At 50.4% G+C, this 142,063-nt stretch overlaps 3 protein-coding genes and 2 long non-coding RNA genes across 8 annotated transcripts in view; 3 read left to right on the plus strand and 2 right to left on the minus strand.

Annotated features, from left to right (window-relative positions):
* Positions 1–5,562, plus strand: part of LOC117718458 (DNA dC->dU-editing enzyme APOBEC-3-like) — a 16,339-nt gene extending 10,777 nt beyond the window's left edge. For 2 of the 3 annotated variants that reach the window (XM_076911640.1, XM_076911641.1), the window contains 4 exons: positions 3,126–3,297; positions 4,030–4,291; positions 4,530–4,642; positions 4,931–5,562. In XM_076911640.1, coding sequence (XP_076767755.1) covers positions 3,126–3,297; positions 4,030–4,291; positions 4,530–4,642; positions 4,931–4,996 — 613 coding nt within the window. In that variant the 3' untranslated portion in view covers positions 4,997–5,562. The remainder of the gene's footprint in view (positions 1–3,125; positions 3,298–4,029; positions 4,292–4,529; positions 4,643–4,930) is intronic. The other variant, XM_034516023.2, reaches the window with a different exon arrangement.
* Positions 5,563–12,380: 6,818 nt separating this feature from the next.
* On the minus strand, positions 12,381–30,376 carry Cbx7 (chromobox 7). 2 transcript variants are annotated; one of them, XM_034517250.2, is made up of 7 exons: positions 30,068–30,376; positions 28,244–28,287; positions 21,207–21,272; positions 17,965–18,031; positions 15,297–15,369; positions 14,899–15,097; positions 12,381–14,671 (listed from the first exon to the last, which is right to left on the minus strand). In XM_034517250.2, exons 1-6 carry the CDS (start codon positions 30,134–30,136, stop codon positions 14,940–14,942), a joined length of 477 nt encoding a protein of 158 aa, XP_034373141.1. In that variant the 5' UTR covers positions 30,137–30,376; the 3' UTR covers positions 12,381–14,671; positions 14,899–14,939. The 2 variants fall into 2 exon arrangements, with proteins under 2 accessions (XP_034373141.1, XP_076767757.1); XM_076911642.1 differs by having other exon boundaries at positions 12,381–15,097; positions 30,068–30,375.
* A 36,901-nt stretch (positions 30,377–67,277) lies between these two features.
* Positions 67,278–91,848, plus strand: LOC143434122 (uncharacterized). The gene is made up of 2 exons (XR_013103378.1): positions 67,278–67,460; positions 79,774–91,848. It is a non-coding gene; the product is annotated as an uncharacterized LOC143434122 (long non-coding RNA).
* Pdgfb (platelet derived growth factor subunit B) lies at positions 85,495–104,439 on the minus strand. Its single transcript, XM_034516005.2, has 7 exons — positions 103,385–104,439; positions 94,935–95,031; positions 92,808–92,897; positions 91,216–91,421; positions 89,915–90,059; positions 87,121–87,269; positions 85,495–86,826 (listed from the first exon to the last, which is right to left on the minus strand). Exons 1-6 carry the CDS (start codon positions 103,445–103,447, stop codon positions 87,145–87,147), a joined length of 726 nt encoding a protein of 241 aa, XP_034371896.1. The 5' UTR covers positions 103,448–104,439; the 3' UTR covers positions 85,495–86,826; positions 87,121–87,144.
* LOC143434121 (uncharacterized) lies at positions 101,373–110,324 on the plus strand. Its single transcript, XR_013103377.1, has 2 exons — positions 101,373–101,849; positions 108,131–110,324. It is a non-coding gene; the product is annotated as an uncharacterized LOC143434121 (long non-coding RNA).
* The last annotated feature ends 31,739 nt before the right edge of the window (positions 110,325–142,063 follow it).

The raw sequence follows: 142,063 nt of genomic DNA on the forward strand, positions 1-142,063 counted from the left end.
ATAGTTGCGGAGGGGCTTGGTCTCACATCAGTTTTTGGATTACAGAATGTTACTGTCCAGCAAGCTCTGGCAAAGATAAGAAAAGTTTGGAGACTGCAGAGAAGGTTCAGTAGTTAAAAAAGAAAAGAAAAAAAAATGCCGACTGCTCTTGAAGAGAGACCTGGGACTCATACCAGGTAGCTCATAAACGCCTGTAGCTCCAGTCTCAGGGGCTTTGACAGCCTCTTCTGGCCTCTCCTGGCACCCACACACATGTACACAAACCCGCCTCCCCCCCCACCCAGCCCCCACATCATTACAAATGAAAGCTAAAATCTTTTTTGCAAAGAAAGAAGAGCCATTTCATTGATCTAGGACAATGAAATTAACCTTAGGCAGGAAGGGGGCAATGTGGAGGCTCAAAACCCTTAGACATTAGCCTGTACTTGTCCTTTCGCATATAGAAGGCATGTGGTCCCCCCTGAAAACATGGGCTACCTTCTGGAGAACCAGGCAGGGCAGGGGTGCAGGCTGGAACGGAGACTGGCTTTTTGGTCTGATGATGGTAGGCTGGGCCCACCTGGTTTGGCCTCTTCACACTGTGAGCTAGGGAAGGACACATCCCCTCAACAAACCTCCCTGCAAAACAAACAAACAAAGGGTTCTTTGTCCCACCCCCATCCCCATACACGCACACTCTCGCGCCCGCGCACACACACACATACACCGGTCTGTCTGTAATCTTGGGAATCAGCCCTTACCCGCCTGGTATTTAAGTTGGAATGGTGCCCCTAGGTTTGACATTTATCCAATAGCTTCCCCTTCAGCGGGCCCATTTTTCCTTTTGAGAGATAAGTCAGAAGAGTTAGGACAAAAAAAGTGGCTACCCAAAATACCCCGCCTTTCTTAGGACCTTAAGAATCTCACCAAACTTTACATGTGGTGAGTTGGTTGTTTTTTTGTTTTTTTTTAATTAAAAAAAATGTTTTATATGTATACATGTCTTGTCTGTACTTACATAAGTTCACCTGCATACATTACCCATACAGGACAGAAGAAAAAGCTATCAGATCCCTTAGAACTGGGGTTACAGATGGCTGTGGGCCACCATGTGGCTGCTGGCAACCAAACCTGGGTCCTTTGCAGGAGCAGCCAGTGCTCTGAACCACTGGAACCCTTCAGGTGGCCCTCTAGTCCCAACAGGTGGTGACTTTTTGTAGATTTGAATCTTGACAGAGAAGCATGACAGCCAGAAAACAGAGGGTTCCCGCACACTTAGAGAGGGCGGGGATGAGGAAGCTGGCTCAGGGGTACGAGCATTTGCTTTGCAAGCGCCAAGAATTCCACTAGCCATATAAGAGAGCTGGGCAAATCTGCATGTGTTCATAGCCCAGCACAGGGTGTTGAAGATGGTAACACCCAGGAGCCCACTGGTCAGCCAGAGCAGACTAAATGAGGAGCTTCCAGTTCAGGGTATAAGATACCCATTGTCCCGCTCTGGCCTCTACATGGGCACACATGCATGTACCAAACAAGCCACATGTACACACAGAAAAGGGGAAGATGGAAGATGCAGAGTGGAACCATGGGAGCCAGGTCTCCTGGTCTGGAAGCACACACGGTGGCCTGGTGACAGTCATTAAAATAAAGCATCCTAGTGGCCAGTCCCATGATGGGACTATGGAATGTCACAAAGTGTCCCCTTAGAAGGTACAGGCACTGCTCTATAGCAATGTCTTACTTGATAGAAGGCTACAGGCCCAGGGCAGCCTGCATGCCTGTGAGGAAAGCTTACCAATCAGTGGAAAGTGGAGTTTTCCAGCAGAGATCACAGGATTAGGGGCTCACTGCAGAGAAGCTTCACGAAGGAGAGGCAAGAAAGAGGGAGAGCCAGAGTTAGGAGGACTGACTCCTGGAAACAGGCACAGATTCACTCTAGACGAGCTGCCCTGCCATTGCTGCCACACTCTGAGTTCAGGCGTTGGGGGACAAGAAACAGGAGAGTGTTTTGCAGTGTGTCACAGTCAGAGATGGGAGCAAGATCCATAGGACATGCAGATCCACCCACGATGAGCTGGGCCTCCTGCATCAACCAGGAAGAGAAATGAGAGACAGAAAACACTCCCCTTTCTCTTCTGAGGCCACCTTGTCCCAGGCCTTTTGGTACTACCAAAGAGTCACTTTGGCCAAGAGCCATTAGTTGCCAGGGGGAAGAAAGAGGACCTTTGACTGGAAAATCTGTTGAGGCTGGGTTACTCGTGTCCCTGAGAGCTGAGCTGTCTGCAAGAACATGTCTGCTCCTCACAAGAGCAGCCCTGGCCAGGCTCCATCAGATGGCCCTGAGTCCCAAGATTAAGAGAAAGACCCAGGAGAATCTACACTCTCACTCCCAAGGCAATGACTAGAACACAGACACCCTTAGGTTCCACTGGGGAGCGGCCCCAGCTAGAGACATCACGTGTTTCTTAGTATATATGCCACTCGACAAGGGCTTAGGATGAAGAGGCCATGTGGGGATGTGGTGACAGGCTAATGATTGACAGGTTGATGATGAAGGTGTCAGAAGTGGAGGAGGATAATTCATTAGGTTAGCTGCAGCAGGTTAGGCAGCGGGAACTGTGTACAGGCACTCTCTCAGGGGCTGCTTCTGTGGGGAGGTTCTGTGTGGGCAGTCAGGCTGTGATGTTGTGTAGCTACGTCAATTCCTGGGCCAGCAAGATGTCTGAGTAAGTAAACCTTTACTTGCTGCCAACCTGATGAGGCCCCTGGAAGAACCTGGTAGGGGACCAACCATTTCCTGCAAGCTGACCTCTGACCTCCCCATGCACAATGTGAGATTTATGCATGCATAAATGCACACTGCTCACAGACAAAATTAACAAATAGATACACAAATGTAAAGCATTTTCTAGAGTGGTTCAACATGACCATCCATCCTAAACGGCTGCCGTAGGGAGTATGGAGGCAGCATGCAGGGTGCTAGGGAGAAGTCCCTGATGCACCTGCACCCCCCCACACACACACACTTTTACTCCCCCCACCTTCCTACCCCCTCACCCTACATTAGCCCAGAGTTGACTTAAGAACAGGCTGAGCCCAGAGGTCACATTTTCTCACCTTTGTTTATCTTTTTGTTTCTTGTACAGTAGTCTGCTAAGAGACGAGGTGTTTTCCCTGCAGTTTAACAACAGCCACTGGGTCCAGCCAATCCAGCATCAGCCAGGCCAGCTTCATTACTACCGCAGGAAGTCCTACCTATGCTACCAGCTGGAGTGGTCCAATGGCCAAGAGTCACTCAAAGGCTACCTGCTAAGCAAGGTACCAGATGGGTTCTCAGAGCCAGATCAAGAGGCAGCCAGGGACTTCCCCCTGCCCCTCCAGTAACATCACGAACAACACGAAGGTCCCAACCTTCAGTTCCTCTCTCTTAACACACTGGGGCTCAGTCTTTCTTGCTTGTCCTGAATCTTTCAAGGTTGTTCCCTTGCATATAGCACATGCTTCCTGCCACGCGTGGTGGTGCACTCCATGTTTGATCATCCTCCTGGGTCTCCTTTTTTACTGCCTTGAGGAAACAATGAACTAGACACAGTGGGCTTTTCACTGCTCTCCCAGGCTGCCCGTCCTTCCTTCTCACTACAACCCGCTCTTCAGTTAAAACATCTTTGAAAACCTCTTGTTGAACTCAGTGACGGTCACCCTTCACTCCCAGCACTCGGGAGGCGTTTGAAGCCAGCTTGGTTAACATAATGAGTTCCAGGGTCACCATCCTGAAGTGAGGTCACAGCACTGGGGACCATGACTTGAAAGTACCATCTGTTTGCTGAACCCTTTTCTCTGGGCACCTCTGGGATTCTTGTCCGATTTAGAAAAGTCTGTGGTGCTTTGGGAATGAGGAGTTAGTGGTTGAATACAGAATGAGGGTTTCTCCCTGTGCTGGGCAAGACATTAAGAAATTCACAAGCCCCCGATCTCCAAGCTCACCCACAGTCTCATACTGTCTCATCCGGCTTCTGCCTTCCAACCTCTCTCTGCCTGGCCTCCCCTCAGAAAGGTAAACCGCATGCGGAAATCCTCTTCCTTGATAAGATACGGTTCATGAAGCTGAGCCAAGTGAGAATCACCTGCTACTTCACCTGGAGCCCCTGCCCGAACTGTGCCCGGCAACTGGCTGCATTCAAAAAGAATCATCCAGATATAATTCTGCGGATCTACACCTCCCGCCTGTATTTCTACTGGAGGAAGAAGTTCCAGAAGGGGTTGTGTTCTCTGTGGCGATCAGGGATCCAGGTGGACGTCATGGATCTCCCACGTAAGGAAGGATCACGGCCACCAGTGGGCAGTGGGAAGCTTGTCCAGCTTCGATAGGACAAGCCATGGCCAGGAGAATGGAAGGGAAGCTGGCCAGGAAGGGAGGATGCTAGCCCTGCTGAGGCCAAAGATTTGCCTCCACCCGACTGGGCAGTCTATGAAGCGAGTAACACCCTGAGAAGGGAAGGTAGTAGGGGAAGGCTGGGGACTCACCAGGTACCCTATTTTTTTCATTTCAGAGTTTACTGACTGCTGGACAAACTTCGTGAGCCCGCAAAGGCCATTTATTCCATGGAATAAACTGGAGAAAAACAGCTGGCGCATAAAAAGGCGGCTCCGGAAGATCAAGGAGGTGAGACACACCTTGCTGCAGGCCCCACCTCCTAGTGCAGACTCCGCCCCTTCAATCCCAGCCCCATTACAGTCCCTACCTGTTTCCTCAGAACTCTCAATCCTGGGTCCAGGCTTCTTGTTGCATGCCCCGACTGCCTCTTTCCATGTTCCTTGGGTGCCCCTTCCCTCACCCTCCCCTGAGGCCAGCCCCTCCTCTCCACACCTCTCTGTCCCCTTCTTAACTAGAACGTCCCTGTTGCCTCTCTTCCTCACACCCATTGGCGCAACCATGTTTCTTTCCCAACAGTCCTGGGGCCTGCAAGATTTGGTGAATGACTTTAAAAATTTACATCTTGGACCGCCGTTGCCTTGAACAGCAAGAAGAGATTCAAGAAGGTCTTTCGGTGATCACCGCCCAGCCCCAAGCCTAGGAAACCCGTTGCTCTCCTATTTCTTTGTTTTCCCTTTTCGTTTGTTTTTTGTTGTGTTTGCTTTGTTCTGAAGACAGGGTCTCACAGATAGCTTGCTACTCTGGAACACAATACTAGACCAAGCTGGCCTTAAACTCCATAATCCACCTGCCAGTGCCTTCTGAGAGCTGGGTTTAAGGTATGAGCCACCCATTCCCAGCCCTGAGCCACTGTTCTGGGACCCTGGGCCATCATTCCAGGCCTTTCCTTCCTCTTTCATTATCTTTTTACATTTTTTTTCCATCAATAGGTGCTTAATTTTGTACTTGAAAATTTTAAGTTGGGCCAGGCATGGTGGAGCAGTATGCCTCTAACCATAGGCAGAGGCAGGAGGATCTCCATGAGTTCCAGGCCAGCCTGATCTACATAGTGGGCTCCAGGACAGCCAGAACTACACAGAGAGACCCTGTCTCAAAAATAAAAATAAATAAATAAATAAATGGAAGAAGTAAAAGAAAGACAAGATTAAGTCATGCATGATGGGTCGTGTGTGTTTGAGGCAGGAGAATTGCCACAGGTTTGAGGTCATCCTGGGCTAAACAGTGAGATCCTGTCTCAAACAAACAAAACAAAACACCAAAAGAACAGTTTAAAATCTAATAACCTAAGCTCTTTTCTAATAAAGTGGACAACCAGGCCCCCTCACCCATCAGAGTGCATGACAAGGAAGAGAGCTGGCTGCACCTGAAGATCAGAGTTCAGATCCCAGCACCCACCTCCCACAGCTCACACTTGCTAAGTCTAGCTCCAGGGTACCTGGTGCCCTCTCCTGGACTCTGTGGCACCCCGTGTGTGTGTGTGTGTGTGTGTGTGTGTGTGTGTGTGTGTGTGTGTGTGTATGTACATAAAGTATGTCTATATACATATATGTACACACACACATATATTGTTCCAGCCCAGTTCCCTCTATATAGGATGTCTGTCTCAAAAAAAAAAAAAAAAAAAAAGAAAAAAAAAAGAAAGAAAGAAAGAAAAAAGAAAAGAAAAGAAAATGGAGTTTGATAGAGGAAGACACTTGGCCTCTGGCCTCCACATGAGTATGTATGTGTAACACACACCACACACACACCACAAAAAATTACATACGCCTCTCTGGAAACACTGTTAGACATATCCAAACATGTGTCCAAATCCAGTCGGGCTAACAGTGTTGACTGTCTTTTAAAAGTCTCCCTCTTGTTCTTCAATAGAATATTCCATCTTGATCCTCAAAGGTTTATGGCTGTTTCACAACACAGAATGCATTTAGTTCATTTGGAAATCCTTTTTTGTTCATTGTTGTTTTTATGTGTTTGGATGTTTTACCTGCGTGCGTGCCTGTGCACCATGTGTGCCTGATGCACAAAGAGGCCAGAGAAGGATGTGGAGCCCCTGGGATTGGATTTACATCTCAGCAGAGATGTAAACCTAGAGGTTTCTGGACTCTTGGTGCAATACCCCTCCCCCTGTGGGACTGTCAAAATTGGCATTTTGCATGCCAGCAAAACCAGTACCATGTGGATGATAGATCTGAGTTCTGCTCCTCAGTTTAATGCTCACACTGCCCAGTAGTGTCTCCTAGGTGACTCCTAATCTAGCCACATAGGTTAACCTCACATACCACATACATAGTACATGTTGAAAAGAAAAAAAAAATCTCAGAATAGTATTGTTCAGGGTTCTTAGCTAAAGCAGTGTGTAGCAATTCCAGCTAATTAAATACAAATAAAAAGATGTTGAAGGTTGGTTTGATTAAGCATTTGAAGCTGTTGAGCGTCTCACTGAACCCTGAGGAAAGATAGTGGACTGGGTGGGCTGGGGAACTCGAAAGCCAGGAGGGACCCCAAGACTTGTGTTCAGTCGGGGTTGACAGCAGGGCTATCGTGTAGGATGTTCTGCCCACACCACCCACATCTGGACACGGGATGCTGACACGAACATCTGCCGTGGCCACCTGCATTCCCAGAATGAAGGAAGGTAAGGAGGAAATAAGTCACAGTAAATAATGCACACCGCACAAGAGGAAAGGCAGCCTAAACGTAAAGAACATTTAGACTTTAGACTCGGGCAGATTGGGGCCTATTTGGTTAGACGAGATCTAAACCGTTTGTGTGGCTATGACATACATTACACTGTCTGAGTCCAAGAATCCAAAGCAACCCAAGCAGGCAGAGGATCCAGCAAAGCAAGATCTTCATTTGAATTAAGCAGCAAAAACTGTCCAGTCAAGCTCTGGTTGTCCTGGAACTCACTCTGTAGACGGGGCTGGCCTGAAACTTAGAGATCTATCTGCCTCTGCCTCCCCAGTGCTGGGATTACCAAGCACCAAAAAGTGTGCACCACCATGCCTGGCCTGAGGGACAGTTTTAAGAAGTTGTTTTCCGGGCTGGAGAAATGGCTCAGCCCTTAAGAGCACTGACTGTTCTTCCAGAGGTCCTGAGTTCAATTCCCAGCAACCACATGTGGCTCATAACCATTTGTAATGGGATCTGATGCCCTCTTCTGGTGCGTCTGGAAACAGCTATAGTGCATTCATATACATAAAATAATCCTAAAAAAAAAAAAAAAAAAAAAGAATTTGTTTTCCTCTCAAGTCAAGGTCTCACGCATCTTAGACTAGCTTCAAACTCACTGTGTACTAAAGATGACGTTGTACTCCAAATCTTCCTGCCTCTGTGTCTGTGGTGCCTAGGATATCAGGTGGGTACCACCACACTATTTTCTGTGGTGCTAAGGGCTAAACCCAGCGCTCAGGCATGCCAGGCGAGTACTCTACCAACTGAGCTACACACCCTTAAGACGTTTCTTTTCAATCTTCAAAATTCCAGGCAGAACCAGAACCAAGCCTACCATCAGCAGTCAGGTGTTTGCCTGACCGGCAGGAAAGCTCAGATTCCAAGCACAAACAACCCAGGGGACTCAGTCAGATTCACATGCAGTCAACAAAGCTTGGTCTGTGAGAACCGGAGCCTTTTCCTATTCAACTGGCTGCTTTGGAAAACACAATGTTCACCCGTTGCTTTCTTTAGTGGTTTTCTAAGGTATGATTCAGCCCTAGGGAGGTAGATGGGTGGGCAAGCTTGAGGAGCTTGGGCAAGGTAGGAAGCTTGAGCTCACTGACAATTTTCTGCAGGCCAAGAGCTTTGACAGTGTAGATTCCTAGGGGTCTGAGAGCATGGGGAGACAGAGGAGGAAGGGCAAGTCTTGGTTTTCTATCACTGTGATAAACACCATGACCAAAAGCAACTTGGGAGTTAAGGGTTTGTTTCGTTTACACATCCCAATCACTGTCCATCAAAGAAGGGAAGCCAAGACAGGAACTGAAAGCAGAGGCCATGGAAGAACGCTGCTTACCGGTTTGTCCCATAGCTTGCTCAGTTTGCTTTCCTATTCATCCCGGAAACACCTGCCCAGTGGAGGCACTGCACACGGTGGGTTACACCAATCATTGCATCAATCATGAATCAAGAAAATGCTTCATAGTCCATAGGTATGCCCGCAGGCCATTCTGTAGGGGGCGGGGCATGTCCTCAGTTGAGGTCCCCTCCTTCTAGATGACCACAGCTTGTGTCAAGTTGACAGAAACCAATCAGCACAGTGTACCAGTCTTTACCAGTCTTCTGACTGCTCCCAGAAGGCGCAGCTGCATCATGCTTGGTGACTAGGAGAATGTCTCCCAGGGATACACGCCCCACAAGCTGACAATTCCGCTGGCTATCAGCTCAGACTATACTTGGAATAGACTCCCTCCCAAAGATGAAGTACCCAGAATGTACCAAAAGGACACAGGAACATGCCCAGCCCAGCAAGCACCTATGGGACAGAGGCCTGCTGCCCACAGGATGTCACAGGCAGGCCAGGACATCCGGCACCGTCCCACCACGGTGATGTGGAGGCTCTTGACGCTTCTGTGTGAAGACAGCCTCCACCTCCACCTCCACCTCCACCTCCACCTCCACCTCCACCTCCACCTCTACCCGGTGCCTATGAGAGCTGATGGGAATGTGTGGGTATACCTCCTCTTTAGTAATATGGGCAACTGAGCTGTGGCCACCCAGCTGGAAAACACTTTTGGACCTGCTGTCTCTGCAGAGGGCTAACAGCCTGGGCCTCTGAGGTGGTGGAAAGCTTTGAGTGGATTTAGTGTGAACAGTACCCTGACCCTCTTAATTTGGTCCTCTTTTTCAAATTTCTCTCTCTCTCTCTTTTTCATTTAATAAAAAGTCTCATATAACTCAGGCAGTTCTCAAAGTCCCTACATAGCTTGGGCCAGGAGGTGGTGGCGCACGCCTTTGATCCCAGCATTCGGGAGGCAGAGGCAGGCAGATCTCTGACTTGGAGGCCAGTCTGGTCTACAGAGCCCATCCTAGGGTTCCAGGACATGAGCCAAAAGTGACCTTGAGTTTCTTGATCTTCCTGCGTCCAAATTTGCAGTTATAGTGAGCATGGGTGGCCACCGCACCTGGCTTTTTGTTTGGCTGGCTTTTGAGACAGGGTCTCCCCTATGTATTCCTTACTGGCTGGTTTTTGAGACAGGGTCTCCCCTATGTATTCCTTACTGGCTGGTTTTTGAGACAGGGTCTCCCCTATGGATTCCTTACTGGCTGGTTTTTGAGACAGGGTCTCCCCTATGGATTCCTTACTGGCTGGTTTTTGAGACAGGGTCTCCCCTATGGATTCCTTACTGGCTGCTACTCCCTATGTACATCAGGTTAGCTTCAAACTTACAGACATCTGCTTGCCTCTACTTCCAGATTGCTGGAAAACACCCTTAAAGGCATATAATACCATGCTTGACTCAAGCCCAGATTTCTATTTACTTATTCTTAAAACAGCGTCTCATTATACAGACCAGGTTGGCCTCAAATTTCTGATCCTCTGGCTTCAGCCTCCCCAACACTGAGCAGGTTTGCATAAAGTTCTCTTAAGGTTGTGCTTTTTTTTTTTTTAAAGATTATTTATTTATTTTATGTATGTGTGTACACTGTCACTATCTTCAGACACACCAGAAGAGGGCATTGGATCCCATTACAGATGGCTGTGAACCACCATGTGTTTGCTGGGAATTGAACTCAGGACCTCTGGAAGAGCAGTGTTCTTAACTACTGAGCCATCTCTCCAGCCCCTTAAGGTTGTGCTCTTAAGGAGCAAGTACCAACAGAGGACTCCCAGGAAACATGAGGGAGGGGGGCTCATTGTGCCTCCATCTGTTGACAGTGGGTGATGCCAGCCTCAGTCCTTACCAAAGCATTTGCCCAATGGCATAACCGCTGGGGCAGGGCAGGGAGACTGGCAGTAGAGGCAATGTGAGGGTCCAGCATAGACATCTTCTCCCATAGCTGCCTCAGTGCTACTTAGGGTGATGGCTTGTCTATCTGTCAGAGGCAGGAACTGGTAGTGGGTCCCAATGGTGCTGAGCCTCAGGAAGGTTACTTGCTACTGTAGTAATTGGTTAATCACCTTGGGATGCCTGGGCCTTTAGAGCATGGTTCTCAAACTGTGGGTCGCGACCCCTGGCAAATCATAAATCAGATATTTACATTACAATTCATAACACTAGCAAAATTACAGTTATGAGGTAGTGACAAAATAATTCTATGCTTAGGGCTAACACAACATGAGGATTTAAAGGGTATTTAAAGTGTTGCAGCATTAGGAAGGTTGAGAATGGGCCGGGTGGTGGTGGCACACACCTTTAATCCCAGCACTTGGGAGGCAGAGGCAGGCGGATTTCTGAGCTCGAGGCCAGCCTGGTCTACAGAGTGAGTTCCAGGACAACCAGGGCTACACAGAGAAACCCTGTCTCAAAAAAAACAAAAAAGAAAAAAAAGAAAAAGAAAAAGGAAAAAAAAAAAAAAAAAAGAAAGGAAGGTTGAGAACAACTGCTTTCCAGTGATTCATATGTTTGTTCCAACACGGACTCAGACTTGGGTGCACATCACCTAGGACCTTGCTATGGGTGACGAAACACTGATTTACCCCATAAGCATTTCCCTTGTTGCTGCTTCCAGTCAGCAACAATCTCTTAGTGAAGGGGATACAGCACTGTGCTGTGTGAGCATGGTCCTCAGACCCAGTGCCCTGCCCCATTCAATACTATCCAAGGCAGCTGGCCTGTGGGGACAATGTGCTACAAAGCCTGGAGGGGCTGTGTTTGTGCAGGTGGCATCTCTGTAAGATCTAGTATAGGTGCCGCGCAATGAATGCTGCCAGAGCCAGGAGAGGGCAAGGGCTGGAGGCTAGACAGGGCCCTCATGCAGACTTCCACACTGCTCCTCCTATGGAACAGAGACAACCTCGTTGCCAGGAGAGCAATACAGGGAACTCCTCAGAACCTGCCGCTGACACTGGGTGCTTGTCTCCCAGAGCCAGTGGGTCAATGGAAGAAACAAGATTAACATAGCATCTGCTCTCCCCAAGGCTGTCACTGACCTAGGTTTACTGCCTCCTTTCCAGAAGAGAGAGGAGCTTGCTGGGAGCTGGAGCTGTACCTGGGTAGCCTTACTGCTCTGCTTTCCAGTGGAGGCTAAGGCCACCTCAGAGGCATGGCCTGGTAAGATGAAGGTAAGAAAATAGGGCCCTGGATGCCTCAGATGAATACTGACCTGTGGAAATGCCAGCTGAGGGGACTGAAGGAGAAAGATGACTACTGTCCATTGCAACCTTGGGGCCAGTACCAGCTCCAAGGACCAATGGCTATCCTACCAAGAAGTTCTTGTCTCTTGTTGGACTGTCCCCGGCTACCTCTTTGGAGAGTCCTGGCGAATGTGGGGTTGAGCTTGGTAGAGCAGTGGATACCACACCTCCAGGGCTCTCTTGACATCACCTCTCAACCTTAGTTGTGGATTGACATATGGAAGGTTCCTTTACTGGTGTCAAGTCTTTGCTGTCCAGTGCCACCCCAGGCCACTGAAGGAACTGGTGTGCTCACAGCCATGCATGCTCTCTGCACTGCCTGCCTGTGTCGGGGTTGTCAGCTGTGCAGTCTGTGCAAGCCTGAGTTAACCTCATGATTAGCCTGGGTTCTCCAGCCTGAGACTGGAGAGACTCACGCTGCTGACACCAGACTTGTAGAACAAGACACTCGAACGAACGCCAAGGCCCACAGTAGCAGTCCCAGCCTTTTATGACACCACAGGAGCCCAGCCCTGACACACTAGGCTCATTTCTGTTCTCGGCTAATTTTAACTGGGTTCAGAAGATTGGATGACTTGTTGGGAGGCATGGGGTCCTGGGATGCAGTTTGGGGGAGGGAGGAGTGTGTATTACATAGTTGTGACACCATCAAAACAACCAACCAGACACATAGACATTTCTAAAGTCATTTAATGTATTTTTTTTTAATAATTTTTGCCTCATCTACCAGATAAATCATCTAAATAAATAGATGCTATACAGTCTCTTACCAATATCAGTACAAAAATAAAACTGCAGTCTACACCTGCTGACTTCCCAGCACACACTCCCCAGGGGAGGGCCTATGCCCAACTCCTCCCAATACATTCAGGTAGTCTGAAAAAAGCTCATAGCTCATTCTGTGCAAAGGAAGCGGTCTTGTGCTGAGACCTGGCGGCTGGGTCCAGTCCGCCATTTATAAAGCAAAATGGACCCCACCTCACTGCACTGAGCTCCTTCCTCAGTGGCAGGAGGTGGAAGGAACTTGGCAATAAGATCACCATCTTACCAGATGAGAACCACAAGGCCCAAATGGGTTCAACTGTGGCACTGCAAGTGTCCACATCATAGGCTGTGGCACATCTTCACCTCAACCCAGCGAGGGAAAGTACAGCCCAATTTCTACATTCAGGTGGGTGGGGCCAGGGGAGAGAGAGGCAGGCGGCCACCACTCCTTGCTCGAGTACTGGCCTTGTATGGGGTTAGTGTATGCGGGTGGAGGGGGTTGACTGTCCACTTGGGTAGCTTCAGGCTGGGAGAAGCCTGTGTCGCCATGCTCCCTAGGTGGCCAGTCCCCTGCAGTCCAGAGCTACACAGCTGCCCTGAGGGATACGCAGCTTAGGCCACGTCTCCAGGAAATGGTGGGTTTCATAAAGGGCCCCGAGAGACAAGGACACCACCTACTGCTAAGGACAGAAGACAGCTGCTGGGCAGGCCCACCGGGGCCTCACAGTCCAACTGCACAGGCATTTAGTCTCATGCCCCTAGGAATGGGAGCATGACGTCAACGGAACACTGTCCCCCAATATTGTAGGCCATCAAACCCAGCAGCAAAGACCCACCCTCACCTTCTCTCTGGAGCTGGGAGCTCAAGTACAGCAAGTTTCTCCCCACTCCCAGGTTCCTGCAGTCAATGGGACTATCCCTGGCTCACCCAGACATCTCTAGATTCAGGTCCCAGGAGGGAGGCAAAGCAGGTCACCCACAGAAGACTGCCCCCAATGGAAGCACTGAGTTAACCCTGGACAAGTGAGAATTAAGGAGGGAGACCAGGGACAAGAGAAGGTAGAAGACAGACAGACACAGGCTGCAGGGTCTTTGGTTTGGGAATGGGAGTGTCGAGAAGTCATCCTGCCCTTGCTCATACAGACTCTGCTGGCCTCTTAAAGACACAGCAGAATTGGTAGCTGCTAGGACCCAGCCACATAGCTTCCTATAGTAGCAGGGGTGAGAGCAATGCGCCTTCGACAAGGGAGGAGCCCGTCCTCAGGTAGGAAGGTGTCAGCCTAGAGGGCGCCTGTGCAAACTAGTAAACCGCCCCCCTTACCAGGACCACACGCTTGTGTGCAACCTGTCCCACTATCATAGTTCAATCCCCACAAGGTGTGATGGGTCATCCTTAGCCGTGCCATTCAGGTGTGTGTGGGGGGACACAGAAGACAAGGACTGCCCTGAGAAAGTGGTGGGACACTCCCTCCCTGACGGCCCGCACACTGGCACCCCGGCACCCACGGGTGCCCAGATCGGCTGAGCTGCAGGAGAGGGCAGAAAAAGGGGGTGGGGCTGGAAGTCACCTGAGAACGTGAACTCCTGCGGGAGGAGGGGTGGGCCAGGTGCTTGTGAGCCTGTGTGGAAGCATCTGCCCCTTGCACACCAAAGCCTGGTCCTATCTGTGGCTCAGAGATTACATGCCACCAAATCCCAGCCGTTTGCCAAGACAGCTGCAAACCAACAGAGACCGATCCTGTCACACGACATATGTGCAAGGTGGAGCAAGGGTGCCGAGGCAAGTTCGCTTGTGCTGTGAATGACGCACACCATGGTCGCCTGGTCAGTTTCTAAAGGTGTGCAAGGTCCACATGGACAGGACTATAGACACGGGGCACATGTGAACACACTCTGTGTGTACACATCGGGGTGGCTGGATGTTTTCACGGGTATCTCTACACAGGCCAATGACAGGGAGACAGCACACTCAGGAGGCTTGGTGGGCAGTCTCTTCCCTGGTCCAGCCCATGCCTGCTGTCCCGATCCTGTCCCTGGTGGCCAAGGCTAGCCTCCAAGTCCCACCACAAAGCTGGAGCAGAAAGTTCATAGTAAACACCCACGTGACGGAACAGGGAGGGACACCACCAGAAAGTTGGGTGACTGCTTGAGTCAAGGTCTGGACCTCCGGGGCTCCTCCGACTTCCACGGATTGGCCTCTGAAAGATAATGACAGAGGCATACTGGGCAGGGTAGCCTGTCCCCATCTGCCCTGGAGATGAGACCCAAACAACACTGGCCTTCCCACCCCGTCCCAGAGTCCTCTTTGTAAACAACCCTCGTGGAGCAAGGACAGGGTGGTGGGGTCTTCCCCATGCTTCTGCTTTTTTTTAAAAATAAAATATTTACCCTGCTCCCAGCCCCTCCTGTCTCTGGAATTCCTCACCCAAGCCCCAAGAAACACAGTTTAAGAGGGGAAGCCGCTATTCACAGCTTCCCACTGCGGTCTCGGAAGAAGCCCTCGGCGGCTTGAGCCTCGCGGAAGGTGACGGTGACGGAGTTGGTGGTGATGTCAGTCACGGTAACTTCACTTGAGGGGAGCGTGGGTGTCCAGTGAGGCTGCCCATTGGCCAGGTCTGCTTCTGCTGCAGCCATGGAACAAAGACACAGATGAGGCACAGGCTGGTACCAAGGGGGCAGTCAGAAGTAGCGAGTGGAAGCATGCAGCCCATCCCCCATATGCTTGAAGCTGGATGTTTAGAAGAGTGCACATGCACCTGCCCAGCAGGATGGCCAGGGGTCAGGCCCCTTTCAGGTTTTGAGGTCTCAGGATGACTGCCTTACCCTCCTCCTCAGGGGGCTGCTCCACAGGCTCCCAGTCTCCGGAGGCTTGCAGGACATCTGGGGCTGCTGACTCCTGCAGGGAGAGCTCCCATTGATGGCTGTGACTCTCCAGGTGGGGCCCGCATGGCGGGAACTTCTCGTGTGAGAGCCGCAGGTACTTGTGGGCTTTGTGTGGCTTGCGGAGCGGGAAGGGCAGGGTGGGCACCAAGGGTCCCTTCTCCACCAGCTCAGCTGCCCCGCCTTGACAACCCCCTCCCCCTCAGGGCTCCCGTTGCCGAGTGGGCGCGCCAGAGAGAAGCAGAGCTTCTCCATGCCCTTGGCTTTGTGGGAGCTCCGCAGGTCCATGCTGTACAGCCGCTGCAGGGGCAAGCCAGGGCGTGGCGGGCCAGCCCGACACCCACTGCAGCACCTTCACTCTCGCTGTAATTCCCCCAGTATACTCAGCCTCGTCTGCATCTGTCCTACCTGCCCCTCCCCTGTCCCTGGGCCGGGGACCACACTAGCCACAGCCTACCCTCAAACCCGCTGAGTTCAGTCATCCCCCTTAGCCTCAAACGTGGGCCTTGTCTCCCCGGGGCTGAGGGTCAAGGCTGCAGGGGCTTACTCCTTTGATCCATAGAAGAACAGCACCGAGCATATATTGAAACCAATACAACAGGGATAGGGGCACAGCTTGGTGGCATCGTGTTTGCCTAACAATTGCACGGTCCCAGGTTCAATATCAAGTGCTATGCAAAACTAGATTTCTGAAGTAGATACATTATGGAGATTGTCTGCCTTTTAAGACAGAGAACTTTGCCTCCCAAGGAGCCTTGAACGCTGAAACAGTAGCTCTTCAGGGAGACTGTAGGGGTGAAGGGAGAAGCCACTGCTAGAGTCAGGGGACAACCTAGCCTGCACAAACAGCACCCGAGCTGCTGCTGGCACACAGACATTCCTGGGCTCTGAGGCAGCCCTCGGCCCACTCTATGGGCCAGGTCTCTTCTGCCAGCTCAGCCTTGGAGAAGGAAGGCAGGAGGGAACACTCACACACCTGAGGGCTGGAACCCTAGAATGGGGAGGGGGGTGTCTGTCTTTCCAACTCTGGGTATAATTTGCACATATCAAAAAAACAACAACAAAAAAATAAAAACAAAAACCAAACAAACGAAAACAACCCTAGTGTGAGGAAGACCTCCCATTACTCTGCAGTTTCTGCCACATGCCACCAGAGGCTAAGAGTTCCATCAAGAGACTATCAAATGGGGACACGAGATCACAAACTGTCTCAGTGGCCCGAGACAGTCCCACACCCCACCCTGCCATTGGTCACCTGGCAGGCAGAGGAGGTTGGGTGGGGGGGCGGGGCCCTCAAGGCTTTCCCTGGGCCCAGCCCTCACCCTGACAGCTCCAGATCACAGCTGGGATCTACTTGCTGTGTGACCCCAGGGAAACCCCAAGCCTCGATAAGACCTAAGTACCTCATCAAAGGCTTGTGTCCAGCAACACTGTCTTCTGGACTTTTCTGCAGAGTGTGACTTCAGGCAAAGCCAAAGAGACCATGTGGCTCCTCCCTTGCTCTTTGATCACCCACTTGACTCAGAAAGTCATGGACACACTGTGGGTCCCCCACACAGCAGGACCTGTCAGCCTCCAGCACTGCTTCACTGACCAAGAGGAGAAGCCAGGCAGGCAAACAGGCTTCCTGCCCCAAAACATCGTGACTAGACCTGAGACTTAAGATCACTCCACAGCCAGCTGCTGAGGTAGCCCCACGTTATGGACCCACAGAGACCATGGGACACAACAGCAGTTTGTCACACAGCAGTACATGAGCTGACACACCTGCCCTGCTGTGATATACAGATGGAATGTGTCTGTCTGTGATGTGTGCTGGGTTTGTGTCTAGCAAAGGTCACTTTCCTTCCTAGGGTCTGTTTATGACAAAACATCCCACCTACAGACAAACCATCCTGCCCAGTAAGGAGAACCCGAGATAACCCAGCACCAAGATAAACACAAATGAACCAAAGATGGTCAAATGCCCAGGTGGGCCTTACAGACTCAAAACACACACGCAGTTCCATCTACCTTGTCACCAGTGAGAAAACACTCAGACCTGAGCAGAATCACTGAACTGTGTGGTGGCTTCAAATTCTTTTGGCTTCTTTGCCAAGACTTACGGCATCATGAGAATGGACAGAAACGTTTGCAAGGTAAGGTAATACAGGCTTCGCCACATGCATCTTCCCATCCAAAGAGAACATGGTTCTAGAAGTCTGCCGTTTCAAGATCATGTTCAGGAGGCTAAGGTCTCCAGTTCTTGGATTTTGCAATCCTACCCTGGCATTTTCCTTAATGCTAAGATCCTCAGATAGTTTGTGTTTATAGAGTTTTGGAGGACCAAAAAAGGCTTCTTCACAACATTTTAAACTCTCAAAGATTGGCTGCATGTCTACTCTCAGGCACCGGAGTCCCCTATCCAGGCGGATTTCCCTGGCTCCAGCTCCTCACATGGCCTTTATGAAGTCCCGTCTATTGAAATGCACCCACTCAGTGCCTCACTCCACAGTACCCTGGGGTGCTGGGTAGGGTGAGAGAGCAGGCCCAAGGGCCGGTGCACATGCAGGTGGTGGGGGCAAGGCAGGGTCAGGCAGGGTGAGGGAGAAGGCTCAGAGGCAGTGGTTACCTGCAGCAGAAGCCGCTTGGGTTTCGGACCTCTCTTCCTATACCCTGATGCTCGGTCTCTCTCCTCCCTAGGAGTGTGAGGAAGGTGGTAAAAGAAAAAGAGACACTGGTGACATCTAAGAGGAGAGAGGTGTCTGCTTCACCCCCTCCTCCATCATGTGTTTGGTCGAGGACATCATAGGCCATCCCACACTCCTTCCCATTGCTCTGGGGGCACAGTGGGATTGGCATTCAACTTCTAGGGCCTAGGCTTCACTCTGAAAACACACAGGTCTTTGCTACACTGGGGCCAGCCACACAGGGCTCTGTTGTTCATGCTATTTAGGGACTCCAGAAGAATGGAGCACTGCTGTCTCCTCTCAACTAGATGGAGGAAAGCCTAGCAGCCCAGTCTGCCCTGAGCGTCTTGGGGCACCCATGGGTATAGCAGCACGTTCCTTGGTGAGGAGAGCTCCGCCCAGCCACCCTTCCTGGGACTTCCTAGAATCTGCAGAGAAAGGAAGGAACCTGTCTCGCCTAAGTACACAGGGAAGAAGAGTGCTTCCCTCATGAAGCAACTTCAGCCTGTATGACACAACTCAAGATGGCAAGTGACAGTGCCAAAGTCACGGGACACTTGGTACTCTTCTCTGCCTGACTCAGTGCCCCCACTCATGCTTCCTTCCTGTAGCCCACGAAACCTCAGGACACCAGAAGGAAGGTAGGGCTTGGAGCTGGCTCGTTTTCTAAAAGGATTTGGGTGACCTTAGGCCCTCCCTATCTGGGCCCTCTATAAAGGAGTCCTCCCCAAAAGTCTTACTGTGCTCTTCTTGGCGGGACCTACCACACTCCTGCCTGGCAAAAATCTCCTGATACAAGGTATGGGCACCTGGCCTTGACATTTCCCATGCTTTCTCTGTCACAGCTGAGGACAGTCCACACACCTGGGCATGGTGGCATATGTCTATAAGGCCAGCACATGGGAGGTAGAGGAAGATGGTTGCCACAAGTGTGAGGACTTAGTGAGACCTTGTCTCAGAAAACCAAGACCTTCCTTCCACAGAACTCAGCAGTGACACAGCACTAGTGGCTCTCAGCTTCCTACCACTGCAGCCCTTTCATACAGTTCCTCTTGTTGTGGTGACCCCAACCATAAACTTATTTCCATTGATACTTCATAACTGTCATTTTGCTACTGTTTATGAATTATAATATAAATATCTGTTTTCTGATGGTCATAGGTGACCCCGATTGACCCCCAGTTTGAGAACCATTGCTCCTAAGAACTTAGAGAGCAGAAAGAAACCACAGGACAGAATCGCCACCATCACAAGTTAAAAGAAATGATGAAGGACTGGAGAGATGACTCAGGATTTAGGAGCACTGGCTGCTCTTGTGGAAGACTCAGGTTCAGTTCCCAGCACCCACATGGCAGCTAACCCACATGAAGACTATGACTCCAGTTCCAGGGGAAATCTCACGCCCTCTTCTGGTCTCTAGTGGTACTGCATGTAATGGTATATACACATGCACTCAGGCATTCATACATAAACATAAAATAAACGTTAAAAAGAACAACGGTCCCCAGGTGGTGGCCGTACACACCTTTAATCCCAGCACTTGGAAGGCAGAAGCAGAATCTCTGTGAGTTCAAGGCTAGCCTAGTTTACAGAGTGAGTTCCAGAACAGCCAGGTCTACACAGAGAGACCCGGTCTTCTTTTTTTGTTTTGGTTTTTTGAGACAGAGTTTCTCTGTATAGCTCTGGCTGTCCTGGAACTCACTCTGTAAACCAGGCTGGCCTCGAACTCAGAAATCCGCCTGCCTCTGCCTCCCAAGTGCTGGGATTAAAGGCGTGCGCCACCACTGCCCAGCCAACTGTGTTTTGAAAAACCAACAAAATGACAACAAAAAAGGAAGAGTGACAACACATGCTTTGATGTGGTTCCAGAAACCTCTGGGGAGAAGCAGGAGTGTAGCAATGAGGTCAGCTGTCACAGGTGCTGTGTGCAAAGCTCCTGGACAAGCTCCCCCAACCCCCCACTTCCCAGATTGGCTTCAGTCTCCTCATCTGTCCAATGACAATGTGATGCTTGTATGTGCTCAGCCCAGGGAGTGGCACTATTAGGAGTTGTGGCCCTGCTGGAGTAGGCGTGTCACTGTGAGTGTGGGCTTTAAGACCCTCACCCTAGCTGCCTGGAAGTCAGTTTTCTCCTAGCAGCCTTCAGATGAAGATGTTGAACTCTCAGCTCTGCCTGCATCATGCCTGCCTGGATGCTGCCATGCTCCCACTTTGATGATGTTGGACTGAACCTCTGAACCTGTAAGCCAGCCCAATTAAATGTTGTCCTTTATAAGACTTGTCTTAGTCATGGTATCTGTTCACAGCAGTAAAACCCTAACTAAGACAGACCCTTACTCCTGTGTCTGGAGATTACCAAAAGGAGCCAAATTAAAAAAAAAAAAACAACAAAACCCCCAAAAAACAAAAAACAAAAAACACCCCAAAAAACAGAAACCAGTTTTGAGAACTGCACTGAGTAGCACACACCCTCCGTCCAGCTCGTGGAAGAACAGGAATGTGCACCAGGCACAACCCCATGTGCACCAGGCTACAGGACAAAGGCTACACGACTATAGGAAGACTGCTGAAAAACTTGGCATGAGGAGTGGGGGTAGGGTTGGGGACACTGTTGAGGTCTCTCAGCTAGCAAAGGGGCTTACTGGGAAGTCTGACAACCTGAGTTCTACCCCTGGGTTCTATCTCGACAGAAGGAAATGCAACGTGCCCTTTACCCTCACACATGCACTGTGGTATGCCAACACACGCACACACGCACATAAATAGACATAATTTAAAAAATGACATATTGTGGCACACTTCGTGGTCCACATGAGGGCAGTGAAGCCTGTGGGACAGTGGGGTCACAACTCTCAACAGGGCGCTGAGGAGGCCAGAAGCCAAACCTTCCTCACATCCCCGGTCCTGCTTGACTTTATTAGACTTTATTAGAAGTCGGATGCTGCCATTCCCACATGGGGCTTGTCTGTCAGTGTTTCTAATAAATCCTCAGCCTGGGACTAGAAGGCTACAGGAGGGCAGGTGCTGGCAGATAGGAGACACCAGCAGGCCATAGGGATGGGTCCTAGGTGTCACTACCTCTCCCTGCCCTATAGATCCTTGCCCAAGGCCAGGACTCCAGCGGGCTTTCTAAGATGTCTTGGGGCTGGCCTCTGGCCAGGCCCAGAACAGGAAGGGCCCTTACTTTTCCTCGTAGGCCATGACAAGGCGGGGGTCCAGGATGTGCTCCTCTGGCTCCCAAGTGCTGTACCTGTGGAGAAGAGCAAAAGGTCAGAGCTGTGCTGCCTGCACCAGTGCTGCGCTGTACCTGCCTGTCAAGTAGCCTCAGCCTCCGGGAGCTGCATGACACCACAACCCCCTCATTCGTGCCACGAGGCAATCAGGACTCCCACTGCAGACTCTGGCTAGATCCAGATCCAACTGAGGCCTAAGGGTGCCTCTCTTCCCCATCCCACAGCATGGCGGAGGCTCTGGGGCTAGCCTATCTGGGTTCAAGTCTCAGCTGAGCCTCGCTGACTATGCAGTCTTGAGTTATGTGCTTAGCAGCCCTGTGTATCTGTGTCCCTCTCTGTGAGGTACTGACCTCTGTGAGGTCTCGGGGCTGTTCAGTCGTGCCTGGCAGGGAGAAAGGGTTTTGCTATGTGTGTTTTTATGTTGCTCTGCCTCAGCCCTGCCATAGCCCAACCAGTATCTCTACCATCAAACAAGGCCTAAGCCCCTTCTCGCTGAGCCTGGCCCACAACAGGTGCAGCTAGTGATAAGAGGCATCTTATTTATTTATTTGGTTTTTCAAGATAGGGTTTCTCTGCATAGGTCTGGCTGCCCTGGACCTCTCACTCTGTAGACCAGGCTGGCCTTGAATTCATAAGAGATCTGACTGCCTCTGCCTCCCTAATGCTAAGATTAGTGTATGCTGCCACTGCCCAGCTGACAGGTATCTTAAAAGAACAAAAATGAATAAAAATTTAAAGCAACAGGAGGGAAAACTGTATTAATTGTAGCTACAAGTATAAAATTGTAACTAAAAATATCGGGCTGGATGCCTGGGTGTGCTGGTCAACAAGGTGAGCTCCAGGCACGCCAGAACTGCGTAGTGAGTCCCCATCTCAACAACAAAAAATCATGGCCTCAACTGTCCACTCCTGGGCATGTACTGAAGACAACTGCAGAGACACTTGCTCAGCCGCCTCAGCCGCCGCTCTGCTCATCGTGGCTGGGCACTGGAGCCAGTTCATGGTAATGAAGAGACAGTGAGCTGTGGCACATACCCAGTGGAACATCAATCAGAGGCAAGGAAGAACAAGTGACAAAAGTCGCAGGAAAATGAATGGAAGTGACAAATGTTATAAACTAAATGAAGTAATCCAGGCCCACAAAGACAGACAGCACCTGCTTTCTCAGAGATGCAGCCTAGCTTCAGCGGTTTGCACCTGTGTCAATCTGCGGCATCTGTAGAGGTCAGGAAGCTAGAAAGGTCTCATAAGATGGAGGGGGAAAGACTTTGAAAGGGGAGAGGACAAGCAGGACGGACACACGTGGCATTAGAGGAGATCGGACCGTATGCCAGGGGCAACAGACTAAGTGGGAACGGGGGGGAGGGGTCAGTCACGACTATGAAGGTATGAAAAGTCTTATGAAAAAATCCACTAATCACGCCGGGCGGTGGTGGTGCACGCCTTTAATCCCAGCACTTGGGAGGCAGAGGCAGGCGGATTTCTGAGTTCGAGGCCAGCCTGGTCTACAGAGTTCCAGGACAGCCAGGGCTACACAGAGAAACCCTGTCTCGAAAAACCAAAAAAAAAAAAAAAAAAAGAAAAAGAAAAAATCCACTAATCGGTAAGCTAATTTTTAAAATGTAGGGGCTGGAAAGACAGCTCAGCAGTTGTTCCTGTACAGGGCAGGAGTTCAGTTCCAGGACCAGATTAGGCAGCTCACAGGTATCACTTAGCTCCAGAGGATCCAGTGCCCTCTTCTGGTCTCCTGGGCACTGGTGCTCACATGTACATAAACACATACATACAAATAAATAGTAGTAGTAATAATAAATCATGTATTTTTTAACAAGATTTTTTATTTTATGTGCATTTGTGTTTTGCCTACATGTATGTCTGTGACCAGATCCTCTGGAACTGGACTTAGCTGCCACGTGGGTGCTGGGAATTGAACCCTGGTCCTCTGGAGGAGCAGCCAGTGCTCTTAGCCGTTCCTCCAGCCCCAAATCATATTTTCTAAAAGGAGCTGAGGGTTGGGTATGTGGCTCAGGAGGCAGAGGCAATTGCTGCCCAGCTTGACAACCTGACTTTGAGACAGAGAATCAAGTTATCCTTTCCATCCCACAGTGAGACACACATGCACCTGCATGCATACATGTACACATACAAACATCTTGGATTCCAGGACTCAGGAGGTAGAGACAGGTGGATCTCTGTGAGTTTGAGGCCAGCCTGGTTTATAGAGTGAGTTCCAGGACAGACAGGGCTACACAGAGAAACCCTGTCATGAAAATACAACAAACAACAAAACAAAATGGGGAAATATGGCCACATTTAGGGGCTGGAGAGATGGCTCAACAGGTAAGAGCATTTACTGATTTTGCAGAGGACCCGAGTCCATTCCCAAAAACCACATGGTGGGTAGTTCACAACCATCCATAACTCCACTTTTAGGGGATCTGATGCCTTCCTCTGGCCTCTGAGGTACTGAGGTGGTGTATACACATACATGCAAGCAAAGTAATTCATATGAATAACAGGTTGTAAAAATTCATCTTTTAAAAATATATTATGCATGGGGCTAGAGATGGCTCAGGGGTTAAGAGCACTGACTGCTCTTCCAGAGGTCCTGAGTTCAATTCCCAGCAACTACATGGTGGCTTACAACCATCTGTAATGGGATCTGATGCCCTCTTCTGGTGTGTCTGAAGACATCGACAGTGCACTCATAAAAAAAGGAACTATTGTCAGAAAGAAATGCATTATACATACATGAAATTATCAAAGAATAAAACATGAATATATATAAAGGATAACATAAGGTATAAAATATGAATTCATACATGACATATAAAAATGATACATAAAGTATATCACACACATACACACAAATGCATTATACATACATGAAATTATCAAAAAATAAAACATGAATATATATAAAGGATAACATAAGGTATAAAATATGAATTTATACATGACATATAAAAATGATACATAAAGTATATCACACACATACACACACACACACACACACACACACACACACAATATTTGTTTGTTTCGAGACAGGGTTTCTCTGTGTAGTCCTGGCTGTCCTGGAACTCACTCTGTAGACCAGGCTGGCCTCAAACTCAGAAATCCACCTGTCCAGTGCTACATGATTTTTTTTTTGAACCCAAACAAACCTAGCCAGCCATGTTCTGTGAATCAGGCCAAGGTCCTCCTGGAGAAAGCAAACAACTGTGTGGAAGGGCTCTTGGCAAGGAGAAAGGAGGCAGAGAGACACCATAAGAGCTCTGGGACACTGGACCAGGGAGAAGGGTAAGGCGCCAGGCACAGCACTCTTCCTCCCTCTCTGTCAGTACTCGGTTGACACGTGGGACCCTGGACTTCCTCTAGGTGTTCAGCAATAAGCCCAGCATACAAACTGTCCTGGTCCAGCAGCCATCCCCTAGCTATCCCTAAAAGCCAGGTTTTTGTGGTTTCCCTTCCCAACTGGCTCTTGCTGAACAGGACCAATGCAATTAAGACTGCAACTGGTACAGTCCAGGGGCCGCTGCCTCTCGGAGCTCCAGGTTCTAGGAAAGCGACCGAGCTGACCACCACCAGGACAGGTGGAACTCATGCTTTCGGCTCAATCCCTCCTCACTACCCGCTCACCCTCTAGGCCAGCCCTGCCCACCTCCAGGCCCATTTCATACTGCTGCAGCTACTTTGTGTTTCCTGGCAAGTCCCTACCCTTCTCCACACCTCCATTCCTCTAAAAACAACTACCTCCACCGCCACACCAAAGATACCAGGCTACCCGGAGGAACTGGCAACCCCACCCCCATAGTATTTCACAAAGGCAGGTTCCTAAATAATCACTCCAGTTTAGAGATGAAAAAAGAGGCACAGAAGTTAATCAACTTGCTCAAGGTCACCTCAAGGGCTAGCATCACTGCCTAGATTTAGGGCCTTTAAGCCCTGCAAGTTGTGAAAACATAGAAAATGGGGGCCAGGGTCCTAGAAGCAAGTCCCCTGGCAGAGAAAGGAAGCAGCAGGACGGAAGGAGGTGGGAGGACCAGTAGCCTGAGGCAAAGTGAAACAGCAAGGTCTTGAAGAGAGAAGAGAGGCCCAAAACTTAATGCGAAACGTAGCAGCAAATATCTGACGTACAGGGAGCACTGCGCTTGCGCACTCAGGAGGCAGGCGTGCGGGTGGGAGCCCAGATTGCTAGAAACCTATCTGGGCGGAGCTCGCCTGCCTGCTGGAGATAAACATGGACACGTGACCGGTGCCCCGCCCCCCGTACTGCCCCAGCCCGGTAAACAAGCTCTACTACCACAGCGACTACGCAGTACCCGCGAGCCGGAGTCAGGCGACTGGGTGGGGTGGGTCGCAACACCCTAGCAAGACAGGTCGCCGTTGCAGGGTGGGGGAGGGGACTGCGGTGATGTATACAGAAACTGGATGAGCTGGGGCCGCGCGGAGCAAGGCCAGCGGCAGCTCCAGGACTCCAGTTTCAACCGCCCCAACTGCTGAGCCTCATTCTAGAGCGGGTCTCCCTGCGATCCCTTCGCTTTGAGTTGTGGAGAAGATTCGATGTATTATACTGAGACTCCTATACTTGACTATGGCACATTATAAAATCCAAGAAGCATGGCATGGCTACCAGGGCTAAACCAGGCTTCTGGGCCTTGAGAGGAGGCACTCTGCTTCCTACCTGGCTGCCTATACCTGGGTACATTAGTGACTCCTAGCGGGCTTCATTTAAATATGAGGACATGGAGGCAGAGCGGAAAGTTAAAGAGTTTTGCCTTGGGTCACAGCCTGTCAGTCATAACCAAAGTTCATAAGGAGGCATGATAGCCTGGTGTCAGAGAGGTTAACATCAAGACACACTAGGGCCCTTTTGGTGGCGCTGACCGTGTATCTTAGGGGTAGGTCAGAATCTCACTTGAGTTTCTATACCCCATCTGAAAAGTGGTGACACCTGGCTCATGCCAGGGCTCTCCCACTGGCAGCTTGGTAACTGATGTCATTTCTCCAGCTCCAATGGAAAAGATGGAGCAGCAGGGTGCTGGGCAGAAGAGGCAAAAATGGAGTATTCAAGGGTCTCTGAAGAAAACAGAGCACCTGTAGTTAACACCCTCTGCCTGCTGTCCCCAGAAGATCCAAGAGTTCTCTGCTACCACAGTCACTTGGGAAAGGGAGGCTGTTGTTGACTTTGGCTGAGGAGAAAATGGGCAGGAACAAAATGGCTCTGCAATGGCCAGGCAAGGACTCCTTCCTGTCACTATTACTAATGAGTACTTCCTTATCTAGCCATGAGGAGCATAGCTACACAATGGGAGGATCTCACCCTGGTCCAATGGTTCAAGACTAGGCTAGACAACACCCACTCTCCACACTCTCTCAGCCTCTGCTCCAAGTCAGAGGCCCTGGCCTAATCCTCAGCTCAACTGCTCTCCAAGTGAGGTGGGGCGGCCTAGCAGTTGGACCAGCCTCATACAGGTGGCTTGGGTATTGTGCCGTTGGGTTTGGCTGTTATGTTCCTGTAATGACCTCCTCTCCCTGAGCCTCAGTTTCTCCCTCTGAAAAAGACAGTATTTTTCTAAGGAAACTTTAAGCTCCTATTTTGGGATGGAATCTTTACTTCCAAAAGGAAAACACTGCTTATGGGGCCTCCCTGTACTATCAATCCAACCCTCAGAACAATTGATTGGTTCTAGAAGAGGCTTTGGGGGTTCAGTATTTGAAGACCAAATAGAGGTGAAGGGCTTGCCCAAGGGCTCACAGGTTGCCACGGGGCAGCCAGGCCTTAAGTTCTGCAGCAAAGGGGAGAAGGTATTCTCAGATGATCTAGTCAAATGGCTGAGCAGAAACAGGAGGGCTATCAAGGCACTAGCTCCACCTCTTCTCAGGGAAGCTGTCGATACGGTCAGCTGCAAATGAATGAAGATAACACAGCTGAGCCCCACTGAGGACACTGACCACTAGTGACCAATGGAGGGGCATTTGGGAATGGAAGATGGGACAGAGGGAACAGTAGCCCAATGTGTGATGTGTATGTCAGTCATCAGGTACAGCATCTGGATGCCTACAGTCCACCCTGAACCAATACCCAGGCCTTTCAACTTGCCAGGCTAAGCAGCCTGGGAGAAAAGTGAAGGCCTGGGCACCCTTTATAGAGGGGAAAGTTGAGGCACTTGAAGGCTGTCTTCCCGTCATCCCTTCATGATATCTCAGGACCCAATCACAGGTCAGCCCTCCACCTCCACCCCTCCCACACACAGACAGAAGAAGAAAGTCCGGTCCAGAGGTTGTTAGAGCCATCAGGAAAGCAGAGGAATTTTCCAGAAGGCAGGGCAGATCAGTCACAAGCCAATAGAGGTCCTATATCTAGCTTGTCACCAGTAACAACTCCGCTGGGAGGTGACTGGTTAGTGAGAAGGCTCCTGACTAGGCTTCATCACCAGAGACCCACCGGCTGTGCTGGGTATCAAACCTAGCTCTCTCCTCCACAACATCAGGAAAGAATATTGGGAATTCAGAGAAGCCTGGAAATAGCCAGGCTCAGCTCTGCCTCCCCTCGCTTTGTGACCCAAGGAAAGTTGCTTATTGTCTCTGACTCTGTTTCTTTACCAGAAAAGCTCAGAATCACAGCTACTTAAAAACAATTCCTGGTAACTTATTCTGTAGGCAAGGGAGCACCAAGTCCAAGATGACCCAGGCTCTGCCTCTCGCTACCCTGAATGCAGTGAGGACTGGGGAGCACTGTACCTTCCCCACACAGGGACCTCTTCACCTGGCAGCAGCCATTTCAGAAACCAAAATGCTGGGACCTTTGCTTCATGGCCAGCAGGGGGGCAGGATGGGAGGACAAGCAGGACACCCCTTACAAGGGGGAAATTAAGGCCTAGAAAAATTTGCTGGTGATTTAGGAATGCTTGCCATAAAAACAACAGGCGCTAAAGCCAGCGTGGTGAGAGGATAACAGACAGGGGACATATAAGAGTCTTACTTGGGGGGCCATCCTTTCCACTTCACCAGATATTCAACTTTGCCCTGTGAAAAGAAGAAAGACAGTGAGACCCACACACTCTACAACCACCTACAGGACGATAACGGTGAAAGGACCTTCTGCAACAATACAGTATCACCAACCTGTGAACCTCAAGACTGTCAACCTGGAGTCAACACCCCCCCACCCCCAACTCTGGCTACTACTTGACATCCCTACAGACCTCCTTAATGTCCCATGGAAGTGTATCTGGTCCCAGACATCCCTGGAATCCAACATAAGGGGCTCATGTCACAGAGAGAAACTGAGACCACATGGGAGCATGCATGCAGAATGCAGAGCCCCGCACAGGGGCTAAAGTCCCATGCCAAGACCATGATTCCTCACTTTCAAAAAAGAAGCCCCACGTAGAGGCTGCCTAGCAGGCCCCCATCAAAAGACGGCAGGCCCTCCACTTGTTAGGAACTGGAGTCTCAAGGAAAAGGGGTCTTTAATTGTCCTGTCCAGCACCATGCACGGGATGAAGCATCAACATAGGAAAGTTTTGGGTACCTCCTCTCCGATCACCTTGCCAAAGATTCCCTCCCTAGCACCACGCAGTGGACAGCTCTTTATGAAAAGCACCTAGTCCGACAAAGGCATCCGTCTTTACTTCCTCGTTCATCCTGCATCCTTGTCGGATGCCAGAAAATCAGCTCTGAGAGAGAGAACAGAGCCTTGGGCTTCAGAGTGATATCTAGAATACACTGCAGCCTCGGGAGATCTGGGAGTGCTGAGCTGAACGAAAAAGTTCCCTGTCTGACCTACCCCTGTGCCCTGTTAGAGATGTCTCTACCAGCTTCAGTCTAGTACCCTGAAAAGGCAAGGAAAGAAAGCAGCCCTAACCAATAGAGAGCCAAGTTCCAAACCACCTACCTTGGGCCCACCCAAATCCCTGCTGAGGATGCTACAGCTGGTACTCCCTGCCTTTTCAAGTGGAAAAAGGTGGCTGCCAGGAGCCTCCCAAAGAGATGCCGGGAGAAAAGGAAAGGGGACCCTTCCGTAGATCCAGGACAGGAGCTCTTCTCATTGCATAAGCCCAGATCCAAGTTCACTCTGGGATGAGCCCATCGGCAAGCACGTGCACGTCGCAGACTTGAGGTCAGGACCGGAAACTGCAGGTGTGTGGTCCTGAGCGCGCAAAAGCGCCTCCTTAAATCTCAGGGTGTGTGCGTGTGGAAGGCCTTGGCAGAGGTGGGAGGAGCTTCGAGGGTGCCCCAACAACAGTGACCCAGGCTATGGAGCGGCACCCAGCTGGAAGGTTGGGGGAGGGGAGGAATGGGAGAGGAGAAGAAAGGTGTGCCCTGGGGGGTTGGGATCGGGAAGGTCAAAGTCCAACAGGAAAACTTCAGAGGCCATAGGAGACTTTCCCAAAGCTCTGCTGCCAACTTCAAAGGACTTGGTACTAAATATCCCGAGCCGAGTTCGAGACTCATTTTGACTCTAACGCACTGGCAAGTTTCTTCCTCAACTTGGGCTTTAGTCTCCTCGAAAGTGAGCGCAAAGGGGACGAGGCAGAATGGAACTCAGGATCTCTAGTCCCATCCTCATCTCCATCCCAGGTGGTCTCAGATGCACTAGCATCTGAGGGCAACAACTTTAACTCGACTGGCCCTACATAGTGGCGGTGAAAGTGGGGAACAGGATGTGGAGACCGGCCAGGCAGCCCAGGGTCCCTAGGTGAACCCCGCACCACTTTCCGTTCTGCCCAACCTGGAGTGGGCGGTGCTGGGGAGCGGGAGGGGACCTCGCCCCGTCCCGGGAGCCGCCCCCGAGCAGCCTCACCTTCCGCACGCGCTTCTTCCGGATGCTTTCCACCGCAAACACCTGCTCGCCTATGGCTGACAGCTCCATGCGGGGCGGCGGGAGAGTGGGCCCGGGGCCGGACCGGGCCGGGGGTGGAGCTGCGGGGCCGCGGCTGCTGCGCGCGATGCTCGGGACAGCGGGGACCCCGTCAGGCTCGTCCAGGCGCGCACGCGCACGCGCGCACACCCCCTAGTGCTCCCTCACGCCGCCGACGTTCCATTTTTGAACCTGCGCAACGTTTTCCCCAGCGCCAGAGAGCGGGTGCGCGCGCGCGCGGGCGTGCCTCTGAGAGCGCCCAGAGGGTCAGCCCCGCCCCCTCGCTGCCGGGGCCACGCCCCTCTCCTTAACCCCGCCTGCTGGCCAAATTGGGCAGCTGGCAGGTCTGATGCTCCTGGCTTACTTGGATCTTAGGGTCTGAAAGGAGCGATCTAAGGTCCGCCCCATCTCTCTGTTTGTCTTCTGGACTGGACGTGATCACTCTCCCCAAGTTCCCCTAATGACTGGGAAAGTCCGAAATGAAGTGGCCCTGAAGCTGAGCGTAGCAGGCCTGTAATCTCAGCATTTGGGCAGCTGAGGCAGGAGGATCAAGAGTTCAAGGCCAACCTTAACTATGTAATACCCTGTCTCAAATAAATAAATTGAAACAAGGGCTGGAGAGATGGCACTTCTGCTCTTTCAGAGGACCTGGGTTGGTTCCCAACTCCCACATGGTTCACAACCACAGTTCATGGAATTTCATGCTATCATCTGATATACTCGGCATGCAGCCTGTACATACACACACGCAGGCTAACAACCACTCATACACATAAAATATTTATTCAAGAATAAAACAAAACCTTAAAGCTAGAGGTAGTACCTAACGCCTTTAATTCCAGCACTCGGGAAGCAGAGCCTCCTTGGTCTACACAGTGAATTCCAGGACAGCCAGAAAAACTATGTGGAAAGAGCCTGTCTTTAAAATATAAACAATAAAAATTAAAAGTGAAATCTTTAAAAAACAAAATGAAAAATTTTTTAAATATTGTGGAGCCGTATTGTGTAGACTGGAAACGGGCACAGAGTAAAAGGTCATTTGCTTCCTTTCCTACAAAGAATACCATGCCGGGCCGGTGGCGGGCAGGAGGGACAGACAGCCAAGGCTTTCCAACCAGAGTGCGTAGTCTCAGCAGGCCTGAGCAGGTGTCTCTGCGTCCACCGATCCATGTTTCCACTCATCATCCCCAATCAGTCCTAGCAGGTGATGGTAAAACGCACTCGAGCGCGCTACCCCGAGGCCCCAGGCTAGGCACTAACACCTCGTCGCAGACGGAGACCCACGTTTGCAGATCCCGCCAGTCTGGGCTGCAGTGGTTTTTCGCCACGCCCTAGGTTTGCTGCACTTTTGCCGCAACTAAGTGTGGAAGGAAGGAATGACTCCTCACCCCAGACCCAGCACTAAGCCTTTTCAGTTTTCCGCACCGTGGGGAACAGGTCCGAGTCGCCCCCTACTCCTCCCATTTCCTCTTCATCCCTGCGGCTCTGACCTCCTGCAGGTGACTCAGGGCTTACCACCCCCACAGCCCGGACTCTTAGCAACAACCCCCTCCCCCACGGGGCCCTGTGACCCAGTGCGCTTTCTACTACCAGACCCTACCCTGTCACCCAGTGCTTAGAAACATTCCGGAGTTCCCTATTCTTAGAATAAACTCTAAACACCTATGTCTGGTGAAGAAAAGAGAGAACGGTACACTGGCACCCGAGTTTTGTTTTGTTTTTATCAAGCGCAAAGGATGCCAGAAGGCAGGGGACGACATGTCTCTGTCCCCAGAGAAAATTACCATCATCGGAGAACTATATATTCCGTGGAAATATCTACTAAGAACAAAGATACAATGAAGACATTTACGAATACAGACGCTAGAAATTTCCCAATCCCTGAGGGGAATTCCAACCCAAGAACTAGGGAAGGGGGGATGCGGGGGAGGGGGCGGACAGAGAGGTCTGAGGTCTGAAGCAATGTGAAAGAGACAATGAAAACACTGATGACAGAAAAAAAGCAGAAACCGCGTTTCCCAGAGAAAAACTGGCGAGAAAGTAACAAGAGGCAGGGTAACTGGGGCGAGCGGAGTTCAAGTGTGTTAATATCCTTACACTCCCCAGAGCAAAATAAAAAATCGGATAAGTTAAGAATACAAGTTGCCAAGGTTCGAGTAAACACCAAAGGAAGGCAAACTCAGAGGTCGGTGCTGTACACCAGAGTGGAGGAAAAAACACCAAGAAAGGCAACCAAGCAAGAAGAGAGAAAAATAAACACAGATGACTTAAGTTAGAATGTCCTGTGACTCAGTAAACGGAGGGAACAAATAGTGGGGTCAATTAAAAAAAAAAAAATCAGGCTGCAAGAAATGGCCCAGCAGACGCAGTTTGCAGAGGTGTTGTAAAGAAGGGATAGTAAATGGACGACGGAGGGCAAACAAGAGGCGAATGCTAAGGGAGAAGGGAAGAGGCTGGCGGAGCTATTTAAATATGAGGGAAACTGCATCATAAAGACAAAGGAAGGCCCTCTGCTAAAGGGACCACTTTACCAAAAGAATGGTTTCGAATTGGCATGCAAAACACCACAGCTGAAGGGGTGGGGGGAGGAAGACCCTTACCAAAAAAAAAAAAAAAAAAAAAAAAAAAAAAACCAGGAATCCACAAATTAGAGTGAGAAGTTTACCACCCCACCCTCGGTAGACCTGGCAGAAAAATATTTAGTAAGAGACCCGGAATTTTAACATGATTTGTAAACTTGACTAATGGACTTTTTTACATTGCTTACAGTTTTCTTTATTTTCTTCTCTTTCTTTGGTTTGTGGGTGACAGGGTTTCTCTGTGTAGCCCTGGCTGTTCTGGAACTCACTCTGTAGACCAGGCTGGCCTCGAACTCACAGAGTTGCTGGCCTCTGCCTCCAGAGAGCTGGGATTTTCATTTTATTTATTTAGAAAGGACTTAACAATGTTGACAACCCTTTGGGGAAAATAACCAAGAATAAGTTAAGATGCAACTAGCTAACACCAGGGGTAAAAAAAAAAAAGTGAAGAATTTGCAGAGTGTTGGAAATCTAGACTACACAGGGAAGCCATTCATACACACACCCAAAATCACTCCATTGAGAAATAAACCTTAATAGGCCCCATCCCTGGTGAGCTAAGTGTAGCACGTGGCCTCCAGTCTCTGGGTTACAGGATTACCACCAAGCCCAGTTTACGGTTTTTAAAGTCAAAGTAAATTAGGTCTACAAGGGAATGGTTTATTCCCAAGGGAATGGTTTACTCCCTGCGAAGGTACCTAGAAAAAAAAAAATGTACCACAAATTTCCTCTTTAGTGAGGAGCCACTGGAGGCATCTGCTGTAGATGAATGGCCAGGTGGTTCAGCCCACTCACACTGAACACTGAGCCAGCCAGATCATAAGAGCAGGAAAAGCAAACACAGAAACCTCACCAAAACTGAGTCTCCAGCTTCAGTGGAGGCTCACAATTCCAGTCCAGCTGGTTCAATCTCTTTGGCTAAAGGACCATCCCCTAGGGAGGCGGGCTCACTCTAGACCAGGCTAAAGAGACCCACCCTGGGTGCAGTAGTTTACAGACTGTAACCCTGCAGGGGTCTTAAGTCCACCTGGTTTTCTGAAATTCGTAACTTTTCCTTTTATTTTTTAAAAACTATTTATGTAAAAGAGTGTTCTGTTTGCACGTGTGCCTGCATGACAGAAGAGGGCATTAAATCCCATTACAGATGGTTATGGGTCATCATGTGGTTGCTGGGAATTGAACTCAGGACCTCTGGATAAGCAGCCATCGATCTTAACTGCTGAGCCATCTCTCCAGCCCCCTTATTTATCTATATCTCTTTTCTAAGCTTTCTTTAACCCTTTGGGTGTTGGCTCCAGCATGCTGGGCTGAATGTTAAAGTTTCCCTCCCCACCATGGTTGTCTGTTGATCACATGATTGACCTCCAGGCAGCTTAAATGGCCTTTCCCTTTCTCTCAATCCTTGTCTGCACAGCTGCTGTGGTTCACCGATTTCTGACCGTTTTTCTAAAACTCTAATAAAATTGACCTTGTGCTCTCTTTTGAGTCTAAACTTAAATTCTTTTATTAACGAAACTAAGAACCCTAAGAAGGGACCCCACTTTCCCCTGTATCAATCAGTATAGCTTGCATTGGTGACCAGAAGCCACAGTGACTGTGGAGCACTTTAAAAGTGTGTACCCCAAGAAAGACATAAAGAGTATCAAATACAGACTTCACAGATAGAACCTGATGTGTTTATTAAAAGATATGTTCTATGAAGGCGTGTTGAGGTATGGGGGAGGGGTGCCTCAGGGTGCCCATGCTAATGCATCCCTTCCCCCTGAGGGACCAGCCACAGTTCGGTATAGAATAGAGTTTATTCAGGACATGGGGAGGGGAGTTAAGAAGGTAGTAGAAACAGAAAGGCAGACAGTAGAGGAGTAGAGAAGGAGAGGTGAGCCATGAACATGTAGAGAGGGGAGGAGGGGACAAGAGGACAGAGCAGGGTCAGGAAGGCAAGAGCAAGAGAACAAGAGAGGACAAGGGGAACAAGAGGAAGAGGAGGAGGCAAGCAGCCCCTTTTATAGTGAGTCAGAAGTACCTGGCTATTGCCAGGTAGCTGGGGGCGGAGCTTAGACAAAATGCTAACTACCAAGCTAGTCACAAACACATTTAATTCCAGCATTGAGAAATCAGGTAATCAGCTCTCTAGGAGTTCAGGGCCAGCCAGGGATGATACATAGTGAGAGCCTGTCACAAACAAAACAAAACAAAAAAAAAAAAAAAAAAAAAAAAAAAATCAGCAACAAGGAAAACCCAGTCCTCCAAATCCTAGTGTGACATATCACTAACTTTCTAGCTGGTTGTGGTGACTCCTGCCTGTAATCTATTTGGAAGGCAGAAGCAGCAGGATCATTGTGAGTTTGAGCCCAGCCTAGGCTACAACTGGAAACCATGTTTCAAAGAGCAAAACCAAGCCCTCACTACTTAGTTTAATACTATTCTGGAATAATAGTGTTTTGAGATATTAGGCTAAATAAAATGTAAAAAATCTAATTTCACTTGTTTTAATTATTTAAATGTAGCTATCATTAAATTTCAAATTATGGGGCTGGAGAAATGGCTCAGGAAGGTAAAAACTTGAGGGTTCTTTGGAAAGTCAGTTAGATGGTGTTTCTTGTTAGGGCAAACATAAAAGAACGTTTCATTAAAGTGGACATAGGTGTGAAGGATAAGACAGACTCGTAAAGGAACATTTTGTTGAAACAGACACAGAGAAAAGAAGTTCTATTAAAACAGACATATAAAAGGACATGTGATAAAAGATTTTTTTATTAACAATGCATATGTATTGGTTCACTTTACATTACATAGTTGAGCTACATTGTAGCAGACACACGATGTTTGGAGGGTATAAATAGGACTAGACAGACAATGATGGTGGGCAGAGCTGAGCTTGTGTAGAGAGCTAGCTATGTAACACTTGTGGGTCCTGTGTCTTTGTTGATCCTCGCTTCCCTGAGAAAGACACAGCCAAAAATTTTTCCTGAAGTTCTTTCACGTCCCTCTTACTGACTCGAGCTGAGGCTGAGACCTGGCTGTCCCTGCTGGGAAGTGCCACCGCTGCTGATTCCTGTTTGTTACCCTGACTCTACGGATATATCTGGACTATCGATATATCCGTAACGTGTTTGCGAGTGGATCAAGCTGCTGCTGTTAACCTGTGAACTAACCTGTTGATTTTCAGATAATACAGAGAAGAGTTGTTCCAAAGAACCTTTCTAAACAGGTCCACTTCCCCCATATCCTTTCTTGTCCACTACCCCTGGTGGGTGGTGGGCTACAAGGGATGTTGAAGCATTTAAGAAACATCATTAAAATTTGGCTTTAAAAAAATTAAAGTTACAGTTCAGCAGTCAAGAACATTGGCTGCTCTTGCAGAAGACAAAGAGTCAAGTGGCAGCACCCACAACCGTCTATAACTCTAATTCCAAGGGATCCAGCACTCTCACACGGACACACATGCAGGCAAAAGACAAATGCACATAAAATAAAAATAAATCATATTTTTAAAAAATTTCAAATTATACTTGCAATTTGTATGTACAGTTTGCATTAGATTTTTATCTGTTAATGGTGTCCTAGCCACTGGGGCAACAAATTAAATAGGGCAGGAGGGACCCTTGAGATGGCCCAGCAGTTAAAAGAGCCTGCTACCAAGCCCAAGGACCAAAGTCTGAGTCCCAGGACCTACATGGTGGAAGGGGAGAACCAACTCTGGCAATTTGACCTTTGACCTGTGCTCCTGCACCATGGCTTGCCCATGCCCAACACTCCAACAAGGGGGCAGAACAGGAAGCAAACAAGACGGTGTTTGTGAAAAGAGATAAATGGGGTAACGGGACAGAAAGGAGAGTCTCCCTGTCCCAATATCTGCAGCAAGAGAGGGACAAGGGAGAGGGCTGAATATAGAAAGTGCATTTATAGATTCTGGGTGAAGGGGGGAGGGGGAGAGAGGGAGAGAGGTATTATTAGTCAATGGGTCAAAGATAATATTTATGGCAAACGGTGCTAAAATTTATCCTTTTGGGAATGATTCAGTTGGGCCTTCTGCCTAACAATATGGCTTAAACTTAATGTGAATGATCAACTCTGAAATTTTAAGAATATTAAAAAAATTATAATCACGGGGGCTGGAGAGGTAACTCAGAAATGATGAGCACCTGTTGCTCTTGTGGAGGACTGGGGGGGGGGGTGGAGGGGTGGGGGGGTGGGGGGTGTTCACCCCCAGCTCTAAGTGGTGACTCACAGTGCTCTGTAATTACAGTTCCAGAGGAACAAATGAAGAGGAAATGACTCTAAGTGGGTCAGTGTGACAAGTGTACTCAGTGAGAAGCCACACCTAACTCCCACTGCACTGAGGGGCAGTGTCATTAAAGACAAGGCCCAGCATTCTCAGCCCCCCCCCCCAAACAAAGAACCCATGTTGGATTCTTTTGATATACGAAAATGGTTCTTACTACTACAGGAAAAGTGAATTCACACACCAACCACAAAAATGAAAATACACTGGCAGTGGTGGTGAATGCCTTTAATCCCAACAGAGGCAAGCAGATCTCTGAGCTCAGCCGACGCGATCTATACAGGAAGTTCAGGGCAGCCAGGCTACATGGAGAAACCCTGTCTCGGGGGAAGGAAGCTGAAGCTGAAGAAGATGATGAAGAAGAAGAAGAGGAAGAAGAGGAGGAGGAAGAAGAGGAAGAGGAGGGAAGGGGGAAGAGGAGGGAGGGACAGGGAGGGTGAGGAGGGAGAGGAACAACAATAACAGAGAGAGAGGAGGCAGAGGTACTACGGTAGATCGGAAGGTAGGAAAAAAATTGCCGACCCGCTAAGTTTGCTGTCTTTCTCATGGCTCCCGTCGTTTTGCATTCTATCCTTCTTCATCAACTAGTATCACCACCTCCTGGTCTTATTCCCACAAGTCCCGCTTCACCCATACTGACAGCTGTCTACACATATACATGTATACATTATACGCTAGGATCTGCTGTATCTGAAGGAGAACATGCATATTTTTTTCTTTCAAAGTTTGGGTCACACTGCTTAATATTACACTTTCTGGGTCCATCCATTTTTTCCTTCAAATCTCATGGCTCCCTTTCCCCTCACAGCTAATCCATACATCTCATTTTATATACACACCACACAGCCTGACCTGCTGCTGACAGCCATCCAAGCTCCTTGAACCTGTCTGCCTCGTGAAAAGAGCAGCACTAAGTACCAGTGTCGCTGTGGCAGGGCACGGAGTGGGACAGCTGAGAATCATTTCTCTTTTTTTTTTTCCCTTAGATTTATTTACTATGTGCAGTATTCTGCCTGCATATATGCCTGCGAGCCAGAAGAGGGCGCCAGATCTCACTACAGATGGCTGCCAGCCATCATGTGGCTGCTGGAAATTGGACTCAGGACCACTGAGAGCAGTCAGTGCTCTCAACCTCTGAGCCATCCGTGTAGCGCCCCGGAAATAATTTCTTAAGGAAAAAAAGAGCAGCCAAATGATGGCAACTGTCTGTAATCCCAGCAACTCAAGAGGTGGAGGTAGGACCAATAAGAGTTCAGAGTGAGCTTCGGCTACAAGTCTGCCTGGAGCATATAAAAGCTTATCTAAAAAAATATGAAGTGTGGAGCTGGAGAGAGGGATGGCTCAGTGGTTGAGAGCACTTACTTCTCTTGCAGAGGACCCAGGTTCAGTTTCCAGCGCCCATACGGATGCCAGCAACCATCAGTAACTCCCAACATACATATGCCTTGGCACATGCAAGGCCACAAACATACATACCTTTACACAACACACAAAATAAATAAATGCAAATTTTAAAAGATGATTGACAGAGGAAGACACTGGGAATCGATCTCGGTCTCCGTGTGTACATGTGCGCATGCGCACACAGGTCCGTGAACATATGCACATACACAAAGCAACCAGAAAGAACCCTATAAGGAGCTTTAACTTCACCCCTAGTTGACTTGATAGGACACTTTCTGCAAGTGCTGACATGCATATGGGGTAAAGCAAGCTGACATTGCTGGCTGAGGCAAAGGCGGACTGATCCTAGCGCTTGGGAAATCCTGGCACGTCTGAACATACTCAAGCCTCCCATTAGTCTCCCTGGGACATTCCTTTCGGTGACTCTTCCAAACATGTAACAGAGAGCACGTTTCAAAATATTCCCAGCAACAATATTTATACAACCCCAAACTGGAACCAGCCCCCTAAATCCAGGAGTCCAGACAAGTTAAGCCCAAGTTATTCACACACTGGATTGTGACACAGACTTGAAACTGAATGAACCTCAGGGGTATGCAAGAAGCCAAACAAATCCTTTAAAATACTGAATGGACAAAGGCACTAAGCCGTTTCTCCACCTCTAAAACCATGCAGAGGGCTGTCCGTGAATGGCGCACTCACTTAGCACACACAAAGCTGTCTGTAGGTACTGATCTTGGTGGCTAACCAACCCTGGTCTCTGTTCTCAGAGAGTAGAGGAAGATGAAAAACGCTCAAGGCCATTCTCAGCTATTTAGACAGTTCAAGGCTAGACTGGGATTCATAAGACCTATCACAAAACCACAAATGAACCAACAAGCCCCCAAACCCAGAACAACCAGCGATGGTAAAACCAACCAGTAAGGAGAGGAAATCGCCAAGATGAGAATAGTGACCTTCTCCTAGGTGGGGAGGCATGCAAACAGTGAGGGCAGGGGAAGCATGAGCTTAGCAAGGGAGCTGATGTCACACGGTGGTTAACTGTGTGGGTGGTAGAATGACTGTGGATGTATCCTGTATCATAATGCAGAAATACAATCGAAAAGAAATGGTTCTAAGGGCTGGAGAGCTGGCCCCGTGGTTAAAAGTACTGATTGATCTCCAGAGGTCCTGAGTTCAATTCCCAGCACCTACATAGTGACTTACAACCATCTGTAATGGGATTTGACGCTCTTTTCTGGTGTGTCTGAAAAGAGGGACAGTGCACTCACATACATAAAATTAAAAAAAAAAAAAAAAAGGAAGAAAGAAGGAAAGAAAGAAAGAAAGAAAGAAAGAAAGAAAGGGTTTTAAAACTGGAGCACACGCCTTTAATCCCAGCACTCAGGAGGCAGAGGCAGGCAGCTCTCTGAGTTCATGGCTGACCTGGTCCACAGAGCCGGGTCCACAGAGCCAGTTCTAGAATAGCTCAAGGCTACACAGAGAAACTCTGTCTCAAGAAAACCAAAACCAACTAACCAAAAACCATTGCTGTCTGTTTGGTGATGATAGCAGGCAGTGAATAATGAGTGGCACTGGCATTCAGCCAAAAGACTGATGACAGTGACCCAATCTGGGCACTGGAAAGCAAATGTTGTGCCCTTCCCCCAGTGTTGAGCAGGCCTGAAGGAATTGTTTATCAAGGTAGACCAAACTATAGGACCCAGGAGGCGTGGCAGCCTGCAGTCTGCAACGGGAGCTAAGAAGAATAGACTGCCTGCTGAGCTTGCCTTGAGACACCTGCTGCTATCCCCTCACCCACACCGGCTAAAGCGAAAAGAAAAGGTGGTCCGGTAGTAGGGGTGGGGTTTCCTCTTTATATTTGAAAGCAGAATATTAAACGTGGGGCTTTGATCAGAATACTTGTCTTGGCCCCAAGTTTTCTCTCACCCTCCACTCCCCTTTCATTCCCAGCCTTCCTTTCAGGTGAGCTCAGGTTATCCTTAGCCGCTGGCAGCTACAAAATGTGACAAGATTTGAGCGGAGCTCAAGATCCTAAGGAAAAGGTTGACAGAAAACCAAAGTAAGGGCAGAGAGATAGAGAAGACTAACCTTCGCCGGGAGTGGGTCCTTACCCCCAGGGTAAGCCATGCACACTTCTCTACTGCAAGAAAATCTACTGGGAGTGACCCCTGCCCACCTGCCTCCCCGCCTTCCCCAGGTTTGGCTGAGGAAGAAGAGAGAACTCAGGCATAGCACCGACCCAGATCCCACCAGACAGATCCAGGGAGCTAGCCGGGAAGGCAAGCACGAGCAGGGTTCCTCGGCAGCCCTGGGTTGGGCTGAGTAACACGAGGTGGCCTCGCTAAGCCTGCTGGGAGAGGGAAGACGCAGCTCTTCCGGGTAGCGCTCCAGAACGAAGATGGACGGCTGGTGATGGACGGCTGGTGAGAAACGAGCATCGATTTGGGTGTGGGGAGGGTAAGTAACTACATCACACTAACTACAACACTAAGCCAACATTTATCTTTTGAGGAAACAGCTGTACAAGCAAAGAAACCCTTTATGCTTGGCCCTTGCTCACTCTTCGGTATCCCCTTAGCTGCTGAGCCCTGAGAATGACTGGCACTGGCTTGGAATAAGCAGGACCTCAGGATAGATGGCATAATGCCAGTCTCTGAGTGTTTTACAGATTTTTTTTTAAGCATCTAAAAGGTGCGTATGCGTGCGTGCGTGTTGTTTATACTGGCAGGGATGCAGCTATGTATGTGAAGGACAACTCCTGTTGCAGTTCTTCAAGCGTCCAATTTTTGTTGTCACAGGGTCTCCCACTGGCCTGGAACTCACCAAGTAGGCTAGGCTGGGCTAGCCAGTGAGCCACAGACATTAACGAGTCCCCATCTCCCCAGTGCTGGCATTACAGTGTATACTACCATGCTCACCCAGCTTTCTTATGTGAGTTCAAGGGAATCAAACAAGTCCTTGAATGTCCCCAGGGACTTGACCTGAAGTTATTTTCCTATTGCTGTGATAGGATACCATGACCAAGGCAACTCATAAAAGAAATTGTTTAATTCGGTTTAGGGTCCCACAGGGTTAAATTCTATGGTGGCAAAGCGGCAGCCAGTTGCAGGAACAGCAACTGAGAGCCCATGTCAGGATCCTCAAACAGGAAGCAGAGAGCACACTGGGGACAGCATGAGTCTTTTGAAACCTCAAAGTACACCCTCAGTGACACACCTCCTCTAAAAAGGCCATACCCCCTAATCCTTCTCAAATAGTTCCAGCAACTGGAGACAAAGTATTCAAATGTATGAGCGAGAGTGGGGGGTGGGGTGGGGAGTGGGGGGCATTCTCATCTAATCCACCATCCTAACAAACAACCCCTTAGGGGGGAATTATCCCCTAATTAATTGATTGGCTAACAAAGATGACAAGAAGCCAATCACTGGGTGAGAAGGAGGAGGCGGGCCTTCCGTGTCCAAGAGAGGAAGAGTGCAACTCAGCAGGAAGATATGGTTCTTTTCTTTACAGTGAGGCAAGAGGAGGCAGGATGTAGACTGAGAACTGTCAGACCCTGTGGCGACCTCTGCCACCGGAAGATTTCTAACATAGAATAGTTGATGGTTTAGGACGATAAGACTCTGTGCCCAGCAGTTGTGTCATCTGTTGATTTTAAACTGAGATTGTCTGGAGTTTTCTATTTGCGGCGACTCAGATGGGCAGGAGAAGAACATAGCCAGGGCGGAATTTGGCCTGGCTTTGGAACGGGAAGATTGGGCAAAGTACCAAGAACCAGGGAGAGGTAACGACAACAGAGCTTGGGCTGCCGAGAGCATGCCTGCAGCTGACCGTGGGGTGGTGGGCTGGCAAGAGAGTGATCTTGGGGCTCTGGAGAGGCATAGCTGGTGTGTGGGGGAGAGGCACTGGCTAGGAGAGACACGCCGTCTCGGTCTTGAGACTACCGATGCTGGCAAGTAGCCAGATTTAGTGTGGATCAATTTTAAAAAATACACACTACACAAACCCTTCCCCCCAGAAAAAGATAACTTTGAGAAGCTGACCACTCTTCGGTGTATCAGCACATCCCAGCCCACAACTGCACAGACATTAAAAATAATCTCATTGCCAGAAGACTGAATATTGTTCTGACCATCGGTAGAGCATTGTCCTGGGAGAATGGGGGGAAGGGGTGTCATCAGGGTGAAAGAGACCCTTATCCTACCTTTCTCCTGGCAGTGAACCACCGGGAAGGGGCCATAGGTATTCAGTCTTCACTCAGAGATTCACACAATGGGAGCCAGGTGACTGACACAGTGGCCCTGGCAAAGAGCAGGGGTGTGGTGGGGGATGTGGAGCGGTAGAAAGGGCTGGGTCAGGGTTTACTTTTCTCAACGTGCCTTGCCAAACCATATTATGCCTGTGTATTTAGAAATTGTACATCTATAGTAACAGTGTAAAAGTACAGGTTATTCGTGTAGAAATTTGCCTCCAAAGTAGACACCCCCCCCCCCAAAGCAAAGGAGGAACCCTGGGTAACTGACTGCCTTTGGGCAATTGTCCGGAGACATCTAGCTAGACTGATAGGATCCTAGGATCACCGAGGGCAGAGAGCAGGGCTGTACTGCAGCCCCGCAGAGAACGGAGGGAGGTGACCAGGTGGAGGGAGGGAAGGAGGTAGACTCAGATGCTGGGTCTGAGATCTTCGGACAGGGTTCCCCTGCCTCCCTGCCTGTCTCTCCAGCCCCCAGGGCCAGCTTCCTGGTGTGTGGCCAGTGCTATTGTGCAGAGCTGATTCCCTACTCTGATGCCAGAACGTTTGCACCAACTGTTGAGTGATGGATGGGTTCTGTGTTTTCATCTTACACTGGAACACATCCTGCATGCCCCCATGTCACAGTCAAGTCCCCTTCTCTTCTGCCTGGACTGTCACAAATTCAGCCTCCTAGGCCTCTGGCCCTGCCCCTTCTGTAACTAGTATCACCACCCTGTAAGCGTCTTGGGCCCTTCCCTTTTCTGTGGTGGAGCTCACAGTCGGGCGGGAGTCCCTGTGTCCATTTGTTGGTGAGGGGCACCTGTCTACAGGCTAATGGAACAGACCACCAGGAGCAGTGACCTCTACCCTAAAACCATTTACATCACTGCCATCACTGTCCCCTGGTGAAGCCCCCTGGAATCCCCAACCTTTTCAGAAAGAGCGCCCAGCCTCAAGGGAGCACCCTCTTCTTCCAGGCCGCAGCCCCTCCCCTTCTGCGGCTCCTCTTCCTCAATCCTTTCTCAGGTATCTGGCCTGGGCAACTGAACCAGACAGGCGTAATGCCCAAGAGGTGTGCCTTCCCCAACTGGCATTTCCTTCTCCTTGACCCCGTAGCCGCTGCCACCACCCTCTCCACTCATAGCCCCTAGCAGTCCCTCCAGTCTCTGGCACCTCCATGCGGCCCAAAAGGGTAGGGCGGCTTCATCATATCCCGCCGGCAATCCTCAAGTTCTCTGAGCCTCCTCCCCCAGTCCTTGGCTCATGAGGGGTTTGAATGAAGCGAAACCTCCAGCATCCCTTCATCACGGCCTTGACTTGCTGTTATTATGTCAGGCTGGGGCTCCTCCCAAGAGAGCCTGTCTGGTTGATAACCTCCACCCTGGTGTTCGGCCTGAGGCTGGTCTTCAAGAAGCCCTTGTGGAGGAAGAGGGCAGATGGGGAGCTACACTGCTGCCAGAAGCGAGGGACAGACTCCCTAATCCCACTCTCGGTTGGAAAAAAACAAAGTAAATATCTTCAGTAAAAACAAAGGTCCTGGGAACAAGGCAGACACCCACAGTTCCTCCCTGGAGCTTCCTGGAGCAGAACTCACAGTGACCACGAGGTGGCGCTAAGCTCCCAGGTATCTGGCCGCCTTAAGGGCTCCTCCACACTCCCAGCTTCACTGCTGGATAAAGCTGGAGCTGGCCACAACCAGAACTTGCCAGAATGTGGTGGTAACACAGAAGGCAGGTGGATCCTCCCCGTCTCCTCTAGCCCTCTAAGCACTTTCCTGTGAGTATGCCAGCGAACTTTATGCCTTTCCTGCATGTCAGCTCTTCCCCAAGGGTGAGAGGCCGTGAATGAAGCAGTGTTAGAGGAAAACAGTAAAGAACCAGATTCAGCCATGAGACCCCTCCCCACCGTGCCCTCAGCATTTGCTAAAGGCAGGTTTATGTAAGAATTGCTCTTAGTCCCATTTCACAGATGGGAGAGCTGAGGCACAGAGAGGCTGCATAGCTTAGCACATGCATGCTGAGCTCTCTGGCACCCCAGAAAAGAGCCTATTAACATCCTCTTTTTGCAGATAACTGAGGTCCAGAGACTAAGTCAGAGTCTCTCTCTCTCTCTCTCTCTCTCTCTCTCTCTCTCTCTCTCTCTCGTCTCTTCTTTTTTCTATTTCAGTTTTATTTCGAGACAGGGTTTCTCTGTGTAACCTTGGCTGTCTCTGAACTTGCTCTGTAGACCAGGCTGGTCCTGAACATACAGAGATCGCACTGCCTCTGCCTCCCTGCACTGCTAGCCCTGAAAGACATGACACTGTGAAGTACCAGGGCCATAGTCTCTCATCACACAGATGAAGGAAGTTGGGCCCAGAGAGGGGAACGTGTATCCCTGGGTGGCGCAGAGGCAAGATGTGACCTAACGCTCAGCATGGAGGTGCAGTGCTCAAAGAGGCCAGCAGAGGGCATCAGAGTCCCTAGAACTAGAATGATACACATCTGTGAGGCCCCTGATGCCCGTGCTGGGAAGCAAACCGGCTCTGTACGCTCTGTACGAGCAGCAGGTTGTTCTTTTGGCTGTGAGCCTACTCTTTATCAGCCGAGCCAGCTCTTCAGCCCCTGTCTCTTATTTATTTAATAACTTGGGGTGGACACAAGTACACACACGTGGAAGTCAGCTACATTCATGGGTCAGTTTTCCGTTATTTGGGTCTTTGGGATTGAAGTCAGGCCGGGAGATGAGTGTCTCCACCACAGAACCATCTCACCAGCCTGTGATGTTTCTTTCTGTCCCTCACCTTCCCAGGAGCCTGGTGGCCCTCCTTCACAGCCACCTGCCTTCCCTTTCCTGCTCCAAAGCCATCAGTCTTCTTGATGGACCTGCTTACAGCCCATGGGGGGCTGGGTGTGTGTGCCGGCCACCCTTGCTTCAGCTTGACTGCATCTAGAACTAACTACACCCCAAGAGCTGTCAGAGATTTATTATTATTATTATTATTATTATTATTATTATTATTATATCATTTAAAGTGGGAAGACTCACTTTCAATCTGGATTTTTTAAAAAAGGCATTTATTTATGAGTGCACTGCAGCTGTCTCCAGACACACCAGAAGAGGGCATCGGATCCCATTACAAATGGTTGTGAACCACCATGTGGTCGCTGGGAATTGAACTCAGGACCTCTGGAAGATCCGTCAGTGTTCTTAACCGCTGAGCCATCTCTCCAGTCCCCTGAATTTTTTTTAAAGATGTATTTATTTTATGTATATAGTATTTTGTCTGCATGTATGCATGCATACCAGAAGACAGCAAGGGATCGTGTGGGAGCCACCACATAGGTGCTGGGAGTTGAACTCAGGACCTCTGTAAGAGCAGCCTGTGCTCTTAACCACTGAGACATCTCTCCAGCCCCTCAATCTGGATCTTTTGAAGTCAGAACATCCACGTTTAACTTAACGTTGGCCACGCCCTCTGCCGGCAGCCTATGTGATGAACATAGATGGAAGCTGTTGCTCTTTGCCTGCTTGCCCTCATGCTTGCTGGCAAGTCTATCCCTTCACTGGCATTGGAGCCTCCTCCTTCAGGATGCCAGCATCTACTGAAAACCAGCTGAGACATCCACCTTCAAGGACTGATCATCTGCTGGATTCTGGAACTTTCCATTGGTAGACGGCCATTTTTGGACCACACAGCTGGACCACAGTCTGTAAACCATCCCACTAATTGTCCTATTTACATGTCAATTCACCCTATTCTGATCCTCTAGAGAACCTAACTCGTGTGGGATGTCAGACTCTTACTTCTAATTGGCCTAGGACAAGCTGAGGCCAGAGGACAAGGCAGGAGGCAATTCCTCTCTGCAAACCCACCTGAGAAGATCCAGTTTGAGACCCTCGGCCTAGGTCTGGATTAAAATTCATCTCTGATGCTGCTGTCCCCGACAACTACCCCCTACATCAATACACTGAACCCTGGCCTCTTCTGCATCTCCTGAGGGGCATCCTGTGGTTCCTTGCTCTGTTTGAGAGACCTTTCCATCTCTGTTTCGGCCTTGGCCTCTCTCTCTTCCACCTGGATGGCCATCCCGTCATCCCTTGATCTCACTGTGTGTTCCTAGGGTTTAGCATGGAGCCTAGAACTATGTTGTGAGATAGAATCTAGCTCTATCATTCTATGCTGTGTGGCCTCCTACAAATTCTTCAACCTCTCTGAGCTTTGTTTTTGTTCTTGTTTTGTTTTTCACTTGCAAAGAGATGGCAGTAAGAATCAGCAAGCCAATGTGTACAAAGCAAACAGTGCGGTGTAAGGTGGTTATTATTCAGTGAAGTTGATTGAGCATTCTAACGTGTGTCTTAAACATATGTATATATGCATGTATATGTGTGTGTATTTATTGTTTTTTGTTTTGTTTCCTAAACAGGGCCTTACTATGTAGCTGTCCTGGAACTCACTCTGTAGACCAGGCTGGCCTCAAACTTAGAGATCTACCTGCCTCTGCCTCCCCAGTACTGGAGTTAAGACTTACTACCGCTTCTGGCTTTTTATTTATTTTTTTATTTTGAATTAAAAGAAAATAAGTCAGCTGTCCCAGTCCCCTTGACCTCCTATTCTGTCCTCTACCTTGTATGTCCAGAGGGGGGTCACCAAAAAACAACCTGACCTATTTACACATATCACCACCTGCTCAAAAGCCACCAGTGAGCCAGGCACACACCCACAATCCTGGCACTCAGGAAAGAGAAGCAGGTGGATCTCTGTGAATTCAAGGCCAGCCTGGTCTACATAGATAGTTCCAGACCAGCCAGTAACATTGTGAGACCCTGAAGGAAGGAAGGAAGGAAGGAAGGAAGAAAAAGAAAGGAAGAAAGAAGGAAAGAAAGAGAGAGAAAGAGAGAGAGAGAAAGAAAGGAAGAAAGAAAGGAAGAATAAAGGCCCTCAGGGGCTCCCTGGTACCTGGACAGTCAAGTCCCACTCTCTTTACCAGTCTCTCTCAGGCCCTTCCTCTAGTTCATCCCTGTGTCGACTCCTTAATTTAGCCTCCACTGCAATCCAGTGGGTCTGGGTCTCTCTCCCAGGATATCCAGGGTTTTCTTTCCAGCGCCTGAGCTCATGTTGTACACGAGTCGAACAAATACACTTTTGTTGCCTAAACAAATGCCTGTGTGTTACTTTTGGTCTCTTTTCTGCAGTGTGTCTTGCCTAAGCATGCCTGCCGCTCTCCATCCTGGCTCTGAACAGCGTCCCCTTGCTGATCATTGGCAGGGACACTGGGCCCACCTCAGGTGCCTGCTGGCGCCTCATCACAGGGGACCGCTTGAATGTGTTCAGAGTCCAGCTCGACTATCGTTCCACCCGAGGTCACTTACACTCATCAGTTCCTAAGAAGGGAAGTGACTGGATTTGTTAATGGCAGCCTTCCTTGCCCAGGGCCGACTCCATTTCCAGATAAAGGGTTCCTAGGTGTCCCATGGTTCCTCTGGGCTATAGGCTCTCCTCCAGCCACATCACAGAGCTTGGGGGAGATCCTATCCCCAGAGAGAATCATGGGAGACAGGGAGGAAGACAGGTGTGAGCATGCCTCTATGAGGCCCCACCAAGTCTTCCCAGCTCCAACAACTGGGCTACTGGTCCCTGATGAACTGACTCCAGCCTCCAGGGAAGTCAATCTATGCGCTCATTCCCCAAACATCCCCAAACCTCCTGCTCTGTACCAGCTCACTGTGAGGAGCTGGGAGAATGCTGAAGATACTATGAAGAGGGAGACCGAGAAGAAAATAAGTCTCAAGAGAATGTCACTGGCACTGATTTGGCACCAGGGCCGTTGATCTGTCTGAGAGCACCCACTGGCAGAGACCTTCTCCACTGAGCTGGGTGCCCCTTTCTACAAAGTGGGACGAGGCAGGTCATGCCCAGGGCCCGCCAGTCCTGCACCTGGGGCAGCAGGGGGAGCCACCGGGAAGAACTCTTGAGCCTCAATGAGCCTCTTCTGAGAAGGAAATATTATTTAACCTACATTGTGTGGGAGGGAAAACACGGGGTCCTTGGAACCTAGCCAACCCCTGTCTTCAGGCTGTTTGGCTTTGTTTGTTTTTTTGGCTTTTTTTTTTCCTCTTTCTTTGGGCTAATTGTTCTCATTAAATCTTTTTGTCCTGTTTTGTTTTTTACGGGCTGACAATGCTGCCCAGCGCTCAGCGCAGCTTCCTGTGTTTCTGCCCAGTGCAGGCCTAGTTTCCTGTTGTGAGCCGTCGTCATGGCAACTGGAGCCCTCGGTGGGCTCCAGAGGGGGCCACCGCGGGAGGTGGGGGGGGACACGACAGGGGTGACATCACCCGGTGGGAAGGCAAGGGGCTGGGGTCGGTTGGAAAGGGCTGCTGGAGGCCGCCTGCGGGCCTGCGGGCACATTGCTGCGGGGTGACTCAGCCTGAGACAGGGCAGAATGCCTCGCATTCTTTCGGGAGGTAAGCAAGGTCAGACAGCTAGGCTGGGATCCTGTTTACCTGACCCTAGCCCCCTGGGGGACCCAGAGCCGGTGCGGACAGCTCACTAGGACAGAACCCCCAGAGCTCAGACGCTGAGCTTCCAGTGGAGGAGGGGCGGGATCCAGGCTCCCGGGCCCAGACTCCGTGTGAATTCTGGTGGGTGTCTGAGACCAGCTTCAGATCACAGCTCTACCAGGTGATAGCTGTCACTTTGAACAAATCACCCGGCCTCATGATTTCTGATGGCGGGATCGCATGAGAATGACTCCTTGTTCTACAGTCAGCTGAGATGTTTGGGGACCAGGAAAGCAGGAGTCATGGAACTCCGCACTTCTCCCTGCCTGCCACCTGCTCCTCTAAGGCTGGATGAGAATGAAAGGCTGGGGGAGAAGGGCTGGGGACCCCACTTGAATCCCTTGGTGAAGCCCCGAGTACACAGCCTAGACAAAGGAATGGAGAAAGCTAGCCTTGGAAGGCAGGGCACGCACCCTGAAGATCCCAGGTCTGGGGTCTGGACAGAGCTCACCTGCTACACTCTCAGGCCCAGTTTCTATGACTCCCCTTGGCCACCACGAGAAAGTCTGGAAGAGCCCTCCAAGCCATGTATGGTTCCTGACCAAACTGAATCTACAATCCTGGGGACCAGCTAGAGCTAGGGTGCCAGGCGGCATCTAGAGACAGACTGCCCATATCCATTCACCTTTGGCCAGCTTCAAAACAGATCAGTTAAATGGGAAGTCCCATGTAGCAGGAACCAGGACAGGGCCCCAGTTGTCATAGACAAATGGAGACCACCTGGCTCCCTAAGAACATCTTTGCTAGTCAGTGACTGGACAATGTCTTAGCTCCCCAAGCTGCAGTTCACCTTTTATTACACTGCACAGGCTCTCGCTCTTTCATTCTGGCTGTCCTAGAACTCTGTAGACCTGGCTGGCCTTGAACTCAGAGATTCGCCTCTAGCCTCTGCTTCTGCCTTCTGAGTGCTGGGATTAAAAGCATATACCCCCATGGTCGGAGAAGTTCACAACTTCCAGGGTTGCTATGAGATGAAGCATCTAGCACACAGTAGGCACTCAACATGTGTTAAAAGCATACAAGTGCCCACTGCCCTAACATCACCCACCCAGCAGTGCTAGAGACCCGACCCTGGGTGCCTATCCCAATTTACCCATAAAAACACAGGGACAGTGCTGTCAGCTACCCTGTGGTTTTCCCATAAAGGGACCGGGTTTCCCTGGATAGGAAATATCCTGTTCTGGCTGGAGGGGGGAGGAAGAGGAGCGGGAAGGACACAGCCGCCTACATTCCTGGCATTCTTGGCAGCTGTCCTGTCCAGCTGCCTGACTGTGGCTGGGGGCACTGGCTCAGTGCCAGGCCAGCCTGGCCCCGCAGAGCCAAATTCCTCTTTGGGTGCCCTTGGACTTGAGAGTAACAGGGGATCCCTCTTGTTTTCAACTTTCCACTCAATTCTGTTGTGTAAAAAGCTGAAGTCCGGTGCCAGAAGTTGGGGTATGGGGGTCTGAGGACAGCTGTAGAACAAGAAGGGGCTTCTACTTTCAATCCTTACCCAACTAATGGTCTGCTAGGAGGTTCAACTGAGTGGCCAGGGCACAGCTGGAAGGGCAGAGGGACCTCCTTGACTCGATGCAGAATGATGGGCTTTGAGTGTCCAGCACCGCACACTGTAACACGGTTAAGACACTGTAACAGTCTCCTGGAGGAACCCCTCCCTAATCAAGGGCAGGAAGCCAGCCCTTCCCCACAGAGGGCTGGCATCATGCCTTACGGTGGTGTCCCTTTTGATTTACTTATTCTGAGACAGCCTTGCTGTGTAGTACAGGCTGGCCTTGAACTCCTGGTCCTCCCGTCCTGGCTTCCTGAGTACCAGGATTACAGACACGCACCCCGCCCTCCCGCTCAGCTTTATCTACTGTTACTGAGGGTCAGCTCTGGCCTGATACTCAGGGAGGAGGGGCTAGAAGCAGTGAGGGGCGTGAGGCTCTGGAATCACCCCTGGGAGCACCTCAGGGGTCCCACAGTTAGCCAGGGCCAGCTGCCTGCAGCCGTCTGCAGAGCTGCTTTTGTTCTTTCCCACGTCCTCTGTCATCTGCCCCCATCTCAGCCCTGAGAGAGCTAGAGCAGTGTGGGAAGGAGCCACTGCTGCTCCCTGGGGTCTGCCTCAGGGATTCTGCCAAAGCTGGAGGCTGTGGACAGGTGGCAGTCTCCATTCCAGGAGCAGGGAGGGACGGAGCAGGAGAGGCAGCCTGACGGCAGGTATCAACACCCAGACTCAGACTCTCCTGCCTGGACACCTTTGAGCCCTTTGCATTAGAACATCCCATTTTCCATCTCAACTGCTTATGGGGCTCTGGTGTGGGCCCCATCAAGGGACTGGACTTCTCTGTGCCCAGCTAGGAAGGCCCCAGGCTATCCCAACGACTGGACATCCCATTTCCTCTTGCCCATCATGCACCTGGGGCTCTGTGACCGATTGCCCTGCTCTGCTGTCTGGTCCCAGGTTTCTGGATTTAAGTCTTTGCTTCTCTGGCTGTCTACCTGTGCCCACCCTTGAGAATATGCAGAGGAGGGAGCCCCACTTTGTCACCTGTCCTGGCCTCAAGCCAGAGTGGCACATCTGCTCAACAACCCGACCCTCCCCGCCTCCATTTTATCTGTCCCAGAAAAGTCAGTTATTCTCAAAGCCATCCCTCCACCTTCTCCTGGTGCCTCTCAGCCGCCTGTCCTGTCTGTCTGGCCATCTATCTGTCTGTCTGAGAGACAGTAGGAGGAAAAGCCTGGAGCCTCACCCTGCTGGATGCACGTGTCCAGTACATTGTTCTCTCTCCTCAGGGAAATCTCACTTGCAAGGCTTGAGAGTCACAGGGCGTGTGCTGGGAGTCCCTGGGGCCTGGGGATGCATGTTTGGAAATGTGTTTATAGAGGACAAGGCCAGAGAACGTCAGAATAGAGCAAGGAATGCCTGCTGGAATACATCATGATAAAAAAAAAAAAAAAAAAAAAAAGACACAACAGAATTGGGCATGGTAGCGCAAAACTGTAATCCCAGCACTTGGGAGGCAGAGGCAGGGGGATTGTCCATGTGTTCATTATACTACAAAGCCTTGTCTCAAAAAAAAAAAAAAAAAAAAGGTAAATTAGGTGCTGGTGCTGGAGAGATGGCTCAGAGGTCAAAGTCACTGGCTGTTCTTCCAGAGGACGTGGATTCAATTCCCAGCATCTATACGGGACCTAACTCAAGTTCCAGGGGATCTGACAGCCTCTTCTGGCCTCTGCAGGCACCAGGCACACCATCCATGCAGGCAAAATAACTGCTGTAAAAACAGGAGGAACAGAAAGTTCACTGCAACAATGCATCTCCTAGAAAGGCCAGGAAAGAGGCAGCCATGAGCTCTCTACAAGGCTTGGGATACAACGGGAAAAAGGAAGACACTGAGAGGATAGAGGAGAAATCTCATGGGACCCCAGCAAAGTCCTACAAGCAATAAGGACTGCTGAGAATATGGGCGAATATGGGAGTCTCCCCCAGGGACGAGCCCTCCAACTGGTTATCCAATACCAAGCAGTCAACCCTGAAATCATATAATACAAGTAACATTATACAAGTAAACTGAGCAGACTGTATTACTGTATTTTGCTGTATTTTGAAATTATATATGACAAAAAGAAAAAGGCCAGAGCCATGAATTTGAGAAACAATATCAGAGGAGGGCACACAGGAGGAAGGGGCTTAAAGGAGAAAAGAAAAGGGGGGAATTGATGTGAAAATAGATCACAATTCCTTTTAAAAATATTTTTTATTTTTATTTTATGCGTATCGGTGTTTTACTTGCATGTCTGTCTGTGTAAGGGTGTTAAGACCGCTGGAACTGGAGTTACAGGCAGTTGTGAGCTGCCATGTGGGGGCTGGAAATTAAACCCGCTAGTGCTCTTGACTGCTGAGCCATCTCTTCAGCCTCATGTAATTGTATTTTAATTTAAGAATATGTAGCAAGGCGGCGGTGGTGGTGTGTATCTTTAATCCCAGCACTCAGGAGGCAGAGGCAGAGGCAGGTGGATCTCTGTGAGGATGAGGCCAGCTTAGACTACTATTCAGTACAGTTCTAGTTCTGGTACCAGGACAGCTAGGACTACATAGAGAACAAACGAATAGGGCTGAGAGTGTGGCTAATTGGTACTTACATTGGGCATGGCAACACACATCGGTAACACCAACACCTTGTAGGCTGAGGCAGGAGGATCAGAAGTTCAGGGGCAGCCTCGGCTACCTAGTAATTTTAAGTTCAGCCTGGGCTACATGAGACACTATCTCAAAAAAAAAAAAAAAAAATTAGACTGGAGAGATGGCTCAGTAGTTAAGAGAACATTCCTTGCTCTTGCGAGGACCCAGGTTCAGTTCCCTGTGCCCATATGGTGGACCATAACTATCCCTAACTCGTTCCAGGGATCAATGACCTCTATTAAGCTTTACAGGAACCAGGCTTGCATGTGATACTGACAAATCACTCACAGACATGAGTTACAAAATAAATAAATCTAAAACTTATACAGAATGATATAAAAATTATATATATGCAGAAAGATGGGGCGGGGGAACCAGAGCAAACAGAGGGAAATAAATCCAATAGAACAAACGAAAGAGAAACAGAACATTAACATGACCTAAAATAAATTAGGACCGAATGGAAAACAAACAGAAAGCCGTACCAAATGTTTAACTCAACTTAGCAAACATCGCCTGTACACCTGCTGTGTGTGGAGGCTCTATGGAGCAAAGTGACACCCTCTAAGACCTGCTGTGATAAGAACTGGTCACAGGCAAGCAGCCAGGCGAGATGTGGTTCTCTTCAGAAGGGCACCCAACAAGAGGCAGGCAGGATGAATGGGGGAGCTTGAGGTGACTGCTTATACAGAGTGAGGGAGAAGCCCTGCGTGGCTGGAGTCCTCACTAGCCAGGGCAGGAATGACAAGCAGGTTCCAATTGTCCAGAGGAGTCTGGAGTGCTGGTTTGAGAGATGTTTAGAAGTCAAGTGGGCATTCTTGCCTTTGGAAAGAATTCAAGGACTGGGTCATTCACTCACTCATTTTAACAAATATTTCTAGATACTTGTCTAGGCCCTGCATACCTCTGGTAATGTAGGGGAAAGTCTTCCCAAGTGCAGGCAGTACTGCAGTCATTGGAGAGAAGGCATAGGCACACAGGCGACAGATCAAGCAGGGTGGGGATGGGAAGGCTGTTTTGTTGAAAGGAGGGTTGATTTCACTGATGTTATCCAGGAGAACCTGGGGTGGACACACGGGATAGCACTTTGGGGAGAGGGTACTCCTGTGCAGAGCTCTAGGGAGACACAGCCCAGGTAAGGTCAGGAAAAGACACTGTTGGCCCTTGGTGTTGAAGTGGGGCAGTGGAGGCTACTGAGGTGCTGAGGCTGGGGCCTCATGTGAGCCAACAGGAAGCCAGGGTTTTGAAGGCCGCCTGAGAGACAGACAGTGCCCATTTGATGAAACAGAGAGATAATGGGAAATTCAAAGCCAGTCCAGAGGCTTGGAAGCTCCAGACAAAGGAATGGGGCCAGCTTGAAAGGGGAAGGTTAGGAATGGGGTCAGGGAGGAGCAGGTACTGAGGGCGGGCAGGATAAGAGTGACATAATGGAAGCCTGAGTCACCTGCCAGGAATTACCGAGTAGACACCAAATACCTAAGGTGAGGTCCCAGCTGGGACACATCCGGGCAGCACTGGTCTGTGAGAGGCCATTACCCTATGATACAGGCTGAGTTTACCTTGGCAATGCGTGCACAGAAAATGCCCAAGACTAGCTCAGACCCTGAACACTAAGAATCTAGAGCTGAAGAGGGGCCAGAGAGGGTCCCAGGGGAGCAGGTAGAGAGGTAGATTCCCAACAGAACCAGGCCGGAGCCACAGTGCAGTGCACTCTAACACCTGGGGTCCAGGCAGGTAGCAAGAGTGTCCCTGAGGAGCAATGCCTGGAGAGGAAATTCTGAGAGAGAGAACTCAGGAGACAGGAACTTAGAAGGTAAGACAGCTCCTGAAAAGGTTGTGCTGCTACACCCGGGGCAGCTGTGCAGCCCTGAAAGCCAGGAAGAGCCGAGGCAGCCCACACTGGCCTCCTTAGTCCTTCCCAGGTCTCCCCAGGGCAGCTCCCTGCCCTGGAATGAGGAATGACAGACGAGGCTTGGTCCAGCTGTATCCACAGGTTGAGACTATCCCACATGCATGTATCGCCAGAAGAGGACGGACAGAGTTCAAGACAAAGACTAAGGGCATCTATGGCATCCCTTCCTATCTCCGCCATGCTCCAAGAGTCAGAGAATTCTCAGGGAAAACTCACTGTGAGGACCTGCCCACCAGGCTCCATGGTGTGTGCTTGTAGTCCAGCTACTTGAAAAGGCTAAGCACATAGATGGCTGGAACCCAGGAGGTCAGGGCCACTATCTCAAACATGACACCCCTCCACCAAGAGTGGGGCCCAATTCCCCAGCTCTTGAGCCCCGGGCAGTCTTGGAAACCACACTGCATCTCTGGAATGCAGATGCAGCGAAGCGCTCTTAGCCTGCTGAAGCTATGAGCACCCATACTGTGAGGAAGCCTGCAGTGGCCTGGCTGTATAGGGGCTGCTCTTGGGGTTCTCTGAGTGTGAGAGCAGAGAGACACCATCTGACCCAGCTCACTGAGCCTTCTCCCCTCCCCCTTCCCTTCTCCCTCTTGCCTTCTCAAGTCCATAGTCCACGAGATTGCAATCTCAAGCCTTCAAGGCTTTAGTTTACTGGGCTCGGCAGCTCATTGTAGAGACACCAAAGGTCAAGTTGCGATCCATACCTGAGAATTTATTTTTCTACGACACTGGAAACAGAGCTCCGGATCTCCCAGCTGGACCTACTGAGCTGTATCTCTAGCCTCTAAGGTAGCACATTTTTATTTTTGATTTTATGAGACAGGGTTTCTCTTTGTAGCCCTGGCTGTCCTGGAACTTGCTCTGTAGACCAGGCTGGCCTCAGCGATCCCCCTGCCTCTGCCTCCCGAGTGCTGGGATTAAAGGCCTGAGCCACCATCACCCAGCTATGGTTAAAGTGACTCTCCCTTGTCAGACATGTGACTTGTGCCTGTTATCCCAGCACTCAGGAGGTCGAGGAAAGAAGACTCAGAGTTTGAAGCTAGCCTGGGCTACATAGTGACACTCTGTCACAACCAACCAACCAACCACCTCTCTTGGTGATAGCTCATTTATTTTATAGAAACAAGAGGTTACATTGTCCCTGTGCAGGGGAAGACACAGTGAAGAGATAGAAGGATCGGCTTGTACCGGGCACTGTAGGTAACTGGGAGCCATAGAAGGTGGCTCTCTCAAGGCTATTACAGGCTGTGAACATGCTAACCCACTCTAGGAGTGCAGGATGTAGCCTCAGGAAAGCTCCGGTGTGGGCAGGATAGGAGCATTCCCCAAAAGCCCAGCCAAAGTCTGAGGTCTAGGGACTCATATACAGCCAGCCAATGGATTGGGAAACAGCCATTGTGCTCCCATCTGGCAAAGGGCTCAGATCTCTAAGAAGCTTGGTGGTTCAGAGCCTGAAGACAGGAAACAGGCATTCATGGTATATCCCCTCAACATGGCCTGTAGTCACCACTGAGTGGTACCTCCTGCTGGAGGTACAAAAGCAGGTTTGCAGGCTTGTCCCCAGTTATGTAACAGGTTTTGTTCAGGTTCCAGGAGTCACAGAAAGCCAACTCGGGTTGGTTTCCACAGCAGAAGTGTTTGAGCTCTGTACCAGTGACACTCCCCAAGTTTCTGCATTCCCCTCTCAGCCGTGTGTCCTCAGACTCACTCTGATTGTAGGCTAGCCCCTCCTATAAGGTCTCAGGATAGCCACCTGCTAGGTCTGAATCTAAGGCTTTTCTTTCCTGTTCAGTAGACAAAGGAAATCTGCTTTTGAGAGTACAAATAGAGATCTTTGTTTTGATTGGCCAGGCATGGGCCACATGTCCACCCATGAGCTACACAGTGGCCAAAGGATAATAAGATAGTAATCGGCCTCAACCAATCAGGGTCCTTCTTGGAATGGGATGGCATCTGCTAGACAGGAATCTTCTTAAAAGGGAGGAGAGGGAGACGATGCAGGCAAGGCCATGCCACCTGACAGCCTGTGGCTTCCAGACACCAGGCAAGGACTCAAGACACGCTTCTGGTTGATTCTACCCTCCAGAGCCAACTAGAGTCTGTGCTGTATGTGACAGGAAGTGGTTGAACACCAGAAAGAAGGGATCTCCTGTTAGGATTAATTCAGCCAGCAGAGCCAGCTGCTCTTCTGAGCCCTCATCCCTGCAGCCATCCTCGGTGGGAGCCTACGGCTGCCTGGACCACTTAGGTGTAGCTGGCTACTGAATGAGCTGAGAAAAAACCCCATCTGAGAATGCCAGGGTGGAGAAGTGACCTGACTCTCCTCTAACACCACATCCAACCAACAACAAGCACCAAAAACAAAACAAAGGAGAAAAAAAGGGGGTCTACTCAGGTACCAGGAGAGACAGCCCAGCTCCCTGAAGTAGAAGGATCTCTTCCCTGGAGGGTAGACAGGGAGGAAGGAAAGAGACTGCTTCAGTGTGGGACTACAGGCCAGAGTATAAACCCTAGCTTTTGCAAAATTTCTCCCTTTCACAGGCACAGTGACCCCTGCCTCTAATGCTAGCCAGGGCTGCACAGCGAGACCCTCTCTCAAAAAATAAAATACAGCTGATTCTGGTTGTGCACATGGTATGATTTACTGAAGGTGATGACTGCAGGATGATCACAAGTTCAAGGCCACCCTGGACTACACATTTTGGCTATTATCAGTGGTACATGGCTTTAGTCCCAGTCCTTGGGAAGGAGAGGACGGCAAAGCTCAGTGTTCGAGGCCAGCCTGGGTCTAACAGAGCAAGTTCCAGGACAGCCAGGGCTACACAGAGAAACCCTGTCTAAAAACAAACAAACAAAAAAACCAAACAAACAAAAATCTAAAATAAAAAATAAAATCCTTTTCCCCTCCAGCACTGCACCAGGCCCATCCCTACAGGAAGACTTGTGAGGCCACAGAAGTTGGAGGTCTTTAAAATCTCCTCCTCCCCAGTTCCCTCCCTAATAAATCCTGTTCCCACCAGTTTTCCTGAACTTGAAGAAATCAGTATCTTCATTTACAAAGTGAAGGAAAGAAGTACTCTCCTAGGTCACATTTAACCTGACCCCCACCCCGATCCCCGCAAGATTGGAGGACTCCCTTCTGTAGAGCAGAGAGAGGGTGTTGCTTAGAGTAAATGGGTTGTGCATGGCAGAAGGCTGGGTGTGGGGTTGAGTGCAGGAGGGAAGCTCAGGCAGAAGGATCTGAGCCGCATGCTGGGGAGCCAGCTGTGTTAAGGAAAGAACTGTCAATAGGACCTGGATGTACTTGCCTAGCATCTGGAAGCCCTGGTCTGATGCCCAAGCACTGCATACATTGGGTCAGACAGGGTCCCCTCACCCGGACCCTAAAACAGCCCTGGAAACATACAACTGAATCACGTCCCAGAAGCACAGGGTGTGGTATCAGTTTGAGGAGTGTTTGTCAAAACCTTAACAGAGGGCTGGCAAAATGGCTCTGTGGGGAAAGGAGATTGCCACATTGAACTGAAGACCTGGGTTTGATGCCTGGAACCTTTGTCAGGGTGGAGGGAAAGGACAGACTCTACACATCACACACAACAATATTTCATAATATCTCAATCCAGGTACCCACATGAGGGCCCTGTTCCCTGGGAGGAACTCAGATCTCCTTGCTGACATTGTCCCCTTGGCTCTGCAGGACCAGACTCTCCCGGGCCCATCTCCACACTTGTTCAGCTGGACCTTATCCCCCAAGGCTGGGCTCAAAGGGGCAAGGAAACTAGAGACAGAGGGGTCATTGTCTTGCCTAGCCAAGTCCAGATCCCCAGCTGCCAACCCATCTGGGCCACAAAGTCTTCTTGAGACCAGCCTACTGTGTGGGGGGACATTTGTGTCCCGGTTGCCCCGGGAGACTCAGATTCTCCACTGAGTTCTCGCTGAAGTGTCCTGATGGTGACCCCAGAGCATCTCTGACCAGCAGGCCTGGGAAGGGCCCGGAGAGACAAAGCCACTTTTGGCTGCAGGGACGGCTGCTGGCTGAATGTTCGCCAGTTTGCTGGCCTGGCTGCCCTGGGTGGCATCATGTACATCTTGTTTCTTGTCCTGACAGGCACGACAGAGCAGATGTTTCTCATCAATTCTGACTGAAGTATCTCTAGACTCCACCCTACTGTCCACCCCATGGCACTGCTCTGTCACCTCCAATGGCTCTGTCACAGTCTGTCCTGCAGCTAGAGGGAGCCTTTAGAACCTTGGTTAACTACATCCCTCCTGAGCCAGAGCCCAGCGAGCAGTGTTGGGAGCCGACTTTAGTAGAAAGTGGCTAGATCAACTTTGCAGCCATCTGGAACCATATACCCTGACAAGAGATTTGGTTTTCAATAGCCTACAACAGCTAAAGCACACTCTGATATCCCACATATTTTGTGTTGCTGTTTACTGGCCCCAGCTGCAAGGTGCATGTGGTAGTCACGCCTGCAAGACATGCGGTTCACGTGCTGTCCACGTGCTATCTACGCCATACATGCTTATAAGGCGCATGTGCTATCCACGCCTGCAAGGCATTGCGGTGCACGTGCTGTCCACACTATAGACGCCTGTAAGGCTTATGTCATATCAACACCTGCAAGGCACGTGGTATCCACGCGCCTACAAGGCACATGGCAAAAGCCTATAAATAGCTCAGAATCCCCTTCAATAAACGAGACTTGATCAGACACCCTGTCTTGTCTCCATTCTTCGCGTCTCTTCCCCTTTATCCCCACTCTCTCTCTTTCGCTAGACCCTGGCCCTCGGACCGGAACGGCAGCTTGGGCCAAGACACAGTGGCCGCCAAGCGTGGAGCGGAACAGGCCGAAACATTTTGGCCCACAAAGCCGGGCAGTACGGGCCGGGACAGCACAGGACCCATGTGTCCACATCCAATACTAACAAAAGTTAGTGAAGCTTTTGTTCCAAGACTCTTTTTTCTTGTCACTATTCCTTGAACAGGACAGTATACAGGGTATTTACTGGTATTTACACTGCATTGGATTCCGGGGGGCTTTATTGTTTTCTTGAGACCAGGTCTCATGGTACCCCAGACTCAAACTCATAAGCAGGCCAAGGATGACTTTGAACTTCTGATCCTCCTGCCTCTACCATCCTCATGCTAGGACTGCAGGCATGTGCTACCACCTTATTGAGTTGGCAAGGATTGAGGACCTACTGTGTGCTGGGGCCCACCTTCTCTCATGCCAAATCCCCCAGTGGGTTGTTTCTCCTGGGATCTCAGAGCCTCTTCCTGCTCCTGGGTGTGTCCCCACTCCACATCTCAGCCCTCCACCATGGGGCCAAACAGAACAATTTCCTATTACCAGGGGAGCCCAGCATACTAGTCACTTTTCCGGTTGCTGGTGCGAAAAATCTGACGGAAAGCAACTGAAGGCAGGTAGGGCTTGCTGCGACTCACAGTTGCAGTGCACAGTCTGTCACGGTGAGAAAGGTATGGGAGCGGGGACTTGAGGAGAGACCATGTTGCCTACAGGTAGCATGGGTCTTCTCCCTTCAGTCAACTTAATCAAGATAAATCCTTGTAAAGCAGGCCCAGAGCTCTGTCTCCTGGGTGACTCTAAATCCTGTCAGGTTGGCGACCAACAATAATGGCCACATGTCGTGAGCACAAGCCCACACATGATCTAAGGAGCAGTGGTCACTTTGCCAGAATAATCTCCTCCTTACCAAAGGACTCCTAAGGTGATTTTAATTAGTTTCCCATCAGGATTCTGCATATGCGGTGGGCAGGCATGTACAGGCGGTTGCCTCCTAGAAAGCAAGATGCTAAAACGAGGAGCAACTGTGGCAGCCTGCGTCCAGGATTCAGCAACCCGCTCCTGGGCACAAGTCCAAACATGTGGCACCCAGGTCCAGGGAGCCTCTGGGGCTCTCCTGAAGTAGCTGAGAGTTGCAGTAGCTCAGGTGCTTCCCAGGAGGGAATAACAAAGAAACATCTGGGCAGAGAGGACTCAGTTAGGGCACCCACAGCCAATCACATAGCCAGAATTCCATCTCCAGGACCAATCCAGTGGAAGAAGAACCACCTCACACAAGTGGACCTTCATACTTATGCCCTGGCCTGCATCCCACATGCACACACCCTGAGCACACAATCAGTAAATATATAATAACTAATAAAAAGAACAGGCAAATTATCTAAAGAAATAATTGTGATGGTCAAGGATGATGGCTGTGCTGGATTGTTTTATGTCAACTTAACACAAGCTAAAGTCATTGCAGAGGAGAGAACACCGATTAAAAAAAAAAGCCTCCATATGACTGGGCTGGGCGTAAGCCTGTGGGGCATTTTCTTAACTAGTGATTGTTGTGGGGGGAGGCTCAGCCCACTTCGGGTGGTGCCATACCTAGGCTGGTGGTCCTAGGTTCTATAAGAAAGCAAGATGAGCAAACCATGAGAAGCAAGCCAGTAAGCAGCACCCCTCCATGGCCTCTGCATCAGCTCCTGCCTCCAGGTTCCTGCCCTGTCTGAGTTCTTTGTCCTGAGTTCCTTTGACGAACTATGATATGGACGTGTAAGCTAAATGAACCCTTAGCATGGTGTTTCATTTCAGCAATATAAACCCTGACTAGGACAGTGGTACACAAAAACAAAGGTAAGAGGACCTTTGCAAGTTCAAGGACAGCCTGAACTATACAGCGAGTTTCTGGTCAGCTGCCTGGGCTACAGAGTGAGACCTTGCCTCAAAAATCACTAATAAATCAAACAAGCCAAAAGAAGGAAGACAAGGGTAGCAGGCAGAGGCGGGTGGCATCCTGCTTTTATAGAGAAACGTGCTGCAAACCAAACAGTCCAGATTTTAATAAGACAAGAAGAAAATTAAGTAGAGCTAGGCATGATGGCTTGTGGGTATAATCCTAGCATCGCATGGCTGAGGCAGGAGTATTGCCTGAGCCTGGGAATTCGAAGTCAGCTGGGTTAACAAATAACAAAACACTTCAAAAACCTTATCGCTTCTGAGAAGATAAAATGTGTATACTCTTTTCCCGGCTCTCCTACTAAGCACTGAAAAACCGCAGACACAAAGTGTAAATGTTGTGAGGGGCTGTGGGGAGGTGGAGAGGGAGCGAGCTAACCAGGGCTCTCAGCACCAAGGAACAACAAACATGGTGGTGAGGTTTTTTGTTTCCAGGCATTGGACATGCCAGGTATAGAGTTGGAAAAAAAGCCAGTATCCAGGATGCTGATAAATTCAGACATAAAGAACCCAGAGGAGAACCTGCCCTCCACACAGAGAACCAGAAAAGCGGCTGCCTAGAAGGATAAAAAAAAACTCCAGGCAGTAACATTCCACTGTCACTCTGTTCAAGTAGGATTTGTCCCACCAAAGCCACTCTCAGGCTCGTTCCCAAAGTGACAGTGTCTGGTGTGGAGAGGGTGTGGGGCGTTTAGTAGGTGTTTGGGATCATGAAGGATACTCTCATGAAAGGATTAGTGTAGTAGCAATGAGACTGTTAATTGTCACAGGAGTGGGTTCTTGTAAGACTAGACACTCTCCCTTGGCCTCATCTACATACCTACCCCCTTTTGCATGCACACAGTGTCTGTCTCCTTCTACTTCCCCACCATGGTGTGATAGATCACCAGGCTTTCACCAAAACAGTCTTGGACTTTCTTTCCTCGAAAATCATGAATCAACAGGAGGCCTTTTTCCTTTGGAAAGTTTCTAGCCACTGGTGTTTTGTTATAGCAGTGAAAAACACAGTAAGACACCAGCCAAATATCTTGGAGAATTTTGGGGACCCACCCATGCCAGCAGAGGCTAAGTGGGGATCATCAACAGGTTAAAATAAGGTGCTAACAAGGCCGATAGCCAGGGAAGTGTCAGAGAAGGCTGTCCTAGGAGCTGGGACTTTCCTCCCCTCTTATTGCTGCACGGGTCAACAATGGCCAAGTGGGGGTCCAAGTGGGGAGGTCGACTTCGATTTCCTCTAGATGGGAATGAGGTGGTACTAGCAACCTGAAGCAGGTATGGTGGCACATGCCTGGCACACCAGCATTTGGGAAGATGAGGCAGGAGGATGGTAAGTTTGAAATTAGATGGTGAGACTCTGTAGGGCAGAGCCATGGACCAGAAACCTGTATCCAGGGAAGATACCCCTCAGAAATGCAGGAGAAATCATGATGCTATTTGGATCTAGGAAAACTGAGCTGATTGCAAACAAACCACCTCTTTAGAAAGCCGAAGACATTTTCTGAAGAGAAAAGAAAGGAGGGAAAGGACTCTTGGGACGTCAGGAAGGCAGCATGCAAAACCTAGGGTAAGTACCACAGGCTTTCCTTCTGGTGTGTTTGACCATTAAAGAAAAATATTACATCAGATGCAGCTCTCTGTGCATCTGATGTTAATGGAAATGGTTAAGTCACCTATCATATGAAAGACACAGTGAAAAGCTTAAAGAGAGTGAAGATATCCACATTTGAAATGAAATGATAATACCAATACAAAGCCATCCTGAATATATAATAGAATAGCCACAGAAACTGTGGTGGGCAAAGCTATGCAGAGGGCTAGGTTGTGGCTCAGCAGGCAAGGGACTTGCCAGCAAACCTGACAACCTGAGATTGATCCTTCCATCATGTGAGTAGATGCATAGGCCCTGGCATTTATGTAGAGGTGGCTGGTGCGGTTCCTCCTTCATTTCCACCCGTTTGTCTTTTTTAGATTTTTACAGCCTAGCGGGAGTTGGGGTGCCATTGCCTTGACCCCACCTAGGAGGATTCCCAGTACCCTAGACTGTGCCTGTCTCCGGTTGTCCTGTCTTCAGGTCTTACCAGTCATTGCCTCCCAGCCCTACCACATCACTCTGGAGGCATGTCACACAAGGGGGAGATGAATGGATCTCTGCCATCCAGGCTTTGATCACTTCCTTAGGGGGGGCCCCGCAATCGAGATTTTCATGGGCCACAAGCACCTGGAGGATCACCTTTTTTTATGGAGCACTGCCTGGAGATATGCAAGACACTTAAAATAATTACTAGTATGACAATTCCTCCCATCATGGTGTACGTGGCTATCCATGAGGGTTCAAACAGCCTCTTAATATTGTCTCACACTCTTCCCAAGAATCCAGCATCTAGGGAGAACAGAGACCCTGGGCGCATTGAAGTTGGCTATGTTCTCCCTTAACAGCACAGAATAGTTAAGGAATTTGTCTGACCAGGTACCTTTAAGATATTAAGCCAACTGTTTTTGGGCTTCAGCGGTGTTATGTACCTGGGTAGCAGTTACGCAGATTGAGTGAAACCTGGGGTCGAATGCTAATGGAGACATGTCCCTAACAAGGGCCACCTCTTCTGCCAGTAAGTCAATCTGTTGTTGTAAAATGTGGATGGCTTGAGAGCAATGGTGATTTAGTACCTCCTGTGTCGGCGGCACCTCAGCTGACTTACAGACTACACCATTGAGTCTCTACCATAGTTGCTGTCTGGGTCAAGGCAACAGCAGCTGTTGCTGCCCCGGCAATGCCTGCAGTGATGGCCACATTGATGGCACCTGTCATACCAAAATCCCTCTTTCCCTGCTGTAGGAATTCTGAGCGAGTCTGGGCTATGAAAGTGGATGGTATTTACCACGGGCATCCAAATGGCGGCTGGCTCCCTCATCGGGATGGCTGTTGCTGAGCAGCCCAGCTAGCAGGCGGTCAGGAGACATTTCTCATTAAAGCAGTCAAGGCTGTCTCTGACAATGGAGACATTGGTGATCAGAAAGAAAAAGGGAGGTCAGGTCAGATACAGACTGGGGCGGCTTTCCAGTTAACCTGGCTGCCAATGGTCACATTCACAGGGATTGCCACAGTCCACATTTTCACCGACCGGTTTATATGGAAATATCTCCCATTAAAGAGACAGCCACCTTCTAAGAGAGTAAGGGGGTGTAAATCAAAACAATCAGAGTGGCCATGCAAAACCCAATTGCTCATAATGGGGTTGTGTCGGAATGTAATGAGATCCCTGTTAACAGAGGGAGTGATATTGGAAGCATCATGTGAGGTGAACTCCATATACCAAGTGCAGGGTTAGATGACAATATCGGGTAGTCCGCGGCGAATTTTATACCTAGTGCAGGCTGGCAGTGCTCCCAAAGGATAGGAAGTCCCAGACTGTACCTCATGCTTGTGGGCAAGCGAGAGAGTACATATCCAGGTCAGGGTCTCACGTGTTCTCCGGGGATATCCAGGGGGCCAAAATAGCAGCCTCCTCCCAAAATTGGTCCAGGTCCTGAGTCTTAACCTCGAGAGCCTGAGTAACCTGAAGGGTTTTCAATGCCCTCATCTGGGGGTTCTTTGATGGTGGAGGAGAGGGAACCCATGACAACAAGCGCAAAGGAAACGAACGAGGAACGGATACGACAAATATGACAGAGGAGGAGACGAATGTCATTTACGAAGCATGGGATTCCCTCAGGTGCAGCTCAAAGGGCTTATGCTTATATGTATGACTGCATAACATCCCTGGGATGGAAAAGGCTTTGGTAGCCGATCTGCCTGAGGACCAGCTCCTACGTCAGGTATCAGGATGAATCCAGACCAAAAGTGAAAACGAGCAGACAAAGAAGACATAAATGAAGTCTGCATTCTCACCCTCGAACCAAGACCAAAAGTGAAAGTATATCGATTGCCAGGGCAAGATGACAAGAAAAGAAGCCAGAAAAGATGGCCGACGCGTGCTCATCAAAGAAAGGAAGTATGGCGGCCGCTGCCACACCCTTACCCTCGCACTGAGACCAAGAGTGAGAGTACAGTGGTCACTGGGAGGAACAGACAAAAAAAGACAAAATAGACAGAAATGAGGCCCACGCAGTCACATTCATGGGACCCACAACATAAAATACTAAGAGGCTAACTCACCGAAGAAGAATCCATGAGAAGAGTCCTTGCAGCAACAGGGAAAAACTAACCCCCAGAAAAAGAGGCTCACAAGCAGCCGCAAAATGAAGAGAGTGTAGTCAGTCCACGTTGGTTGGGTGTCAGGACTACTTGATGCCCGTCCCTATCTGCCCTTGGGGATTGGAGGTGAGATGGCACACCAACGACACGACTTCAGGAACAGATGAGACACAGTACGGCCAACGCCCTAAGCAAGCTCCTTTAAGTACCTTCCACCCTCTCCTCCATTGGTCCCAAGAAAGCATCTCTTCCAAAAGGCAGTTCTCCATTGGCTGGTGTCAATCTGTGTCAGCAATCCTTGGTCTCTCAATTACGTCTTCCTCAATTACGTCTTCCTGCAGTCATTGCGGCTGCGTGGCCCCGGCATTTACGCAGAGGTGGCCACTTGTGCCTCCTACATTTCCATCTAGATTTCAACAGCCTAGTGGGAGCCGGGCTGCCATTGCCTTGACATTGCTGACCTCACCTTGGTCTCTTGGAAGCTTTCAGCCAGGTGCTCCTGTAGGAGATGCCATTGCGGCTGTGTGGCCCCAGCCACAGAGCCTACAGAGGACTGGGATTGAGGGAAGCTTAGAGTCCATGGTGAGACCCTGATTTACCAAAGGAAAAGAAGAAGAAGGAAAGGGGGGCAGCAATGAGATGGCTTAGTGTGTTAAAAGGTGTTTGCTGCCAAGCCTGATGACCTGAGTTCGAGTCCAGGACCCACTCGGTGGAAGCAAAAAATGACTCCTGGGAGTTGCTTTTATGGAATTACACATGTACGGAAAACTATAAAATATTGGCAAAAGAAATCAAATATAATAAATGGAGCTTTATCTCATATAATTTTTGTTCTGTTGTTTTAAGACTGGTTCTCAGCCCAGGCTGTGTTGAGGTTTAGTCTTTTGATATCTACTGTAATGCTAAGTGCGGGACCCCAAGATCTGGTTGTCCCACATGAAACAAAGTAAGCGCATCAGAACAGTCTGCGGGCAGGCAGAAGTTGTTTACCGCTAGCTTCTGAACCCAGCTACGTCATCCCTGGGCGACAGTGACCCTCCAGCATCCGTGCTACCGCACCCGTCGCACACCCCCTGCGCATGCGTTACCTGTGTCACCTGAGTCACATTGCATCATGGCCTGAATACAAGGCATACACCTCGACCTATCTCTCTCTTCATCCCTTCTTCCCCTTACTACCCCCTCTTTCAGAGGCACCTCTATAATAAAAGCCTCTCACGGGAGATCTGTGCTGGTTTGGTGTGATTTGTCCAGAAGTACGCTGCTTCCTCTAATAGTAAGTAATAACTCGCGGTTATCGATATAAAGTAGACTCTAGCAGCACAGAGGGTAGGCAGCTGCCCAGCATTTGTGCTGTTTAAGGCTTATTGTAAAACTATAGGTTGTAAAAATCTCAGCTTTTTTGGGGGGGTGGGTAACTATAGGAAAGATTACTCCAAAGTACATATAGAAAAGCAACTGGAGTCATTGAAACGGTTGGTTGGTTTGTTTTGTCTTTCTTCGTGTGTAGCCTATGGGCATGCAGGCATGCTTGTGAACCTGTGGCGGGTACATGCTGACATTGGTGCATTTTTCTTCATCATTTGCCACTCTTGTAAAGTATATGTTAAGGTGATGATGATGACGGTGACGACGACGACGACGACGACGTTGATGACGTTGATGCTGTTGATGATGTTGATGCTGTTGATGATGTTGATGCTGTTGATGCTGTTGATGCTGTTGATGCTGTTGATGAGTGTGTGAGAGACAGTACAGGCAAAATGAGTGTGCATGAGTGGAAGGCAGAGGCCAATTTCAGGAGTCAGTTCTCTCCTTCCACATTAGGTTCCAGAGGTCAAACTCAGTTAGTCAGACAGGCACTTTTACCCCACGGAGCTGTGCTGCTGTCCCTGCACCCCTCTTTTTTTTTTTTTTTTTTTTTTTTTTTTTGAGTCAGAGCTAGAGCAACTGATTACTGAGCCCTCTGGGGGTCCACCAGTGTCTGCCCCACAGCACTGGGGCCATAGGCATATTTTTGTCTTGTTTTGAGGCAAAGGCTCTCTATGTAGCCTAGACTGTCCTGTAGCTCACTGTGTAGACCAGACCAGGCTAGCCTTGAACTCACAAAGGTTTGCCGGCACCTGTTTCCTGAGTATTGGGACTAAAGCTGTGTGCCTCTCTGCACCCTGCTCTTGAAACATAATCTTAAGTGTAAAAACATAAAAATTTGGGGGAAGGGCATGGAGATGGCACAGATGCTGGCCAGAGAGAGAGCTCAGATTCCCCAGTACCCACATACAAATCAGGCACAATAACACGTCTGTCATTGTAGCATTTGTATGTACTAGTAGCCCTTGTCTGTGGTAGTAGCACATGTATGTAGTCATACATGGAGCAGAGAGGGCAAACAGGGATCTCAGGATGTTGCTGGCCATCCTGGCTGACTGAACCAGCGAGCTTCCGTTTCAGTAATAGATCTTGTCTTGGGGCTGGAGAGATGGCTCAGCACTCAAGAACACTGGCTGCTCTTTCAGAGATCCTGGGTTCAATTCCCAGTACCCAAATGACAGCTTACAACTTCCTGTAACTCCAGTTATGGGTTCATGGCCAGTCTGCTCTACATACTAAGTTCCAGGCTACCCAGAACTACCAGAACTACATAGTAAGATGTGAGTCCCTGTTGGGAGCCGACTTGTAGCAGAAAGCGGCTATCAGCTTTGCAACCGTCTTGAGCCGTATACCCTGACATGAGACTTGGTTTTCAACAGCCTACAACAGCTGAAGCACACTCTGATATCCCACATATCTTGTTTCGCTGTTTAGTGCCCCCAGCTGCAAGGCGCACGTGGTATCCATGCCCGCAAGGCTCATGGTGCACGTGCTATCCATGCCATACACACCTGTAAGGCGCACGTGCTGTCCACGCCTGCAAGGTGCATGGTGCACGTGCTATCTACGCTATATACACCTGTAAGGCACACGTCATATCCACACCTGCAAGGCACGTGCTATCCACGCACCTACAAGGCATGTGACAAAGTATATAAATACCCCGGACTTCCCTTCAATGAGAAAGACAATGAGGGAGACAAGAAGAGAGACAATAAGAGAAAAGGAGAGATAATAAGAGAGACAATAAACGAGAGAGACTTGACTACACACCCTGTCTTGTCTCCATTCTTCGTTTCTTTTGCTAGGCCCTGACCCGCCGACCAGAGCAACAGAGCAGTCCTCGACATTTTGGCCCCAAAGCGTGGTCTGCAACACTGTAGCTCCCAAGCATGGGTCAGTACGGGTCTCAACAAGTCCCTGTTGAGAGAGAGAAAAAAAAATAGAGCGAGATGGGGAGGATATGGATAATGATAGAGGCCACATGCACGCACAAACACACACACACACACACACAAGACACACAGAGTCTGGAGGAAAAGAAACTAGAAGGAAATCGTTAAGAGTTCAGAACTAACCACACAGCTCTCATACTTGATCCAAACAGCTCGAGCTGGGCCGGGGTGTAGCTCACTTGATGAGGCTTGCCTGGGACAAAGCCCTAGGATTCATACACAGGGCTACACACACCCAGCATGATAGCAAATACCCATGGATCCCTGGGCAGGGAGGGATCCAGGGGGCTCAGAAATTCAATCCTGGGCTATATGAGACCCTGTTTTCAAAAGCCAAAGGAAGGACTGTTGTAGGAATTTCCCTGTCCAATCTACTTAAATATCAGTGCAAGAGGTGGTCTGTGATTGGACAGGGAAAAGAGAGGCAGAGCTAAGAGTTGGAGGGGGGACAGAGAGGAAGGCGAAGATGGAGGCGGACGTGAACCGGCGTGGCTTTAAGCAGGTAGTTATGAATATCTTATAGGGTTAGAATAATTGGGATACCTTGTCTAATCTGTGTGGGCATCTTGTACCAATTATCAATTGGCCTTAAAATTATTGTGTGGGCATTTTGTGATTTGAGTATTTACTGATATATAAATCTGACTGGCTAATTATAAGCTACAAGAGTTTTGTTTCTACCGGGTTTATGGGTGTTATAGCAGCTTGCCGCGGGGTGGACGGTCGTTGCGTGGGGATGGCGTGGCTTCGAGGGGAGCTCGGGAGCTCCAGCCCAGCCAGTGAGCCTGCCAAGATGAGAACACCCAGCTGGGGCCAGGTGGCCTGACAGTGCTGGGCTTAGTGCAGGAACTTGGTGGTTCAATTTGGTTACTGGTGTGTGGGACTACAGGGCTGAGAGAGTTGGTGGCAGAGCCAGGAAGCCTGCTGGTCCTATTTTTTTTTTAATACCTCTGGCAACAAACAACAAGCCACAAAGGCAAGATGGGATAACTTTGAATCCATCAAATGCAAGTCTGTTTCTCTGTGGAAGACCTTGTTGCAAGGATGAGACAGGGAAGTCCACACTGGGATGGGGGGGTGTTGGGGTGGGGATGCTCTCAAGCCTCTTACCCAACCAAGCACCAGTGTTTAAAATGTGTGAGAACTCTCACAACTCAACAATACAGAAGGGGGAGAAAAGAGAGAAAATGGGCACATACATGGTGAAAATGGGTGAAGAGGCTGTACCCAAGAGGATCACAGGTGCTAAATTTGCTGGTGCATGCCTGCCTGTGATCCACTAAGGAGACTGAGGCAGGAGGATTGTTGAGTGTTATGCCCTTCTGGATTTCACAGGCACCTGCACTTATGTGCACATATGCACACACACACAAACATACACACAATTAAAAATAAAAAGTGCTAGGGAGATGGCTCAGTGGTTAAGAGCACTTGCTGCCCTTGCAAGAGGTCCTGGGTTCAATTTCCAGCACCTACATGATGGCTCACAACCATCTGTAACTCCAGTTCTAGAGAATGTAAAGCCCTCTTCAGGGTCTCTGTAGGGGAGATATTTAGAAAATGGCGCCCAGACAGCTTGTTCCTGGGCAGCCACCATGGTCCCATTGCTCCTCAGCTCTGACCAGGGCTCTGGCTAGCTAGATGCACACAGGCCCTGGCACCCATGAGATGCCAGTGTGGGGGATGGCTCTGCATAGAAATGAGACTCTTAAAGTTTAATAATTATCTAAAGGATTTATATATTTAGAAATGTTCAGTCAACAAGATGCCCACACAATTAGAGTTGTTACCCAATATCTAACCTTTTGATAGAAGTTGCTATCCAGGACAGCTTTCGATCCATCCATGGTTTTCCATGGCTGCTCCCTCTCTCCTCCCTTTCCTCTTTTTCTCTCCTCCCCTTCTTCTCTTTCTTTCCCAGCTCCACCTCCTCCTCTACTGCCTAATCGTGGGGCTCCACCGCAAATACAATGTAGCAGAATAAGTGTCCTGCTACAGATCTCCTTGGGCACCAGGCACAGATATATATGTAGACAAATACTCCTAGACAATAAAATAAAAATAAATAAATTATCGATCTATAGATATCTTAAAGGGCTGGGGATGTAGCTCAGTGGTAGAGCACGTGCCTAATGTGTGCAAGGCCCTGGATTCAGACTATATCTCTGCAAAAAGGATTGGGGAGTAGAGACAGAGAATGACAGGGAGAATCTACAGATGGCATAAGTACACGGCAGTATGTTCAATATCACTAACCATTAGTGAATGCACTTTTTAAACCACAACAAAATACTATTACACACCTATCGGAATGGCTGAAATAAAAATGAAGTATAGTGACACCACCGCGCACTGGCGACACAGCAGAGAAACACGATCGCTTGGACTTTGCTGGCAGGAATGTAAAACTGTACGGCCGCTCTGGGATACAGTCTGGCAGTTTCCTTTGAAAATTAAGCATGCAAACACTGTACAACCCAGCAATTGCACTGCTGGGCACTTCTCCCAGAGAAATGTGAGGTTATGCTCACACAAAAACCTGTACAGGAATGTTTACAGCAGTTTTATGCATAACACCCAAAACCTGGAAACTGCCCAGACGTCCTTCAACACGTGACAGCTAGACAAGCCATGGAACATCCACACCATGGAAAACTACTCCGAGATAAAGAGGAGCGAGGCATTGATCCACAAGCCCCCGATGACTCTCCAGAGGGTTCTGCTGAGTGGGAAAAGCCAGCCCCCGAAGGTTACATGCCTTGCCATTCCATTTATGTGGCATTCTTGAAATGCCAAAGATGCAGAGATGAGTGTAGCAGCCAAGGCCAGGGGATGAGGAGCGTGGCTTGGATCGGGGACAGCTGGGGTGGGGTAAGGGGCAGCTTGAGGAGCCCCTGGCTCATGGGCATTTGGTAATCTAGGCTTTGACCATCTAGGTTGTGACTCCGTTCTCTAGCTTTGTAATAGGTTGTTACTGGGGAAACTGGTTAGGGTTGCAAGATCCTCATGGTGTTCCCTATGGCCGTTTGTGGATCTACAACGATCACAACACCAGAGGTTTACTTTTTTTAAGAGGGTGGGGCTGGTGAGATGATTCAGGAGGTCAAGACACTCATAGCCAGGCCTGATAACCTGAGTTCAATCTCCAGAGCTCATACAGTAGAAGGAGAAAAGTGACAGGACCAAGTGCTTCTCTGACCTCCACTTACGTGGGAAGGCATGCTCGTACATTCACACAGGCACACGCACACGCATGCACACTGAAGCAGCAAGCTGCTGGCCTCTGGATGTGATGAAGCCCTAGCCTACTGACTCCATCCATCCTCATCTTTCCAGTTTCCCTGGTCTCCCAGGCCTCCTCTGCCCAGTCTTCTCTTTCCAGCCATTGTCTTCTAGGAAGGAAAATGGAGACCCCTAGCTGGCAGTCTGGTTAATCATGTGGCAAATTTTGAGGCCATCCTTCCTCTCTGTGGTATCAGTTTCAAATTAAGAGCAGGGTGGAGCCGTCCACACCATCTCCCCTGACTTCCACTCTGCAAGACCAAGGTTTGTGAGTGTCACCTGCCACTCAGATGTGCATAGTAGGTCTTCAAAAGACAGTGCTTCTAAGTCAGTGATCCACTAGATAACAGGACCCAGCTTATAATAGGCCTGTTTGCTCTGATCATTCCAGACATCCTGACGATAGGGGCCAGGTCTCCTGGATCACATGGTTGTCTGGGCAACCGCCCTCTGCAGCTCCAAGAATTACTGCAGCCAGCCTCTTTGTATACTCTCCTCTCCTCTCCTGCCAGAGTGCTGGTAGACATTCGGTCCCAGGCCCCAGACCTGGCTAATCAGTCTGTATTCCAAGGTGACTGTTTCTATTCTATTTCTGCAGAAAAAAAAAAAAAAAACATAATCAAGACAATTATAGAAGGAAGGGTTTATTTGGCTTATAGTCCCAGAGAGGTAAGGGTCTACTATGGTGAGGAAGCATGGTAACGGGCAGCAGACACGGACACGGCTCCTGGGACAGAAGCTGAGAGCTCACATCTTGAACTGTAAACAGGAAGCAGCAAGGGAAAACCTGGAACAACATGAGTCTCTTGAAACCTGGAAGCCTGTCTCCGGTGACTGTACTTCCTCCAGCAAGGCCATACCTCTCATGCCTCCCCAAACAAGGCCATCAGCTGGGGACCAAGTATTCATATGACTGAGAATATGAGGGCCATCGTATTCAGTCACAGTGACTCATTTGCTGCTGGATCTTTGAGAAAAAAAGCTGCTACATCCCTCTCTAGCCCATTAAGAAAGCCATGGGGGTATTTGTGAAATAGATTCTAGAGTCTGAATCCACCCTGGGGGATAAGGTACTGTCCCAGGAGTGCCTGTGTCCCCTGTGAGATCAGCACCCATGGTCAGCATGGAAACCCACTCAAAAATACCTCAAGGCCTTGCGCGTCAGATCACTTGAGAAATCTTGTCATGACTAAGAAGCACACAGCCTCTCAGTCAGGATCCAGATCCCACCAGCCCATCTACTTTACAGGACAGACAGACAGACAGACAGACAGACAGACACACACACACACTTCAGACATTGATTGGGAATTTAGGGTCCTGCTGACAATGAGGCCCTGAACTAGAGATAAGCTTGGGCACCAACCTGGAATCAAAGTGAGTCTTCAGCCATGGAGACTCAAGTCGTCCCCCGCAAACCATGCCCTCTCAGGTTCCCAATCTAGGCCTCATCTAGTGGAGGAAGCCGCTGGAGTGTAGTGTGGGGAGGTAACAGCCCTTCAGAGAACCCCAAGGCGCCACATCCTGGGGCTGCCTAGCATCCCTAGGTCCTAGATGACCCCTGAGGAGCACCCCTGGGACCTAAGTAGGTACCATGAATGACAACTTAGTCCCTAGCTGGGCTCTGCCCATGAGGGAAAACGGCCCAGTCCTGCTGTCTCAGGCTCCCTGTGGCCCTCCGGGAGCAGGGATTCTAATTAGCCTGGTACCCTGGGAGGCAGGAGTTGGGAGTGGGGTCAGGATGGGTCTGGAAGGTTCCCAGGCCTGACAGGTGTCCAGGCACAGGGCTGGGGGAGGCCCCACTGTGGAGCTTTCTGCCTCCATCAGCGAAACATTCCAGCATCTGTCATGGGAAGGCGGCGGCTCCATGCCATCAGTCACCCAGGAAAGGCAAACAGTTCCAGCTGGGCCCAGCCCTAGTTCCCACAGAGGCCCAGCTTCAGCCCGGCCCTACCTTACCCTACCCTACCCTACCCTAACAGAGCCAAGGACCAGGGGGGAGGAGAACCCCAGACCTTAGCTGCCACTGAGGCCACCAGGGAGGTCTGACTCAGGCTCTTCTTGCCCTACCTTCCTCTTTACACACACACACACACACACACACACAGCTGCTAGCATACAAATACACATACAAGTACAGAGGCTTCTACCACACCCACAGACAGCTGTGCACACACATACACACCCCCTCAACACAGACCCACAGAGGAAGGGTGCCAATACACACTTTTACGGCACTCCCAATAGGTGGGGCTCACTAGGGGCAGAACTGTGAGGGCTGGTATCTGGCACATAGTAGGTCATCTTTGATCCTTCTGCATGCTGTGTTCATTTCTCTGAAGCCCCACTTCCTCTTGTTCCCTAGCCCCAGCACAGAGTCTTGGTCCCCTATTAAGGGTGTCCCCTGTACCTACTATGGGTTCTGACACATAGTAGGGAAGCAGGAAAGGTTGAGTGAGTGATGGGGCAGCCCTAGCCAGGCTACAAGGAGCTGAAGGAAGAGCAGAGGCAGAATCTGGGTATGGTGGCACACGCCTGCAATTTCAGCAGTAGGGTAGGTACAGCAGGAGGATCATGAGTTTAACGCTAGTCTAGGCTACCCAGCAAGACACTGTCTACAAAAGAAAAATAAATATGTACGAGAAATAATATGACAGGGGCATGCCTGTAACCTCAGCACTTGGGAGGTAGAAGCAAGCACATCAGAAGTTCAATGTCATCCTTGGTTGTCAATGAGGCTGAGGCTAGCCTAGGCTACATGAGACCTCACCTCAAGGACAGAAAATGGAGGGAGGGGGTGGCTCTGCTGGTAAAGCGCTTGTTGCCCAAGATCAAGGACCTAAACTTGGATCCCAAATAACAGGCAGCACCAGTCTATAGCCCCGTGCTGGAAACAGAGACACGTGGGTCACTGGAGGTTCAGAGCCATTAGCTCTCCGAACTGGTGAGCTCCAGCTTCAGTGAGAGACACTGTCTAAGAACATAAGGTGGAAGACAACAGGGGAAGACACCATGCCAACTTTGGTCTCTGTATGTATGCACACATCCACATGAACATATACATATACCACAGACAGACAGACAGACAGACAGACAGACAGACAGACACACACACACACACACACACACACACACACACACACACACACACACCACCTAGGACTGGGGCTAGACTGAGCTGAGGATGTTTTCTGGCTTCTCTCCTTGCAGCAAACTCCCTCCCCCCAAGGAGTCCCAGTTTCCAGGAGATAGGCCTACAACAGCCCTCCCTCTCAGCGGAAGCCTGAGTAATCATCTCCAAACCCACGATTCAGACTCCTTCTCAGCCTCTCAACACGTTCTCCCCCCCTCCCCCCAGGGTCAGGCGGCTTCACCTGCTTGCCCAGGGCAGAAAGGGCAGGAAGCTCAGAAATCTGCATCTTAGCCAAGATGGAAAAGAGCTTGAGGTCAGATAAAAGCACTTGCCAGCCGGCATGATAGTGTAAAAGCAATGAGTCACAGGCAAATGAAATAAAGAAGAAAAAAGAAGAAAAATTCCTCTTGCAGCAGCGTGGGGGGAGAGAGTTGAAGATCCTTCCAGAAATTAGGAGGTAGCGACAGTTGGCTCCACCCCATCAGAGCCGTCTTTCTGTCCGTCTCTTTCTTTGCTTCATTCATTCCTCCTTTTTTCATTTTTGAGACAGAGTCTTGCTATACAGCTCAAGCTGGCCTTGAACCGGCAGCGATTCTCCTGCCTCAGTTTACTGTGTGGTGAGATTACAGGCAGGTACCATGCCTTACCCCTTGATCTTTGCAGCATTCCTTCGGCCTCATTTCTACAAAATGACTGCTGATCCTTAACACGTCATGTCAGTAGTCACACAGGAAGGTAGAGAAGTGGACCTTGCCACTTCTGCAGAACGCTCGGCCTTTTGGGGGAAGAACCCCCACACTCACCACCCCTGAATAGCACAGACTTCCTTTCAGATTTCATTAGGCAGAATGAAGTCACATGGCCACGCTTAGACCAACCACTATTCCAGGGGAATCAGATGTTCACCACCCTGGTTAGATCAATCAGGATCCATCTCTGGGGCTGCGAGCACAGCGTTTCGTTTCTGCTGATTCAGCACACAGACAAGGGTTCTCGGCTCAGACAGCCTGCTTAGCAGTGCGCAAGCATCACAGACCCACCCAGACACTTAGGTAGTAGACACAAAGCCAGAACCAGGGCTGGGGAGTTGGCTCAGTCAGTTAAGTGCTTGCTATGCAAGTCTGGGGACCTTCGTTAGGTCACCACACGGTTGGACTGGAGCTTCAATGCTGGAAAGACAGAGTCCTGGGTGGTGGGCCTTCTTCAGTCCCTACCTACATCAACACACTCCATGACTGTTTCCCTCTGTTCTGAGAGTAGGGACTGGTAACTCAGAGCTCTGCAGCTGACAGGGGACAATTCCAGTGTTTGGAAAGGGGGTGTGGTTACAGAACTCAGTGCCCACTGTGGGTGGGAGCTGGTGAGGGCTGGGTTGAGCCCCCAATCCTCATTTCCACCATCCACATGTATCTTGGTGACAGCTGCTAGTCTGTCATGAAGGAGCAGCAAGGACAACGGGCTGAGGCCTTGGATATAGATCCTGGCCTCAGAGAGGCATCTTTCCTAGCTCAAGGGTCAGAATACCTTGACAGACTCAGAAGAGAAGCCCGTGCTGGCCAGGAGGGCCACGGGGCAATCTTTGGTCCCTAATTTTCTTTTTTAATGATAACATACACTTAACATGGAGTTTCCGACCTCTGCTGTTTCCGAGTTCACAGTTCAGGGCCACTGGGGGTGTCTCGAAGCCAGCACCACCATTCTCCTTGACATCTTTGTCTAGGTGCTAGATTCTAGCAGAATAGGAATTCTCTGCCCGTTTAGCTGTACTTAACCTGTCGTCTCTTCTAACCTTCCATCATGCTTGCCGCTTGCCTCCATGAGTCTGACTGCTCCAGGGACTTCAGGGACATGAGATGCAAAAGTATATGGATTTTTGTGCCTGGCTTATTTCACTTAGCACATGCCCTAGAGACACTTTCAGTTGTATGTCAAAAGGCCCCTCCTATTCAGGGCTAAATAGTACTCTGTTGTGCAGATGGAGCACATCCACAGGTACTGATGGATATCTAGGTATCATGATTTAAGACTGTTCAAATCCCTCCTTGAGTGACTGCTTCTTGTTCTCAGTGGTGTAAACCCAGGGATGGAGTTGCTAAATCAAAGCATAATTCTATAAATTCTTTTTATGACAGGGTCTGTCTATGTAGCCCTGATTGGCCTGGAACAACTTACTACATAGATTTTGGTGGCCTTGAACTCACAGAGATCTGCCATCCTCTGCCTCCTGAGTGCTGGGATTAAACGCCTGTGAGATATATATATATATATATATATATATATATATATATATATATATATACACATATATGTGTGTGTATATATATAATTTTTATATAATTTTGTTTTCATCTTGTTTTCCACAGTAGCTCATGGTCAGTTTCCTCTGAGGTCAGTTTGGCAGTAACCTTGAGGTTGACTTTGAAGATGTTGGTGGGATTTAGGTGGGGAGTGGGAGGCACACACAGGGCACAACTAGGCTGGTGTAACCCAATATAGAACATATGGACACATGGTGTAGAAGCTGACAGACCCGTCACGGGGCCTTTTTGCATCTTGGAAACAAGGATAAGGCAGGCATAGAGTATGGGAGTGGTACCTCTCAGCCTCTAGGAGCCTAAAGTGTGGGCTGAGAGTAGGGGTGGACTTTAATTGAAATTCTGGAATTTGGGTCCATCCTGAATTTATTTGCATTAAAAGTAATTTTTAAGGGAGGATAAGGAAAGTGTTATTCCATAGGGGCATCATATTGTGTACATGAATCACAGAAATGGGTCTTTTCAGAAAGATAAGGGGGTGGGACTCTGAACACAGTGCAGGCGAGAGGAGTCACCACACAGGGTCAGGGCAGCAAGAAGTCAGTGACACTTGTAAGGGAATCTGGAAAGGGGACGACAGAGGCAGGCATATCTCAGTGAGTCTGAGGCCCCCTTGTTTGACCTTGCAAATTCTAGGCCATCAAAGATGACAGAGAAAGGAGAGAGAGAGAGAGAGAGAGAGAGAGAGAGAGAGAGAGAGAGAGAGAGAGAGAGAGAGAGAGAGAATCAATCTCACATGGCTGTCCAGGTGCCAAGGGTCCAGTTGGCCTAGTGATGGGAGTGGACACTCACACAGCAGACTGCCTGAGACAACTAGACACGGCTGAAAGCCCCAAAAGACAGCACTGCAGTTTTGGCTGAGGAGTATGTCACCAGATGTGAGCTTGGTCAAAGAACAGGTGTTCATGAGAGAGGAAGGGTTGCTGGCTTCGTGCCCACCAGCCACAGGGGTCCTGGATGACAGAGGGAACATATGCACTTTGACCTATAAGACGTCTCTGTGTCCTCTGCTCTGCTCTTAGCACCTCAGGGGAACAAGAGGTCTTGACAACAGACCTCACACACAGGACAGACACCCCGCCACCTCATCACTTGACACATGGTGTTGGTGTTACAACTTGCCACTGGTGTCTTGGTCTCAGGTGCAGTGGTCACTGTGCAGGTGGCTGACAGAGCCATCCTGAGGCTCCTGCTACCCTCTGTGGCCCAAGTCTATGCTCCAAAGTGAAGATCAACTCAAATTTGCTCCTTCCGTGCCCCCAAAACACCAGGCTGTTGTCACTCTCCATCGCTGGCTCTCTGTAAAGGGTCCCCTGAGTGGTATCCAGGTCCTGTCATGCTTGTCAAATCAAGTCCACAGTTGTGTCCTCAGACAGAGCCAGTGGAGCTTGCAACACCTTCCCAGTGGACCTCTGGCCTACAGTTCATAATCCTCCCGCCTCAGCTTCCCAGATGCTGGGATTATAGGTATGTGGCATCATGTCCAGCTTTGTATATGTTTAATTTTTCCTTTCTTCCTTTCTTTTGAGACAGGGTCTCTCTATATAGCCCTGGCTGTCATGGAACTCACTGTGTAGATCAGATTGGCCTCAAACTCACAGATATCTGGCTACCTCTGCTACTGGGATTAAAGGCTTGCTAATTTTGATTTTCTAAAATTCTGTCTGAACTGAGACACCTAGACAGCAGAGGACTCTGCTGCCTTCTACCTTCACATCTGAGCCCAGGGCTGTGGTCATCTTGCCCTTGACTTGGGCCCGTAGGTCAAAAAAATTCTCTGATTCAGCAACACCTACTATGTGCTCGTGTGTGCCTGCAACTACATCAGGATCAGGGCTCCAACAGAGAATTTCACTCTCCCACCCCTGGAGTTTATGGCCAAATCCAGACAGTAAACCAGAACAATGGGTACTCGGACACTCCCTGGATCCAGTGCACTAAGTCAGGATTGAAGGCAAAATGCAGGCTATGAACTGAGCCTTTTTGGCTGAGCCCTGAGGCAACAGTGCTGTGCTGTGTGCCTGGAGTAGGAGGTGCCAGTCACAGGGCAACGTAGCATATGTCCAGAGAGCAGCTCTCCAGCCTGCTAGCCACTTGTGAAGCACCCAATCTTTGCATAGCCATTCCTTAAGCATCTTTCTCCTCACATTAGCCAGTGCTTTCTCTTGCTGGTGATGAAGAACATTGCCTCACATAGAAACTGGAGGCTGGACTGGCTGTAGGTGGTGGCTATGGGAAGAGGCCTGGGGAAGCTGGAACTGGTTATGGGGATTGCTTGGGGATGAGTTAGTAAGATTGGGCATGTGGTTAAAACAGCTGGAGCCAGGATACCTGGTCTGCAGCCTGAGACAAAATGTCAGCTTTGACACTTGGAATCACCTCGACTGAAGAGCCTACTGAAGATGAAGACTTAGAAGGAAAGAGGATTGCCATTGTGGCAGTGGGGGGGGGGGGGGTCAAGGGTACAATATCCGAAACTTCTGAATTTTGGACTCACACACGACCCAGACTGAGAATTGGGGGCTTAAGACAGAGTATGCTTCCATGGCTTATCTGGCATGGCAAGGCTCTGGGTTCCATTCTCAGCACCACTAGAGCAGAACAGAACAGAAAATAACCGAGAGCAAACCCTGAGGATTTCTATGGCTTGCCTGGAAGTTTGATTCTTGCAGCCTCGGGGCTGAGAGCTGAAACCAAAACCCAGACCTGATGCACAGAATGGTGAATCACATCATTGTCAGGGGATCACAACCCTTGAGGAGCATTTTGGGATATCCTGAACCTAGGGTCTCCACAGAGATCCTTCACTGCTGGTGAAGGAAGGGGTGGGTGGATAGACAAATGAATGATGGTGGGTAGATGGGTATTGGATGGATACATGAGTGGGTAGATAATGGATGGATGGATGACAGATAGTGGATGCTAGATGCACAATTATGCAAATGATGGGTGGATAACGAGATGGATAAATGGTAGATGATGAGGATTATGGGTGGAGGATTATGGGTGAATGGGTGGAGCATGGATGGATAGTGGGTGGATGATGTATGGGTAGATAAGTAGGTAGATGATGAGTAGACAAATGCATGATGGGATGGATGAATTGATGCAGGAAGGATGAATGTGTAGATGATGGGTATATGGACGGACGAGTAGATGATGGATGGACAAATGGATGGCTGAGTAGGTAGGAGGGTACGATGCGTAGATAGATGGATATTGGATGCCACACTGCTGAGGCTGGACCTGCCATTCCCAGGATGCTGCGAGGACTTTAGACCACGATCAAGTCTATCTAAAGCTAAACACTGTGAAGCCCTGGCTTCTTCATACCAACAAAGCCCCAGAGGAGTGGGCTGTGAGCTTGCAGTGTGCACACACAGAGGATACAAGGACTGTCTCAGGATCCAGCGGCATTCATGAGTGCCACCGTTCTTATTGATCCCTCTGAATTCAGGATGCTGCCCACATCAGTGAGGATGGTTCTCACAGGTCTCTACTGGCTTGCTGGAGAGCTACAGAGCAGACATACAGTCCCCTGACTGGGGTGGACACAGCAGAAATTGCAGGTCTGAGTGAGAGATGAGGGGAACTGAACCTAGATCTCCTGCTGTCCTGAAATAGGCCGATAGTCTGAATAGCGCATCCAGTGCAGAAATGCATCACGGTGGGTAGGGAGCAGAGGAGGCCTGGCTGAAAGTGGATTTTGACATGGGCACAACCTGTTGAGACCAACTGGTAAAGCCATTACCCATATGGGCCAGGCTAAAGAAGCAGCTTTCCTCAGAAGTTCAAGTATGAGGGTTTGTGATTAATCTGGTGTGCACAGATGAGGGACTGCAGCTTCCTCCTGCAGGATGTTTAGTCTGAGATTGCTCACCTACCGAGACCTCCTACCCAAACTAACTAACCCCTCCTTCTGAACTGCTTCTAATAAACAAGCCGGGGTTCCAGGGTCAAAGGTGGTGGTAACATTAGGGAACCATACCAGATCGCAGCTTCACTGTGTGTGTGTGTGTGTGTGTGTGTGTGTGTCTGTGTCTGTGTGCCTGTCCTTTTCTTATTACCTCAAAAGGATTCTGGGCCCCCAAGGTGTTAGGACTTCAGTAACAAGGTGCCATACCCTGTGCCATGAAGATTGTGGTACCCAGCAGTCCATAAGGACATATCTTCTAGAAAAGGGTGTTTGTTGCCCAGAAATCTGACTGGGGTTGCCTGGCCAAGGACTTGTGGCCTCCCCCAGCCCTGCATCCAAGTTGGTTCTCAAATTCAGGACTTCCTAAGGAGAAGAAGTGGTCAGGCTCATGAATGTCCCTCAAGGGGACTGTTGCCATCTGTAGGAGGACAAGTTGTAGGTCATGGAAGTGCAGTTGGAGGTGGGGACTCACTGGGACCTGGCCTGACTGGCACCAGGTGTACTGAGCCGAACAATAGAGCAGCCCCAGAGCAGAGGCATGGGTGTTGCCACAGGGAACCTGAACCCCAATGCTCACTTCTAGGCTCTAGTGTCCCCCCTACACTGCTCTTAGACACTGGATGCTGAGAGGATGGAACAAATCTCAACACTTAAGAAGCCAAACACGCTGGGCAGGCCTTTGCCCTTGTGTTTCTAACCTGTGCAGCAGCCCTGTGAGACCCACAGAGGGAGGAGATGAGGCTGCCACAGGGACCTGGTGTTCACTGCTAAGCTGTGTCCCCTCCACTGTGGGTTTCAAGTTCCTCAGAGATTAAGAAGGTGAGGTGGCAAGGACAGAATATGGTATGAGCGACACTCAGCAGAGGAAGAGTGGGGCAGATGGATCAGGGATGAGGAGTAGGAAAAGGGATGGACTCATTCATGGATATGTGGATGGTTGTGTGAGTAGATGGGTGGGTGGATGGGATAGATGAGTGATGAATGGATGAGGTAGATGAAAGTAGATGGGTATGTGCATAATAGACTGATGGATGAATGGGTGGATGTGTAGGTGAGTAGAGAGATGAGCAGTTGAATGAATGGGCACAACAATGACATGTATGAATAGATGGATTATTGATGAGGGAATGTGTGAATGAGTGGGTGGATAACAGATGGATGGATGAGTGGATGGATGAGGAGTGGATGTACATATCTATCAATGATGGGTTGGTGGGTGGATGTATGGGCACATGGGTGGATGGGTAGACAAATATATGAAACCAGATCAGTGGATAGACAGAGGGACAGATGAGAGGACTGATAGACAGGAGGGCAGACTTGGAGAGAGATGAGACTGGACACATGTTCTGAACATGATCTCAGCCTCCACAGATCTCCCCAACAAGGAAGATGCTGGACCAAGCAGAAAGCTAGTGAGAAACAGAAACCTCTTGTCAACAGTGACAGTCTAGTCTATAGTTCTGCAGGTATACCATGTGCTCATTCAGAAGGGCTGTGCTTTGGGGCAGACACACTCCATCCCTCCAATAATGGAATATGATGCTCACAGCGGTCTTACACCAGACACCTGTGAGCTGCTAAGGAGTAGTGAATAAGATAAATCACGTGGCTTTTCCTTGGAGGGGTACCACAGAGGCGAGGGAGGTACAAAGAGTACTGAGCCAGAACTCAGGAGGCAGAGGCAAACAGATCTCTCTACAAGTTCAAGGACAGCCAATGCTATACAGTGAGATTCTGTCTCAAACCTGCCTGCCTCCCTCAGCAGGGGGCAGGGAAGAGAGAGAGAGAGAGAGAGAGAGAGAGAGAGAGAGAGAGAGAGAGAGAGAGAGAGAGAGAGAGAGAGAGAGAGAGAATATGAGAATGCCTTCCAGCAGAAGAGTTTTGGGGAGAATACCACTTTAGCCTGAGGATTTGAAGGTCCACCAGGCCCCTGAAGGTCCAAGGACTCAGTGTGGTTACCTGGCAAGGAACAGGGCTAAGAGGGCAGATCCAAGCAGTTCTATACAATTCCTGCCATCATTTGTTAAATTGTCCAGCTGTTGGCAGCTGTCAAGATGTCCCATGCCCTGGGCCCTGCAGCTGTTTCAATTTCTATATCCTGGTTAGTCTCCTCCACCCCCATCCCCCAAGGCCAGCACTGGCTCTAGTGTCTGGGAAACTGAAAATTGGGGCTCCAGGGAATGGGGGGGGTGGTTCTACATTAGAATGCCAGCCTGGACAGGAGTTTCCAGGAATTTCCCTCAGCTCCACTCACCACCATGGGCTAGACCCCCTGCTCAAGCACAGGTTGGGATTCAGGATAGACAGAAGCACATGGCTTTGGAAGTGCTGCCAGGGAAAGACATTTGTGGTAGTGCTCAAGGGGTGATGGGAGACTCTACCTTAGCCAAGGTTGTCTCCAGATGCCCTTGCACACACCCAGGCAGGGAGCCCAGCACTTCAGGGCTATGTGGCCTTAGGTTCTGATCATCTCTTCAGTGAGTCAGGGTCCCCTCCTGGGCACCCCACCAACTCTACATTTTAAGTAGAAGCCAGAATATGACTTTGTATAAGCTGGCATCCAAGCTCTATGAGCAGAGGCAACAGGAAGGCTGCAGCATTGCTCAGCGATTGTCGGCTTACTCGGCACATGCTGCTGGATTCCTCTCCAGCACCAAAGAATAGGGTAATGAGAAGACACAGGAGCCCAAGCCCCAGCCATGGCAGCCACCAATCTGTTCCCCTTCCATCCTCTCTGTGACCAGATTGAGCATTGTGACTAGTCTAAAGCCACGTAGCAGATTTCCGAAGACTTGGTTGGTTTTGCAGTTTGTTTGTTTGTTTTGTTTTTTTAAAGAAACAACTTTTTAAAGCCCAGTGCTTGGCCCTTTTTGATAAACCCCACAGTCCTTCTGGGGCCTCTTCTAATCTCCCTACAACACTGGAGCTACTCATTCCCCTGAAGACAACCCCCAACCCCCACTTAACAGAAACCCATCTCTCCACAGGAGCAGGTTTGAAGCCCAGGTGTTAGGTTCTGCTGTGAGGCCAGGACCAACTCTCCCTCTCCCTGAGATAGATAGAGGCTTGCCCCGGGAGCCAGGCCCAATAGTCTTGTGTGCCTGTGTACACGCATGCACACGTGCATACGTGAGCATGCCCGATGGCGCCTAGCCTCCCCAAGTGAAAGGAACATGTAGCAAGCTGTTGACACATCCTGCCAACACGGAAAGGTTAATTGTCACACCCGATGCCAACAGACAGACTTATGGAAGATTCACGTGGTTTTGTGGCTTTTTTTTTTTTACAACTTTAAATACGGAATATAAATAAACTTTACATTTAAAAAATAAAAAGAAAGCCCCCAAAAATATAATCACCAACTTTACAAACTGAAGGAAGCGGGGAGGAATGGGGAGGGGAAAAGTGCAGGGGTTGGGAGGCGGTGGGAAGTGGGGGAGGAAGGCAGGCTGCATCAATCCATCCTCCAGAGGGCTCTAGGGTTTGCCCTCTCTCCCCCACTTCCAATCTACTGGCTAGCTTCCTGGAAGGAGCCATCAGGTAGAACTGCAAAAGATCTGAGGGACAACGTGCAGCGAGGGATGCCCCTCCCTTGGAGATCTCCTAGTGTCCCACACCTACCAGGAAGGGGACAGCTGAGACCCAGGAAGTGGGGGCAATGGGCAGACAACAGGGTTGCTTCCCAGCACCACAGGCTCATTCTGAGCTTCAGGCTGGGTCAGGGCACACACGGCCAGTCCACAGAAGGCCTTGGTATGAATTAAAACAAGGCTCCCTTTCCTCAGAGGCTTGACCTACTTCGGCCAGAACGTCATAATAGATAAGTTGGCCATATTTAGGGTGTGAACAGCAGTTTCCACATGCAGTGCCCGTGTGCAATACACATCCCATACAACCTTACTTGCCCTGCTTAGCGGGAGTAGAATATAACAGACAGGTCTCCTGCCCTAGGGAGGAATGACAGGGGCATTCAGAGCCTCAGTCAGGATCTGTGCAGCCTGTGGAGGAGCAGACTGAAGGGCACATGAGGAAGAAGACAGAGTGGAGGTAGAGAAACGAACCAGAAGTGAATGTAGGGGAGGTGGGAAGAGGCAGAGTCACGAGCACACTGCACCTCGAATTCATCAGAGAAGGTGTGTGGCACCTGATCAGAGGAGTTCATGTCTTCCACGATTTCATACTTATAAAATGAAACGCCACTGTGGGCTGAGGGGGACAGGGAGAGATGAGTGTGTGGCAGATGTGGGTGCCATGAGAGTTCCTCCAGTCCGTGCTACCCGCCACAGGACTGCAAGGGGCCTTAGCCTGCCTGAACATGTTCCCTGCTGGCTGGCCAGTGGTCCAGGAGCCAAGCGGGACATGCAGAGGTCCTCAGGCTAAGTGCCAGGCTCTGGGGCCAGTCCACAGTCCCCCGCGAGGCTCCTGCACACTTGTCCCAGGTTCTTGGGGTCGAGGGAAGCAGCAGCCTGGAGTGGAGTCCTTTGTTTGCTTCTGGAGCTGCAGGGCAGGCTGAGCGATTGCTGCTGGTGGAAATGGCTGGGCACGCGGGGTGAGGGAAGCACCATTGGCCGTCCGAATCAGGCATTGAGACAGACGGACGAGGGGAACAACATTATCACTCCAAGGACCCCATGGGGGCAATACAGCAAATACCATATTAAATAACCCTGTGGGCAGAGAAGAGGGACATGGGGTCAGAGGTGGCTCAGGGGCTCCCTTGGCCCCAATACCAAGGCAAGGAGCTAGGGCTCCTGTCACCATGCTGATTTCCAGCAGGCCCCAAGGCTGGGATGGAGGAGTTGTGGGGAATTTGAGTGGTGAAGCAGGCACCCTGTTTCGGAGAGGTTTAAGCAAGAGATGCCTGGGTTGAAGGGAGCAAATGCCCCTCCTGGCCCTCTCACCCCTAGTCTAAGTCACAGCCAGAGAGTATCTGAGGCTTGGCTTTCTTGCTGGATCCTCACCTGCCCACACTCTTGCCGATGCCCCTAGGCTCCGAGGGTCTCCTTCAGTGCCGCCTTGTCGTGGGTGTGCTTAAACTTTCGGTGCTTCCCTTTGGGGGGCCGGCGGATCCGCACCTTCCGAATGGTCACTCGAGCTGGAGGCGTCCTGGCTGCTCAAGAAGAACAAGTGTTTGTCAGCATTTGATGGCGATAGAGCGTTTTCCTTGTGCCTCTATACCTGCTGTGAGCCTTAGGGCTGGATGGAGAGGACAGACTTCATTCAGGAGGTCAAAGCTAATCCCCACCACTAACCAGCTCTGAGGACGTGACTGAATCTTTCTATGCCTCATTTTCTCTATCTGGGAGCGAAGCAGGCCCACCTCACAGAAAGGGGAATGGACCACAGGGCAGCCTATTTGCTAAGCAGTGCCCGACCCAGGAAACTCTTGTTTATGTGGCCCTCAAGTCCTTGTCTCTACCCAGAGATGGATTTCCCTCTTCCTGCAGGTGGCCTGGCACTGGACCCCTCTGCCCGACAGGAAGTCCTGTTGGCTTTGTGTACCCATCAAGCACCCATCCTCAGAGGACTGGCACAACCCTCCTTTGTGCTTCAAGCCCTCTGTCTCACTACATGCCTGGAGAGGTCACTTGGGGACTGGGGCCCTTGAGCCACAGTGTAGCTGCCTCCTCCATCCATAGCCAGACTGCAGAAAAATCAAGTAGCTATCCAAGGAACCTGGTTCCTGCACAAAGCTGCGGGGTGAGAGTCAGCCACAACACACTGAGTGGTGGCCTGTCACTCTGTGACCCTCTTTGCTTCCCATCTCTCTGGCTAGCTCTCCCTACTGAGACCTATACAGCCAACCTGTGGTTCCTCCAAGCCACAAGATGAGGAGGCCATGAGGCTTTAGGCCAGAACCAGACTTTCGTTAGAGCTGTGCCTGTTGTCCAAATTCCTGGGCATTTGGAGAGCAGAATGGAGGGCTGGGCCGAGACTTAGTCAGGGGGTCAGCCTAGGTCCAAACCTGGGCTCTTCCTGGTGCTAAGTGACACAAGGCAAGTCACTTAACCACCCTGAAAAGCAGCAGTGACCTCCTACAGTTGAGATAGTGCATAAAGCAAACAGGAACCCCAGTGAACACCTGCTATGAACTTGGCACTGCTATACACTCCTTTATTTCCACAGTGGGTCTTACTCATCCTACAGTGTTGGGGAAACTGAGGCAGAGAGCTGTGTTTGAAACCCTGTGATCTGTGCTTCACACTTCCAACATTTGGCCCAACTGACAGTTCCTGGGAACCCTGGATCAGACTGAGTCTTAATTTCTCTTCTTCCTCTATGTCTGCCAGGCAGGGATCAGCACTTCCTGGGAGCCATTGGAGAGTTCCTGGCCTCTGCTGGTAAGGCTGGTGCCTGTCCATCTCAGACTGGCTCTCTTGAGGTAGCCTCCCTTCCATGCAAATGTAAAGTTTTCCTTACAGTGTAGAGCTGGGGAGAGTACAGATTCCCTGGAGGGATGACAAGCATGGGGCATGGAGAAACCCCAAAGGGCATGTGCAGGAGGCTGGGCTGGAAAAGCCTGTGCCAATTCACACAACTCACAAATGACACAGGTTTGAGCCTAAGAATTCCAAAACACCAGCACTGTCCTGTGCTCTGCTAAAGAGGAACCTGGAGGCCAGTCTCTCAGGATTCTTAACTTTCCAATACTAACACTTAAGAATTCTTCCTATACAGGGGCTGGAGAGATGGCTCAGAGGGTCAAGGGCACTGGCTGCTCTCCCAGAGGACCCAAGTTCACTTCCCAGCACCCACAGGGCAGGTCCCAACTGTCCACAACTCCAGGATCTGACACCTTCACATACATATACATGCAGGCAAAACACCACTGCACATAAAATAAAAAAAAAAAAAAAAGTCAATTTTAAAAATAGAATTCTTCCTATAGATGGTAGGGCAGGTGAGTAAAAGCCACAGAGGCCTGCCAGGCTGAGGGAGGAGCCAAGAGAGGCCATTTTAGGTTCCCACTGGCCTAGCTTGGGCTGTGAGACCTGGGGCAAGGCCTGAGCATCTTTGGACTGTGGGTACTTCCACTACACAGAGAGAAGGAGCCTCTGAGACGTTTCTAACTCAAACCTAACTGTCTGACTTTTGTAGAATCAGACATGCACGCCTCTGATAGATGCTTAAACGTTAGACCCATTCTCCACATCCCAGCTACGTGCATGCCCAGCCTTTACTTGTATACCTCCAGGAGATGTCCTGAGTGAAGGGGACTGGTTGGTAGCAAGGCCAGATGCTGCAACCTCACTTAGGGCTAAGAAGAATCTAGATTGTTCTCAGTGAGACCAAAAGTCTCAAATCAATTTAACCAGATATTTATTCGCTCTCTGTTTAAGTCTTTTCTGTGTGGTATATGCATTGTGTAGGCTTAGATGCCCCCCACCCGTGTGTGTGTGTGTGTGTGTGTGTGTGCGTGCGTGTGTGTGTAGCCAGAGGTTGACATCAAGTCTTCCTTATTGCTCTTCCTGTTTTCTGAGACAGGGACTCTCACAGAACCTGGAGCTAACCAACAGCTAGATTGGTCCCCTGGGGCCCTCGTATCTCCACCTTCCCAATACCATACCTTGGTTTTTATATGGACGCCAGGGATTCAAACTCAGGTCTGCATGCGTGCACAGCAAACACTCTATCCACTGAGCACTCTCCCCAGCCTCCTGACCCTGATTTAGAGACCCGTCCTCTTCCCAGCTGTTGTAAGGGAAAGAGGCTGGGGCTGAGCCCCACAGAGCAGCCCCTGGGAAGGTGGTTTACCTCGCTGCTCCCTGGATGTGCCAGGACTTCGAGTCACGGGCCGAGGGGTCACTACTGTCTCACACTTGCAGGCCAGGTGGTCCTCCAGGGTCACTGTGGCCTTCTTGAAGATTGGCTTCTTTCGCACAATCTCAATCTTTCTCACCTGGAGGACAGAATGAGCAACACTTCCCTGTAGAAGCCACCTGTGTAGGAGGGGCCTCACGCGCCTGGCAGTCTCCTGTGCTGGATTCTTTCCTCGAAAGCCAACAGGTAGGCCTGTCTGCAGAGTAAAGGCTCTCAACCAACAATAGCCAGGCCTTTCCCTCTGCCCCTCTCAGAGCTTTTCCATCAAAACAAGCCCTTCAACCTAGCTGACCTGGCCTCCAGCTTTGCTGTAGCAACTCCCATCTCCCTGACCCCCCAGAGTGGGAGAAAGGCATTTCCGGGTAGAGCTTGAGTCCTGTAGGTCCCCATTCCTGGAGCACTGGCCAAGGCCAGGGTCCGCAGCAGAGCGGGGAGATGGTTATCTGGAAGGAAGTGCAAGAGGCCTTATCTAGAACAGAGGCTGGAGGGGGGAGGCAGCTGTCAGGTGTCCATCCCTAAAGCTGGGGACAGAAGATACCGCGGCAGTGGGTGGGGAAGCATAGCATGCCATTTGTACTCTGAGTCACAGAGACAGGCCAGGAATGGAAGACAGGCAGGAGACTGGCCACAGGCAGAGAAAGAGGGCATAGCCATACAGCCAGTGCACTGGGTGGGCTGGTTTTGACCTTTGTGTGGTGTGCCCAGGGGAGCTGAAAGGGGGAGGTTGAGCCAAGGTACAGAGACCTATCCACCTTTGTTAAGAGGACAGCTGTGCCTTCTTGGGCCCTCCTACAGAACAGCATCGGTAGCATCTCTCCAAAAAGATGGAGGTAGCCACAGAGCTGGGCCACAGTGCTTGCCACCTAGAGGACACTCTGTGCTGCCTTCACTAAAGACAAAGCTTGTCAGAGAGACAGTTGGAGTCCCAAAATGTAGGAGCCCCTGAGGATGATGGAGCATTGAGGGTATCTGGGCAGCTTGAATTAAGACATGGGCACTGTGGGACTTTGTCCCTGTAGAGCAGGTGACATTGGTCCACTTAGCAGTTCAACCAAGTCACATTCTGGGCTCCATCTAATTTTCACCGCCTATGATCTGAGATACCTTGGAGAAAGCATCCTAGAAGCATCCCCCTCTGGAAGGAACCAGGAAGACCCAGCAAAGTTCTGCAACCCGCAGCAGCTGCTCAGCCGCTGGGGCGGGGCCCGACCCGGGGCGGGGCTGATTCTGCGCACCTGCACCGGCCGCATCTGCACCTGGGAGGCCCGGCACTGCACATTGCGGTTGTTGCAGCAGCCGGAGCAGCGCTGCACCTCCACGCAGGGCGGCCACACCAGGAAGTTGGCGTTGGTGCGATCGATGAGGTTCCGCGAGATCTGGAACACCTCTGTGCGCGTCTTGCACTCGGCGATTACGGCAGGCTCTGCTGCTGCCAGTGAACCTGGAAGGAAGAGGTCAGTCAGGAGCAGACCGACTTCTTTGGAACCTCTCCCATCCATACACAGCCCCGAACTTGGGTAGGTGGCTGAACCACCCTGAGCCTCAGTTGACCCCATCTGAAAACAGTGACAGCGAGATCTACCCCCAAGAAGCACGGTCAAGATCAGGTTAGATCATCCGGTGTGCCATTATACATGTTTAGTCAGGACCTAGCTCCCAACTGTTCAGATTCATACAGTTCTGTGGTTGTCCTGAGTCCTTCTGCACTGTTACCCTGTTGGCTTCCCTTGGTCTTTTGTTGATTGTTTTGGTTTGTTTCATTCAAAACACGATTTCTCTATGTAGCCCTGGCTGTCCTGGAACTGTCTTTGTAGACCAGGCTGGCCACAAACTCCTGAGTGCTGGGATTAAAGGTGTGCACCACCATACCTGGGCGCACTGGTCTATTCTTTTTTACTGATCTTGAAAATTTTTAAGTACATTGATTGGTGTTTTGACTGCATGTGTAAGGGAGTCAGATCCGTGGAAGAGGAGTTACAGATCATCCTTTGCTGCCATGGAAACAGAACCCAGGTCTTCTGGAAGAGCAGCCAGTGCTCCTATCCTCTGAGCCATCTATCTCTTCATCCCCACTGGTATATTCGTATGTGGCCCTTTCCTTCAAAGCCTAATCTGTGAAATGAGATTAACAACAGAGCTATTGGGTGAGGTCGACATCAAGTCCTCAGTCACCTACAGGGAAAGGCTCACAGGTGGAGAGGTGGCCTGTAGGCTCTGCCAGCCACATCTCCAGTGACTTGGAAACTGTACATGGCCACCTGCTTCACCCCAGAAGTCTTCTCTAGGGCTGACAGATATACTAGCTTGGTCTCTGCTAAGGAGCAATCTGTAGTTCTGAACCCTGCTGGGTTCTGCATTGGGCCACTATGCAGCCATGGGCTGTAGTGGACAGACCCTGGTTTCAATTATGCCAAGCAAGCCCTATGACCTCAGTCCTTCCATTCCAGTTTCTCCACCCTGGTTTCCAGGCCTGTGGAGTGGGGTTAGCCATGTCTATTCCAAGGCTACAGAGAAGACGTAATGAGCATAAAAGCGGAGGCAGGCGGGCAGGCAGATGTCTGCATTCCAGACCAGTCTAGTTCACAAAGCCAAGGCTATGGAGTAAAACCCTGTTTCAAAACCAGAAAGACCCAAACCACTGTTTTAAAAGCACAACATGGGGTAGAGGGCATGGTAGTTCAATCTCCAAGACAGCTACACCCCTCATTCAGCCCTAACAGTGGGGAATGGATTTTGGAGATAGCTCCCAATCCAGGATGGTGGTGTACCCTAGTTTTTCTTCCCTGGATCCCACCTTTGATCGACAGCTATGGACCCTCAGCTTTACCTAGGCTCCTCCTCCCTCGAGATGAGCTCTCTGACTCGACTCCAGAGTGTGCTCGGGTCATGTTCAAGTCCAGCTCAGCCCCATCTTCATCTGCAAAGGAAAGCATAGTCAGATGTGCTGGCCCAGGTCAAGGACGGCTTCTCTACACTACACTGAGGCCCCACCCTTAGCATCCTCTAAATTTGAGGTTCCTGGCTCTGAAGAGGCAACCAGGCAAAGCCTTGAGCCAGCCCCATGGCTCAGGGGGATTGGTGGGGTCTAACTGCATCTTTGAGAGGCCTCCAGCCTTACTCTGTGTTTTTAGCCCCATTTTTGGCCAGAACTTCATGTTAATGAAGTTAAAAATAACCCTTCCCCTCTGCTACTGTCAGAGAACCCTCCTCAGCCTCCAGGGTGGAGCAGGACCCAGAGCACTGGAGGCCAGTTCCCAGTGCCCTCCAAAGCGTTCCCATAGGAAGTGCTGAATGGGGAAATTCCCAGAATCCCCTTGGGGCCAGCAGCCCAGCAGCCCAGCACAGCCTTCTGGAGCCTTGACAATGGCCCTACTGGTCTGGAGAAAAAGGGTGGAGAGGGAAGGGGGTGGGAGGAGGGCCTGCACCAGCTATAGGAGGTTGGCTTTCCTCGGCTTTTATCCTGGACTTCTCAGACCCTTCACAACTCCCTTCTCTAAGCCGAAGTCCTTTCTTCTCAGTGCTCCCAGCTCTCCTTGGTGACATCACCATGCCACACTGACACTGCCCCAAGACTGGCTACTATCAGGGTGGCAAGAAGGCCTTGAACTTGATCTTGAAGATGGAAAGCCCTTTTGTCTCTCAATGGTGAGGGACAGCAAATGATTTGCAGGAAATGACTCTGCCACCTCCTTATGGCACCCGGGGCTTAGCTATCTTCCCCAACCCACCGGCCCCATCAAAGAGAAAGGCTTCTGCCAGCTGCCACCCCACCTAGGATCCTGGGGGATGCTGTTTGACAAAAACCCTTCAGAGATCACCACCGACTGGTCTGCTTCCGTCCAGCCCGCCGGTGTTGACCATGTCAGCCTGTCTGTCTGTCCCTTATTCTCTTCCTTTTTCCCTGCCATCTCTGGAATGTCCCAGTAGGGAGGAGATGGGGAGAGATGTGCTTTGTGGAAAGGTTAAGTTGATTAGGAAAAAATAAGCCACATGTTGCCTCGAAACAGGCCTGCTATTGAAAACCGAACATCCAAGATCCCGACCCCCACCAGGGGTGTGGAGGGGCTGCCTGAGCTGGGCCTTGGAAAGAAACAGCAAGAAAGCTAAATTTGGAAGTTGCCCCATTGTGTGGCCAGAGTTGGCCAGCCGGGGCACGGGTGGGAGACATCGGGTGGGGGCCCTGGTGAACAATAGGTGGGCCCAGCTGGGGCCCCCTCCTGCCTGCCTTACCACCCCCAGCCCTGGCGGTATTGAAAGGGCCCGGGAATGCTTTTGAGAAGGAGCCAGGGGCCCAACGGAGAGAGGAAACAAAGGCAGGAAATGCTGTTCCCCCGTAGATAGCGTCTGGGCAAGGGTTACAAAGTGACAAAGAGACAGGACCCCAGAGGGACAAGGGCCTGCGGGTGCGGGGGGGGTGGGGGGGGTGGGGGGGTGGGGGTGGGGGTGGGTGTGTGTGTGGGGGGGGTGACGAACAGGGCTCCAGGGACCAGGCCAGAGGTTAGAATAGAATGGAATTTGCCCTGAAGACAGCATTTATAAATACATTCCCAACCCAGCCTGCCGACCCGCCACGTGTATGCCACCAAGCACGTGCCCACTGGCCCAGCACACTCTTGGGCATGGGCAGGGCTGCCAGCTGATTCAAGCTAGGTGTCCCCAGGAGACCTTAGAGACCAGGCTCTGGGCCAGAGGTGCAGGAAGATAGCTCCCTACCCTCTTGAGCTGGGTCTACATCAGGATAGGTGCTTAGTGCGTGCCCTGAGTACTCTGTCCCTGCCCAATCTGCTCCAGGAACCCCACCCTCTGAACCAAACCAAAGCCACATGTGGGTGCTGTTTCTGCCCCACCCCACATCCCAGGTACCAACCAGTCTGCCTACTCTGCCCTGCCCTGGGTAGTAGGTGTGGCCAGGCCTTCAGTAGAGGCTGAGGTTCTGGAGGAGGGTCCGATTTACCTACGGAGGCTCTGTGCAGCAGGCGCTGAAGGTCATCAAAGGAGCGGATGGAGTGGTCACTCAGCATTTCATAGAGTTCCTCAGGAATGGGATCCCCCTGTCGGGCAGACACCAGGAACTGAATAAACTGGGGTAAAGGTTTACCACGGCTCTCTTGCCAACCACATGCTTTCTCTTACACGAAGTTCCTACAAGGCTCCCATCCCCCACCCCACCATCTCCAACAAATAGACAGTAAGTAAGGCTAGGGCAGGTGAGATCAGAGGCTGAACCAGGAGCATTGAGGACCAACGGCCTGAACAGCTCAGAGCAGTGTGGGACACTCTACCCCAACCCTCCACAGTATCCAGGCTTGTCCCTCCCCCTTCAGGTCCTGGAGAAATTCCAACAATCTCATTTCTCTCTCCTGTTCCCTCCACACCTGGTAGCTAAAATTTATTCCCAGGAGCATTCGTGTAAGCAAGCATACACACACACTGACCTAATTATCACCATATCACCATATCACAGATGAAAAGGAAAAAAAAAAAAAAAAAAGCAGAGGCGGAAGCAGGTAACAGTCTTTGTCCAGGGCCCCCAAACCCAGTGTGAGCTTCACTCAATGACAGTGAAGTGTGGACTCTAGCCCCCAGCCCAAAAGGTGCTTTAGAATGTTTGCGGAGTTGTGTGGTCTCCGAAGGCCATGTATCCCAGTGCTACTGACTTAGTCTTTGCCAAAGAGGAAATAAGGGAATCCTCAGGCCCAACGGGAAGCCTGAAAGCTTACCCATGCCCCATGCCCAACCAAACTCTATTTTTAGAGCCCCTCTGGCCTGTCACCAAACACTTGAAACTTAGTTAGAACCTTAACAGGCCTCACGATGAGCCAGCTTCCTCCAGGGAAACCGCAGGTGCCACAATCACACGCATACAGCTGGAACATCTCCACAGTCACAGGAGTCTCAAGGGCTTGGTGCCAAGGACCCCAAGGGAAAGGTGAGGGCAGAGGGGAGTGGGAAATGTCCTAGCAATAAGGGGCAAAGGAAAGCAGCAAGATACCATACCATGTCTCCCCCCCCCCCACACACACACATACATATACACACACAGGCTTGTGATAAAACCACAAGCCTGTGACCTGAGAGAAACTCTGAGAGAACTAAACTACCTTGTGCCTCAGTTTCCTTGGACTGAGAAGGGAAAAAGCCCTGCCTATGTTCACTGAACCAACCTGGGACCGGAGCTTGGAGTAATAGCACAGTTGTGTGTGGGGCACTGTTCTCTCCCTGTCTACAGTGGAATAGAGGCTCCTGCCCTGGCCAGCTGCTGGCAGGGAGGGATCTCTTCAAAAGCTATGTGTCTCAGACACTTGTTGAGAGGCCAGGTGCATGATGCCCAGGCGCCCACCTGCAGTCCCAAGCTATCCTGGAGTCTGAGGCAAGAAGAGGAAGATGTTTGTTTGTGGGTTGGCTGGTTTTATGTCAGTCTGACACAAGAGAGAGTCAGTTGTGAAGAGGGAATCTCAATTAAGAAAATGCCCCCATCAGATTGGCCTGTGAGCAAGCCTGTGGCCTATTTTCTTGATTCATTGATTGACTGATTGACTTATTGATGTGAGAAGATCCAGATCACCAGGGGTGCTGCCACTCCTGCACTGGCAGAGCTCAGTGCCATAAGAAAGCCAGCCGTCAAACCATGAGGCATAAACCGGTATGTAACTCTCCTTCACGGCCTGTCGTCCTTCCATTCCTGCTTCCAGGTTCCTGTCCTGTCTTCCCTCACTGATGGCCCGTGGTGTAGAACTGTAAACTAAAATAGAACCTCCCCACCCCACCCCCCCACCCCCGCAAGTTGCTTTTGGCCGTGGTGTTTTATCACAGCAGCAGAAAATCTAAGAGAGTTTGGTTTTGCTCTTCTGAGACATGGTCTTACGTCGCTGTCTGGTTGGCCTCAAACTTGATACAGACCACGATAGCCTTGAACTCAACAATCTGACTCCCTTTATTACTGCATGCTGAGACTAATAATGTGAACCACCATGCAGAGCAGGAAGATCTTCTGAGCCCAGAAGTTCCAGGCTAGCCTGGGCAACTCTGTCACCAAAACCAAAAACAAGACAAAAAAGTTTGGACACTGGTCTGATGTTTAGGAAAACCTCTGCAGGGGTTCAGTTATGCCTACCTCTGGTCCCCCAAGTCAACCTAGGAACTAGAAGAGACAGGCTGGGGATGGGGGGGTGGGGAGGGGGGAACACCTTGAAATCTGGCTCCCTGAGACTTCACTCAGCACCCCGAGGTCACTTTGTTCAGTCATGGAGTTTGTAAACCTGCTTGCTATCCTAGGGATGTTAGAGGTTGAATGGACAGGTTAGGGAGCAGGGCAGGGACTTGGTGTCCAATAATGTCTATGGCAGCTTCACAGTTGGCCAGAGATGTGCAGGACAGATGGCCAGAGGCTGGTCTGGTGCAAGTGCAGCGAAGGCCCTGAGTTTTAACAAACTCAGAACTGTATTCAAGAGATTTAGATTCCATGCTTCACACTGCTACCTCGCTGCTGTGTGACCTCGAGCTGGCCACTGCCTAGCTCTGGTCTGGCCTCTTATCTATGAATCTAGTTAGAAAACATTTGATCCCGTTCTAATTCTGCCTGGGGTTGACAGAGGAGCCGAGGAGAGCCAGAACCAGGCTGTGTAAGGTGGCTTGTTGTCCAAGGGGATGAGAAGTGTTTGTGGAGGGAGAGTCGGAGTTGCCAGTGAGATAAAGCGTACTGAGCCCTGGACAGACCTAGCAGACATCCCAATCCTCAACCCATTCATCCCCAGAGGCTGAGTGGGGTAAGACCTCAGGTAGAGACTGTAGAGGCGGGAAAAGCACTCAGTTGGTGCTCAATAAATAGTGGTAAAATATGTGAAGGACTGTCCCTTGCTCTGCAGGGTCTCTCGGGTGCAATCTCTCATGCCAGACACTGACTGCACATAATGCTGCACAAAGTACAGTCCTGGGGCCTACGTTATCTTTAGGTCCATCTTCCAGATGGAAAAACCAAGGCTTAGGAAAATTAATATACAGCCACAGGGCTAGATGACTAGCCAATGGCAGAGTGGGCTCCTCCCAAGCCATAGCATGCCTAACCTCTCCCGGCCCTCTTCAGGGACAGTTCAAGCATGCCTGCTCTCTGTTCTGATGTCTTTACTCCCAGCATCATTTGAGACCCCTGTGGCTTCTCTGTCCCATCTTGTTTTACAGCAATAGTCTCAGTTACAGTGATGGCACTCTCAGGGGACATTGACACCATCTGAAGACATTTTTAGTGGCCATGCCTAGGGACAGGCTACTGGCACCGTGGGTGGAGGCAGAGGTACTTACTATTCAACATCCCACAGTACACAGGATGTCACACAGGCTACATAATCACTCGCCCCAAATAGCCCCAAAGTCAGAGGTGAGAAACCCACAGCAGACAAAAAGCCAGGACTCCCCGTGTAGGGAAAAACAGGGTGCTCAGAATGGATCCTACCATAAAAACCTTACTTTCAGCTAGACATAATAGCACAGGCATTTAATCCCAGCTACTTAGAAGGATGAGGCAGAGGATTATAAATTTGAGGCCAGCCTGGGAAACTTTGTTTTTAATCCCTGTTACAGGATAAAAACAAAGGAAAGAAAGACTTGAGGGTAGAGCTCAGGGGTAGAGCTACTGCCTAGCAACTGTGAGGTCCTGGGTTCAGTCCCCAGTACCACTAAAAGGGAAACAAGGGATTCTTATTTGCCCTTTAAGTGGGGATTCCTGTAACTGTACACAGCAGAGCAGTCCCAAGTAAAAGGCACTTCACGAGCTGAGCAATTTTCTCACATGGCTCCCACGAGGCCAGCAAATGGCAGTGTCCTGGACCAGATGCTCAGAACATTTTCAAAGATGGTGACAGGTGGGTGGAGAGCTGCTGTCCTCCCGGGGTGTGACTTTGCACTATCCCCCACGCAAGGCCACAGGAAATGGCACCTAGCACCACACTGACACCACCAGGTGCCCTGTGGGCTGGTGGGTCTCTTCCGGGTCCGGGGGTGTTAACAGCCAGAGGTCCACTCCAGGATGCAGTGCTCTGGAGATACTCAGAAGCACCTGTTTGCAGACAGAGTTCATGTGTCTGTGTGTAACAGTCCTCCCCCCCACCCCCAACCCTCAATATGGAGCTGCTTAAGCCTGATTTTTCTGCCATAGGTTCTGGAGGCCTCGAGGTGGGCACCCATTGATCACCTCCATACATAGGAAAGGAAACCTGACAACCTGAAGAAGCTGCCCCAGATCTCAGGCCTGGGGCTCCTGGTAGGGCACGGGTGTGGGATAGAAGCAGGTGGGGCCAAGCCAGCCTGGCAGCCCAGAGAAAGGCTCCTTCCTGCCCCACCCCCAAAAGCCAGCTGCAGGAGGCACCAGCAAGCCAGCAAGAGTGAAGCCAGGTGAGTTACCTGCTCCCAGACAGGCTGACAGATCAAAAGGGATTGGACTCCACCCTCCACCTGGGCACACGTGTGCATGCGCAAACACACAGACACAGACACACACACACACACACAGAGAGAGAGAGAGAGAGAGAGAGAGAGAGACAGACAGACAGACAGACAGACAGATAAGACAGAGAGACAGAGAGAGACAGAAACAGAGACACTCTCTCTACAGCCCCACAGCCTGCTGCCTCTGCATCGAGGGAGACGGGCTCTCTGCCCAGCACCCGGGCGTTGTCTGTGGCTGGCAGAGGCAGAAGCTGACGAAGCCTCCTAGGGCCTGCCTGCTTGCCTGCTTGCGTCTCAGGCCTTATTTAGATGAGATGGCAAAGAAGTTCTTTGGAGAAGTCCTCTCTGGGTACAGCACGGAGGCCTTTCTCTTGCTCAGCCTCTCCCTCTTCCTGCAGCCCAGCAAGAGAAAAATGTGGAAGCTGGAAGGGAAGGCCCTGTCTGCGGGATGTGCCACCCTGTGGCACACTGCATCACTGTCCTCACCTCAACTCAGGAGGAGCCAACTCCCCTATTGTGCCTAACACTAACCAAGTCCAATCTGCTCCGTATTTTAGTTAGGAGAAACTGAGGCCCAGCCTGCTTCTCCTTCTGTACCTTTCCACTTCCTTTCTCCCCGCTGACAGTCCAGGTCCCAAGATAGAAGAGTATATTTTAGTCTTGAGGGTAGGGGTAGGGTTCACTGAGGCCATGTTAATTAAGGGCCTCAGAGCTGGGTGGTGGGGACAGTGTTTAATCCTAGCACTTGGGAGACAGAGGCAGAAGGATCTCTGAGCTCAAGGCCAGCCTGGTCTACAGACAGTCTCAAGACAGCCAAGTCTACACAGAAAAACCCTGTCTCAAAAACCCAATAAACAGACAAACAAACAAAAAAGGCACTGCTGGCCTGGACCCAGTAACTGTCACATTCTTTTTGTACTTATCAGTGATTGTTCAGGCCACAAGCACCATACTAACACCAGGGAACCAGGACAAAAATCTCCCTGCTGTTTGCAGTTCATGGAAGGAAGCAGGTACTAAACACTTAAATAAACCCAAACTTGAAAAGCTGTCATAGTCAGGCAGGGCTGTGCACACCTATAATTCTAGAGGTGGTGAGTAGGGAGATCAATCAAGGGACCACGCCCACATACATAGTGTACCCTGAAAGAAAATATAATCACAAAAAGGACATCGGAAAGAGGGAGAGCATCATGAACCCCAGGCAAACACCTTACACACACACTGCCTGGCTCTGGTACTAGGGCCTCCAGAATCTCTCTCTCTCACCTTGACTTTCACATTTCCGGGCAGGGGGATTCTAGCAAGCGGACATTAGCAAGCCAGAAGGAGATGGGGGGTGGTTGTTAACTTGGGGGGGGGGCTCCACTCCTTCCCGGCAGAAGGGTGCTGAGGCAGCCAGATAGTCACATGACAGTCACCTTCTGGGAAGCCAGTTCAGCTGATGGAGATGGGCCTCAGCAGCCTGTTCCGAGTTTCCTCCAGTGCTACCAGCAAGCTTCCAACCCTTAAGCCTCCATGTAAAACACAGGCAACTACAGGGTTGCCCAGAGAGGCAAGCCTTCCTTGTGTCTCCCTACATTGGTTATTTGGAGCTTGCCTAAGCTGGTCTCCATTCAGTCTAACACTCCCAAGCTTATCAGGAAAGACCTTTGACAACTGCAAAACACAGTGTAATTGGGATCCCAGTAGCCTATATAGGAACGGGGCTGGATTTCTGAGCAGCAGCCTCAACCCTAAATGCAAATACTCATGCGACTGGTAGAGTGCTACTGGGAGAAGCTGGAATGGTAAGAGAAATCTCATCCAGATGTTATATAGCCAGCAGCGCCCATAAGGAGGGCTCCATACCCCTGCCAGGATTAACCAAGGGAGGTTGTGGATGACACACTCAGCAGGTAGGTGGCGTCCCTATGTCTTGAAACATCAAATGGCTACTCATTTGAAAGGAAAAATGCCTGGCTATCCTGCACTCAAGGGTCTCCAGGGTCACACCAACATCACTGTCAGCCACGTGGGGTAGTTACAGAGGGGTAAAGTTTGAGGGTTGCTAAGCTACTCTAAACAGGCCAAAAATGCGTGCTGCGGAGTCCAGATCAGGATCTGGAGTCGTCCCCCCCCTTCTCAGACCCCCCAGGAAGGAAATGGGGTGACTACAGAGGCGGTGAAGTGCCAGGGCGCACTGAAGGCCCACCTGTTGCGTGGGGGCGGGCACCTGGCGCTGAGTGTACAGAGGGACTGTGCGTGCCTGTGTGCGTGCGTGGGTGTGTAAGCGCACGTGTACTCGAGCCGCGTGCGCGTGTGTCCCGCGTGTGCACGGGCGTGGCGGCGGGCGCGCGACCTGGCCGCCTTAGTGCGTGCCCGTCGCTCTGCGCGCCCGCCCGCGGGAGCGGAGCATCGCCTCCGGCCAGGAGTGTGCATGCGTGGGGTGAGTGAGCGAGTCGGGGGCCGGGCGGGGTGGGCTGCAGAGAGCAGCCGCGGGGTGCCGCGGTTCTCAGGACGCCCTGGCACCGGGCCAGCCTCCAGGTCCCTGAGGCGCGGCGAGGCGGCAGCTGGGGCCTCCCGGCGTCCCCCTCCCCAACAGCTGGCCGCGGCCCGGGGGGCTGCTAACGAAGAGGGGAGGGGGTGCCGATCGGCCTGCAGCGGCCGGGCCAAGCCCTGCTTGCTCTCTTTCGGGCTCAGGCCGCGGGGGGCAGCCGCGGAAGGGCGGGGCCCCCAGGGCGGGCGGCCGGCAGCCCTCGAGGAGCCCCAAGAACAAAAGGAGACGGCGACGGCTCCTCCGTGGTCAAAACAACCTGCGCTGGCTGCGGCCCAAGGTCGGGCTGCGGCCTCGGAACCCTCCGCCTTAACCCCTTTCCTGCCGCCTCTCCCCTGCGCTTGGCTGCGGGCGATCGGGCTGGCCCGGCGGGCAGTCGACTAGGTGTAGGGTCTAGACCTCCGCGGGAGGAGGCGGGACGGGACCGGGACAATCCGCTTTCCTGGCCCTAGCCTCGCTCTGGCTCGCGCCTCCCCCTGCCCCGCCCCCTTCCCACCTGGATTCCCGGTAGACTTGCCAACTCACTGCTACGTGAGGCTGGGAGGGGTAGGGGCACTGATCCGACCTGATCGTTCCCCGCAGACGTTTCCATACCCTACCGCCCTTGCAGCTAGGCTTCTGCAGGCGTGCGCTCCGCACCCTGCTTGCGGGGGAGAGAGGTGCTTCCTCTCGCAGGGTGCGGGCGCAGGTACGGCTGGGCCTCAGACATACACCGCCCCGGGGGCCGGATTCCTTCAGAACACCCCCCCCCCCCCCCCGCGCTCCACCTCCAGTCCTGTCTCTACTCCAAGCGTCTGAACCTACCGTGTGTCTGCCTGTCTCTAGTGTCTGCCTGTCTCTAGTGTCTGTCTGTCTCCCACTCTCTGTCTTTCGGCCCCCTGCGTCAAGATACAAGGTGCTTTTGGACCGTCCAGCATGACCCCAAGGTGCCCACCCTAGCTCAGTGCAGAAGCTAGGGTGGGACCAAAACCCTCGCCAAAGGTCTCTGGATATCCTGAGTTCCGAGGGCGCACACTTCTAGGGCAGGCCGGGTCCTGGGCAGAACCAAAGCCCAGGCAGGTTCTAAGGTGGCCTCAGGAGGTCTCGATGCCTTAAGTACCCTAGATAACACTTCACCTTTCCCCCTTAACCGGGAAGGAGCTTAAGAGTACTACCTCCTGAGGCAGGGGGCAGGGCAACACACACCTTCTAGGACGCTAAAAGCTTTAGGGATATAGATTGGTCCACTGGAAACCCACCGCTGCCTCCTCTCCATGAGTCCAGCACCCCGGACCTGGCCTCCCAGCCCTTGGGGCCACCCAGTGCCCGGCGCCTGGCTCACGCGCTGCAAGGCTCCAAAGTTCACCGCAGGGAGAGGAGGGGGCGGCCAGGCATGGGGGCTGGGGCAATCAGGGAAGGATCCAGCCCCAGCCGCCGTCGCAACTCACCTCGGCGCTGACCAGACGCAGGTAGCAGCAGAGAGGCAGGAAGAGCGCCCAGCAGCGATTCATGCCGACTCCGGGCCCGGCCCCACGGGGCCCCGGACGCGTAGACGGAGCGCGCCGCCCCCGCGGCCAGGGTGGGGGGCTGGGGAGGAGGGTGGGCTCCGCTCGGGTCCGCGGCGATCAGGCGCTCAGGCCACTGCAGCCTCCGCCGCGGCTCACCCGCATGGCCCCCGGGCGCCGCCGCCCCCGGCCCCGGCTCCGTCGCTGGGGGGCTGGGGAGGACCTGGACAAGGGACCGGGGTCCAAAGCCGCTACCTGGGCGGATCCCGAGCCCACGCGAGCATCCACGGTCTGGGGGCTGCGTCGCGAACCAGCCAAGGCGTCTAGCCGTGTGGGGGCGCGCAGGGGACTCCAACCTCTGAGAGGAAAAGGAACACGACAGCCGATGGTTCGTCTTCACTCGCCCGCTAAAGGCGTGTTCCCCTGCCCGCTGGCTTAGCTTTTTTGCAACATTTTCTGGATATGCCCCCCAGATCAGAAAGCGCAGGGCTGGGGACCTCCAAGCCCAAGTCTCCAAAAAAAAACTTTTTCCAAAGTTGGCTTTGCAGCGGCGGCCCAAACACCCGGGCAGGGAGAGGTGCAAACTCCCGCCCGGGCCGGGTGGCGGGGCGGGAGCGTGTGCGCCCTGGCGCTGGGCCCAAGCGGCGGGCACGGCTGCTCCGAGCGCGCGGCGCGCCCACTGAGCGCTGGGCCGGCCCGGACCGACAGGTGGACGCGGCGCGGGTCAGTCTATCTACCCACTCGCTGGCCACTCTGGGCGTCCTCTGCGGGTTTTGAGCTGCAGTTGCTCCGGCTTTCTCGTTGCAACGAAGCTAGAGGGTGGGCTTTTTTTTTTTTTTTTCCTCCTTTCCCGTTTGCGCGTGTGTGTTTGTGCGCAAAATATCTCTCTGGAGAAAGATGGGCGCTGGCGGCCGGAGGGAAGCCCTCAGGGAGGCAGCGGGGGAGGCAGGCAGGCTGCTCCCGGCTGCAGGAGAAGTTGCCACCCTTCAGCTGTTCCGGCCTTTATAAAGGAGAAGGGAGAGTGCAAGAGGTGGGTGGAGACAGCCTTTCCTCTCCTGGCCTCGAGTCAGCGCCGGGAGGGGGCAGGAGCCAAGGAAGGTCCTCAGGCGAAAGACTGCTGTTTGAGGGGTCTCTGATAGCCATCCAGCCCCTCTAACTGTGAATCTAGCCCCTTATCAAGAACTGAAGGTGGACCGTGGCCCCACCCCTCAGCACAGTGTTTAGGGGCATGTCTGCAGGGCCAGACCCAAGACCAAGAGTGTGGCCCCTGAACCTCAGAACCAGACATCTGCAGCCTGGCAGCTTAGATTCCATTGAGTCTAGTTGAATAGCTGGGTCACCTTGGGCAAGTCACTTTCCTTCTGTGATTCACCGTACATTCTCTAAGTGGGGGACGGGAGTGTCATGTGAATTAAATGTCAGAATGATCAGAAAGCATCCCGCCACACACCAGACCCAAGGTTGAAGCTCTAAACCCACAGTGGAAGCCCTTCAGCTACAAGCCATGTCTGCTTCTCCTTGCTTGTTGCCTGGCACACAGCAGGCGCTGCCATGCCAGCATAAGCTGAATTTGAGTCGTTGAACTGCAAAGTCACACAACCAACTCCCTCCCCCCCCCAGCCCTGCAGCATCCTCCCAGGATGCTCTCTGTCACTTCACCAGGGTGTTTACTACCCCTCTCTGCCCCCCAGTTCCAGGCCCAGAGGCTACCCACCCACACCAGCACTCTCACAGTTAACGACTTCCACCCCCAGCTCAGGGAACTGCTGTGTCCCTGCCTTCAGCAGTCACACTGTCACAGTAACACAGTCACACGCAAGCACGCTTGCCAGCCCAGCACCCACCACAAGACCGGCAGGCTCACTGCAATGCCTGCTGCCTTTAGGGCACCTTGCTCTCATTCACTTCTGCTGCCTGTCATCTCCCCTTGGTCTGCAACCCCATATCCACTGTGTGGTAATGTTGCCTCTCATGGCCCTGGACCCAGACCTCTTTACACATGGCTCCAGGTACTCGCTTTTCCAAATGACCAGCTAGCAGAGTGGCCCAGTGGCTGAGAGGTAGCCTAGGGCAGGTGACCTCTGGGAAGGTTAAGCTCTCCAGTGGTACCTTGATTTGCTCTTCTGTAACTGGGAGACACGATTGGAGGAAAAGAGGAATTTCAGAGGAGCGTGGGAAAATGATAGGGGGCTGGAAGTGTTTGCCATCTTTGTGACGATGGGCTCATAGGTTGGGTTGGGGACCTGGGGAGACCCCCAGTTGGTGAAATGCTTACATGAGGAGCTGAGTCCACTCCCCAGAACTCATGTAAACAGTCAAGCATAGTGGCACACACTTGTAATCTCAGTATTGGGGAGGTGGAAACTAGTGCTTGCTGGCCAGCCAGTCTAGACCAGTCCATAAGCTTCAGGCCAATGAGAGACATTGTCTCAAAGGAGGTGGGCAGTGTTTCTAAGGATAATACCAGAGGTTTTCCAGTCACCTGCACACATGTGCACGCATGCACACACAACACACACACATACGTGAACTTCGTTTTTAACTGAAGTTGGTTGTACCTTGGTTCAGTGAAAGGGGTTTGCCCTCCTCACAAGTGGTGGGAAGCACACAAAACAGGCTCCTTCATAGGACCATCATCCAGGACAGACAGATGGGACAAGATGACAGAAAGCCCTGGTTGGATGGAAATAATTCAACACACTTGATCCCATGTTAAAAGACTTAGATATTTAAAAGTACTTCCTCCAGATGGTGAGCTTTGGCCTTGCTCTTGCCCTGTGTTCTTGTCTGTAAGTACAGTGATAGGGCCACCAACTAGCTAACCCTGTGCACCCTTGGTGCTTCCATAAGATATGTTAGTTTTGTCTTACCAGTGTGGAGACTGGAGCACATAGGGACTGAGCAACTTGGACCAGATCACACAGTTCCAGTAATTTATGAAGCCACAACTTGGGCTCATAATTTATTATTGATTGATTTGCATGTATTAGTATTTTGTCTGTGTGTATCTCTGTGCATTATATGCATGCAGTACCCACAGAGACCAGAAGAGGGCGTCAGATCCACTGGGACTGAAATTATGGTTGGTTGTGAGCCACCACGGTAGGTGCTGGGAATTGAGCCCCAGTCCTCTGGAAGAGCTGCAACTTCTATTAACCAGTGACCTATCTCTCTAGCCCCCAGTAAGGTTTTTTGCACAGTGCTTCTGTGAGTGTCATGCAGGAGTACACATCTAGGTGTTCTGTCCAATGAAAGATGGTGTTCCTGAAGGAATTTATCATCTGTTCCATGCCCTCAGGACATGCACACAGGACAGATGTGAAGGGTGGGGCAGGGTTGTTCAAAGCAGAGTCTTGAGCACCTACTATGTGTAGGCCTTAGGTAAAGCATTTAAGAAATGGAATGGGTAAGGAGACCAATCCCAGGACCTGAATGAGAGACCTTTAACTCTGTGTATGCAGACAGTTACATTAATGTCTATATTCAGGTTAAGGTGACAGGACATGTATGCACAAGGGCTGAAGAGATGGCTCACCAAGTTCAGTTCTCAGAACCCACTGTGGAAAGGCCATAAAAGCCTCACTGCAGCTCTGAGAGATCTGGCTTCTTCTGACCTCTATAGGGACTGCCTCCCACCCAAGTTACAAAGTAAAAATGTTTAAAAAAAAAAAAAAAAAAACCAACAGGACAGGGGCAGAAGAGGCAACAGGGACTGCAGATGCTGAGGTGTATGCTGGGAGAGCCTCTCTTGCACCTCTTTGCAGGGGAGCCTCTTCCCTCCTCCTACCAGGATTGACATAGCAGGCACCTCTTCCAGGAAGCCTGTCAGGCTTGGTACTTGCACCAGGTTCTCTGTTAACACCCCCACAGAGTTGTCTGGACATTACTCTTGTGTCAGCACTAAACTAAGTTGAGAATGAATGGGGGCTTTGGCTCCCAGCATGCAACAGTTGCTTGGTAAGTACCTGCTGGTACAGTAAATAAATACGCAGACATTGTGCCTGTTTGTTCCTGCCATCTCTGGCCAGCTTGTGCAGAGACAGCACCTTCCTAAAAGGTAGCATGGTGCAGAACTGAAGCACAGAGTCTGGGGTGCTTCCTGCCCTCTCATGGTTACAATGGTGGATCTGGATGTGTCTGGCCTGAATTCTCTGCTAGAGTCAGGAAGGAATAAGATTCTCCTGTCAGGTCAGGCTAGAAGTGGGATGAGGCCTTGGAGTGGGGCCCTCACTCCGACAGCTCTCCACCCCACATTCTGACCCATAAGAGCTGAATGGGAAAGAAAATGGTGTGTGTGTTAGACCTCTGAGTGCTGGGGTAGGTTTGCCCAAGAAGGGGACTGGTCCAACTGTTTAGAGTAGTCTCGGCCCTCCTCCATTGAAATGCTCTGCCTTAGTTTGGTTTCCGTTGCTTTGATGAAACACCATGACCAAAAGCAATATGGGGAAGAAGGGCTTTGTTTGCCTTCCACACCCTGATCACACTCCATCACTGAAGGAAGTCAGGGCTGGAACTCAAGGCAAGAATTGAAGCAGAGACCACGGAAGCACAGTGCTGACTGGCTTGCTCCCCCGTGGCCTGCTCAGCTACCTTTCTTATACATCCCAGGCCTACTGCTCTAGGATGGCACCAGCCACCGTAGGCTGGGTCCCCCCCACATTAAACAGTAATCAGGAATATGCCCCACAGGCCAATGTGATGGAAGCGTCTTCTCAGCTGAGGGTCCCTCTTCCCAGATGATAGCCAGCTTACCTCAAGTTGACAGAAACTGAACCAGCTGCACCTGGGTGTGGTTGCCCAAGGCCTGGCTGAAGCTAGAAGATGCCAGGGAAAGAAAGAGGTGGTTTCTTCCCGGGGCCCATCCCTGTGTCTCCAGCATCAACAGTCCCTGGCAGGACTGCTTTTTCTCTGCCACAGGTGACCTTGTGCTCAAGCCCTGGGACATGTAACGACACCCTCTGCCTAACTGGGGAAGAGACCCATGGTGGACCCATCAGTCCTCCTCACGGTTCTGTTCACCTCAGAGCTGCCAGATGGGGAGAGATGCTACCACACACTCTGATTTTACAGACGAGAGGCTCAGAGAAGCCAAAAAGGACCCCCAGTGAGAGACTGCCTGGACTGCTTACTAGCTGTGTGACCTTGGGAAAATTACTTAACCTTTCTGAGCTTCAATGAACTCCTCTGTAGCTGTGGGTATCAGTAGTAAAGTAGTAACCCCTCACTGGTTTGAATGACTTCACACACGCCAGTGTTTTAAGCAGTGGGAACACTGTGCAAATGTTGGCCTTTACAGTACTACAAGGTACGTGTGTGCACACAACTACCTCCAAACCCCGAAACCAGAGTTAGGAAAACAGCCCAAGGCTGGCAGACTCCTAGGCCTTCAGAACTGAGTGGCTTGTCCTCATGTAGGACCCTAGGCCTGCTGGAGAGATAACCTCTTACTCCACAAGGCTCTGGCCCCTGTGCTCTGACTCTTAGGGAAAGCCCAGGAAAAACAGACCCATGGACTGTAAGTCCAGGCTGCTCACGGGAGCCCACCCTGCTTCCTTGCCCTATCAGGTACACAGGGCAAGGGAAGCCAGTGTTTGTTTACCTCACCAGGCAGAGCCGTAACATTTTTAGATCCATCAGGCTCCAGACAAGGAAGAGGATGTGGATGTTTGGACCAGCAACTTGGATTTGCCTACCTGGAAAGGGCTGGAAAGAGCAGCGTCCTTGGATGTCACAGCTCAGCCAGATGGCTGGGAGGGGACCCACCTACTACCCTCTTACTGGAATGGACAAAGGTTGGTTCTCATGGAGAAGACCCCTGCCAGGCTCAGATCAGCCCAGAGGCACTCTTGGGGCCTCTGTCATGGCTGCCTCAGCTGCAGTGCTGTTTCTTGCTCACAGCAGGCATAGGACAGTCACACCCCTTGAAAGCAAGGACAAGCAGATGGCTGTATCATCCTCCCTGAGCTTCTGGGGAGGCTGCTGTTGGAATTCACTCTGAGGGAAGGGGAAACTAAGGCTCAGAGAGGCTTAAGGCTTACCCAGTATCACCCAGCAAGGACATAGCACTGATGGTCTAACCTGAGCCTATCTCCCTGTTCTATTGTGTCTCCTGTTGCTTGGATCAAAACAGCCCAGCTTTGGTGTGTTGTGGCGTACAGAAAACACAGGAGCTCCATGCAGGGGACCTGTTAGGGCCGGAGGTGAAAAGCCAACGATTCAGAATATTCCAGGACCTACCTCACCCAGGGAAGAATTGTTAGAGGCACCAGGAGAAGCTGTGCTCTGGGAATGGGTGAGCCAGCCTGCTGTAAGTCAGTTTCAGTTCAGCCCTGCCTGAGCATTCTGGAAGGGATGGAGCAGGAGGGAGGGGGCACAGGCTGGTCACAGGCAGCCCTTCTTGCTGGGGTACCAGCTTGCTTGATAGACATATTTGGACTGTGGTGGCCTGTGAACAGAGCAGGAAGTTTACTACAACATAAAAGTCACCAATTTCCCCTCAAAGGCGCACACTCTGTGGCCCAGTGCTCAGCAGGCAGCTTGCCCTGAATCCTCTGAACGGTCACTCAGCTAAGGTACACAGAGCCGACAAGAGCAGGGTGTTCTCACAGGTGGGGACACCAAGGCCTCTCAAGGCTCTCAAGCCAAGATGCAGACTATGCCCTGACCTCTGCCTATTCACCTGCCAGGAGACAAAGAGAAAAACACACCCCTACCACTGCGTGTCTGCCTGGGCACTGCCTGTCCCCCTGGGCACTGCCTGTCCTCCTGGGCACTGCCTGTCCCCCTGGGCTCTGCCCTCCCCCACCCACTTTTATAGACTGTCTCTGTACCTCTCCCTTGTATGTGCAGTGAATGAGCAAGTAAAGGGATCCTTTTCCAGAAATTTGTGTTTATCTTTTTAAAGTGTGTGAGTGTGCACTTGAGTGTATGCTTGTCCCCTCGAAGGTCAGAGGCATCAGATTCCCAGGAGCTGGAGTTAAGGCAGTGGTAAGCCACGAGCTTGCAGGTGCTAGGAACTGAACTCTGCAAGAACAGTAAGCACTCTTAACTGGAGCCATCTCTCCAGCCTATAAAGTAAGTCTGTGGGCTGGAGAGATGGCTCAGCAGTTAAAAGCACTCACTGCTCTTCCTGAGTTCAATTCCCAGCAACCACATGGTGGCTCACAACCATCTATAATGGGATCCGATGCCTTCTTCTGGTGTGTCTGAAGACAGCAACAGTGTACTCATGTATTAAATGAATAAATAAATCTTAAAAAAAAATAAAGTAAGTCTGTCAGTCTCTCTCTCACATCTTGTCTCTCATCTCTTTTCCTCCTTCCCTCCTTTTATTCTTTTTTTAAAAATTTTTATTGGATATTTTATTTACATTTCAGATGTTACACCCTTACCCCATCACCCCCACCTCCTTTCATTCTTTTTCCTTTCTTTTGTCTTTCCTTTTTCCAGTGACAGACTTTTACTCTGTAGCCCAGGCTGGTCTTGAACTCACAGATTTCCTGCTTCTGCTTCCTCAGTTCCTCAAGTGTGGGATTAAAGATATTCACCACTGTGCCCTTCCTGAAATTTTTTTGTTTGTTTGATTTTAAAGAAAATTTGATTTCACTTTTTAGGTAAGTAGGTTGGTTTGAGACAGACAGAGCACCTGTATACATAAATACAATTAAAACAACGTATCCCCTACTAGCATCTAACTCACTGTGGAGCTGGGAGACCTTGGAAATCTCTCCGCTTTTGCTTTCACTTCCCAATGCTGGGATTAAAGGCAGGGGCCGCTGTGCTTGTGTTTTATTTTGGGAGCAGTGGTTTGGGGTATGTAGTCTTGCAGTCTGGAAGTATACAGCCCAGAATGGCCTGGAACTTACTGTGTAGCTCAGGTGTTCTCAAACGTGGAATTAACCTGCCTCTGCCTCCCAAGCTTGAGAGTACAGGTGTGAACCTCTACACTCAGGAAAGTACACTAATTATACATGCTTTACATTCAGACATGATCACTCTCAGCTGCCCAGCCATGTGGGGAAAGTATATTATCCTTGTTGACCAGACAGGGAAATACAATCCTGGCTTGGAGGATCAATGCCAAAGGCCTCAGTTCTTTCCTCTGTAGGATGTGGGGGATGCGGACATGGTGTGAGTGCCAGGAGCGTAGTACCATACGGTTTCCTCAGAAAGATTGGCTACGACACTGCAGGCTCACCCCTCAGAGCTCTCTGCTTTGTCCTGATGGCTGGGGGTGGTGGTCGTTACAGACCCAGGAAGACAGACAGATTTGGATGGTTGTCCAACTTTCCTTGGGTAGCAGTTTTGTAATAGAGGTTGGTCCAGTGGGGTGACCAGTGGTCTCAGTAACATCCAGCCTGGGGAGTACACAACTCCTTGGATGAAGATGCATCCCAGCCAGCCAGCACACCCTGCCAGAGCCACCAAGCCACGGTGAGACATCAGTGGCCACAGAAGGGAGCTGGAGTCTCTGAAAGATGGCTTTACTCCTCTCTCTCTCTCTCTCTCTCTCTCTCTCTCTCTCTCTCTCGCTCTCTCTCTCTCTCTCTCCCCCTTGGCTCTCCTTGTGCCTGGAGCTCTCTGGGACCGCCTTCATGAGCAGCACTCCCCAGGTCCCAACCGTGTCGCCTGGGTTTGTCCTGTTCTGAAGCCAGCCCCATTAGGTGATGGTGTTGGGTTAGTGTAGTGAGTGAAGGCTTGTGAGCAGCACTGGAGTATGCAGAAGGGAACAGTGCTCCCCGCCCTCCACCAAGGACCGCAGGCTTCACTGACAGGCTTCATAGCAGCTTTCAGAAAGCTACACAAGAATGACCACAATCCAGTGACGGATGAGAAGATAGCCTGAGGGAGGGAATGCAGCTCCTGGGAGAGTCTCTGCTGCCTAGACTTGGACTGCCAGGATTCCCAAGGCGGTGATGGGAGGGGAAAAGAGTGGTGTGGACAGCTGGCTTAGTGGTTAAGAGCAATGGCTACTCTTCTAGAGGTTCAATTCCCAGCACCCACATGATGGCTCATAACCATCTGTAATGGGATCTGATATCTTCTGTCATTTGCATTCACACTTGTAAATAGAGCACTCATATATAGAAATCTTAAAAAAAAAAAAAAAAAAAAAAAAAAAAAAAAAAAAAAACAATTAAAATAGGCAGGAGGAGAGATGTTTCAGTGGTTAAAAGTCATAGGGCCAGAGCTGTGTTCCAGGACCCATGCTGAGCAGCCAGCAACTGCTGCACCTCCAGTTCCACAGGATCCAAGGATCCTTTATGGCCTCTGACGGCACCTGTACTGTGTGTGTGTGTGTGTGTGTGTGTGTGTGTGTGTGTGTGTGTATTCACATACACAAAACTAAAATTGAAATAAATCTTTAATAAATAAGACTTGTTACACCTTTAATCTGAGCACCTAGGAGGCAGAGGCAAGTAGATTTCTCTGATTTCAAGGCCAGTTTGGTCAACATGGTGAGTTCCAGGCCAGCCAGGGCTACACCGTGGTATATGTGTTTAATCTTATCACTCAGCAGACAGGCAGATCTGAGTCTGAAGCCAGCCTAGTCTAATAATAAGTAACAAGCCAGCCAGTGTCACCCTGTCTCAAAAAATATGTTTTGTTTTTGCTGTTGTTTTGTTTTAGGTTGGGGGGGGGTGTGTGTGTGACAGTCTAGCTGCATAGCCAAGACTACCCTCAAATTCCTGACCCTCCTGCCTCAACTGACTGATTCCTTGGACTTCAGGCCTTCACCACCACACCCTGCCAGAAAGACAGATCTTTCTTCTCTAGATGAAATACTCTCCCATGTAGAAGATATTTGGGGTGTGCTGGGCGAGTTAAGTGTGTCACACACAGTGGGAGTGGGACTTGGGTCTGTGTACATCACTGTAAGGGTTGAGAAGAAGTCAGATCAAAACACCCAGAAATGGCCCATGAGAAACACCCAGGGGGGCCAGGCTGACTGGTGGGTCACTGTGTGCAGGCAGAGAAGGTCTTCTAATCCCGGAAGACCACCTCAGGCTGGAGAATAACACCTCAACCCCCACTCATCTCCCCTTCATCTCCCGCCACCCCAGCTCCTTCCTGTTTTGATGGAAGGAAAAAATTTTCAGCTTTTTCCTTCTTTATTTTTCCAGACGGGTGACTCGTTCAGGAGAGGAATTCCCCCCTCCCCAATCCCTTGTCACCCTATGCATCGATGCCATAGGTCCGGCCCATCCTGTTGTGCTGGGACAGTCATGGCTATTTTTGGGTGGTTTTATGGGGGTGGCGACTCAGGGGAGGGGATGTGGGGGTGCCTCAGCTGCCTCCTTCCAGGCCCCTTCCCCCTTCCAGGTTCCTCCCCACCCCCACCCATCCTCTGGCCAGCCGGGCTCTGGGAGGAGGGAAGGAAGCCTGCTTAGCCTGGGTATAAATAACTCAGGTGGTTACTCAGCCCTGCGAACATGATAACGTGACTCACCCTGTGAAATCAAGAGGAGCAGCGAGCAGCCTCAGAGCCACCCAGGGCAGGGTTGCGGGCTGCACGAGGGCAGCGTGGTACCCACGGACCTCTCCGAGTGAAGGCCCTGCTGGGAAAAGCTTAAGAGCGATGTGCGCCACCACCAGACCCTCCTGAGTCCTCATAAGGCTTTTGAGGGGAGTGGCTTCATTTTCAAGGCCCTGTCTGAGCCAGGGAGCTGAAGGGAGGCAGGACCAAGCTCTGAGCATCACCAGGTCCCCTCCCCCTGCCTGTCACACACCAGGGTACAGAGCAAGTCTACCGAAAGTTCTGGTTCCCTTCCCTATTTCCAGGACAACTGGGCCAAGCAGTTCTCTATGCCTTGTCGGGTGGGAGTGGGGCTTGGACTCTCCATACGTGGCCTTCTGAGGCTTCACCCCCTAGATTAGCTCTAAGTGAGAACGGCCCAATGACCATCTCCCTTCAGAGGCTGGCTCCAGTGTGGGAGCAGAAACAGGACACCGAAAGGGATGTGTGGCCCAGCAGTAGGATTAGCTCCGGCAACCCTCTGGGCTGTGGTCCAGTCCTCAGCGTGGGCAGGCCGGGTCAGAAGCACCCCAGCCCCAACTTCCTGCGTCTCCAGAGCCACACATAGCTGAATCTTTTTGCCATGGCAATAGGTTTTGGGCCCTAGGAAGGCCCACCTTCTCCTGTCCTGCTAGGTAGGCCTTAAGCTGATAACAGGACCGTGAGGTCAGGGAAACAGCCAGTACCTGCCCCAAAAGGAAAGTATCAGCTGAAGGCACAGCCGCTATAGTCAATCCTAGGCCAGGTAGGATATTAGGGTATCCATGAGGCCTTGGGTACAATGTCCCTGGAGCTGATCCTGAGGTTTCCCACCTGGACAATGGCAGAACAGGGTGGAGAGTCATGACCTTCCTCCGTGTGAGGTTACACCTCTTTCCCACCTTTGACGTTAGTTCCAAAGGGCAGTGCTCTCAGAGCCTGGCACCTACCTGACCTTACCCCGACTTCCACCCAGCCGCTTCTCCAGCTCCACCTTGGCCCCCAACCCTGCTCCTGCCCCCAGCACTACCCCCATATGCCCAGACAACTTGGCATGGAGCAGGATCTGCCATTTAGCAAGCAGCCTGCCCTCTGGCCCCTCACGAACAATAGAGACTCCAGGAATATTGTCTACCCGGACTGAATCAAACACTCTAAATTTAGTCTGTCTGATGCGCCCTCTGCTTCCTGCCCCTGTTGCCCTCCTTTCAAGGCGATGAGGTCACCCCGGAACTGCATGCCTTGGCAGCCAGACCCAGGGGGTTTCCAGGTCTGGGGCACTCTCCTGCTCTTGGGAAATGGACCATGGGGGTCAGAGGTCCTGAGTCTTCTCTCCTGCCCCACCCCACTGAATCTCAGAAACTTCTCCAGAGTGACTTAGGGATAACCCATGCTTGCAGAAGCCAGCACTGCAGGGCGGGGAGAGGGGGGACCGACACGAAAGCAACTGGCCATGCTTTGTCCCTGCCCTGGAGGTGACAGCCCAAGGGAAGGACAGTCAGCAAATAAACAAGGAGTGAGCAGAGCTATCTCAGCGGTGTCAGGGTGGCATAAAGGACACAAATCAGAAATCTGATTGACAGACACCGAGTGGGCGGAGGCCTTGGCTTAAGAAAGAGGTCAGAGCAGGCTTCTGTGAGGGCGACATTTGAGCTGAGGCCTGAATGACCAGAAGGCTGAAGTCCTAGCATGGGCCACTCCCTGAAGGCCAGAGGAGGGTAAATGAATAGCCCAGAAGGGAAGACCCTGTGATGAGATTGCAGGGCTGCTACGGTGACAGATTGGGCAAGCCTAAATCCCTGCAGCTTGGACCAATAATTCTAGCGCTCTATACTGACTATGGAAGGCACCTTCTCAGGTGCTTCAGGTGTTCCTGAGTCATTGACCAGAGTAGGCATGGGTCTTGCCCAGAGTCACACAGTAGGTCAGATTCCCCTACAACACTTTGGCCACCTGCTCTTTGCCCAGTGCTGGTGAACCTGCAGGTTTTAATTAAGGTGGGAAAGAGGCAACCCCTGAGGCCCCATACTCTGGTGGGTGGGAGGGTTCTGCCCCTCCCCCACCCTCCTCCCATTACCACCCCAACATCCTGAAGCCCCTGCTCTCTCCTGTGCTGCCAAGAATCTCGGGTTGGCAGGAATGTGGGGGGCTCTGGAATGTTGCATTCTGGTGCCAGCACCAATGTGCCAGCCTTGCCAGAGGCCTCGGGGGCGGATGGGGGATCACCAGACCTTGTCTGGAATGGGGAGCTGGCAGCCATGCCACCATGGAAAGGCAGGGCCCTGCTTGCCTGCTGAATGAAGCTCATGTGACGACGTCCCCTTTTGGAGCTGGCCCACCTGACTTCTTCCTGCTTACCATGTAGGGTACCTCAGTGTCTCTTGGTTCACAAGTGAACCCTCATTCAGGCAAGGAAAGGGGAGGGTTCCAGACCAGTGGTTCTCAGCCTTCCTAATACAGTTCCTTATGTTGTGGTAACCCCCAACCATAAAATTATTTTTCGTTGTTACTTTATAACTGTAAGCTTGCTACAGCTCTGAGTAGTGCTGATGTGCAGGATATCTGATGTGCAAGCCCTGGGAAAGGGTCGTTCAACCCACAAAGGGGTTGGGACCCACAGGTTGAGCAGTGCTGCTCTAGACACTGTCTAGAAGAAAGCTCTGGGCGCAGCTCCCATCTGAGCAGTGACCATCTGACTGACCTTGTCTCCTCAAAGTTGTCCCAAGGTTCTGGGTGAGCATTGAACACCAGGACACAGGCCTTACCCTGGCCATGGCAAAATCCAGTGCCCCTGCCCTGTTGGTTCTGACCCCTATTCCACTTGGTGTGTCCTCTCTCTTGTCACTTAGGAGAGGCAGAAATCTGAGAGAGGGTGTGGAATGGAGTCCTGGGAAGGCAGGGCATTATGGTTTACAGGAGGTGGCAGATCAGTGGGTGATGTCATCAACTCAGAAGAACCCAACAGGGTGAACCCTGGCTCCCCCACTGGCCAGCTGTGTGACCTTGGCAAGTTATTAACCCTCTCTGAGCCTTGGCTTCCTCCCGTGTGTAGTAGAAACAATGACCATGCCCACATCAGGCTATCTGCAGTGGCGGTTACTGTGAAACCATCAGGTAGGTAAAGGGGATGTGAGGAGAAGGGCATGTCTTCCCCATCGGTTAGAGGTTGTTAGGGACTTGGGGAGGGCAGGTCCCCTACCCCACCCTTACAGCCACAGTGAGGAGCACTGCCCCCCCCCCCATACTGCCAGCCCAAAAAGAGATTGAGAGACCTCCATGCTCCCAGTGATGCTGGTGGTAGAGCTGGGTAAGGCCCCCTTATCCTGCCAGAAGGCTGTCAGGCCTGGGCTGGCACTGCCCCTCGGATCCCCAGCAGGGTGCAGGCCAAGAAACCTTTATTTTTAAACCTTTGAACAATGGCTGGTGGGGCACAGGCTCTGCAGAAGACAGAATGGAAGGGAGGGGAGTCACCCTTCCCAGGCCAGCCCTGGTACCCAGGGGACTCTGCCCTCCCTCCACTAGAGGCCTAGAGCCAATCCATTCCTCCCACACAGCTTAGCCCTTCTGCCCTTCAAGGTCTAGATTCTAGAGCCAGCTGTCATCATCCTGGTTTGCACACAGGCCTCTCTCATTAGACAGTAAGGCCTGCCAGGTATGCATCATTGGGCACCTGGAAGGAATTGATCAGCATCCATTCCATCCTTTACAACCTACTGTGGAGGGAAGAGGGACAGCTTTGAGGAGCCCACCCACCCAGCACCCAGGGATGCTCACTTTTGCCCCTCATGACTCCCTTGCTCACAACCTAACATAAAATCCCCAAGTCTGCAACAGGAGACACCGTCCCCAGAGGTGACCAGAAGCAACTGTCACTGAGAGCCAGACAGGGAGGACTTCTCCATGGAGCCTGGCCTCACCACTGGCCCCTGGGAGACATGGCATCTAGGAGAGGAGAGGGCAGAGGATAGGGCACACGTGCCAGTGGGAGGAGCCTCCCAGCCCTCCCACCTCTGTGCTCCCCTCCGCATTCTTGGCCTTATTACAAATAGCATTTCCTGTCGTTATTCTCCTGGCTGTGTCCCCACCTCCGCTTTCAACATAGGAGTACTGAGATTACAGATGTTTGTGCCTTACCTATGTTATGGGGAACTGAAGACTTCACACTTGTATGACAGGCCCAGTACCACTGAGCCATCTCCTCATCTGTTTGTCTGTCTGTCCGTCCATCTATCCATCCATCCATCCATCCACACACCTTTCTATTTTTCTCTTGGTGGTATCAGGGTTATTTTTTTCCCAACCAGTAAGAACCCCAGAACTCACTGTAGTAAGAATGGAAGAAGAGACAGGAGAATCTCCCAGAAACTCCCAAGCCAGCTATACTGGAATACACAACACAGAAACAAGATGGACCCTGTCTCAGCAAGAGAAGACAGAACAGACTCCCAAGTTGTCCTCCGACCTCCACAGTCATGCCAAGGCACACGCACCTGCACCGCAAACACACAGAATTGATTACTTTTTTAATTGAAAAGATGGCTGAGTTGATAAAACGCATAAGGACCTAAGTTTGACTCCTCAGCATCGGTGGAACGTACACCCGTGATCCCAATGTTAGGGAGACCCCGGGGGCTCTCTGGCTAGTCTAGTCAAATCAGCGCACTCCTGGTTCAGTGAGAGACTGTTGAGGCCCTCTCTACTCCAAGCTTGGCGGCCACTGTTTCCCAGCCCAAGCTGCCGCTCCGGTCTACGGGTCAGGGTCGAGAGAGAGGGGGGGGGGGGGATAAAGGGGAAGAGACACGAAGAATGGAGACAAGACAGAGGTTCTGATCAAGTCTCAAGTCTCGTTTATTGAAGGGAAATCTGGGGTATTTATAGGCTTTTGCCACGTGCCTTGTAGGCACGTGAATACCACGTGCCTTGCAGGTGTTGATATGATGTAAGCCTTACAGGCGTGGATACCACGTGCACCTTATAGGCATGGATGGCATGGATAGCACGTGGACAGCACGTGAACTGCATGCCTTGCAGGCGTGGCTACCACATGCGCCTTGCAGCTGGGGGCAGTAAACAGCAAAACAAAATATGTGGGATATCAGAGTGTGCTTCAGCTGTTGTAGGCTGTTGAAAAACAAGTCTCACATCAGGGTATATGGCTCAAGATGGCTGCAAAGTTGATAGCTGCTTTCTGCTACAAGTCGGCTCCCAACAAGAGACTGTCTCAAAAAACAAGGAAGAACACAATCGTGGAAGATACCCATTGCCAACCTCTGGTGTCCACACAGGTGCGCATGTACCTCGGCACCACCAATGACACAGAGACAAACATACTGAAGTAACAGTAAACACAAGATGTGATGGACACTGGTCAGGGATGCAGACGAAAACAGACAGAGCGCTGTTGTGGGGCTGTTTGTGCCAGTATCCCAGAAGTAGAGTGGAAGTTCCTTGGAAACCAGAGAGGCCCTACTTCATCATGGTGTAGCCAGCCCATCACTAGGTACACATGCCTACAGGAGAGGTGATAGTGTGCAGCCCTTTCCCCTGAGCCTCTATTGGCCATAGCCAGGACAAGGAACCAACCTCAGTGCCATCAGCCCAGTGCCATCAGTTGATGGCTGGAAAGAGATGTGGTACCCGTGTGCCACTGAGAACTAGTCCGGGTGGAGAAAAGGAACCTCTGCCCTTGTCAGCATCGTACATAAGCCTGGAGGTCATTTCACTATGTGGAATGAACTAGGCTGAGACGGAAACCACATGTTCTCACTTCCATGGGGAAGTTGAAGAAGTGGCTGTCATGAGAGGAGAAAATAGAGGAGTGCTTACCGGACACTGGCTGGGGGAGGGGAGGAGGGGGGACGGGGGGATGGGTAACAGGTTCGGGGTTCCACTGGACCAGAAAAAGTGGCTTCTAATTTTGGACCACATAGTAGGGTGTATTAGTTACTCCTGGCTGTGGCAAAATCCCCAGCAAAAGTAGTTTATAGAAGGAAGGGTTTATCTTGGCTCATAGTTCCCGGCTACAGTCAGTCCATCATGGTGCAGAGGCGTGGTGGAAAGAACTTGAGGAAGCTGCTCGCACTGCCTCCACTGTAAGGAGGCGAGGATAGGTGAATGCCGGTGCTTGGTGCTCGGCTGTCTAGCATGGATTCACTTACTCCAGCTATGGAGCGATGCTATCCACACTCACTGTGGCTCTTTCCATATCAGCTAACCTAATGCCTCATAGACATACCCAGAGACTAACCTAACCCCTCACAAATACACCCAGAGACTTGTTTCCATGGTGATTCTAAATCCCATCAAATTGGTAATTAAGATTAGCCAAGGCTGGAAAGGTGGCTCACCAACTAAGAGCACATACTGTCCTTCCAGAGGACCTGAGTGCAGTTGCCAGTCCTCACGGAGGGCAGGTGGCTCGCCTTGCTACCAGAAACTCCAGCTCTAGGAGATCCAGTGCCCTCTTCTGGCCTCCAGAGGCACTGTACTCACAGGGGCAAACCCACATACAGACACACACACACACACACACACACACACACACACACACACAATGGTGGGCTTTTCCACTCTCACCCCAGTTACCAAAATAATGACTCTTTAAGATTTAATTATATGTGAATGAACACCTAGGCCATAAGCTTGGGTTTGTTCCCCAACCAGTTTATAACTTAATTAATCTGTTTATTCTATTTCATGAGTGCCACATGGCTGGCTACCTCTTGTCAGTTTCATGAATCTGTCTCCTCAGAATTCAAGGCAAATCTCCTATGCCTGACTCTATCCCAGAGTTCCTTTCTTCTTACTAGAACTCCCACCTTCTGTTTCCTGCTTCAGCTCATTGGCCAGTCAGCTTTTTATTGATAGGTGATGCTTTTATACAATACACAAGATTCTCTCTCTACACACACAATCTCTCTCTCTCTCTCTCTCTCTCTCTCTCTCTCTCTCTCTTTCTCTCTCTCTCTCTCTCTGTGTGTGTGTGTGTGTGTGTGTCGGTTGGAGAGATGCCCAGTAAGAGCACTGGCTCGTCTTGTAGAGGACCCAGGTTTGATTCCCAGCACTCAAGGATGCTCACTGCTCACAGCTGTCTATAACTTCAGTTCTAGTACTGCTTCTGAGCTCCTGAATACATGCGGTACACAGACATGCTCTCACACACATACACACATAAAAATAAGTAAAAAAAATATTAAAAAACTAAAACCAGGTGGTAGTGATGCATGCCCTCAATCCTAGCACCAGAGAGGCAGAGTCATGCAAATCTCTGTGAGTTCAAGGGCGGCCTGGCCTGCATAGTGAGTTCCAAGACAGCCAGAGCTACATAGTGAAACCCTGTCTCAAATAACAACCGAAAGAAAAAAAGTCTGAAACTAAACTAAAGCCGGAAGTTGTAGTGCATGCCTTTAATCCCAGCACCAGGAGGCAGAGGCAGGTGGAGCTCTATGAGTTCTAGGCCAGTCTGATCTATATAACAAGCTTCTGGACGCTGGGCAGTGGTGGCGCATGTCTTTATTCCCAGCACTTGGGAGGCAGAAGCAGGTGGATTTCTGAGTTCGAGGCCAGCCCAGTCTACAGAGTGAGTTCCAGGACAGCCAGAGCTACACAGAGAAACCCTGTCTCCAAAGAACCAAAAAAAACAAAAAAGTTTCTGGACAGCCACAGCTACACAGAAAGACCCCATCTAAGAGATAGATAGAGAGAACTTTCTTTGCAAGCCTGACAACATGTCTGATCACCAGAACCTACATAAAGATGGAAGAAACCAACTTCCTTAAATTGTTCTCTGCCCCCCATATACATCACACACACACACACACACACACACACACACACACTCACACTAATAATAGTAACAACAACAATAATATCTTTTTAAGAGATGAATCATTATATGAGGATACTATGGCTTACAGCAGTGACATGCATGACTGTTTTCAGCATTAGAACTTAAAGCCAGGGCCTTGTATGTCTCAGGCATGTGCTCCACCGTAAGTTTGTGCGCAGCCTCCAAATGTATACTTTAAAACATGTAGTAGAAATCTGGGTGTCCTAGTGAACACCTTTAGTCCCAGAACTCAGCAGAAACGGGTGGCTCTCTGTGAGTTCAAGGACAGCCTCCTCTACACAAAGAGTTCCAGGCTGGCCAGGGCTATATAGTGAGATCCTGTCTCAAAACAAAGCTGGATGGTGGTGGTGGCACATGCCTTTAATTCCAGCACTCAAGAGAAAGAGACAGGCAGATCTCTGAGTTCAAGGCCAGCCTGGTCTATAAAGCTAGTTCTAGGACAGCCAGGACTATACAGAGAAAACCTGTCTGGAAAAAGAGAACAACAAAAAACAAAACAGACAAACACAAAACAGATGCCTCATGGAGAGGAACTTGTATGTTCCTAGCACAAAGAAGTAACTTCCGTTTGAGATGTTTCTTGAGTACACTATGTGCCTGATGTAATTGGCACATAGTGTGTATGTGCATTGAAGGAGCCCACCATCCAGTACATAGTCATGAACAACCTGTGCCAATTAAAAATTAACATTTAAATCCAGACCTGCAATCCCAGCTACTTGAGAGGCTGAGGCAGAAAGGATGAGTTCAGGGTTCACCTGGACTCTAGTGTAAGGCGTGTTTGAGTAATTTAGTTGTGGCTTGAATAATATGGCCCCCACAGATTCATGTATTTGAATGCTTGGCTCATGGGGAGTGGCACTATTAGGAGGTGTGGCCTTTTGGAACAGGTGTGGCCTTGTTGGAGGAAGTGTGTCACTGTGGGGGTGGGCTTGAGGTCTCCTATGTTAAGCCCCACCCAGTGTAGAATTCAGTCTCCTCCTGGATGCCTTCAGATCAAGATGTAGAACTCTAGCTCCCCCCTACACACCCAGTCTGCCTACATGCTGCCATGCCTCCTGCCGTGATGATAACAGACTGAACCTCTGAAACTGTAAGCCAGCCCCAATTAAATGTTTGTCTTTATAAGAGTTTCCATGGTCATGGTGTCTCGTCACAGCAATGGAAACCCTAACTAAGACATTAGTGAAAACCTGTATCAAACTTGCTGTACAAATCTGAAGATCTATGTTCCATCCATGAACCCACAGTGAAAGGAGAAAACCCATTCCTGAAAGCTGACCTCTGACCTCCACCGATGCACAGGGCCATGAGGGTATCCACACACAATACAGTAACTAATAAAATAATATCTAGTGGAAAGAGGGCTGGGTGCGTAGCTCAGTGGCACAGTGCTTCTCTAACGTGTTTGAGGCCCTGGATTCCATCCCTACCAGAAAAAACTGCATCATCAGTACAGATGAGGTAAGAAGCCTGGAGCAGGCAGGTCATCTGTAGGGGGCTGCCCACTCATCCACACATCCTACCAATGCTGAAGGAGGAAAAGCCGTGGACCACTTCAGTGTCCGATCCCAGAAACCCAGGGCCACTCTGGCAGGCCAGGGGTATACGTGGCTTGCCTCTCTGTGCCTCAGTTTCCTCAGTCTAACACTGGAATGACTGCAGGCAGCTGGTCATGACCTCTGATGCTCCTTCCCAGGTACCTGTCCTGGACTCTTTGAGCTGGCTCCTTGAAAGGAGATCCCCCCCCCCATAGAGGCCCTTAGAAGGTCAGGAGTCCCTGTGAGGGAGACACTGAAGGGGATGAGCTACATCAGCTGCTTCTCTGTCCCTGTGAACAAGTGGCCTGACACACATAGCTTAAAGGAGATTTTGTTTTCTTTTCCACTTCCCTTCTCCCTCTTGCTCTGGCCTGCCTGCTTGCTTGCTCTTTCTTCTTCTTTTCTTTTCTTTCTTTCTTTCTTTCTTTCTTTCTTTCTTTCTTTCTTTCTTTCTTTCTTTTGTTCTCTCTCCCTCTCTTCCTCTCTCTCTCTTTCTTTTTTTCTTTCTTTCCTTATTTATTATATGTAAGCACACTGTAGCTGTCTTCAGACACCCCATAAGAGTGCATCTGATCTCATTACAGTGATTATGAGCCACCATGTGGTTGCTGGGATTAGAACTCAGGACCTCCATAAGAGCAGTCAGTGCTCTTAACTGCTGAACCATCTCACCAGCCCCTCTTCTGTGGTTTTTTTTTTTTTTTTTCAAGACATCGTTTCTCTGTATATCAATTCTAGATGTCCTGAAATTCACTTTGTAGATCCAGTTGGCTTTGAACTCACAAAGATCTGCCTGCCTCTGCTTCCCAGGTACTGGGATTAAAGTGTGCAACACCATGCCTGGCTTGAGATTCATTTTTGTTCATGGTGTTGGAGAATTCAGCCCATCCTGCCTAGGTAGGAGGAGGAGAGAGCACTTCCCATGCAGTGGCTCAGGGTGCAGGAAAGGAGACTGCTCATGGGACTTTCTCTTTATTCCTTACAGACCCCACAGTCTGCCACAGTTTCAACCATGTTCAAGGCAGGTCTCTCCTGTGTTAATTCTCTCTGAAAACATTCTCACCAACACAACCGGAGGTGTACCTCCAACTCCTGGGTGAGTCTAAGGCCAGTTGAGTTGATAGCGGTCAGCCATTGTTCTGGGTGTGGTAGCATAGCCTTTAATCCCAGAACTCAGGACACAGATGCAAGAGGTCCACCATACATTCAAAGACCCAGCCTGATTTACCTCATGAGTTCCAGACAAATGAATGTTACACAGACTCTCAAAAAAAAACAAAAAACAAAAAAAAACAAAACAAACAAACAAACAAACAAAACCAGTTACCTTTCACAGGAATGTTTAAGAGAGAACACCATTCCAGACTGGAGGAGGAGCAAGTACTGAGGCCCAGCGGTGGGGACAGTTTGCTCATTAAAGAAGAAGACAAGGGGGAAGTGAGCGAGGAAGTCAGTGGCAAAGGATGTGTCAGAGACACTAGGGTACTGCCTGCTTCCCAATTCCCTCCCCACTGTGACCTTTGGCCCCACCTACCCCTAACTCTAGCCTGGATTTCCCCTTCCCACTGTGGGTGGGAAGGCAGTGGCCACATCCTTTCCTAGATGGCACCCTGGGAGTGGGTGGCCTCATTCACCCTCCCAGAGGCGTGGGGACCCCAGTAACTGACCCTCATTCTGACCCAGCAGCCGCTGTTCCCGCAGCTCCTTCTCTTGCTCTTCACGCAGCTTTCCCACGACCGCAGGACTCACCACGCAGGGGACTCACCCTGGCCTACAGTGTCCCTCCTGCCCTTCTCCATCTAACCAGACCTGTACTGTTCCCTGGGCATCCTGGGGTAGGAGCAGAGGGTGAGTCTTAATCTCTGTCTCCCAAGGACTGGCACAGGGCTGGTGTCTGAGAAGCATCTTGATGAACGGAAGAATGGACAGACACGGACTCAAGTCGGTCCTAAATATTGGGCACGTGTCATAACAAGAAACCAGGATGCCTCTGATAGTTGGCGGCTCTCATGTTCATGGGCAAAGAGCTCTTGCCCAATTTAGGAGTCTAGAGCCACTCTAGGTCCCTACATTAATCTGCAGTGACCATGGGCCTTGGGTTTTATGAGAACAGCAGCTAGAAGAGTCTCAGTTGTCAGAGCACAAGCCCCAAGGTTGGATGTAGAGCAGACAGCCTGGGTCAAAGCCTGGCCTTGGTCACTGTCAGCTGACACCAGATGATTTACTTTAGTATGAATGACTTGTTTCTATGGCTGTATGGGCTGAGCCTTAGTGCTGTCTCACAGATTCCCGAGTGCTTCTGGGACGATGTAACGGAAGCACTGTTACAAAGGAGTCAAAGTTAGGTCTTAGGGGTATATGTGTATGTGTGTGTGTACGTTGTGTATGTGAGGGGATGGTGTGAGGAGGTGAGGAGTATGTGTGTGTGGTGTATGTTTGCATGTGTGTGTGTGGTGTACAAATATGGTATATGTGTATCTATGTGTGATGTGTGTATGTGTGTGTAGTATATGTATGTTTAACATGTATGTTTGTGTGTAGTATGTGTGTTGTGTGTATATGGTATGTGTGTGTTTGTGTGTGATGTATTTGTGTTTGTATGTATATGTAGTGTATGTGGAGGGATGTTTGTATGTGTGTATATATATATGGTGTGTGTGTGTGTAGTGTATGTGGGGGGATGTTTGTGTATATGTGTGATATATATATATTATATATGGTATGTTTGTGTGATATGTATATGTGTGAAATATATGTGTGGTGTATGTGTGTGCGTGTGTGCGTGTGTGCGTGTGTGCGTGTGTGCGTGTGTGCGTGTGTGCGTGTGTGTGTGTGTGTGTGTGCGCGCGCGCCCAGGAATCAGGCATGCCTGTATCTAATAACTACATCAGAGCAGCAGACCGGGTGTATCCCAGACTGCTATTCTGAGGTTTCTGCAGTGTCCAGGACAAGGTGTGGGGAGAAGCTTTGGTACTGTTGCAGTGACAGGCAGCAAGTGACTTTTCAGGGTGTGTGAACTGTCTGTCCACAGGGTCTTTGTGGACATCCACAATGCTATCCAGAGGCAGCCTCCACTCTGCCCTCATGCCTACCTTCTGCAGGCGGATTTTACCTAACTCGGAGTGAGGGTCTCTGAGGACAAAGTTCCCAGTGACGTGAGCCTCTAGAGCCCTGGGAACAGCCTTGCACACACACTGTCTAATCCAGGGATAGAGCTGGAAACAATGTAGGATAGACAGGAGAGGTGTCAGTGACCCCAGTGCAAGGAGCAGCCTCTCAGACCCCTGTCCCTACTCCAAGGGCATGGGGACACAGAGCATTTGTGGACCCAAGGCCCTCAGTGCAAAGCCTTCAGAGCAGGGACACTGAGGCACAGGAAAGTTAAGTTACTCTCACCTAAGGTCACATAGATGCAAGGGAGAAGCCAGGATCTGACTCCTGGCTGTGTGCCTCGACTCCCTCCCAACCCCCCATGATTCTGGAAGCTACCCCTGTTCTATCTCCAATCTCAGGACTCCCTGGCCAGAGACTGACTTTGTTCTGAGTGTCTGGTGGCAGAATAGCTCTTCTAGAGAACATAATAACGACACCGTTTAAGCCCCTTTCTCATCCTGTTCTCGGCCCTGACCCATTGGGCAGGAATGACTACTAAGTCACAAAGCCCTTGTCCAGGAACACAAAGGCTGTTCTGATTCTGACCCTTGGATCACCTCCAAGCCCAGAACTGGGCCCGGGGCCAGTTCTCCTTCAGATACTCGAACACCTGGGCAGATCTAGGGTGCTCAACCTCAAAGTCTAAATTCTCATTTTTAATTTGACTATAAAAGGTATGATGCATGGGTACTTGGGAAAATCTGAAAAATGCAGAAAAGTCAAAATAAGGAAGAAAGATCACCACCCACAGCCCCACCCCTGGGCTCAGTCATTGTTAGGGCTTGATGTATTTCCGTCCACAGTGTTTTGTTTGACGACGATTTTAAAAAGCATAGCTGAGATCACACTGTATATTAAAAGGGGGGGGGGAGCCCAAACAGTAGTATCCTGCTTTTCTGACCCACCATTTTTATCCCAGGCTCTTTTTTGGGCTATTTTACTTCCTGCCTGGCTTCCTTTCCCCATCTCTGAACCTCATTTTTATTGGCTGCCTAATATTTTATCAAGTGAAAGTCCCATGGTTGACTTAGCCATCCCCTTGTTGATGGACACCTCCATTATTTCCAGTTTGGGGGAGTTAATAGATAGTGAGCCGTGATTGGTATCTTTGTACGGAAAGTGACCTGTTTTCCACAGTTAGGGCTAGCTCCTTAGCTGGAATGGAATTCCTGGGTTGGTGACTCATGTGTGCCCTGGAACCCTTGGCCCAGTGACCTCCCAGGGGACATGGCCATGCCTGTTCAACTCAGAGGTGGCCAGAGTGCCCACCGCCGCTGGGATTGTGAAAGGAGCTGTTCTGCTTCTCCCTTCTCTGCAGTCCGTGTGCCTCCTCCAGTCATTCTCCCTCGGCTCACTCGACAGTCTCTCATTTTAGTACACAAGGGGAAACTAGGCACAGGTCTAGACTACAGAATACTGCAGGGACCTGAGCAGACAAAACCTGCCATCAGGAAGAGAAGGGTGGGCATGAGCAGAAGGAAGGCCCAGAAGACACTGGGCTTGAAATTTGGTTATATGCGAATCAAGGTGTTCTGTGGCTCCCCCTCTCATTTGCATGCCTCCCCAGGAGAGTGGGCAGGCAGAAGTAACACTGGCTTCCTTTAAAACTTTATGGAACCTGAGCAGTAATAGCACACACCTTTGATCCCAGCACACGGGAGGATGAGGCAGGTGGATCGCTAGAGTTAAAGGCTAGCTTGATCTACAGAGTAAGTATCAGGACAGTCTGGGTTATACAGAAAACTCCTGTCTCAACAAACAAAAAGGAAGGGGCTGGAGAGAAGGCATTAAGAGAATGCTTACTTGTAATGAGCATGGTTTTTTAAAAATGCCTTTTAAACATGTAAAAATAGCTTAGTCAGGATCTCCACTATACCCAAGGCACACTTGATAACCAGAATTTAATGATATAACTCACTTAAGACAACCAGACACAATTCTTGAATACCATGATGCCCACACTGGACAGTATTCAAGCAGAGACCAAGAACAATGCTTTGTTCTGCATGTCTGGAGAGATACCACCTTGATCTGCCCTATGACTGGGGAGTCTTCCCCAGGATCCTGACCCTTAGAGACTTCTGTTGGAGACTAGACCTGATTTTCAGCTAAGCTATGTCACAGGTGAGCAGCCTTGGGGAGCGAGGCTAAGGACTGTAGTTAGTGCTTTAGAGTGTGAGCATTGTGTGATGAGCCTCGCAGAATATAAGTTTTTGTTATATTAACTGTGTGTATCTTCTTGCTTGCGACACTGCTCTTCTACAGGACCTGAGTTCAAATCCCAGCACCCACAAGGCAGCTCACAACCATGGAGTTGAGTTCCAAGGGGATGCAGCATCCTCTTCTGGCTTTTGTAGGTACCACACCCATGTGATACACAGACATGCCAATGAAACACCCATATATGTCCTGGCCCGCGCTGCTCCACGCTGCCCACATTTGGGGGCCAAGTACTCCAGTCTGTGGGTCAGTCAACAGGGTCTAGCAAGAGAGAGAGAGTCTGTTCAAGTCCCCCTTATTATTGGAAATCCTAGGCTTTACCACATGCCTTGGACAAGCAGGGGGACACAACTGAAGACACTTTAGCATGTGTACCTTGCAGCTTGGGGCACTAAACAACAAAACAAGATATGTGAGAAAAACAAGATGTTTATCAGAGTGTGCTAAGCTGTTGAAAAACAAGTCTCTTGTCAGGGTATATGTCTTGAGATGGCTGCAAAGATGATAGCCGCCTTCTGTTAGGAGTCGGCTCCCAACACCCATACACATTAAATAAGAATAAATTGGGGGCTTGAGAGATGGCTCAGGACTTAAGAACACTGGCTGCTTTTCCAGAGGACCTGAGTTCAATTCCCAGCACCCACATGGTCACTTACATCTGTCTATAACTCCAGTTGCACGGGTCTGACACCTTCACATAGGCAAAATACCAAAAGATCATAAAAATATTTTTTAAAACATTTTTTTCAGAGCTGAGGATTGAACCCAGGGTTTTGCACTTGCTAAGCAAGCGCTCTACCACTGAGCTAAATCCCCAACCCTAAAATAAAATTTTTAATTAAAAAAAATAAGAGTAAATAAAAAGAGGGTTGGGTTCAGTGTGGAGCACTTGCCTAGCATGCATGAGGCCCTGGGTTCAGTCGCCTGTACCTAAAGCAAACCTTGGGTGATACTCTAGTTTTCTTTGCTGTTGCTATCATGAAACACTGACTAACCTGGGCAGTGGTGGCAGGCAGATCTCTAAGTTTAAAGTCTACAAAGTGAGTTCCAGGACAGCCAAGGCTACACAGAGAAACCCTGTCTTAAAAAAAAAAAAAAAAAAAAAAAAAAAAAAAAAAAAAAACCCAACAACAACAAAACAACAAACAACAACAACAACAAAAAAAACAACCACTCAAATTAAAAGCAACCAGGGGAGGAAAATATTTATTTGGCTTTCTATTCCAGGTCACAATTCATCATTGGGAGAAGAAGGCAAGGCAGGGACTCAAGACAGGAACTTGGAGGCAGGAACCATGAAGGAAGGCTATTACCTGGCAGAGTAATGTTCAGCTAGCTTCCTTATCTAGCCTAGAACCACCTCTGCCCAGGGAATGATTCTGCCCATGGTGGGCTGGATGTCTTCCTCCTCCTCCTCCCCCTCCTCTCCCCTCCCCCTCCCCTCATCTTCCTCCTGTTCTTCTTCTTCCTCCTCTTCCTCCTCCTTCTTCTTCTTTTTAAATTTTTGAGACAGAGTCTCTGACTGTCCTGGAACTCACTATGTAGACTAGGCTGACCTCGAACTCACAGATATCCAACTGCCTCTGCCTCCTAAGTACATTAATTAAAAATCAAGACAGTCTCTCACAGACATGCCTTCATACCAACGTGATAAATTGCTCCATTGAGCCTCCTTTTTCAGGTGATTCTAACCCATGTCAAGTTGACACTGTGTACTGGCTGGTTTTGTGTGTCAACTTGACACAAACTGAAGTTATCACAGAGAAAGGAACCTCCTTTGAGGAAATGCCTCCATAAGATCCAGCTGCAAGGCATTTTCTCAATTAGTGATCAAGGGTGGGAGGACCCATTGTGGGTAGTGCCATCCCTGTGCTGGTGGTCCTGGGTTCTATAAGAAAGCAAGCTGAGCAAGCCAGAGGAAGCAAGCCAGTAAATAACATCCCTCCATGGCCTCTGCATCAGCTCTTGCTCCCTGACCTGCTTGAGTTCCCATCCTGACTTCCTTTGGTGATGAACAGCAATGTGGAAGTGTAAGCTGAATAAACCCTTTCCTCCCAGCTTGCTTCTTGGTCATGAGGTTTTGTGCAGGAATAGAAACCCTGACTAAGACAAATTGGTACCAGCATAGTGGTGTGTTCCTGTGACAATCTGACACATTTGGGGAGGACTGTGGAAGGACTTTGGAACTTTGGGCTAGAAGAGCCATTGGGATGTTAAGAGCTCTGTGGGATGTTCTGTGGGAGCTTGGAAGATAATGTTGAGAACAGTGCAAACAATGGAGGCATGCCTTGTGAAATTTCAGAGGGAAGATTAAAGACTCTTAGCAGGGCTGTTGCTGTTTTGATTGTGAAGACTCTGTGGTTTCGGTTAGCTGGGGCTGAAGAATCAGCTGTGATTAACAAGACACCAGAACTACTAAAGTGAAACCACTGCATTACTGGGACTATCGATGGTGGTGACCTGGAGCTAAGAAATTAGTGGTGATTAAGAAAAGACCAGCATCACTGAGGTGAAATCTGGGAAGTTTTTTTTTTTTCTGAGAGCACAAAGAAGCTGTGTTCCAGAGGCAACAAACGTTATACCATGTGCTGCAGCTAGACTTGGTAATGTGTAAGAGTCACCCAGGTGGTACTGGTTTTGAAGGCATGAAGGGGTCATAAAAAGCAGCTGAGGCTCGGCACTGTGAGAGGCCATGGAAGGCCATTGGTGAAGGTGCAGCCTCACTTTGTAATTGATGGCCCAGGACTGAAGGGGTCATGCAACGGAGTTGAGGCTTGGCACCATGAAGAGAGCCTATGAGAGGCTATTGGTGAAGCCTAGTTGCAGCAAAGACATCAGTGTTTTGGAGATGCCAGTACCATGAGATGACCACCAAGAACAGCAGCAACAGTGGAGTACAGGCAGCTGGAGCCTAGAAGACAAAGTGTGTGCTACAGAGGACAGAGCTGGAGAAGTGACCCAAGCCCTTGGAGGAGCCCAGATCATGAGTGGATCCCAGACATTAGACAGTTAGATTTTGCTTTTGATTGTGACTGTGCCCTGATATTTTTCCCTCTTAAAATAAGAAAGTATTTTAGTGGAGCCCATAGTTAAGAGACTTTGAATTGTAAAAAATATTTGAATTTTAAAAGAGATTGGATATTTTAAAGGGATTGAAATTTCAATATGTAAGAATTTGTAAAGACTGTGGGACTTAAGTTATTTAGATCTTGGGATGAATAAGAAAGTAAGGGTTAAGGCTTAATAGTGATGTGTTTGTGTGTCATGTTAACCAGGGAATAGAAACCCTAAGACAGACACACTGCTAACCAGTCAGGTGGTTTCCTCAAAGCCTGGACTTCCAGCTTCTCCTGGACCCTAAACCATGCTGACCACAAGAGCTCCGCCACAGCTGCTTCTCAGTTCTCTGGCCATCTTTCCCAAGCACCTTAGCTCAGTCTTGGGCCTTAAGAAGTGCAGCGACAGAGGGAAGATTTGAACCTACAACTGAGCTCTCAGAGGCCACCCTGATGCTAGTCCTAGGGGACATCTCTGAGAGCTGAGAGGCCTAGCAGGTGGACAGACTGCCATGCCAAAGACAGTGACTATGCAGTGTCTCTCTTGGGGGAGAGGGCCTAGGAGCCAGAACTCACAGACAAGGTTGGAAATTTCCTATTTCTTTGACCTAGGGTTCCCTCTGCTCAGAATGTTCTCACCCTTTCTCTCCCAGCTTGATGTCGAATGAGATGCTTCCTCCTCCACAGAGTCCTAGCCCTGGCCAGGATCAGAGAGGACGCTATTCATCTGGCTCCTGAATCCTGATCCAGGAAGGAAGGAAAGCTGGGCCTAGCCAGAAGAAGAGAACAAACCAACAGTGACACGGATCCCATAGGAGATACCAGATTGTGCCATCCCTCACCAAGTATGCTCTGAGTGAGGAGAAGGGGCAAAAAAGAATGGCACCTGGAGCCGGAAGTCTCTTCATAATTCCCAGCTTCAGGCTGGGCGTGTGGTATATACCTTTAATCCCAGAGGCAGAGACAGGAAGAGAGATCTGAGTTTAAGATCAACCTGCTTTATATTATAAATTCTAGGCCATCCAGAGCTACATAGTGAGAACCTGTCTTTAAACAATTTAAAATTGGCCAGGCATGGTGACACATGCCTTTAATCCCAGTGCTGAGAAGGCAGAGGTAGGCCAATCTTTGAGTTCAAGGCCAGCCTGGTCTACCAAGCGAGTTCTAGGATAGCCAGGGATATTACACAGAGAAACTATGTCTCAGAAAACTAAAAATAAAATAATAAAAAATACATTCCTATGACCTCTACATGACCTCATTCAGGCCTTTCTTGGCCCCCACAACACTCTCTCTCTCTCTCTCTCTCTCTCTCTCTCTCTCTCTCTCTCACACACACACACACACACACACAGAGCAGACTGTATGGAGAACACATACATATACCAGCTACCATGAGACCCAATGGAGCAGATGAGTGAAGAGTTGGGGTGCTATCAATGAATAGAGAGGATCTACATGGGACCACCAGGGCCTGGAGGCCCCCAACTCCCGCCTTTCAGAGCTGCAAGGGAGCAGATCACCCTTACTCTCGTTTGGCTTCTGTCATCCTCTGCACTCCGACCTGGGTCCATCCCTTAAAGGCCTCTGCTGGAGAGTCAGGTGAGCCTTGGGGCAGGGCAGCCCCTCCCAGCCCCGTGCCTTGACACAGCAGCGTGTGTCCACACCTAGACACACATAGCCAGCTCCTGAGCCTTCACCTCCCTGGGAAGAAACAACTCCTCAGAGGCCACCTCCCTGGCTATGGAGGGTGGGTGGTTTCCTGGCCTGAACAATGGGGCTGGGATGTCCCTGAGCTTCTGTTGTGTAGGGGTGTGAGGACATCTGACAAGGGCGCCATTGCCAACCCATCAGGGAGCAGAACAGACGTGGCCATGAGGCACCTTGCCAGGTGAGTCCCACCATTTGTAAAATAAAGAACGGTAAGAACATCCACACCCCACTGTGGTCAAGAAGCTGAACCATTCTTTTCTTTTCTCTTCTCCTTTTCTTTTCTTTCTCAAGACAGGATTTCTCTGTGTAGCCCTGGTGGTCCTGAAACTCACTCTATAGATCAGGCTGACTTCAGATTCACAGAGATCCACCTGCCTCTGCTGGGATTGAGGTTCTGGGCCACCACCACCACCAAATCTTTTCTTTAAATTCCCCATGTTCAGCCAGTGGCCTCTGCGTTAACAAAATCTTGCAGTGGGAGATGGTGGTCACTCAGTCACCACCTACATGGGTGAGATTCCCACTATGCCACTTGCAGATATGTGGCCTTGGACAAGCCATTTCTGTACCTGTGTTTTCTCAGTGGTAAAATGAAGCTGACTATGGTTCCTCTGAGGCTGGTGCGATGGCTCAGCAAGTAAAGGTGCTGGCCAGAGCCTGGCAACCCGAGATGGAGCTGCGGGACCCATAGGAAGAAGAAAACAGATTCCCACAAGTTGTCCTCTGACCTCTGTATGTGTGCCATGGTTTGTACAAATGCACATTTGTGTGTGTGTGCGCACGAGTACACACACTCACAAATAAAAAAGTTTAATCCCTCTGCAGAGAGATATGTGAAGAGCTGAGTCAACATAGACAGGCTGCTTCTCTGGGGTCCTGGGGTGCTCCTAGATCTTGCAGGACCTAGCACCCTCAGGCTGGCCTCCTCGACTCTGGACTGATGTGAACACTCGCCATGGAGTTGGTGTGGGTTGCATATGGTCAGTGTTTACCAAATGTCACTGTGTTCCTTGGTGTAACCACAGTGAGGCAACAGGTGACCAGGGTGGGAGGATGGGTTGATAACTCTCTATAGATCTGGGCTAGTCTTATGGGACAAGTTAGTTTTTGTGATACTTATGTTCTAGTAGAACTGGATTAGTTACCTTAAAAGCAGGTTCTTATGAATTGTGTCTGCTCCTTGGGTTGCTTCTCTTTCCCCTGCCTGCCCTTCCAGTTCTCTCTGTAAGCACAAGGCCAATGGGGCTTCCTAGAAGCCAAGCGGATGCCCACACCATGCATTTGGACTTCAAGCCTCCACTGCTGAGAGCCGAATTGTCTTCATAAGTTACCCCACCTCTGTCACTCTGTCATAGCAATGGAAAGTGGATTAAGATTCTTGATAAATTGGAAGAAAATACTTTTTTTTTTTTGGAGACAGGGTCTCAGTTTGTAGTCCAGGCTGGCCTGGAACTCCCTCTGTTGTCCAGGCTAGCCTCAAACTTACAGAGATCTTGGCTCTGCTTCCTAGAACCAGGATATTAGGTATGTGCTATGACATACTTGCAGGTGACAGGACCAGAGCAGAACCCTATCACAGACAAACAATTATAGTGAAAAGCAGGGTTGAGTTCACTGCTTGAGGGTGGAGATATTTGGGGCATGCCCCCTAAGAATCAAACCACATATGCAGCCATGAGGAAGAGTCTTTGTGCCATAGACACTGAAATAATGACAAAGTCAGGTTGACCCTAACACTTGAGAGGCTGAGGCAAGAGAGTTGAGTTTGAGGCCAGCCTGGGCTACACAGTGAGAGCCTGTCTCAAAATATAAAAGATAAAACTGCCGGGCAGTGGTGGTGCACGCCTTTAATCCCAGCACTTGGGAGGCAGAGGCAGGAGGATTTCTGAGTTCGAGGCCAGCCTGGTCTACAGGGTGAGTTCCAGGGTTCCAGAACAGCCAGGGCTACACAGAGAAACGCTGTCTCGAAAAACCAAAAAAAAAAAAAAAAAAAAAAAAAAAAAAAAAGATAAAACAGATAAAGGTACCCCCATTAATAAGATTCTGCCCCCTAAACTGGTAGTGACCAGTTTAGGTCACTACCACTACCACTTTCCCACTGATGGCCTTTTTCTGCTCCAGTACCTACATGTCATTTAATCATCCAACCTCCATAGTCCCAATCGGCACTCCCTCTCTCTTGTTTATTTACATGTATATGTGTGTCTACTTGTTTGTATGTGTACCGTGTGTGTAGCACCCGAAGAAGCCAGCAGGAGACTTCCAGAGCTCCTGGAACTGGAATTGCAGGCAGTTGTGAGACACCATGTGGATTCTGGGCACAAACTTAGATCCTCTGCAATAGCAGTTAGTGCTCCTTGTTGGGAGCTGACTTTAAGCAGAAAGTGGCTATCAACTTTGCAGCCATCTTGAGCCATATACCCTGACATGTGACTTGTTTTTCAACAGCCTACAACAGCTGAAGCACACTCTGATATCCAACATATTTTGTTTTGCTGTTTACTGCCCCCAGCTGCAAGGTGCATGTGGTATCCATGCCTGCAAGGTATGCAGTTCACGTGCTGTGCACGTGCTATCCATGCCATACAGGCCTGTAAGGTGCACGTGGTATCCACGCCTGTAAGGCTTACGTCATATCAACACCTGCAAGGCTTGTGGTATCCACGCGCCTACAAGGCACGTGGCAAAAGCATATAAATACCCCAGATTTCCCTTCAATAAATGAGACTTGATCAGAACCTCTGTCTTGTCTCCATTCTTCGAGTCTCTTCCCCTTTATCCTCTCTCTCTCTCTCTCTCTCTCTCTCTCTCTCTCTCTCTCTCTCTCTCTCTCGCTAGACCCCTGACCTGCAGACCAGAGGGGCAGCTTGGGCGGGGAAACAGTGGCCGCCAAGCATGGAGTGGAGAGGGCCACAACAGCTCCTAACCACTGCGCTATCTCTCCAGCCCAGCATTTGTTATTGTAACCTCTCCTACTCCTCCTCTTCCTCCTCCTACTCCCTCTCCTCTTCTTCTTTCCCCTCCTCCTTTTCTCTTCCTCTCCCTTTTCTTCCTCCTCTTTCTCCTCCTCTTCATCCTCTTTTTTTTTTTTTGACAAGGTCTCACTATGTAGCCCTGACTGTCCTGGAACTGGCTCTATAGACCAGGCTGGCCTCTGTAACTCACAGAGATCCACTTTCCTCAGCCTCCCAAGTGCTGAAATCAAAGGTCATGCTACCATGGCCAGCATCACTTTAACCTTTGCAAAAGTACCCTTATTTTATTTGTGTGCTTGTCAGATCCCCTGGAACTGGAGTTACAGAGGGTTGTGCTACCATATGGGTGCTGGAAATTGATCACGGATCTTCTGAAAGAGCAGCCATTGAGCCATCTGTCAGGCCCTCCCTCATTTTAACCTTTTAAGCATGTGGTTTAGCATGTGGTTCTAAAGCTCTGTGATCACCTCTGGCCTGGATCCTTCATCCCAAGCCTCTAATCTCACCCACAGAATCCTTGAGCTGTTTCCAATGACAGATTCATAGGTTCTGAGAATTGTAATGTGGACGTTGACAGCAGTGGGGGACGGAGGGCTGTCTCACCTGCACAGACAGCCCCTTCCTCCCACACTTAGTTGGCCCCAGTTCCTAGAACAAGGTTCTGAAGACAAGAATTCCATTGCTTATCAGCAATTCTCTCACCTGAGCATGTGACAGGACCACTTTGGAGCTGGTCCAGTATCAACAATGTCACCAGGTCCCCCTCATTCACATCTGGCAACATGTGGGGCAGTACACAGATGTGTTCCAGCTGAAGCCTGAGAGTCAGACTTAAACTCATCTTACAGCCAAGAACCTGAGGCCCAGAGAGGCAAACGTCCCCACATACATATGGGCACACTTGCATAGGGGTGTCCACCTCACTGACAGACTCATCACTGGGATACTGCAGGCTGTTAAGACCCTGAAAGAGGGGGCTTGGGATGTGGGTCAGTCTAGCATGCACGAAGCCCTTCATTCCTTTCAGGGCCACATGTAGAGATGGTGGCTCACCTCTGTAATCTTTTATTAGTATTAATTTGTTTTTAAAGAATTATTTATTTTATATATACACGAGTACATTATAGCTATCTTCAGAAGAGGGCATTGGATCCCATTACAGATGATTGTGAGCCACCATGTGGTTGCTGGGAATTGAACTCAGGACCTCTGGAAGAGCAGTCCAGTGCTCTTAACCACTAAGCCATATCTCCAGCCCTCCACATCTGTAATCTTACCACTGAGGAGGTGGAGGCAGGAGGATCAGAAGTTCAAGGTCATCCTTGTCTTGTACAAACCTGGAATACTCAAAAATTCCCTTAGGCCCCTTGCTCCAACCGCCCTGACTGCCCAAACCTTTTCCCACAGTCCAGTCCCCATCATGAGCCAGCAACAAACAGGTATTTGTGAGCCTTAGAGGAAGCCTCAAGTTGTCTAGTCCTCAGCTCAGCCACACTGGGGTGACTGCTTAAGGTCTCCCATGGTGTTCTGACACGGAGATAGAGGATAGATGGCCAGAGAGCTGGCAGGGAGGGAAGGGGCCTCGAACTCCTCCTGCCCTATCTTACCCTACTTCTTGCCCCTCCCTGAGGCCTCAAGGTGGGAGGGCTACAGGTAGCTCCCCCTTCCTTGCTCCGTTTCCCTGGGGCTTGCAGTTGTGGGGGTGGGCATGAGACAGAACAACAGAGCTTTGAGGCCGTATCTGTGGCGGGAAGTCGGGGAGATAAGGGCGTCTCACTTTCCCCACCATCCCGGGAGAAGATAACTGGGGGCAGGGGGTTGTGACAGTCTTGGGTCCTCACAACAGACTAACAGTGCCAGTGTGGCCATCCACCTGCCCCCAGGTCTCCCACTACCCATCCGTTCCCCAAGACTCCAGGCTGAAACCCAAGGAGCAACTCGGAAGGATGGCGGAGACAGCAGATAAAGCTTCAGGCTCTGTTGGCCTGTGCCCAGACTCCTGTCACCTGAACTGCCCTCTCCCCCATCCACCTGCACTCCCCTGAGCTACCGTAAGGCATAGATTTTGCCTGAGGCCGTTCACCACTACCAACCAAGTATAGTGGTGCATGCTATAATCTTGTCATAATCTCTGGAGGAAAAAAATCTCAGCAGGATTAAGGAGTGTCAGAAGTTCGAGGCTAGCCTACCCTACACAGTATACCATTTCCATGTCAGAAAACAAACAAGCCTGGTGATTTGGATTACCAGGGAGAGAACCAACTCCACAAAATCCTTCTCTGAACTCCACATGTCTGCCCTCGGGTACACACACAAATGAGAACGGGGTGTGTATAGCAGACTGGATGTGAGCATGGTGGTGGTGGAGCACGCCTATATCTCATCAGGCAGGAGGCAGAGGCTGGTGGATCTCTGAGTTCGAGGCCAGCCTTGTCTACAGAGTGAGTTTCAGGACAGCCAGGGCCACACAGTGAAACCCTGTCTGGAAAAACCAAACAAAAAACAATAGGCTGGACTTGTAGCTCAGTGGTGGAGTACTTGCTGGTGCGTGCCAGGTCCCTTCCCCATCTGCATGTGTGAACACAGGTTTAGCTGTAAGTGTTGCCTCCTGAACTAAGTGGCTTTGTACCTGAGGGAGCAAGTCACATGTGGCCCCAGCAAACATGGCACTTGGGGAAGTCCCTGTAGTGCCTTCTGTCCTTGCTTTTTCTGTTTCTCCTTATCCCTCTGGAGCCCAGTGGTGACAGGGCTGGAGTGTCTTGCATGACTCTCATCCTGTGGTGTCCACCCCTTCATCAGGTTTCCTAAGGAAAGGAGCTGCTCTTGGTGGGCAGAGCCTATCACGGGAGGCCCAAGGCTGCACCTGGGCTGACCACCCACCCACATGTCCTCAAAGCCAGTGAGTCAGTCTACCAGTTTCTCAACGGGGGGGGGGGGGGGGGGGGGGGGCTTCCTCCTCACCCTGGCTTCCTCCCCAGCCTCTCCACTCCCACCCTTCCCCTAGTGGAAGTAGCAGGTGGCTGGGGCACCAGGATTCAAGAGACAAATGCACTTCTTCCCTTAGACCAGCAGTCCAGAGCTGCTTCACGCTCTAGCTTTTCCCAGGACTGGGCAAACAGTCCCCAGGTCTGGACCAAGGTCCACATTGGCCTTTACCACATCTGCTTTAGCACCAAGTCTGATGCTTATAGCTGAGTCATCGTTAGATGGGGAAACTGAGGCCCACAGGAGGACCTTCTCTTGAGGTCACAGGGAAGATAGATAGTAGTAGGTCTTAGGTGTCAGGCTTGCAGTGCTGGGGCCCCTCAGACCTCCTCTACCTCTTACCCTCACCCCCACCTCCAGTATCTATACTGCTGAGGACTCACTCTTCTCAGTGTGGCTTTGGCCCAAGATGGATTCGTGTCGTCTCTATCATCCTCTGCAGAGACTCAGCCTCAGTTTACTTATTATGAGTCCTGCTGCCGACAGGCAGACTGTGCCCAGCACCTTGAAACCAGGTATGATGCTGCCAGCCTGTAACCCTGGAGCTCAGGAAGTAGAATCAGGAGGATCAGAAGTTCAAGATCACCTTCAGGAACATAGCAAGGCAGAGACCAGCCAGGCATCCATGAGAGCTTGTCTCAAAACAAAACTCAACTGAAAAAAAGAATTGCTCCAAGGAACCTGAGGCAGAGAAGGGATTTCAACCACCCTGGAGAGAGGATGTTCTAGGTCCCCAGAGACTCCGCCCACATCCCTGACTCCTTCAGGACTGCCTTGGCCCACCCCGCTGAGCAGGATGCAGCTCCCGAATGTAGGTGGGGAAGAGGAAGACGTGGGGGAAGGGTGCACAGGAATCTACATCCTGGGGACCAGGAGATGGCAACTCCAGGTGTTGGTGGCCCAGCTTCCGGCTCAGGCCTAGGGGAGAAGCCATGGGCTGCCTCCTGGGATGCAGCATCTGGCCCAGAGCCCAGAGCCCAGAGCCCCTCCTAGACTTGGTGCCAGCATTTCCTCTTCCTTTTTGGTTGGGGAGACATCCTGGAGCCAGTGCTCAGGGTCTGGGTCCCTAGGTTTGGCTCATCCTAAATTGTGGCTCCTGACTCTCAGAACCTCCAAGTACCTGGCAAATGGGTGAAGCTGGGTGCTGGGGACCAGAGCTTCACAAGGCATTTATGTTTAAATACTGCTAATCTCAGAGCTGCAAAGTTCCTCATGTGTTCTAAGTCAGGTAGGAGACTTAGCAATAGGGGAAGCGTGGGGTCTAAGGTCAAATGTCTAAGGCCATCTAGTCTCTAGCCAGCTACCACTAAATACTGGGGGTCTTGTTTTTGAATCCATAAACCTGTGTTTGATGTAAAAATCTCCAAATCTAGGGGAAATTTTTGCTTGGTTGTTTTTAAAACAGAGTTTCAAGGGTCAAGAGATGGCTCGGCAGTTAAAAACACTGGCTGCTCTTCCAGAGAACCCAGATTCAATTCCCAGCACCTGCATGGCAGCTCACACCTATCTGTAAGCCCAGTTCCAGGGTTTCTGACGCCTTCACACAGAACATGCATGCAGATAAAACAACAGTGCATATGAAAGAAAAATGAATTATAAAGCCGGGCAGTGGTGGCGCACACCTTTAATCCCAGCACTTGGGAGGTAGAGGCAGGTGGATTTCTGAGTTCGAGGCCAGCTTGGTCTACAGAGTGAGTTCCAGGACAGAGAAAAAAAAAAAAAAAAAAGAAAAAAAATGAATTGTAAAAAAGAAAAAAGCAACATGTAGCTGAGAATGACCTTGAACTTCTGATCCCGCTAGCCATAAGGATATGCTAGTACCGCCAGTTCAAGCAGTGCTGGGGAATCAAACCCAGGGTCCCATGTATGCTAGGCAGACACTATGCCGACAGGGCTATATTCCCTAGGGCGCTCTAAGGAAAGCTGTCTGAGCAAAACACATGTGTTTGCAGGATATGGCCTGCAGGCCATCAGTGGACCACGTGATCTTCTCTATGGATGCAGCCATGCTCTTCCGGATAAAGAAATTAAGGCAGAAGGGGAAACACACACAATGCCCAGCAGTGGATCTTACACTCAGACCCAGGCCTCCCCATTATAAAACAGCACAACTCTTCCTTCCAGAGCCCAGCTAATTAACAATAGCGTGGCCATCCCAGCCATAGAGGAACCAGGAAGTGTTTCATGAGCTGCTCCTGATCCTAGCATTGTCCATGGTGCAGAAACAGGGCTGACCGGAACGTGTGCTTCTAAGGAAGGGGTAAATACATCTTGGCATGCGTCTGCTCTCACTGGCTCAGGAAGAATGCACCAGAAACCAACTGGGACAGTGGGAGGGACACTCTTTCCCAGGAACCTTTTGACGCATTTTAATGGTTGGCCATGTGATTTCAGCAGCTTCTCCTCAAGAAAAGGACCCTTTTGTTTATTTGTATTTAACCATTTCCTCTTCTTCCTCTTGTTTGAGTCTCTAAGTCTGAGACATAAAAGGGGGTCTGCAGGTGTCCCTGAGGTCCCCCGCAGAGGATGGGGGAGGGGATCCCAGAAGAACCCTACTGTACCATATTGCTCATTGGGTCCTCCGCACAGCTCTGTGAAGCTAAGCAGGGATCGCCCCACACCCCCCATTTTTACA

This window comes from Arvicanthis niloticus, chromosome 13, assembly GCF_011762505.2.
Source record: "Arvicanthis niloticus isolate mArvNil1 chromosome 13, mArvNil1.pat.X, whole genome shotgun sequence".
NCBI lineage: Eukaryota > Metazoa > Chordata > Mammalia > Rodentia > Muridae > Arvicanthis > Arvicanthis niloticus.

What these genes read in the sequence shown, in the direction of transcription:
- Cbx7 (XM_034517250.2), bottom strand. Translation starts at nt 30,136, where the DNA reads ATGGAGCTGTCAGCCATAGGCGAGCAGGTGTTTGCGGTGGAAAGCATC. An exon ending in GTCATGGCCTACGAGGAAAA is followed by an intron (nt 18,032 to 21,206) that starts GTAAGGGCCCTT and finishes TCACACTCCTAG; the next exon opens with GGAGGAGAGAGACCGAGCAT. An exon ending in GCAGCCCCCTGAGGAGGAGG is followed by an intron (nt 15,098 to 15,296) that starts GTAAGGCAGTCA and finishes CCATGGCTGCAG; the next exon opens with CAGAAGCAGACCTGGCCAAT.
- Pdgfb (XM_034516005.2), bottom strand. Translation starts at nt 103,447, where the DNA reads ATGAATCGCTGCTGGGCGCTCTTCCTGCCTCTCTGCTGCTACCTGCGT. An exon ending in TGCGTCTGGTCAGCGCCGAG is followed by an intron (nt 95,032 to 103,384) that starts GTGAGTTGCGAC and finishes TCTGCCCGACAG; the next exon opens with GGGGATCCCATTCCTGAGGA. An exon ending in CACATCCAGGGAGCAGCGAG is followed by an intron (nt 87,270 to 89,914) that starts GTAAACCACCTT and finishes CTTCTTGAGCAG; the next exon opens with CCAGGACGCCTCCAGCTCGA.